At 48.8% G+C, this 126,978-nt stretch overlaps 1 protein-coding gene across 1 annotated transcript; it reads left to right on the forward strand.

Moving 5' to 3' along the window:
* Positions 1-55,086: 55,086 nt before the first annotated feature.
* gch2 (GTP cyclohydrolase 2) lies at positions 55,087-119,961 on the forward strand. The gene is made up of 6 exons (XM_072510603.1): positions 55,087-55,705; positions 79,196-79,305; positions 90,597-90,652; positions 99,870-99,901; positions 112,883-112,967; positions 113,908-119,961. Exons 1-6 carry the CDS (start codon positions 55,402-55,404, stop codon positions 114,032-114,034), a joined length of 714 nt encoding a protein of 237 aa, XP_072366704.1. The 5' UTR covers positions 55,087-55,401; the 3' UTR covers positions 114,035-119,961.
* The last annotated feature ends 7,017 nt before the right edge of the window (positions 119,962-126,978 follow it).

A 126,978-nucleotide genomic window follows, 5' to 3' on the forward strand; every position in this document is an offset into this window, starting at 1 on the left:
AAGCCCCCGAAGTCGGAGACCTGGCTATTGGACATGGCTAGCTTTCTCTGTTTGGAGAAAATCAATTTAGTCTTGAGAGGGTCACTGTTAGGATTCACCCGGAGGTGGCAACCGTTCGTCGACTTCTTTGCGGGAAATTAATTGTCAGCAGAACATACATAGAACATTACAGCGCAGTACAGGCCCTTCGGCCCTCGATGTTGCGCCGACCTGTGAAACCAATCCAAAGCTCATCTACACTATTCCCTTATCATCCATATGTTTATCCTATGACCATTGAAATTACCTTAGTGTTGGCGAGCCAACTACTGTTGCAGGCAGGGCATTCCACGCCCCTACTACTCTCTGAGTAAAGAACCTACTTCTGACAACTGTCCTATATCTATTCCCCTCAATTTAAAGCTATGTCCCCTCGTTCTAGCCACCACCATCCACCGAAAAAGGCTCTCACTGTCCACCCGATCTAATCCTCTGATCATCTTGTGTGCCTCAATTAAGTCACCTCTTAACCTTCTTCTCTCTAAGGAAAACAGCCTTTCCTCATAAGATCTTCCCTCCATACCAGGCAACATCTGGTAAATCTCCTCTGCACCCTTTCCAATGCTTCCACATCCTTCCTATAATGCGGCGACCACAACTGCACGCAATAATCCAAATGCGGCCGCATCAGAGTTTTGTACAGCTGCAACATGACCTCATGGCTCCGAAACTCAATCCCCGTACCAATAAAAGCTAACACACCGTACACCTTCTTAACAACCCTATCAACATGGGTGGCAACTTTCAGGGATCTATGTACATGGACACCGAGATCTCTCTGCTCATCCACACTGCCAAGAATCTTACCATTAGCCCAGTACTCTGTATTCCTGTCACTCCTTCCAAAATGAATCACCTCACACTTTTCTGCATTAAACTCCATTTGCCACCTCTCAGCCCAGCGCTGCAGCTTATCCATGTCCCTCTGTAACTTGTAACATCCTTCCGCATTGTCCACAACTCCACCGACTTTAGTGTCATCTGCAAATTTACTCACCCATCCTTCTACGCCCTTCTCCAGGTCATTTATAAAAATGACAAACAGCAGTGGCCCCAAAACAGATCCTTGTGGTGCACCACTAGTAACTGAACTCCAGGCTGAACATTTCCCATCAACCACCACCCTCTGTCTTCTTACAGCTAGCCAATATCAGATCCAAACTGCTAAATCACCCTGAATCCCATGCCTCTGTATTTTCTGCAATAGCCTACTGTGGGGAACCTTATCAAACGCTTCACTGAAATCCATATACACCACATCAACTGCTTTACCCTCGTCCACCTGTTTGGTCACCTTCTCAAAGAACTCAATAAGGTTTGTGAGGCACGACCTACCCTTCACAAAACCGTATTGACTATCCCTTATCAAATTATTCCTTTCTAGATGATTATAAATCCTATCTCTTATAAACTTTTCCGAGACTTTGCCCACAACAGAAGTAAGGCTCACTGGTCTGTAGTTACCGGGGTTGTCTCTACTCCCCTTCTTGAACGAGGGGACATTTGCTATCCTCCAGTCTTCTGGCACTATTCCTGTAGACAATGACGACATAAAGATCAAAGCCAAAGGCTCAGCAATCTCCTCCCTAGTTTCCCAGAGAATCCTAGGATAAATCCCATCCGGCCCAGGGGACTTATCGATTTTCACACTTCCCAGAATTGCTAACACCTCCTCCTTATGAACCTCAAGCCCTTCTAGTCTAGTAGCCTGTATCTCAGTGTTCTCCTCGACAACATTGTCTTTTTCCTGTGTAAATACTGACGAAAAATATTCATTTAGCACCTCTCCTACCTCCTCAGACTCCACACACAACTTCCCACTACTGTCCTTGACTGGCCCTACTCTTACCTTAGTCAATCTTTTATTCCTGACATACCTGTAGAAAGCTTTAGGGTTATCCTTGATCCTACCTGCCAAAGACTTCTCATGTCCCCTCTTGGCTCTTCTTAGCTCTCTCTTTAGTTCCTTCCTAGCTAACTTGTAGCTCTCGAGTGCCCTTCACGTCTCATCTTTACATAAGCCTCCTTCTTCCTCTTGACCAGTGATTCAACTACTTTAGTAAACCACGGTTCCCTCGCTCGACCACTTCCTCCCTGCCTGACAGGTACATACTTATCAAAGACACGCAGTAGCTGTTCCTTGAACAAGCTCCACATTTTAATTGTTCCCGTCCCCTGCAGTTTCCTTCCCCATCCTATGCATCCTAAGTCTTGCCTCAGCACATCATAATTGCCTTTCCCCCAGATATAACTCTTGCCCTGCATATCCCTTTCCATCGTTAAAGTAAACGTAACCGAATTGTGGTCACTATCACCAAAGTGCTCACCTACCTCCAAATCTAACACCTGTCTTGGTTCATTACCCAGTACCAAATCCAATGTGGCCTCGCCTCTTGTTGGCCTATCTACATACTGTGTCAGGAAACCCTCCTGCACACATTGGACAAAAACGGATCCATCTAAAGTACTCGAACTATAGCGTTTCCAGTCAATATTTGGAAAGTTAAAGTCCCCCATAACAACTACCCTGTTACTTTTGCTCCTATCCAGAATCATCTTTGCAATCCTTTCCTCTACATCTCTGGAACTTTTCGGAGGCCTATAGAAAACTCCCAACAGGGTGACCTCTCCTTTCCTGTTTCTAACCTCAGCCCATACTACCTCAGTAGACGAGTCCTCATCAAACGTCCTTTCTGCCACCGTAATACTGTCTTTGACTAACAATGCCACCCGTCCCCCTCTTTTACCACCTTCCCTGAGCTTACTGAAATACCTAAACCCCGGAACCTGCAACAACCATTCCTGTCCCTGCTCTATCCATGTCTCCGAAATGGCCACAACATCGAAGTCCCAGGTACCAACCCATGCTGCAAGTTCACTCACCTTATTCCGGATGCTCCTGGCGTTGAAGTAGACACACTTTAAACCAAGATCTCCCAGTCACTGACGCCTATATTGCATTTCTTGATGTAAGCCTTCAGGGTGTCTTGGAAGGCGGTGGGGGGGTGCGAGTAGTTTAGGTTAGAGTAGGGGGTTAATAATGGTGGGACCTTTACGAGAGGGAAATGGCTTTTGCACCATGTTTATGGTTTCATGTACATTGTTTATTTTGTTGTTACTGTACCAAAAATACCTCAATAAAATGTTTATTAAAAAAAAAGCTAGTTATTCAACTTGGATTTCATGCAGACTCCACCTCAAGGCCCTGAAGAGGTACCATCAATGCTGTCTGAGGATTTTACTCATCAGCTGGCAAGACAGTCATAAGACAGTCATGTCAGCATCGTTGAAGGAGCCAAGAGCCCCAGCATAGAAGTCACGATCATCCGAAACCAACTCCGCTGGACCAGTCATGTGCTTAGGATGTCAGAGTTGTGATTGCAAAAGCAAATCTTCTTCGCCCAGCTCAAGGAAGTCTCCTGAAAAAGAGGAGGACAAACAAAGTGCTTCCAAGACACCCTGAAGGCTTATATCAAGAAATGTAATATAGACGTCAATGACCGGGAGATCTTAGCTCTGAAGGGGCCTACTTGGAGGAATCTCCTGATTGATGGGACACAATTCTTTGAGGAAACCAGATGGTGAGGGGAGGCCTAGAAAAGGAGCCTGAGAAAGGAGTACCAGCGATCTAGAATCTAAGGACCTATCTCACCTGCCAAGTGTGTGGTCATAGATGCGGCTCTAGGGAAAGGCGGTGGGACAGTTGAAAAAGGCGAGAGGGGCGGTGTATGAATATGGAGAGGAGTCTAGCAGGATGCTAGCACACCAGCTAAGGAAACAGGAGGCGGTGAGGGAGATTGGGAAAGTAAAAGACAGGATGGGGATACGATCTTGGCCCGGTTGGGGGGGGGGGGGGGGCTGGTGATCAGGGTGTTTAAGGACTTTTACAGCAGGTTATACGAGTCAGAACCCCCAGTCGGGTTGCAGGGGATGAGGCCGTTTTTGTAGGGACTGGAGATTCCGAGGGTGGAGGAACAGCTGGTGGAGGGCTTAGGGGACCCAATTGGGCTGTTTGAAGTGGTGAAGGGGCTGGAGGCGATGCAGTCGGGCATGGCCGCGGGGTCGGAATTGTACCGTTTTATAAAAAGTCTTCATGAGTGCTGGTGTCACTGCTGGTAAGGGCGTTTAATGGGACTAGGAGTGAGGGTGTAAGATCTACCATGCGGATCTAGTGGCACTTGCGATCATTAAAACACAGTAGAAATTTGAGTTAACACTTCTCAGATGCAAATAAGAATCGTTTTATTTGTCTCTATCGATTACAATTCAGAATCATTTAAATCTTATTCTCTAATAAGTCCGGCATGCAAAAGGACTCAAAGAGAAGCAATTTCGTAGACAATTCAACTTTCAAATAATACAGAAATGATTTTCTTGCTTACGGCAAAACAGCTTGCAATAACTTCAAAAGTCAGAGTTGGAAAGTGAAACTATGAAAGATAGAGAGACAGCGAGCAAGTTAGATGAAAGTATAGATGATTCATGAATGGAAAATGGCCGTATGATCAACACGGTTATACTAAATCATATCTGTCTTTAGCCATCTATCTACACCCCTATGGAATCGTAATTGGTTTGGATTAGAATCAAATAAGTTTGGTTTGACGGTTAGCTGTCTGTCTTTAATGTGCAATATGAACTTGAAATGTTTCATAAATGAATTCTTGTATGTGATTCTGTGCTGTTATCGCAAGCTGCTTGAAATGGATTCTTGCTGAGGACAATAGCACCTTTAGGTTACTGTGCCATTGAGAAATCTTAATTCTTTACCCGTCAGTCTGGCCTCATTAAAACTCGAGATGGATGTGCAGGCATAGCATTAGTTATTTTTATTTGACTTGCAAGTCTGATTCGTTTCTCACAGACACAGGACACAGAACCAGTCTCCTGGACCCCTGGAAAACGAATGAAGAAGGAGACAAAGGGATTTCTGCAAATACATTCAAATGGCATCAAGTTTCACATACGCGATTCCCATAGGTCATCCTATACACCTCCTGACCTGGCCATACATCCTGATTGGCTCACTTCTCATCCCTCTGGCCTCCTATTACCCAGCATCCTTTTCTCCTCCTTAGCTAGACACCCCTCCCCCTTGCTTTGCCATGCATTCTGCAATCCTTTGTCTGTGAACTAACAGAATCAGACCGGCCTATATCTACATTACAATAATTAATATCTCTAAAGTAACTATTTTATATCACATTCGTCATTCCCTCCTTTTATCATTTCATGATAACCGAACTATTCAATCCAGAGCTACGGTCCCTCATCTAAAAAGATTTGTCGCTGCATTTCCAATTCCTATAGTAGCCCCCTTCATCCGCTGCACTCTCGTGGATCTTAACAGCCAAGATTCTTGGGGCGTCTATCTGTTCCAGTGCACCCCGCATTCTACCCATCACGCATTTAAGGATGGCTGGGCCCACAAAGATGCAGCCAATAGCCACTGCTAAATACATGGCCATATTTATCAACCAGTCCTTCCAACCTCCAAATCCCCAGTTACCCCAAGAGCCAGGATCCTGCATTCCGTCCAGGTGATCCCGTATGCGATCCATAAATTTAGTGATGTTAGTGGTTAAGTCTTGAACTCCCATGATACACTTGCCCTGTACTATGGCGCATACCCCACCCTCACGGACCAGAAGATAGTCAAGAGCATACCGGTTCTGCATTACAAACAACCGCAGCTACAAGACGCTCAGAATTCCCCACCTGGCTGAGTGGCCCCGGTTGGGTGTGAGAACCTGAGGTTGTTTCCAGTTCTCGCAGAATTCAGCTGAAACTGCCCAGCGTGCTAACTGATTATGCAGGGCAGGGGACTGTGGTAGGGACTAGAGTCCCAATAGCAATTTGGCGGGGAAATGGGGGTGACAAAACATTGGTCGCTGTGCCATGAAATAAAAAGTAGTATCCTTGCTCCGTGTACAGGCTAGCATCACAATCAGTATATCGGTTGCGTAGGGATCCCCCAGTATCCCAGTTTATCCAGCTTTGAAACACCCATTCGGGCCGCCTAGCAATGCGGAAAGCCCTAGTCCCAACAGTGATATGAGAGACATTCGCCCAGCCACAAAGGAGCTGGAGGCCGACGTTCAATGGAACACAGGTGGTGTTGTAACAACCGCATTGGCCAGATGCCTGGGTGATATGACACCTCCTGTCTGTACAGGTGGGGAACAGACATGTTATATTCGTTTCCACCTCTACCAGCAAACAGCCGTATCCTTCACTGCTGAAACAATTCTCGTACAACCGGGAATCCCTATTGGGAGTGAAGTGGCTAGGTATGTACGCCCTCCACCGTTGCAGCCTATCATACTGTGAGTGGGAATTATCCCGAGGAAGGGGAAGGCAAATAGCCGGTGGTGCTGAACCCGGATCGTAAGGAAGAGTGACTTGCTCGTGCGGTGGTTCGGAATGCTGACAATGAACCACCATTTGGGGAGTGCCCCAAAGCGGTGAAACAGAAAATAACCTAGACACCGCTGCGGCGTTCGGGTAGCAGACAACCCGTCCCTGGCCATACAAGCGGTGGTAAATCTGGTAGAAGAGATTTATATACCCGGGTTTTCCTCAGTTTGGCCTCTAAATGAATTAAGTGTATCTCCTGATAACCTACGTTCTAGTTGTACTCCCCTTCTCACATGCTCCGTCCTCTCTTTAGTCCCCCTCTCTCTTCCACAACCTCTTCCTACTCTCTCCTGACAGTTACCTATATGGCACCAAGCTTAACACATCCAAAATCAAATTTACATGTACTCCAAAAACAAGGCAATGTCCATGTAATGTTCCCTTCCCATCGCCGGGACCGGTGCAATTGCTTCATGAGTCCTGCATTGCTCCTTAATTTGATGACTTTCCATGAGTCGATACCATGTCCTCGTATATGGGGGCATTGAAGAACATCACCTCTGCATAAACAAAATGTCCTTGTAGTTTGGTTGGGGTTACAAATGTGGATAATATGTCCCTTTTCCATGTCCGTCCCCGATGTCACTCCAAGCGAGGTGAGGCCGAAGATCACACAGGCGGTGCGTAGCCACCCCATCATGCTCCACACCTGTAAAATAGCACTGGGGAAGGGAGGCAGGTTAATCTGTCCAAGAAAATGAGACCCGTTATCAGAACTCAACTGAGCTGGTATACTGTACCGGGGAATGATTTCCCACATCAGAACTTTAACCACAGTAGCAGCTTTATTATCGATAGTCGGATACACCTCGACCCATCTGCTGAACACGTCCACAATGACCAAAACATATTTATAACATTGACACCTTTCCAACTCAATGTAATCCACCTGGAGCATCTCAAAGGGACCACAGGGTAACGGGGTTTGCCCCATACCACAAGGGATACCTTTGCCGGTGTTATATTGCTGACAAATCAAACACCGAGTGCTGATACTCTGAGCCAACCCCTGCATTTTAGGATGCCACCAAGTGTCCAGCAACAAATCACTAGTCCCCCGAGCCCCACAATGAGTTGCAAAGTGTACACATTCAATGACCCATAAAGCCAGTACATCAGGCATACAAGTCTGATGTGCTGGCGTGGTCCATAAAGAGGAAACAGAATCATATGTACAACCTAACCGTTTCCACATTTGTTTATCACTCTCAGGAGCGTCCTCCTGGAACCTTATGACGTCTTGGATGGTTAGCATTGGCTTGTCAGAGGCAGACCTATTTATTGCAGAACGTTTAGTCTGACCTAACATTTTAGGCACCATCACTTGCTGAATTTGTGCGGCTGTCCGCGCTGCACAATCTGCTTGTTCATTACCAACGTCAACTGGGGTCTTACCGTTTGTATGGGCAGCGCATTTAATGACGGAAATCTGCACGGGCATAAGGAGGGCCTGTAGTAGGTCATTAACTAAACCCCGGTGGGATATTTGACCACACATAATCATGTCAGGTTGTTCTGACGGAATATCACTTAAGTCGTCCCTTATTGTGGTAGTTTCCTGAATCAAGGCTAAACAGTCGTGGCCAGGTGCGTCTTCATGGACAGGGGGACCACTAAGAAAACAGGCTGGATTGATAGTGGTACAGTGTTTAAATGTCAGACGTGGATTGTTCAAAAGGTATATCTCATACCTATTCTGACGAGCTGCGGTAAGATGCTGAGTCTGCAGTTGCCTCAGTATTGCGATGACCGAGTGGGAGCTATACACCGTACTATCCTGTTGGAGAGTTATATTGGCAGCAGCCTGCAAACTATTGTATATCGCTGCCAAGATCTGGGTGCAAACAGGGTGGCCCAATGCCACTGGATCAAGTTTGGAAGAGTAATATGCTACGGGCCGGTGCTTGTAACAAGGCCTGCTTCAGGCAACGGAAGGCTTCGAGTGCCTCGGTGGTGAGAGTAAAATTCCCCCCTTCCCTAGTGTAAGGCGTCAGCAGCTTTGTATAGACAGCGATGTTTGGTAGCCACTGCCTACCCTTCCCATAGGCCCCAGATCCTTGGCATGGTACTGGTCGTGGACCTGACGTGTAATATGAGGGCCTACAGAAGCTGACTGTGGCCATAAATGTGGTGGTATTGTAACAAAATCGGCTGTAACTTCTTTTCCCGTGACTGTGGCTGTAACCTTGACTGGCCATTCGGTCCCAATTAATGGCCGGTATTTGTCCTCCAACACCCTGTTTTGTCCGGTTCTGTCATAGGCCAGGGTAACGTGATGCAGTGAATGTTCAATGTCTAACATCCACCACTGGGGGGTGATAGAAATATAGCACTGTTGTCTCATCCTTCATGATTGAACTGTTACCCCTAGCTGTAGCTGGAAGATACACAGTAAATCTCGGGCCAACAAGTTACAGTCCAATCCAGTAGTCACTACAAACTGATGATCTGCAGACTTAGTCTCGTAAGTGACTGTCACAGGTTCAGAAATAGGATACTCACACACCTGTCCTTGGAACCCCGACAAATGCTGCGTGTGGTCAGATAGTGGTAGTCGAAGTTCTGATTGCACTGAAGACATGGCTGCTCCAGTGTCGATTACAAATGGGTGATGTTGATCTCCTATCTGCAGAGAGATAATAGGTTCCCTGTTCGTTAGCTAGTCAATCCTGTGTTGTGAAAGGGTTTGCCTGGGAGAAGTCAGTGTATCTCGTCTGTCCTCCCCTTGGGGGTACCCCCTCCTTTGGGTCGGGTAGTCTCCTTCTGCTGCCTGTTTTTTAAAGGGGCATTCCTGTTGCCAGTGATCTGCACGGCCGCAATTAAAACTGTTGCTCTTATTAGCCTTAGTTTTATTAGCTCTAATTATGTTACCTTTGCTCACGAGTCGCCAGGTATCTTTCTGATACCGCCACGTGGTTCAAGCTCGAGTTATGATTAATAAGACAGCACACCGCTTAGTAAGATTAAAGCCAATGGTCATTTATTATGTACAGCAATAAATACTTACACAATAATCCTACTTTCTATATCACGACCTACCACTACTGGCCAATACTTAACTTTAGGAATGGCCCACCAGGTCAGGGAAACGAATGGCTTATTGAATTGGGTCTGGCCTGCGGGATTCAAAAGGCTGATACAGGTCGATGACTAGGTGTCTCTATCGGGTAGCGATCGCTGGAGTCAAACTTACAGTTGCTGGTCGATGGTTCTTGCGAAGGTTGCGAGCAGGAGAAGAAGGGAGAGAAGGCCGATCTGAACTTGGCGCCTATTTTTATAGGACCCAGGGGCTTCCCGCCTCTCGGGGGGGACCTTGACCCCGAGTCCCAAGTGATTGGACTTGTTCCCAATCACTGGGTTCGATATGCTCCAATAATGGGGCGATTCCTTGATCGGGGGGTGGTCGTTCACCTGTCTTTGTCTCGGTCACTGCTGGCGCCGAGAGGTCTGGCCCGGCATTCAATTGCTAATATGTTGCGCTTGTTCCCGGGGATAGCCGATTAAACTGCAGATGTCTGTGTTGATGTGCTGCTAATGGTCGCAGGTATCGATCTGGGCCGACTTCCCCAGAGCCGACTACGCTATTTTGTCTGCAGCTGTCTGTTTGTACCCTGTTGGCTGCTTTTCCCATCAGCCTTTTCGGTTAGCCATTTTATATCGGGTTTTGGCCAAATTAATCGGGAATCAGCCATTTTAGGTGGCTACACTCACTACTTGTGATCCTAACGCGAAGCGTGAAGGATCACCTAAATTTTGTCCAATCCGTCCCCTGACCGGGGGGGGGGGGGGGGGGGGGGGGGGGGAACACCTCCTACATGGCCACTACTCTGACCCTAGCTATGCACAAAAATTTACCTAAACAATTCTTAAGGGTGCTATGTCAGGCAGGGGCATGCATCTACAAAATAAAAACTTGGCACCTCTAATTTTACCTAAATACGCTCATCAAGTCTTGTATCATCCTATCTCTCTAAACATACAACAACAATCATAACATTCAATATACTCTTTCCTGACTTGGCAGTCAAGCTCAGGATCATATATTTTTGTTAAGGGGGTTTTGTACATTTTTTTATTTACAGAAAAACGCAAGTGCATGTTTTTTATTATTGTTTTATAGGTCGCGGGGTTCGGGGGTCTGGTCATACCCGAATATAGGGGATCGGATCCGATATACCGGGGTTCGAGCGTGGTACGCTCTCCTTCTCCATTTGCGGAGGCGCATAGTCTGCACTGCACAGCAGAGTATTGCCAACGCTAACAGTGCTTCAATTACGTAAGACATGGAGTACCAGGTTATGAACCTGTCACACCAGGAAGATGCAGTGTCTCTGGTGACTGGGCTTTGGGTACTGCGAGGGAGTGAAACATTAACGGCAGGGGGGTTTGGAGTAATGGGGTCTGCGTTCCCGCACAACCAAAGGTCCATAAGAAAAATGTTGAGCACGATGATCGAAGTCCTCATGGCTGTCCTCTTTCTTTGTCTTTCTTTGTGTTCTCTGTTTTCTCCGGTCCTGAAGCTTCTGGAGTTCTGTAAAACAAGCATAGTATCTGTAACTACCTTGGTATAATATCCGGTAAGTTAGTGTGTCTGTCCTTTCTGGGGCCAATTATACCCTTATAATTGGTCACTATGTGTGACTCCCTCATTTATTTTTCAAAACAAATTTTAGGACACGGCACACTTCCCAGTGAGGGACCAGTGCTGATTTACCATCCAAATGTTCCAGGATGTAAATAGCATTTGGCAGCAACCTAAAGGTCGCCAAAAAAAAAAAAAAATTTTTGAAATGAAAATGTCAAATGGGCCGCGACGGGTAAGAGTTGGATGGAGTCATAGAATCATAGAATTTACAGTGCAGAAGGAGGCCATTCGGCCCATCGAGTCTACACCGGCTCTTGGAAAGACACCCTACCCAAGCCCACACTTCCACCCTATCCGCATAACCCAGTAACCCCACTCAGCACCAAGGGCAATTTTGAACACTAAGGGCAATTTATCATGGCCAATCCACCTAACCTGCACATCTTTGGACTGTGGGAGGAAACTGGAGCACCCGGAGGAAACCCACGCACACACGGAGAGGATGTGCAGACTCCGCACAGACAGTGACTCAAGCCGGAATCGAACCTGGGACCCTGGAGCTGTGAAGCAATTGTGCTATCCACAATGCTACCGTGCTGCCCTGGTAGGAGTCCCCGGGAGTCCCCGGGTAGGACGGCTACCAATGCCGTATCTCCCCTACCCGAGCGTGTTTGACCAACGGGGGGGTCCCCAGGCAGGGCGGGTCTCATGCCGTTTCTCCACTGCCTGAGCAACCGACAAGAACGGGCAAAAATGTAGTCATCATGGTGAGGTTGCTGCTGTGATTCTACCCTCGAATCAGAACGGGCGTCTGATACTCGAACAAGTACCAGCTGAAAAGCTAGTTCCTCTGAACGAGCGTGTGGTCTGCTGACCAGGTATCTGCAGATAAGCTAGTTCCGCTGAACAAGCGTCTGGTCTGTTGACCAGGTAACGGCGGACAAGTTGGTACCGCTGAATAAGCATCTGGCCGCGGTGGGTGTCTGTGGGAAAGAGCTAAAAAGTTTCAGGTGAATGGGTGTGTGACAGTGAGAAACATTCTCCTGTCAGACGAACAACACTTAAACAAACGTACAAACAACATAAAACATCCTGCAGGTTCCATCAGGAAGGACAACAGTTCTCCCAAGTGTCTCCTTTAAATCATCATGTGGACACCTCAGTTCTCTGTTGCGAATAGGGTCGCAAAGGGGTTGGCGGATTGGGGGTCTGACTCGTCCCCTTCTCCCGGGTGCCAAACTCTGGAGTGAATTAGGGCTGAAAGGGCTGCGTGGTGTGAGTTGGGGTTGCTTTCGTCGTTTCGGACGAATCTGTAGGAGTTGTTGCGGTGCCAATGGGTTTCGTCGAGTTGGGTGGGGACAAAGTCGAGGTCGTCCGTGTGGTTCGGTGGTCGGTGGAGTGGTTTGTTTAGGAAAGTGATCATGAAGGGATCACTGGAGTCGAAATCGGAGTCTCTGGGTGTGGGTCCGGTTGTATGGGGATAGTAGGGAGGCGTGCTGTGGCTATCGTCAGAGTCACAGTCACTGTCTCTGCTGCTGCAGTCTGTGGGCGTTCCGGGGTGGAGTGTAGATTTTGGGGGTGGAGTCGGGGGCGAGTCCATGTCTGGGCTGGACGTGGTGGGGGTTGGTCTGGTTACGTTGGCTGTGGGCGGGGTGTGGGCTGCTGCGTCAAGCATGACGTGGTGGGCGTGGTTTGACTGGGCTCCATAAGCCTTTAACTGGTTTATGTGAAACCACGCAGTCTTACCATTTGGGTATTTGATTTTATATACCGATGGGCTTACTTTATCCGTAATGGAGTACGGACCTGAGTATTTTGGAGACAGAAATGTGCTGGGGTTATACACAGACAACATCACTTGTTGTCCTATATTATACTCCATTGCATGTACTGCCTTATCAAAACAGGCCATGCTCTGTTTTCTTTTGGTGCCCAGTTTAACAGCGGCTGCTAACTGAGCCGTTTTTACATTCGCAACTAAGCTCAACGGCTTTCTCGTGGGTGAGGGCCGTAACTTCAGGGCTGGTCAGGTCTAAACCTAACAAGTACTCTGTCCCTTTCATGGGGCGTCCGGTCATGAGGGTGTGTGGGGTGTAACCTGTGGAGGTGGAAACAGTGTTACGCAAAAACATCAGCGCAAAGGGGAGGACAGAATCCCAAGTGGTGTTGTTTTGCTGGACCATTTTTCGGAGGGTGGTTTTTAGTCCAGTTCATGCGCTCCACTATACCACTCGACTGTGGGTGGTACACAATATGACATTTTTGGGTTATGCCAAATATCGTGAGGACGTTCTGCATGACCCGTCCCATAAAGTGAGAACCTTGGTCCAATTCAATACTGCAGGGGAGTCCCCATCTTGTAAAGTTGTGGTGGGTTAGGATTTTGTCTGTGGTTTTCGCAGTGTTGGTGCGGGCTGGAAATGCTTCCACCCACTTTGTAAAAGTGTCTATGACCACCAGAACACATTTATAGCCATTCCTGCAAGGGGGCAATGGACCTATAAAATCGATCTGGAGGTTCGTCCAGGGGCCGTTAACGGGTCGGGTGTGGCTGAGTTGTGCCGTTTTGGCATATCTATCTGGGTTATTCTGTGCGCAGATGAGGCAATTCTTTTTTTTTTCTCTTAAGTGTGCAACTATATCTTTCTCACTCTTTCATGACGCTAAATGAATGCAAGTTGTGGTTATACATAGCTAATGCCAAACTGAAACTGATAAGCTAAGAACTGAGGTCTGGACACTCATGAAGCAACATGCAGCTTGAGGGCATGGGTGAGTGGCGGCTAGGTGTGGAGTAGTCCTTGGGTCTCATTCTTTTGGGAAATTCACAAGAACATTAATCTGGTGCGGACAATTTACAGACACATACAATACATCAAGCAATGACAGCACAGGCAAAATGGGTTGAATGGACTCCTTTGTGCAGGCAGGTCCTACTCTAACTGACAGGCAGTTTTATATAGGGCTGGATTCTCCAGCTGCATCTTTCTTGGTGGTGTGATTCTTTACTCCCGCTGCTTGTCAATGGGATTTCCCGTGGGTGAGGGTGCACTGCCAGCAGGTACAGAAAATCCCAAAAGCTAGAGAATTCCAACCATACTGTGTGTGTGTTTCTGTAGGTGTGTGTGCCTGTGTGTGTGTGCATGCGTGCATGTACAGGTGTGTGTGTGTGCCAGTGTGTGTGTCTGTGTGTTTCCGTGTGTGTCTGTTTGTGTGTGTGTCTGTGTGTGTGGATGTGCCTCTGTGTGTGTGCTTCTGTATGTGCGCGCACGTGTGCACACAGGTATGCACGTGTGTGGTGTGTTATATTTCTGTGTGTGCATCTGTGTCAGTATATGTGTGTGTTCTTGCATGTGTTTGTGTGTGTGTGTTTCTGTGTGTGGCTGTGCCTTGTATGTGTGTTTGTGTGTGTGTGTGTGCACGTGTGCTTATTTGCATGCATACATAATTGCTCACATGCAGGCAGTTTCCCCAGAGGTAAAAACCAGGTTTGCCCAGCTAGAAACCAGTATTACTGAGCTGTGATCATCTAAGGCCAGTCCTATGGTTTGCACCCTTCTTTCACCAGCTGGGAACTGATGGTGTGCTGGTCAAGCCTGTTACCAGTCCTACTGGCCTTTCCCTTTGGGTCATTAACTGGTGTTAGAATTGATGACTGAGTGATCAGTGCAGGATCTAGTGCCCTGGAGAGTGAAACCAGGACAGTGTTTAGGACTCAAATCAGGGACGGCATGATGGTGCAGTGGTTAACACTGCTGCATATGGAGCTGAGGGACCCGGGTTCGATCCCGGCCCCGGGTCACTGTCCTTGTGGAGTTTGCACATTCTCCCCGTGCCTGCGTGGTTCTCATCCCCCCAACCCAAATATGTGCAGGTTAGGTGGATTGGCCACATCAAATTGCCCCTTAATTGGAAAAAAATAATTGGGTACTCTAACTGTTTTTTTTAAATGACTCAAACCAACCTGAGCATGTGTAAACTTTTCTCAACCGGGACAGTAGTGGGGCAAAATTTCAGGAATTTCAAAACCTACTGTCTCTCAGCCTTGACAGTGATTTAGAATCATAGAATCTTACAGTACATAAGGAGGCTATTTGGCCCATCGTTGCTATGCTATCCTGTTAGTCCCAAACCCCTGCACAGCATTGTACATTTCTTCCCTTAAAATACTTACCCAGGTTTCCTGTTGCCGTCAGTTGATAGTCATTTTGTGGAGTAAATGAGCAGTTAAGTTCAATGCCCTGGCAAGTCAGAAGGACTTGAGCGTACACAGTATGGCTCTCACCTGGATGAGCAGAAATTAATAGGTTTCTGAGAGGAGCTTATGAGTTTCGAAGGACAGAACAACATGTAATTGTGGCTGTCTTTAGAAGGGGTTTCATCAAAATGTTGAGCTCTCTCATTCCCGATTACCTTGTAAATGTAAAAGAGTCACTAGGGGACATCAATTCCAATTTAGTAGGCCTCATATCTGAGTAAACAGCTTTAGATTTAGTTTCCCTCGGTTTTACAGACAGTTAAAGATCAGAACAGTCTTCCCCAGGAGAGCAGGACTTACTCCTGAGCCGAGGATTCTCAAATGTGCCTTTTAATTCACAAAGTTGATGCTCAACAGTGAAGGTAGCTCGGACAATAAATAAATTAAGCAGTTAAGCACTAATTATGTAGTAATTGGAGTGTGTTTGATCTCCTTTTTTGGAAGGCCACAAATAAATTAAGAGTAAACACTTCTGAGCTGAGCTGAATTGATAATAAAGCGGGATTTTAGCAGTTGTAGGGCAGCCAGTGATCAAATGAAGGCCATCAATGTGACCACCCATTGCTGCCACAAAAGGGGGCCTTTATTCACCACCGGCCCCGTGACAAGAGTCGTAAATTCAAATAACAAACGGCCCCCTTTCATTACTCTGACATTGACATCAAACCTCAAAAGAGCAAGAAAATTATATTTTCTTTCATTCCCCCATTTTTGCCTCATTTTTGTCATTCGACCTCTCCCGAAGGAGATCTTCGGAATAACACATATCCTTACATCTTTGCATCCTTTCTTTTTTACCCTTCAAGTTTTCTTCCCTTCTGTCTTGAAGATGCCGACTCACTATTAAAACCTGAAGGGTTGCAGAGCAGAATGAGGCCATTCGGCCCATGGTGGTTGACACTGTTGCGAAAATGAGCTGCATGATTTCTTGCCAGTCCAATGGCATGGACCAAAAGATTGAAGAAAATCAGGGGTAATGGCTTAATGTTGCACAATCCATCACAGCCCTGTGCATAGGCCAGAAATGGGAATGGCCGTGACCTCCTTGGAGTGTCAGTCACTGGTGGATTGCCACTCTGTAGTGGCTTACCTTCGCTGGGATTCCAAAGCCACTGACTCGCCCGACCTTCTTGACTCAGGTTGGGTGAGACTGGAACAGCGAAGCGTGGCCACATCTCCAGCAGTGAGGTGTAATCGGAGCACCATGAATGGGGACATGCCCCCTTTTTACGGCACTAGCTGCCATAAAGCAGGTGGGTTTAAAGGGACCAATGAAAGGGAGAAGTTGCAAAGTGAATATGAGTTGGGGATTCAGATATTGGCAGGATGATGTCAGGGCGGGGTGAGGGATGTTGGGTCGGGTCCAGGCTGGGCAGAGGGGGGAAATTGTTCTAGTCAGGGTGTTGCTTGGTTGGCTGGGTGGGGGGTTGGTGTGGGGGGTCCTCTGCGGGGGGGGGGGGGGGGTCAAGGGTGAGGATAGTGTGTGTGTGTGGTGGGGGGGGGGGGGGGGGTTGTCCCGTGTTGGGCTTAGTCTGGGTTTTTAAATAGCTACTTTGGAGTTAGAAGTGCTTTTTTACCTGCCAACTCTTTTAGAGTAACTATGATTGTAAAACTGGCAGAGCCATCCAAAGTTAGTGATTTGAATCACTTTGTTGGATGGTTTCCAACGCAATTGTCCAGGGGAAGTTAGCGCTCCTGGATAATTGCGAGGTATACCCTGACATGGGAACTTCCAAAAGGGGTCCCCAGCGCTTCACTGGGGTACCCCCCAAATGCGACACTAGGGAGCCAGGAAGTTATGGTCCAACGTCTTTCTCTATTCACCCTGTCAACCTGCCTCATCATTTTAAAAACCTTGATTAAATCTTTTCTTATCCTTTGCTGCTCTTGTGGGGATAGTCCCAGTACCTTAAGTCTTGCCTCAAACAAGGGTTTTCCATTCCATCACTTTTAATGAGACGACATCGAAGGAAGCATCCACTTATAATTCACTCAAGTGGCCACATCCAGGGGCGTCATTCTCCTACCCCCGCCGGGTCGGAGAATGGCCGTTGGCCGCCGTGAATCCCGCCCCCGCCGAAGTCTCCGGTACCGGAGATTGGGCGGGGGCGGGAATCGGGCCGCGCCGGTTGGCGGGACCCCCCGCTGGATTCTCCGGCCCGGGTGGGCCGAAGTCCCGCCCAGAAATTGCCTGTCCCGCCGGCGTAAATCAAACCTGGTATTTACCGGCGGGACCAGGCGGCGTGGGCGGGCTCCGGGGTCCTGGGGGGGGGGGGGGGCGATCTGACCCCGGGGGGGTGCCCCCACTGTGGCCTCGCCTGCGATCGGGGCCCACCGATCCACGGGCGGGCCTGTGTCGTGGGGGCACTCTTTCCCTTCCGCCTCCGGCGCGGCCTCCACCATGGCGGAGGTGGAAGAGACTCTCCCCACTGCGCATGCGCGGGAAACTGACAGCGGCCGCTGACGCTCCCGCGCATGCGCCGGGAAACTGACAGCGGCCGCTCCCGCGCATGCGCCGCATTTCCGCCAGCTGGCGGGGCGGAAATCCCTCCGGCGTCGGCCTAGCCCCTCAATGTCGGGGCTAGGCCGCCAGAAATGCGGAGCATTCCGCACCTTTGGGCCGGCGCGATGCCCATCTGATTGGCGCCGTTTTTGGCGCCAGTCGGCGGACATCGCGCCGTTGGGGGAGAATTTTGCCCGTGAACTCAGACAGTGAGTGTCAACAGTTTACTGAATCGTGAAGATTATCACAGCCAAAGCAATTCTGTCCTGTCCTCACCCAATGTCCACAAGCCCTGACCTTTCAATGGGGGATCACTGGATGACAGTAAGGTGTGAGAACCATAATTGATGCTTTATATCTTCTGAGTCAAAGATGCTTGTGGTCCCTCTGATGTTACCCCAACTGAAGTTAGCTAACAGATCTGGGATTGGATCTGAAATTTTCCTCGTCTGGGAATATTCACAAGAGAAGAAATTGCTAATCTGCCAGTTATGATCGGAGATTGTAAAAATAGATCTCATTGATTTTGCTTTCGTGTGCATGAATATTCCAGATAGGGCTAATAGATCTGTAGCACCATCGATCACACACGGGGTGAGATGTAAAGAACTTCAATCGAGGCTTCATTGAGCAGACTTGTTCAGACTTGTTCCCCGGCAGCTCAGTCACAGAATGCAGCTGCGGGGAGTAAACCGGGTTCTTATACCCCGCCTATCTGGGTGGAGCCCAGTAGGTGGAGGATCCAATCGGGATCCAGCATCTGTCCTCCAATAGCTCCTCGGCATTCTTGGTGTACCGTATTACCCCTAATACATACCACCACATTCTCCCCTTGTTAAAAAAGAACCCGGCGGGATGGTGGGTGGTATGGTGGTCGGGGTTCACAGGGTCGGTGCCTTAACCATTGAACTATATACAATCATGCCGCTTTTACTGGGCCACCGAATTATTCACATTTTACCCGATTTGCAGCGTTAACTATTTACAACAATGCCGCTTTACTGGGCTACTGAATTATATACATCTTAAGTCGATTCGATGAGTCGAGATGGTGCTCTGGTAGCCCTTTCCGATCGTCTCAGCCCGGGTGCTGGTGGTGGTGCTGGCTCGGGTCCGGTCGACTCTGGGAGCATCGCGCTGTCCCCTTCTGTTTCCTTACTCCTGGACGGGCCTGGGAGGAGGACCGATCCCCCCGGGAAGGGGGTGGCTGTGGGGTGCACCGGCGGCAGTGAGGGGGAGGTGATTTGTGTTGGCGGGGGGGGGGGAGCTCCGGCGGGCGCCAGGTCCCGCAGAGAGACCGTGTCCTGTCGGCCGTCTGGGTACGCCACGTAGGCATACTGCGGGTTTGCGTGGAGTAGATGTACCTTTTCCACCAGCGGGTCTGATTTGTGCGCCCGCACATGTTTCCGGAGCAGGATGGGTCCCGGGGCCGCCAGCCAGGTCGGAAGTGACGTTCCAGAAGCGGACTTCCTAGGGAAGACTAGGAGGCGCTCGTGAGGCGTTTGGTTAGTGGTGGTACACAGCAGGGACCGGATAGAATGAAGGGCATCCGGGAGGACTTCTTGCCAGCGGGAAGTTGGGAGACTCCTAGACCGTAGGGCCAGTAGGGCGGTCTTCCAGACCGTTCCGTTCTCCCTCTCTACCTGCCCGTTCCCCCGGGGGTTGTAGCTGGTCGTCCTGCTCGAGGCTATGCCCTTGCTGAGCAGGAATTGACTCAGCTCGTCACTCATGAAGGAGGACCCCCTGTCGCTATGGATGTAGGCAGGGAAACCGAACAGGGTAAAGATGGTGCCAAGGGCTTTAATGACCGTGGCCGCGCTCATGTCAGGGCAGGGGATGGCGAAGGGAAAGCGGGAGTATTCGTCATCGACGTTAAGAAAGTACGTGTTGCGATCGGTGGAGGGGAGGGGGCCTTTGAAATCCAAACTGAGGCGTTCAAAGGGACGGGAAGCCTTTATCAGGTGCGCTCTATCTGGCCTGAAAAAATGCGGTTTGCATTCTGCGCAGATTTGGCAGTTCCTGGTGACTGTACGGACGCCCTCGACGGAGTAAGGGAGGTTGCGAGCCTTTATGAAGTGGTAGAAACGAGTGACTCCCGGGTGGCAGAGATCCTCGTGGAGGGCTTGGAGACGGTCCACTTGTGCGTTGGCACAAGTGCCGCGAGATAGGGCATCGGACGGCTCGTTCAGCTTCCCGGGATGGTACAAGATCTCGTAGTTGTAGGTGGAGAGTTCGATCCTCCACCGCAGGATCTTGTCGTTTTTTATCTTGCCCCGCTGTGCATTATCGAACATGAAGGCTACCGACCGTTGGTCAGTGAGGAGAGTGAATCTCCTACCGGCTAGATAATGCCTCCAATGTCGCACAGCTTCCACTATGGCTTGGGCCTCCTTTTCTACTGAGGAGTGGCGAATTTCCGAAGCGTGTAGGGTCCGGGAGAAAAAGGCCACGGGTCTGCCCGCTTGGTTGAGCGTGGCCGCCAGAGCTACGTCGGACGCGTCGCTCTCGACTTGGAAGGGGAGGGACTCGTCGATGGCGCGCATCGTGGCCTTTGCGATATCCGTTTTGATGCGGCTGAAGGCCTGGTGGCCCTCTGTCGACAGGGGAAAAGTAGTGGACTGGATTAGTGGGCGGGCCTTGTCTGCGTACTGGGGGACCCACTGGGCGTAATATGAAAAGAAGCCCAGGCAGCGTTTCAGGGCTTTGGTACAGTGGGTGAGAGGGAACTCCATGAGGGGGCGCATGTGTTCGGGGTCGGGGCCTATCACTCCATTACGCACTACGTAGCCCAGGATGGCTAAACGGTCGGTGCTAAACACGCATTTTTCCTCGTTGTAGGTGAGGTTGAGGGCGTTAGCGGTCTGGAGGAATTTGCGGAGGTTGGCATCGTGGTCCTGCTGGTCGTGGCCGCAGATGGTGACGTTGTCGAGGTACGGGAACGTTGCCCGTAAACCGTGCTGGTCGACCATTCGGTCCATCTCTCGTTGGAAGACCGAGACTCCGTTCGTGACGCCGAATGGAACCCTTAGGAAGTGGTATAGCCGCCCGTCTGCTTCAAAGGCAGTGTACTTGCGGTCACCGGGGCGAATGGGGAGCTGGTGGTAGGCGGACTTAAGGTCCAAGGTGGAGAAGACCTTGTACTGTGCAATCCGATTGACCATGTCGGATATGCGGGGAAGAGGGTACGCATCTAGCTGCGTGTACCTGTTGATGGTCTGACTGTAGTCTACGACCAACCTTTGCTTCTCCCCTGTCTTCACTACTACCACCTGGGCTCTTCAGGGACTACTGCTGGCCTGGATTATGCCTTCCTTCAGCAGCCGCTGGACTTCGGACCTGATAAACGTCCGGTCCTGGGTGCTGTACCGTCTGCTCCTAGTGGCGACGGGTTTGCAATCCGGGGTGAGGTTCGCAAACAGGGAGGGCGGTTCGACCTTGAGTGTCGCGAGGCCGCAGATAGTCAGTGGGGGTATAGGGCCGCCAAATTTGAATGTTAAGCTCTGGAGGTTGCATTGGAAGTCCAAACCCAGGAGGGTGGGAGCGCAGAGGTGGGGAAGGACGTACAGCCGGTAATTTTTGAACTCTCTCCCCTGCACCGTTAGGTTTGCGATGCAGAACCCTTTGATTTCAACAGAGTGGGACCCCGCCGCCAGGAAAATCTTTTGGGTGCTTGGCCGAATTACAAGGGAACAGCGTCTTACCGTGTCCGGGTGAATAAAACTCTCCGTGCTCCCCAAGTCGATCAAACACGGCGTTTCGTGGCCGTTCACCAGCACCATTGCCGTTGTCGTCTGGAGCGTCCGGGGCAGCGACTGGTCGAGGGTCACCGATGCCAAACGTGGTTGGTGTATCAGACCCTTGTCTTCAGGCAGTGTGGAGCCGTCCACGCCGGGGTCCTTGCCTGTCAGCCAAGATGGCGGCGTCCATGGATCGCACGCGGTCGGAGGTGGACAAAATGGCCGCTCCCATGAGTCGCACGCGGCCGGGGGTGGACAAAATGGTCGCTCCCATGGATCGCACGTGGACTGTGGGTCGGAAGATGGCGGCGCCCGTCCCCCCCTCGTGGTGTCCGGGGTCCAAAATGGCGCCGCCCGTTGGCCGCCCGTGGGTCGCTGGGGGGGGGGGGGTGGAGCCCATGGTCCCATTTGTTCCCCGGAGATAGCGGCGACCCCACGGGACTGGCACACCGCTGCAAAGTGCCCCTTTTTACTGCAGCTTTTGCAGGTGGCCGAGCGGGCCGGGCAGCGCTGGCGGGGGTGTTTTGACTGCCCGTAAAAGTAGCAGCGGGTGGTCTGGGATTCTGGCTGCACACGCTTGCGGAGGGGTTGGGGTTGCCGGGGGGTCGGTCGCGGCGGGGGTCCACAGAGCCCAAGGGGCTGCAGCGCGGTCGGGGGCATAGGCACGGGCGTTTTGGGAGGCCACGTCGAGGGAGGCTGCGAGGGCCCGTACATCTGTGAGTCCGAGAGAGTCTTTCTCTAAAAGTCTATGGCGAATTTGCGACGATGCCAAACCTGCTACGTAAGCGTCTCTGATCAGGAGGTCCGTATGTTCGTTCGCCGTAACCGCTGGGCAGTTGCAGTTTCGTCCCAGGATCGTTAGAGCGTTGAAGAAATTGTCTAGCGATTCCCCGGGGATTTGTCGTCTCGTCGCGAGCTGGTAGCGTGCGTAGACCTGGTTGACGGGCTTAATGTAGATCTCCTTCAGCAAGTTGATCGCCTCTGGGAATTCTTCCGCGCCCTCGATGTGTGAGTAGATTTCGGGACTCACCCTGGAATGCAGGACCTGCATCTTCTGGTCTTCTGTTGGTCTGCCGGGGGCTGTTCGGAGGTATCCCTCAAAGCACGCCAGCCAGTGTTTAAACGCGGATGTTGCATTTGCTGCGTGGGGGCTGATTCGCAGGCACTCCGGGGTGACCCGGAGCTCCATATTCCTTTTTAAGTCTGCTCAATAAATTGTAGCACCATCGATCACACATGAGGCGAGACGTAAAGAACTTCAATCGAGGCTTTATTGAGCAGACTTGTTCAGACACATTCCCCCAGCAGCTCAGTCACAGAATGCAGCTGCGGGGATTAAACCCAGGTTCTTATACCCCTCCTATCTGGGTGGAGCCCAGTAGGTGGAGGATCCAATCGGGATCCAGCATCTGTCCTCCAATAGTTCCTCGGCATTCCTGGTGTACTGTATTACCCCTAATACATACCACCACAAGATCTATATCAATGCATTCCTAAAGACCAATTCTACACATTCTCAATGTTGCAAAGTAAAACTTGGGCCTAACATGTGCAAAATGCTGGCAATCATCAAGACAGACCATTGGATTGCAAACCAAACATGTTGGATATATTGTCAAGAAATACAAGAAAAAACCCCGCAAAGTATAGTAACTGACATAATAATAGAATTAATCACTGGAAACAAATGCGAGGAATGTCGAGGTGAAAAGGACCTGGAAGGGAGGAGCTAACATGATGGCAGAAGGGACAGATCCTGTCGGACTAGGTTCCTTGACATTCTTGAGAAGGGTGTCAGGTCAAATGTAAGTTATAAAATGCTGTGTTATAATACATCTATACCAGCAGAAAGTCTTTGAAAAGATCCCAAAGCAAGGCTTCAAGCCAAGCTCAATGAGGTAGGAATGTGAGGTGAAACCTGGAGGTGGACAAGATGAAGAGAAGATGCAGCAGGCACAGACTAGAGAAGTTCTGAGTGCCCCACTGATGAGTCCTGGATTCAGAAGCAAGATGTAAAGTGATCACATTGGCAGTCGATACCAAACTGAAGAAAAAGCAAGAGTCCGTTAAAGCAGGCCAGCATATACAATACAACCTGGGAAAGATTTACAAGTCGGATAAAGTATAGCAAATGAAATATCATACAGGCGCTTTAAAAAATTTCATTAATATATCAGGATATTCCTCACTCATCAGCTTCACAAAGGATGTTCTGGATCTTCTTCAATCAATAGATCCATGAGAGATTGAATAAATGAAGCAGTATATTGCCAACTCAACAGGATCCTTACAGGACTCGAAATGAATAATGTTCAACAGAGTCTCCAGGAGGATGAGTCAATACTGCAGGATATACCTCACACGCTAGAGTCTGCAAGTGACTCTGCATTTATATCAATATTTAAGTACACACTCCCCTACTTTTATTGTTAAGCCTGCCACTTGGACAAGCTGGAGACAGGATCATATCTGAAATAAGATCAATGGCAGAGCCTTTTGGCCACTACAGTCTCACACTCGACCTCTCTCTTAACGCTTTCCCCTTGCTGCCTGTTTTCCCATAGTCAAAAGCCTCGTGAAAATCTGCTTCTTTGTCCCTATCTTCAACCACCCCCTCTCATCTTTCTGCCCTTTTTTTCCTGCTTCAATGAGCATAATTTGAGATGAGGCAATTCTCAATGTAATGGGATACATCCTCCTTGAGATTTGGCCACCAACAAAGCTGTTTGAGGTGGGCTGCGGTGGGATCGATTCCCTGGTGTCCATGACCATCTGGAATAAACAGATTAATTGGTTCCTAACCTGCTCAGGAACTACATAAACAGAGCTACATAACACCACACCGTCATGTGTGGTTATCGTATTTCTGTACCTTTCGTATGAGGCTGGAAACTTCCCTTTCACGACCTCAGTGAGAGCGCTATCCTGCTTCTGGGCCTCTACTAGATCTTCGATCCTAGTCTGCGTGACCTGAACTGCACTCACTGGCGCATTCACTGGGGGGCGCTTTCGGGGGGCTTCCAAAAGTACCCATGTCTGGATCCTGCCTTAGCCAGTGCGTCGGCTTTTACATTTCCAGAGGGGGAGGAACGATGGTGGCTGCGGACATTTATAATGCCAAAAGTCCTGTCCTTGGCTTTTTGCAAAATATGGCGGAGTAATGGGGCTGAGGGGAGGGGTTTCCCATCCGCGGAAACAAATCCTCTTGTTTCCCAGAGGGGCAGAAATTTGGTGAGGCTGTTGCAGACGTATAGGCTGTCTGAGTATATGTCTGCTGGGCTGGGGAAGGAATCTGGGTGCTCTATAATGTAAGCGATGGCCGCAAGCTCTGCTGCCTGCGCGCCTAAGTGTCCGGGTAATTTTAATGCGATTTCCTCGAGGGCGCGTCCCTGCGTGTCCTCCACATAAATCCCACGACCTGTTATGCGTTTCCCATCCAGGACTGTGGAAGATCCATCCACATAGATCCTAATGGGATCACACGTGTCCGGGTGAGGGGGGCTTTGAGATGGAGTGGCTAGTTTTCTGGGGGGTGTTTTAGATATAAAGGGGCCTGTATTATGGTGGGGCGAGATGATTTCACACTCATGGGGGGTTCCGAGGTACTGTAAATTGTCCGCTAAGTATGTGTGTGTCTTGGTCCGTTTGACTGTGATGTCCCGTCCTTGTAAGAGAAGGGTCCACCTAGCAGCGCGGATTTGGCTGACGGTACCGTCTTTAAGTCGTCCGCCTAGTAAACGTTGGGTGGGGGTGTGCTCGGTCAAAATGGTGATGGGGTTCAGTCCGGTAATGTATGAAAAGTACTGGACTGCCCAGAAAACTGCGAGCAGGTGCCTCTCACAGGCTGAGAATCCCTGCTCCACAGCATCTAAAATTCGGGAGGCATAAGCCATGGGTTTTAGCTGGTCATGCCGTTCCTGCAGGAGCACGGCTGAAAGGGTGCGGTCTGTGGTCGCTACCTCTATGGCGTAAGGGGAAAGCGGGTCTGGAACTTGTAGTGTGGGGGCGGCTATGAGCGCCTGTTTTAATGATTCCACAGCATCCGTATGCTGCGGAAGCCACTCCCAGGGTGCTCCTTTCTTTAGGAGGTCTGAGAGGGGCGCTGCCTTGCTGGCGAAACCGCGATGTGGTTTCGGCAGTAGCCAACCAGTCCTAAAAACGACCGGAGGGCTGAAACGTGTTGGGGAAGGGGCAATTTAGCGATCGAGTCAATTCTTTTGTGCTCGATCTCGCGTTTGCTGTGTGTGATAATAGTACCCAAATATACCACTTTTTCTTCCAATATCTGGGCCTTTTTGGGGTTTACTTTACATCCAATGGAATGTAGTAATTCCAGGAGTTCGGACAGAAGCTCAATGTGCTCTTCCTTTGTGTCTGTCTGCAGTAGTAGATCATCTACATACTGTACCAGACATTCGGGGGGGGAAAATTTTGCTAGTCCATTTGCCAGCTGTCGGTGGAAAATGGAGGGGGAGTTGTGGAAGCCTTGTGGCAGGCATGTCCACGTGTACTGCTGCGCTTGGAAAGTGAAGGCAAATTTGTACTGGCACGCCTTTGCCAATGGAATGGACCAGAATCCATTACTGACGTCCAAAACCGTGAAATATCGGGCATGGAGTCCCTGTTTGAGCATGGTCTCGGGACTTGTTGCAACGGTGGGGGCTGCTACGGGGGTGACTTTATTGAGTTCCCGATAATCAATGGTCAAGCGCCATGACCCATCGGGCTTCCTTACTGGCCAAATCGGGGCATTATTAGTTGAGGCTACCGATCTTAGGACGCTCTGCTCTAATAAGCTTTCTATAACCTTTAGGATTTCTCCCTCTGCTTCTCGGGGGAATCCGTACTGCTTTTGGGGTCTAGGGTCCGGTCCTGTTATTTGTACGGAGCCAGTCATCCGTCCACAGTCGTGCTTGTGGGTCGCGAATGCTGCCCTGTTTTTTTGCAGGACTGCCCTAACCTGTCGGTCCGTGCTGTGTGTGGTGGGGTTGAACCAAAACTCGCCTACTGCGCTAATTTTGTTCATGTAGTCCCCAATGGTGAGCGTTGCAGGGGCTCTAGCAGATTTCGCCATCTTCCAGACACACTGGTTTACTGGGTCGAAAGAGAGGTGGTAGGAGTTCATGAAGTCGATTCCCAAAATGTGCTCTGCTGTTTGGGGCAGGTCGACTAAGACTACGGGGTGTTTTGTGTTAATGGTTCCGATTTGGATGGGTACAGCGGTTGTGATATGTCCCTGTTGTGAGTGGCCTGTGAAGCCGCTGAGGGTGATAGTGGCTGTAGTGGGCCACGTGTCCTTACCAAGGGTGGAGGAATTTAAGGTGGTGCGGGACCCTCCTGTGTCCCAGAGAAGCTCGATCGGCTGTCCCCGAATTTTCGCTGCGACTATGGGTCGTCCTGACCTATCCCAAAGGGTATCGCAGACCCAACTGGCGGAGCCTGTACACCGTCAGTCCGTTCCAGTCAAGTCTGTCTGATCAGACTGGGCGCTAACGTTATGTATGGGCTCTGCCTTTTTCTTAGTGAGAGTGCCTGTCTGTTGGGCTCTCTGTGGTTTTTTGGGGGCATTGCATTCTTTGGCAAAATGTCCCAACTGTCCGCAGTTGTAGCATTCTTGCGGTTTTGCTGGGGGGGCTGCTCTTTCCCTCGTTTACCCAGGCCGGGTTGTGAAGAGTGGTTCTTACTGCCTGCACGTCTGCGGCGGCTTGTTTTTCCTCAGGGGTTCTAGCTGCGGGTTTACTGTGAGTCGCTTGTTCCCAAACGCGGGACAATCTTTTTACCACCCACTTCTCATTATGAGCCTCCTCCGAGGGGGTCATAATTATTTCAGGCATTCTGTCCTGCTTCTGTGGCATGGGAGATAAGGGTGCGGGTCCATTTGGCCATATTGTCTGCGGACAAATGGGCACGGTCTACGTTTCCCAAAACGGGTTCAAAGTGAATCCACAAGCGTCCTGCGAACGCTGTGGGGTGTTCAGACTTTTTCTGTCTGCACTTATTTAGGCCATCTACGGGGTCGCCCCGGTTATACCCGATCGCATCCAGGATCGCGGTATGCATTTCTGCAAGGGTGCCTCCTCCTACGTTCTGTGGGTCGGGAAGGGCTGCTGCTACCGATGGGTCTAAGCTTAGGACCATGAGCTTTACCTGCTCTTTCTCATCCAGGCCGTACAAGGTCGCCTGGTGTTTGACGGTGGCAAAGAAATGGTGTGGGTCTGAAGCGGGGAGGGACGGTGTGATTTTCGCACACGCGTCCCGTAATTGGGTCACTGTGAGGGGGGTGGAATATAGGAATTCCGCCTCGTCTGCTGTGGCTGTGCAGTGGATTGTTACAGGGTTCATGGGAGCCTGACTACCGGCTGAGTGGGGGGTGGGGGTGCATTCCTCCTTTGGGGCTTTCCCTGCGCACATGTTCCCTGAACATATCTCTGCGCTGTCTCCTGCAATTCTTCCCAATCAGGGCCGTCTTCCTGTTCTAAACTTTCCCCAAAGGTTTCTTGGAATCCTTTTTGGACAGAAAGCAGTGATTGCAGGTCTGCAATTTGCTTTCGGCACTTCGCATGGTCTAAGGTACTCTGCCTTTGTTCCGTGGTTGCAGCGTGGAGCGCTCTCAAGGCTGCCTTGAGATCACTACATTGCTTCTGTAGCATCTCCACCTGCTTCTCTGTCTCTTTCTTTACCATGATGTGGAGATGCCGGCGTTGGACTGGGGTGAGCACAGTAAGAAGTCTTACAACACCAGGTTAAAGTCCAACAGGTTTGTTTCGATGTCACTAGCTTTCGGAGCGCTGCTCCTTCCTCAGGTGAATGAAGAGGTATGTTCCAGAAACACATATATAGACAAATTCAAAGATGCCAAACAATGCTTGGAATGCGACCATTAGCAGGTGATTAAATCTTTACAGATCCAGAGATGGGGTGACCCCAGGTTAAAGAGGTGTGAATTGCATCAAGCCAGGACAGTTGGTAGGATTTCGCAGGCCAGATGGTGGGGGATGAATGTAATGCGACATGAATCCCAGGTCCCGGTTGAGGCCGCACTCATGTGTGCGGAACTTGGCTATAAGTTTCTGCTCGGCGATTCTGCGTTGTCGCGCGTCCTGAAGGCCGCCTTGGAGAACGCTTACCCGGAGATCAGAGGCTGAATGCCCTTGACTGCTGAAGTGTTCCCCGACTGGAAGGGAACATTCCTGCCTGGTGATTGTTGCGCGATGTCCGTTCATTCGTTGTCGCAGCGTCTGCATGGTCTCGCCAATGTACCACGCTTCGGGACATCCTTTCCTGCAGCGTATGAGGTAGACAACGTCGGCCGAGTCGCACGAGTATGTACCGCGTACCTGGTGGGTGGTGTTCTCACGTGTAATAGTGGTCTCCATGTTTCTTTACCAGGACTGCACGCTGCGTGTCCTGATAAACCTTCTCATACTGGGACTGGAAACTACTCAAATGCGCCAGACAAGACTGGTGACCCCATTTGGCATCAGCCACCTCTTCGTCCTTTGCCGCTAACTGCCTTTTCAATTCCAGGTTCTCTTTCTCAACCTCGCATACATCGATTTTACTCATATGATGTATGCCTTCTATTTCTTTCCGGAGCGTCCTGACGACCTCCTCTGTGCCTCGCAATTGTGCCAGACAGGACACAATTGCCATCGGCTTGCGCGCTTTTGCTAAATTCTTTTTGTGGATTTCACTCATGTTCTCCCACCAAGTATGCCCTATACTTCCGGGACCTGAGTCGTCATTATTGCAGAAACCATTCCACAAGGGCCATCCTTTGCCCTGTAGAAATTTCCGAATTTCCACTTCCCAAATGGGACACTGTCCCACTTTAATGCTGCTGATCGCTGCGACTGCAAATTCCTCGGGATTCATGAGGCGTTGCATTGCCTGCATGGCCATCTCTCTTATCTGCTTGCTTTGTTCGAATTTGGAACAAGGGCTAAAGTGGTGTCGTAGATGCGGGTACGGCTTGACTAATTTCCGAAAATACCGACTTCCGACAGTTTTGACGCAACAAAATCTATCAGTTTTACCTTATAACCCAGTTAGTTACGCATGCATACACACACTTCCGAATTGTGAATTGTTAACCAGAACCGCTTGAACACTTGTGGGTTTTTTTTGTCCCAAAGTCACAATATTGGGCCTCCTTCCTGGCCTACACCCTCCTTCCAATAAGATCTGACTGCCCTGGCCATTCGGGAAGGGTCGTTCTCTGTCCAATTCATGTTATTACATTTCACGGCAGTAGCCACGGAAGGTGGTAGGCAATGCATTAACATAGCACAATATTGAGGGGAATTCTGACCATTTTGATATGGCAAGTTGCCTGACTCGCCAATTGTGTCGCCTCACGGTAGATTTCATTAAAACGTTCCAGAAATTCCTCTGGCTCTTCAGTCTTTTTAGGTTTGAGGTCTAAGATAGCAGAAATGTTTATGGGCTTTTGAAATGTGTTATTCAACGCATTCAGGATTTGTGTCCGTCTATCATCGTCCAAGGCATGGGCTTGCTGAAGTGCGGCATGGCTAGCATAATTCAAGTGGTTGAGATGACTGCGGTACTCTGCTGGGGTTAAAAGCTGCTGGACTAGGGCCCAGAGGTCCCTAGAATCAGCTTGATAAATTGAGATGGTAGTTCTCAGATGATCCACGAAAGCAGCAGGAAATTATTTTCTGTCTGGGATTGTAGCCATAATAGCCATCATCTCACTGGGTCTCCATGGGAAATAAACGTCTATCGTGGGCTGGGCGGCCGCCGTCACAGCGTCAGGGTTTGGTATTTTCCGAATCGGCAACTGTCTCAGAGTCTCACCAGGGGGCACTCTAGCTATTTCCTCTGGCTCTTCCAAGACTTCGACATCCCTCCCTGTCACTAGAGGGAGCTCCTTCTCCTCAGAACCATCCCTTTCCTCTCCCTTTGTTCTCGGAGTTTTCTGTTCCCCCTTATCGGTCTGAAGGGATTTAGGTGGTATGCTTGATTGTTTCTGGATAGGATCTGGCCCGTCTCTCGCTGTCCGAGATCGGGTCCTAGAGCTAATTGGGCTAGTGGAACAGAGCCCCCCTTCTCTCTCAGACAGTGAAGATGGTACCGAAGGGGCTGGAGGGGCTGGCATGATTTGAATCTGGGGAGCAGTGACTGGATATAAATTATGATACTCTGGTGGTTCTGGGATTAGTGCAGACAATGCTACAGGTGCAGTCGGAATCCTAGCCGACCTGGTCAAATTGTCCAATTCGTCATCTTCTGTCTCTGTCAATGCAAGGCCAGCCATTGAACTACGTAGCCCATTGTTTTGTTTTTTTCCCTCTTCACTAATTGGAATCCCCATTTTAAGGGCATTTTCTTGCCAACTTAATAACATGATCTTATCCCTCTCATGTTGACAATATTGTCTCCATAATCTAATTAACTCTTTAGCTTTCATACTTTGGCTCTTTCTTTTTTATTATTATATATATATTATTTTTTTTGCCTATTTATAACCAATGGCAATTTTTGCTCCTTGACAAAATTATTGAAAAGGTTCTAACAGTGTTGTTTTAAAACTTAAAATGTTTGAAAATTCAAATTGAATTACTGCAACCTGCAAGCTTAGCTCTGACCTCAACTCAGAACTAAATTTACGATTTGCTTAACACAAACTTGTATAACTTTTACAACTTAATTAATTCTTTATCTTAACAATTTTTCTTTTAACAAGTTTTTCTTACATTCACAAAAATGTTGGCTGCTATCAATGAGGGAGCAGTTAGCTGCGGTGATGTATACCGGAGCAAAGTCAACTGTCATTTCCAGATTTACACTTTTTAAAATGGTGTCAGTGAGTTTCTTTAAGTTTCTATTAATTCACAAATAAAATGAGATAAACATTATTTCAAGTCAGTAAAACTTAAGATTCTGGCAGTTTCAATCAATTGCTTTCGAAAATAATAACTTTTATCAAAGAGGTATCCAATTACACCACAAGCTGCCTGTTAACTCAAGCTGTTGTTAACCCTTTGAGAGACTTCTGCTTTAACTAACATGCAGCATCCAGTTTGTTTTAAAATTTATCGTTTCTCGCTACTACAGTCCAAGGATACAATTTTAGCTTAATCAACTATAGATTTAAAACACTCACACATGGAATTGAACCATCTTTTTTTTTAGCTGTTGCATCAATCCAAAACCTAACCCAAAGCCGAATCAGAACTCACACATGGAATTGAACCATCTTTTTTTTTTAGATGCTGCATCAATCCAAAACCTAACCCAAAGCCGAATCAGAACTCACACATGGAATTGAACCATTTTTTTTTTTAGATGTTGCATCAATCCAAAACCTAACCCAAAGCCGAATCAACAAATATGAAATCCCATCAATTAAATTTCGAATCCCCAGACTGACCTTTGATTTCGTCGAGACGATCTTTCCGTACCAACCACGAGTGACCAGACTAATCAGACGATAAGAAGAGAGGGAAAATCAATGCGCGGTCATTTTCCAGCTATACATTGTGGGCCCCTTTTTCCACTCTCCTTTTGGAGCCTGCCCTGTCCTTGGACACTGTCTTGAGAAATATATTTATTAGCTTAGTGAAAAGTGTTTGTTTTATCATGGTTTTTGTGTTTCTGTTAAATTATGTATCTTACTGTTGTACTGTCTTGAAATGAATTATGCTGTGTCATGCTGAATAAGTGTTTTGAAATGACCTGAGGTTATGAGTGAGTTTTGAAATGGGTATTTAATAGACTAGGGGCTTAATGCTAAATAGCTATGTTTTACCTATCACTTTTACCTATAGAAAATAGCTGGCTTCTACAGGGGCGCACCTCCAGACGGTGTCACGGGCCTCGATTTCTCTCATCCTGAAGTGGGACAAGGACCCGGAACATTGGCAGTTGTACAGGCCAATCTCCCTTCTAAAAAGGTGTTGGCCAAGATCTTGGCCTCGAGAATAGAGGATTGTGTGCCGGGGGGATAGGGAAGGAGCAGGCAGGGTTTGAGAAGGGGATGCATTTAACGACAGACATTATAAGGCTGCTAAATGTGATTATGATGCCCTCCGAGGGAAGGAAGGTGGAGGTGGTGGTTGCCATGGATGCAGAGATGGCCTTTGATCAGGTGGAGTGGGAGTATTTGTAGGAGGTCCTGGGGCGGTTTGGGTTTTGGCAGTGTTTTGTGGACTGGGTTCTGGTTGCTGTACCAGGCACCGGTGGTAAGTGTGCGGATGTACCAAGTGGCTTCGGATTCTTTTAACCTTCACCTAGGGACGAGGCAGAGATGCCCACTCTCCCCACTGTTGTTTGCCTTGGCCATAGAGCCACTGACGATGGCGCTGAGAGCGCCAATGGACTGGCAGGGGATAGTACGGGCTGGGGGGTGGTGGTGGTGAAACACAGGGGGCGCGATTCTCCGCTCCCGTGCCAGTTGGGAGAATCGCCTGGCGCGCCATCTCTCCCCGCGACGTCGGTCCGACGCCCTCCCGCGATTCACCCAAGCGGCAAGAACGGCCCCGTCGAGTTCTGCGCGGCGCAGGCCGGAGAATCGCCTGGGACACCCAAAATGGCGATTCTCCACTACACTCGCTATTCTCCAGCCCGGATGGGCCAAGCGGCCTGCCCAAAACGACGGCTTCCCGCTGGCGCCATCCACACCTGGTCGCTCCCAGCGGGAACAGCGCGGGAACGCTGGGGGGGGCGGCCTGTGGGGGGCGAGGGGGGTTCTTTCACCGGGGTAGGACTCAAAAGGGGTCTGGCCCACGATCCCGCAAGATCCATCCGACATCTACTTGCGGGGCGGCCTCGGGGAGGACAGCAATCACGCATGCGCGGGTTGGCGCCAGCTGGCGCTGGCCAACCCACGCATGCGCGGGTGACGGCAGTTACGTGGCGGATGACGCGGCGCTGCTTTTATACGGCGCCAATGCCCGGTGCACGCTGACGACGCTGCTTTCGCGACACGCCCCCAAGTTTCTCACGGCCCCGATCCTAGCCCATTTTTGGGTCCTGAATCGGTCGAGAACGGGGCCGTTTCGCGCCGTCGTGAACCTCGACGGCGTTCACGACGGCGTGGGCACTTAGTCGCGGGAGCGGAGAATCGCGCCCAGGGTTTCACTATATGCGGATGACCTACTTTTCTATATTTCTGACCCGCTGGGGGATTGGAGAGATTATGGTGATCCTAGGGGAATTTGGCGGGTTTTCGGGGTACAAATTGAATATGGGCAAAAGCAAGGTCTTTGCATTTCAGGCGAGTGGGAAAAAGACGAGATTGGGGACAATGGCTTTCAAGGTGGTGGGAGAGAATTCGGTATTTGGGAATCCAGAAGGCGCGGGAATGGGAGCAGCTCCACAAGCTGAATCTGTCTCAGTTAGTGGAACAGATGGAGGGGGACTTCAGAATGTGGGATATGCTCCCGTTGTCACTGGCGGTGAGGGGCAGATGGTAAAGATGACGGTTCTCCCGAGATTTTTGTTTGTATTTCAGTGCCTACCTATTTCTTACCCCAAGGCTTTCTTTAGAGGGTGAATGCAGTGATCTCTGGGTTTACAAAGAACAAAGAACAAAGAAATGTACAGCACAGGAACAGGCCCTTCGGCCCTCCAAGCCCGTGCCGACCATACTGCCCGACTAAACTACAATCTTCTACACTTCCTGGGTCCGTATCCTTCTATTCCCATCCTATTCATATATTTGTCAAGATGCCCCTTAAATGTCCCTATCGTCCCTGCCTCCACTACCTCCTCCGGTAGTGAGTTCCAGGCACCCACTACCCTCTGCGTAAAAAACTTGCCTCGTACATCTACTCTAAACTTTGCCCCTCTCACCTTAAACCTATTAAGTTTGTGTGGGCGGGTAAGACCCCACAGTTAAAGAAGGTGCTGCTGGAGCGGGGTCAAGGGGAGGGAATTACCGAATTTCAGGAACTACCACTGGGCGGGGAACATAGCAATGGTCAGGAAGTGGGTAGTGGGGTAGGGACCGGCGTGGGGACACATGCAGGTGGCCTCATGTAGGGGCACAAGTTCAGGGGAACTGATAACGGCACCTCTGCCATTTTCGCCGACTTGGTACTCCACAAGCCCAGTAGTAGTGGCTTCCCTGAGGGTGTGGGGACAGTGGCGGAAGCACATGGGAGTGGAGGGGGCGTTGGTATGGACACGTTTTTGTGGCAACCTTTGATTTGCACCGGGGCGGCTGGATGGGGGTTTCGGAGGGGACAACGAGCGGGGATCGAGCGGCTTGGGGATCTGTTTATTGACGGCAGCTTTCCGTGCTTGGAGAATGAGTTTCAGCTGCCCGGTGGGAATAGGTTCCGCTAAGTGCAGGTGACGGACTTTGCGCAGAGGCAGGTCTTGACCTTACCGCACCTACCGCCCCAGGGGATACAGGGCAAGGAATTGTCGAAAACGGTAGTGGGGGAGGGGAAGGTCTCGGAAATTTATAAAGAACTCATGGAAAGGGAGGGAGCCTCGATAGGGGAAGTGAAGCGAAAATGGGAGGAAGAATCGGGCAAGGAATTAGAGGCGGGATTGTGGGAGGACGTCCCGAGTCGAGTTAACGCGTCCTCATCGTGTGCCAGGCTTAGCCTGATACAATTCAAGATAGTCCACAGGGCACACATGACTGTGGCCCGTATGAGCAAGTTCTTTGAAGGGGTGGAGGATAGGTGTGGGCGGTGTGCGGGAGGGCCCGCAAATCATGTCCACATGTTTTGGGCATGTCCAAAGCTTCGGGGATTTTACAAGGATTTGCCGATGTCATGCCCAATGGATTGAAGGCATGGATGGTTCAGAGTCCAGAGGTGGCGATTTTTGGTGAGTCGGAAGACCTGGGAGTCCAGGGGGCGGGAGAGGCTGATGTTTTGGCCTTTGCATCCCTGGTAGCCCGGAGGCAGATTTTATTGGTGTGGAGGGACAAAGAAAACCCGAAATCGGGGGTATGGGTCAGTGACATGGCCGAGTTTCCCAGGCTTGAGAAGATCGAGTTCTCCCTGAGAGGATCGATGCTAGGATTCGCCTGGAGGTAGCAGTGTTTAGCGATTTCTTTGGGGAAAATTAAGCTGTCAGCAGATATAAAGGGGGGTAAGTTGAAAGAGGGAGGCAGGAGGTTGGTTGAGGTGGGAAATAGTCAATGGAAAGGGGGACTGGGGAACTGTGTATGTAAGCCACGTTGGCTGGGTTTGGTTGTAGGTTGGGTTTGGTGTTATTTGTTCTGTTGTTTTTTTCCTCTTAAAAATTGTTGTTAAAATGATATATGCCATAATAAAATATATATATTTTTTAAAAGATGCGGCTCTAGGTTCGGGCTCATCAGTCATGCAAGAACCCACAGAACCCCATAACCACAGTTACAGAGAGTTTCTTAGATCGACAATCATATTTGCTAGCAAGTGATCGCAAAACAACAAGAATCAAAAGTAATAAGTGAGCAGGATGAAGTGAAATATTTACCCAGAAACCAATTTATATTTTAAGCTCCTGAAATGAACTGTAACCGGCTATGAAAACCACCAGATTCTGGAAGAAGGAATAGTGTCTTGCTCAGGACCAGAAGTTTAATGGATGTGGTGAGCGACACCATTTATCTACTGAATGTTCAAAGTCCAGGAACAAAGGTAAACAGGCAAAACACTGTCGAGCAGAGGTTATCTGGTGTAAAATCGGCTGCTGATTCAACACCCACATCACTGCAGTATTGCATGGAGTCAGAGGAATTTTCCTGATACCTAGCATGTCGCAACGTACTGCTTAAGGCAGAAAGCAATTGTGATAAAGCCAGGTGAGTCCAACAAGCCTCATAAGCCCTACAGCTGCCGAGATTCTATGTTAGTGCTGGGTTAACTCAGTCCTATTGAGCACAGGGAACGATCATCCCCAGCTGGATGAGTCCTGTGCAGGTTATTACAGGTTATTACACCCCTCCCCCCCCAAAGTCCGAAACCCTTCGCAAGGACAGCCATTGAGGAGGAGAGGACCAAGCGGATGCAAACCTCACAGTGACCAGACAACAACCACCCCCCCCCAAAAAAACAGATTGGTTTGGATAAGGTGCCACCAAAGGGGGAAGCAGGATGGGCGGGCATGTACTCCACCAAGCATTACATCCGGCCCGACATCCTCACCAGTCAGACAGGGGGCGAAGCTGCCAACAGCCGAACGCAGGAACGGCGCGCACCACGGCATCAGACCCATCAACCCAAGGCCCAATTGACATGGCATGCCTCCCAGCCACAGAGGGAACAGGTGGGGGAGGGGGAGGAACATCGGACAACGTCCCATAACTCCCAAACGCCCCTTAATTTTAAAAAAAACATCAAGCACCCTAAAGTTTACCTAAAATTAAAGCACCTACCAAAATGCCCAGGGAGCTGTCACCCTGACATTCTTACAGTTCCTCTACACAGCGCAAATTAAAAAAAACAGTGGGGCTCCGCGCAAGCTGCCACAGGACCCGATGTCACATATGGAAGTGCCCAGCCAACTCGATGCCAACAGAGCCTCTAGGCACAAAACATGCAGTCATACAATAACTATCAGCTCGCAGGCAAAACATCACTGTTGCAAATCCCACAGTCCGAGCAGCCGCAGAACAATTTTCCAAACACAACTCCGCACCCACGACCAGAATGACATTCCAAGGAGGCGGCAACTCGAGAACGGACTCACCGGTGGACCACTCTGCCAGCATCGCGAAAACATGGCACACAGAGACGGACGAAAGGCTGCATGACCATCACCAGATGCCGCTCAGAAGATACCACATCCGGTACTGACGGACATGTCAGACTCCAGATCACTCCCAGCGGACGGACACTCAGACTTCACAAGCTGGCAGGAAAAACTCAACCCGGCGCTCGCCTTCCATGACATTACAGGCTCTGGAAAAAAAAGTCACAACAAAAAACAACTTAGTCTACATGTAAAAAAAGAATTTCGGGGAGGTAGTTCAGACGAACAAGCAGCATGCCAACAGCTCCAAGTTCCATCCTCGTCACCAATGTGATAAAGTCCATTATTTCAGCAACAGCACCAGACATGCACAGGGCCCGGTTACCTTTCACAAGATCTTCATTCCCTTTTTTAACTACAGGTTTTACAGCAATATTACTTGCACAGTACCAGTATACATCAAAAGAAGCTTGAACATAAAAGAACATTTGATGGCTCAGCCTTGAGCAGGACAAGCCCGTTTGCAATCATACCATTTTTTGAATTTCCATTTGATTTTAAATACCATTCAGTCTTTATATTCAAATTGCTTCTCTGCATGCTTTTTATCATATAGATATTGCGACAAAGTAGACAAGCTCTTTGGGATGCCAAAGGGAGCATTTTTTGAATCAAGAGCCAGAAATGATCCCTATGCTGGGGCCATAATTATTTACAATATTTATATTAATGACTTGGACGAGGGAAGTGAACGCACTGTTGCCAATCTGCGGAAGACACAAAGTGGGAAGGCATAAGTGGGAAGGCAAGTGGTGAGGATGACACAAAGAGTGTACAGAGGGATATAAACAGGTTAGGTGAGTGGGCACAAACTTGGCAGATGGAATATAATGTAGGAACATGTGAAGTTATGCACGTTGGTAGGAAGAATAAAGGAGCTGAATATTATTTAAATGGAGAAAGACTGCAGAAAACTGCACCACAGAGGGATTTCGGAGTCCTTGTACAGACATCATAAAAAGCTAGCCTGTAGGTTTAGCAAGAAATTGGGAAGGCAAATGGAATGTTGACCTTTAGTTCAAAGGGAATGGAATATAAAAATAGGAAAGGCCTGCTAAAACTGTACAAGGGACTAGCATGATCGATAGTAGAGGGCGGGGAGGGATGTTAAATGGACAGAGGGTAGTAGTGTGAAATAGTCTTGGGGCAGAGGTCGGACTGTCGGGGGAAAATTCAGAAGACTGTCCTAGCCAGGGCTGTACAGGCCATGCTAGAGGGCTCTGAATGATTCACTTGCCTTGACCCCGGTCCTGGGAGTGGGAAGACCTCTCTGGGCAATGTCAATCATGCATAACATGATGCGCAGGGACAAGGTTAGTTGTTAAAGATGTTGGTCCTTGGGGCTGGAGATTTCATATTGGGCAAGAGATGACAGAGTCACGGTCAGGCATGGCATCTGAAACCAGTAAATTGGGAACTGGGAAGTCATGGGGAGATGGGGAAATCCCACGGAATCCCTGGGGAATACAGAAATATCAACTACAATGATGATTAGCTCCAGAATTAAGAGGGGGAGGATGCAGGAGAGTGATGGGAAGAAGGGGAATTTGGATGCAGCGAGGATGGAGGAAGATAGCAAGACCTGGGGAAGAGGGGGCAGTTGGAACCAGTCCCAAACTGAAATTAAAGCACCACCATTTTAATGAAGAGATAGAATGATGTCGTTGAAAATTAACGGTGGAAAAAAAATCATCTGGGTGGGGTCTGTGGGCATGTGGGAGGACCTGATGACTGCAGTTTTGGACCAATTGAAGGGGCACCTGAACAATTTTCTGCTGAAGACATGGAGATCATGGAGACATGGGCAGCACGGTAGCACAGTGGTTAGCACTATGGCTCCACAGCACCAGGGCCCCAGGTTCGATTCCAGACTTGGGTCATTGTATGTGCAGAGTCTACACGTTCTCCCCGTGTCTGCGTGGGTTTCCTCCAGGTGCTCCGGTTTCTTCCCACAAGTCCCGAAAGACGTGATGTTAGGTGAATTGGACATTATGAATTCTCCCTCAGTGTACCCGAAAGGTGCCAGAATGTGGCGACTAGGGGCTTTTCGCAGTAACTTCATTGCAGTGTTAATGTAAGCCTACTTGTGACAATAAATATTATTATGGTTATAACCATGGCTAGGCTGAGATCTGTGGACATGTGTCAAATGCCAATTGCACTTCCAGATTTTGGTGTCGGCTAACGGAGAATCCCACCCATGGTGTTTCCAGGTGGGTGTCACAACTGTAAGATTTGGAGGGCACATGAGAAGTATTTGGCAGGAAGGATCAAGGAAAACCCAAAAGCTTTCTATAGGTATGTCAGGAATAAGCGAATGACTAGGGAAAGAGTAGGACCAGTCAAGGACAGGGATGGGAAGTTGTGTGTGGAGTCTGAAGGGATAGGCGAGATACTAAATGAATATTTTTCGTCAATATTCACTCAGGAAAAAGATAATGTTGTGGAGGAGAATGCTGAGCCCCAGGCTAATAGAATAGATGGCATTGAGGTACGTAGGGAAGAGGTGTTGGCAATTCTGGACAGGCTGAAAATAGATAAGTCCCCGGGACCTGATGGGATTTATCCTAGGATTCTCTGGGAGGCCAAGGAAGAGATTGCTGGACCTTTGGCTTTGATTTTTATGTCATCATTGGCTACAGGAATAGTGCCAGAGGACTGGAGGACAGCAAATGTGGTCCCTTTGTTCAAAAAGGGGAGCAGAGACAACCCCGCCAATTATAGACCGGTGAGCCTCACGTCTGTAGTGGGTAAAGTCTTGGAGGGGATTATAAGAGACAAGATTTATAATCATCTAGATAGGAATAATATGATCAGGGATAGTGAGCGTGGCTTTGTGAAAGGTAGGTCATGCCTCACAAACCTTATCGAGTTCTTTGAGAAGGTGACTGAACAGGTAGACGAGGGTATAGCAGTTGATGTGGTGTATATGGATTTCAGCAAAGCGTTTGATAAGGTTCCCCACGGTAGGCTATTGCAGAAAATACGGAGGCTGGGGATTGAGGGTGATTTAGAGATGTGGATCAGAAATTGGCTAGCTGAAAGAAGACACAGGGTGGTGGTTGATGGGAAATGTTCAGAATGGAGTTCAGTCACAAGTGGAGTACCACAAGGATCTGTTCTGGGGCCGTTGCTGTTTGTCATTTTTATCAATGACCTAGAGGAAGGCGCAGAAGGGTGGGTGAGTAAATTTGCAGACGATACTAAAGTCGGTGGTGTTGTCGATAGTGTGGAAGGATGTAGCAGGTTACAGAGGGATATAGATAAGCTGCAGAGCTGGGCTGAGAGGTGGCAAATGGAGTTTAATGTAGAGAAGTGTGAGGTGATTCACTTTGGAAGGAATAACAGGAATGCGGAATATTTGGCTAATGGTAAAGTTTTTGAAAGTGTGGATGAGCAGAGGGATCTAGGTGTCCATGTACATAGATCCCTGAAAGTTGCCACCCAGGTTGATAGGGTTGTGAAGAAAGCCTATGGAGTGTTGGCCTTTATTGGTAGAGGGATTGAGTTCCGGAGTCAGGAGGTCATGTTGCAGCTGTACAGAACTCTGGTACGGCCGCATTTGGAGTATTGCGTACAGTTCTGGTCACCACATTATAGGAAGGACGTGGAGGCTTTGGAGCGGGTGCAGAGGAGATTTACCAGGATGTTGCCTGGTATGGAGGGAAAATCTTATGAGGAAAGGCTGATGGACTTGAGGTTGTTTTCGTTGGAGAGAAGAAGGTTAAGAGGAGACTTAATAGAGGCATACAAAATGATCAGGGGGTTGGATAGGGTGGACAGTGAGAGCCTTCTCCCGCGGATGGAAATGGCTGGCACGAGGGGACATAGCTTTAAACTGAGGGGTAATAGATATAGGACAGAGGTCAGAGGTAGGTTCTTTACGCAAAGAGTAGTGAGGCCGTGGAATGCCCTACCTGCTACAGTAGTGAACTCGCCAACATTGAGAGCATTTAAAAGTTTATTGGATAAACATATGTATGATAATGGCATAGTGTAGGTTAGATGGCTTTTGTTTCGGTGCAACATCGTGGGCCGAAGGGCCTGTACTGCGCTGTATTGTTCTATGTTCTATTTGTCACTGCCCCTGCCTGGACTGCTCTCTCGAAATGGGTCTCTTTTCTGGGGCGAGGGGGGGTCCCTCATGTTAGGGTGTCTCTGTGGGGGGTCCCTTTAGTTAGAGGGTCTATGTGGGGGTCCCTTTAGTTAGAGGGTCTCTGTGGGGGTTCCTTTAGTTAGAGGGTCTCTGTGGGGGTTCCTTTAGTTCGGGGTTCCTGTGGGGGTTCTCCCTATTTAGGGGGTCTTTGTGGAGGGGTCTCGTTATTTATGCGGGTTCCTCCATTTAGGGGTCTGTGTGAAGGGTATCTTTCTTTTGGGAGTCTCTGGGGGGCTGTGGGTGGAGGGGGTCTGGTTGGGGGTGGGGTGGACATGTCGGGCATTGTGGGGGTGGGATGGTCACCCTTGGCTGCACTTTGGTGGCAACCTCCTTCAGGGGTTACCTCCTTGGCCCAGGACTAGCTCCACCACATCAGGGCCACGTTTGTCCAGACTTGTTGTAATCCACAGTCACATGATTCCTGGCGCGGAGGACCAGGGAATCACACGGGCCCAGTGAATCTGGTGCCCGTTCCACACACACTTATTCGAACATTAGGAGGGTATTGAACATGGTTATGGCGCCGGCGGAGAGGAAGGAAACAGGTGGTTGTGGCATTGGACACCGACAAAATGTTTGATCGGGTGGAATGGGGTACTTGACGGCAGTTCTGGAGCAGTTTGGGATTGGTCCAGGATTTGTGGACTGGGTAAAGCTGTTGTATACGGAGCCAAGGGCAAGTGTCCGCACAAATAACGTCAGCTCGGGATATTTTTCTCTCCACCGTGGGACTAGGCAGGGATGACCTATGCCCCCCCTGTTTGCACTCGCCATTGAGCCGCTGGCCATTGCGTTAAGAAGTTCAGGGGAGTGGAAAAGGATATTGCGGGGTGGGGGGAGGGGGGGTGCGTAGAGCATAGGATATCTGTATATCCAGATGGCGCCAGGGAAATATTCAGGGAGTCTGGTACTAATAGCATCATTGAGAATTTGGAGGCAGTTTTGCCAGCACTTCAAGTTGAGGGCAGGGTCAAGGGAAATGCCGATTCGGTTTGCAGGATTGAAGGAGCTGGGAGCGAAGTATGGGCTGGAGCAGAGGGAAATGTTTAAATACATGCAGGTTCGAGACTTTGCCAAGAAGGAGATACGAGCTTCCAGGTGGAGCCGGCCTCCACATTGCTGGAGGAGGTGCTGGCGACAGGGGGACTGGAGAAGGGGGTAGTATCGGCGGTTTACGGGGCTATTTTGGAAGAGGAGAAGGCACCGCTGGAAGGGATCAAAGCAAAGAGGGAGGAAGAGTTGGGAGAAGATTTGGAGGAGGGGTTCTGGTGTGAGGTGCTCCGGAGAGTGAACGCCTCCACCTCAGGCACAAGGTTGGGGCTGATAAGCTGACAGTGGTATATAGAGCACACCTCACAAGGGCGAGAAGATGCATGTGAATGTTGTGGGGGGGGGGGGGGGGCGCAAACCACATTCATATGTTTTGGTCCTGTCCAAAGCTGGAGGATTACTGGAAGGAGGTATTTTGGGCAATCTCTAAAGTGGTGCACGTGAAACTGGACCCGGGCCCCCGGGAGGCCATATTCGGGGTGTTGGACCAGCCGGGATTGGAAACCGGTGCGGAGGCAGATGTTGTAGCCTTTGCCTCGTTGATCACCCAAAGGCGGATCCTGATGGGTTGGAGAGCAATCTCTCCACCCTGTGCCCTGGCGTGGCGGAGTGACCTGCTGGAATTCTTAACTCTTGAGAAGGTGAAGTTTGAACTGAAAGCAAGGTTGGATGGGTTCTACAATTCATGGCCGTTATTCATTATGCATTTTCAAGAATTGGATGACATCGAACATAAGGGGAGGGGGTTGGGGGGGGTGTATGTTGATGGTGACTATGGGTGATTCCTGATTCATTTTTTACTTGATGTTTGTGTTTACATGTGGGTTGTTGTTTGGGGGTTGGTGGGAGGATGGGATTGTTGTTGTTGATAAGGGGATTGACATTGTATTTGTTACCGTTGATTGTTTGTTGGAAGGTGTAAATTTTGGAGAAAATATGAAAAATCTGGAGAATAAAAAATATTTTTAAAAAAGAAAGGGGTTCCACCCGATGAACGTGCAGCTGATACATGACCATCAGATGTGCATTATACACGTCTGTGCCCGATACCTAGGCAGTGTGCATGACGCCTTCATCCTGGCACACTCGACTATTCCTGACATGTTCGAGACGCCCCCTCCCCAAGATAGAAGGATTGGCTCCTGGGCGTCAGGGGTTATCCACTGCGGTTGTGGCTGATGAAACGTATACGGAGGCCACAGACCAACGCAGAGACCCGCTACAATGAAGCCCATGCAGCGACCAAGAGTGTGATCAAGCAATGCTTCGGCCTCCTACAGATGCGGTTCAGGTGCTTGGATCGCCCTGGAGGCTCTCCAGTATGATGCTGAGAGGGTCGCCCACATTGTGGTGGCCTGCTGGGTCCTCCACAACATTGCACTGCAGAGGGGCGATGTGTTTGAGGAGGAGGAGAAGGAATGCCAGGCCTCGTTCGATGAGGAGGATGTGAGGCTGGGCAGCACACGGGGCCCAGACAGGCATGGGAGGTCACACGATGTGTGCGCCAGGGCCAACACGCATGGAACGCTTTGATCACCTCCAGGTTCACCGTCTTGGGGGGAGGGTGTGGGACTGGCCAGGGTCACGGACGCCGCATCCCAATCCCATACCCCCTCATTCTCCCCCCACCCCCTGCAACCCACCGCCGGAAACTCTCTCCGTAATACATAACTGTCACACTATGGGGTGGGGGTCCTGGGTTGGCAGTAACACCGGGCCTGGTCCATGGGATGGAGCATGATGACAATCCAACCTACGATGAACTCTGGTGCTCCACATTGTTTGACAACATCTGACTCAGGCCCACAGTAGCACTTTCCACCGTCCACCTGGTTGATCCCTGCATTTGAGCTGGCCATTCCATCACACGGTCCCATCGGATCCCTGGGGTGGCAGTGGTGGGGACGGTCAGTGGGTGGGGAGCCTGGGCCACACACAGGGTCCGCCCATCCCCACCACCCCCCCCTCCCCCCCCCCGGCCAGCCCAGACCAACCCACCCGTCACACCCATCTGACACTTCACCGAGGCAGGTTGTAATGATGGCACAGGTGCTTAATGTGAATGAATATATACAGATTTGTTCCCTGGCCCAGTGTTTTTCAAACTTTTTTCCTGGGGACCCATTTTTACCAACCCGGCCGATCTTCGCGGCCCAACCTGGCCGACATTCGCTACTCACGTCAGCCGACATTCGTGACTCATGCTGGCCAATCTTCACGGCCCACGCCGGCTGACGTGCCAAAAGAAACATTGACGCAGAGGGACGAGACGCGCAGGCGCGCTCTACGCAGGACCGAACTGCGCATGCGCGATGGCGCAACGAACGCCATGACATCACGACGTGCGGCAACTGTGGATCCACACATTTAAAGCGTCAATGTCCAGCAAAGAACCGACAATGCCTCCGCTGTGGCAAGATGGGCCACTACGCTGCCTGCTGCCAAGCAGCTTAACCTGCCAACGCTCCCCAATTCCGACAGCCTCGCAGGGACGTGCGGACCATTCAGCCTCCATACTCCGAATCATACCCGGACGATATACAGACCGGCGATACAGATGACCGTGAAGCCTTCCGCGTTGCGGTCACCGACAGGAACCGGATGTCTCCAAGCAGGACCCACCAGCCGATGCCAGTGAACAGTGTCAATCCAGGTGATGAATGGTGTGCCACCCTAATGGTCAACCGATCACCAATCACATTCCGTCTGGACACTGATGCCTCCGCCAACCTGATCGCATGGGTAGCCTTCTACGCCTCGAAGGTCAGACCACCAATTCGGCCATCCCATTGTAAGATAATCGACTATAACGGAAACGTTATCCCGGCCATGGGATCCTGCCAGCTCCAGGTGACGCACAATGCGTATAAGACCACACTGTCCTTCGAGATTGTTGGTTCATCAAAGGACTCCCTGCTAGGTGCACAGGCGTGCAAGGTTCTCCACCTCGTTCAGCGGGTACACGATCTGTCTCCAGAAGGCACATCAGACTTCCCGGATGCTGAATTTAGGGCACAGCTCCACTCGTTCCTCGCCCACAACCAGGAGGCATTCGAAGGCATGGGCACACTGCCCTATACCTACAGAATACGGCTCAAACCGGATGCCACTCCTGTCATTCGCGCACCTCGTAGAATCCCAGCACCACTCAAAGACCGCCTCAAGCAGCAGCTGCAGGATCTCCAGGACCAAGGAGTGCTGTCACGGAGCCCACGCCATGGGTCAGCTCCATGGTGTGCGTTAAAATGCCCTCTGGCGAACTCCGGATCTGCATCGACCCAGAAAGACCTGAACAACAACATCATGAGGGAACACTACCCCATACCCAAACGGGAGGAGATCACGAGCGAAATGGCCCGGGCTAAAATTTTCACAAAGCTTGATGCCTCGAAGGGTTTTTGGCAGATCCAACTGGACCAGTCCAGCAGGAAGCTGTGCACCTTCAACACTCCTTTCGGCAGCTTCTGCTGTAACAGAATGCCGTTTGGCATCATCTCGGCATCCGAGGTATTCCACAGAATCATGGAACAGATGATGGAGGGCATCGAAGGGGTGCGCGTCTATGTTGATGACGTCATCATCTGGTCCACCACACCACAGGAGCACATCAGTCGTCTCCAGCGTGCCTTCGCGCGGATAAGGGAACATGGCCTGCGCCTCAACCGAGCAAAGTGCTCCTTTGGCCAAACTGAGCTAAAGTTTCTGGGGGACCACATATCCCGGTCAGGAGTGCGTCCGGATGTAGACAAAGTGAGCGCCATTACATCCATGTCGCAGCCGGCAGACAAGAAAGCAGTGCTACGCTTTCTAGGCATGGTCAACTTCCTGGGGAAGTTCATTCCCAACCTTGCCTCCCACACAACGGCTCTTCGCCACCTAGTTAAGAAGTCCACGGAGTTCAGGTGGCTGCCCGCGCACCAGAAGGAATGGGAGGAGCTCAAAATTAAGCTCACCACAGCCCCGGGATTGGCGTTCTTCGACACCTCTCGGGATACGAAGATCTCGACTGATGCCAGCCAGTCCGGCATTGGGGCGGTACTCCTGCAACGGGACGACACCTGCATCATGGGCCCCAGTCGCCTATGCCTCGCGGGCCATGACCCCCACAGAACAGCGCTATGTGCAGATCAAGAAGGAATCCCTGGGTTTGTTGACCGGAATAGATAAGTTCCACGATCACGTGTATGGTCTCCCCCAGTTTACCGTGGAAACCGACCATCGTCCCCTGGTCAGCATCATACATAAAGACCTGAACGAGATGACCCCTCACCTCCAGCGCATCCTGCTCAAGCTCAGGAGGTACGACTTCCAACTGGTCTACACCCCGGGTAAGGACCTCATCATTGCGGATGCCCTATCCAGAGCAGTAAGCACACTGCCCGATTCGGAGGGGTTCGTCTGTCAAGTCAAAGCGCATGTGGCCTTCACATCGGCCAATCTGCCAGCTGACGATTCAAGTCTGGCCCGTATTCACCGGGAGACTGCGGCTGACCCCCTTCTACAACATGTGATGCGCCACATGACGGGAGGGTGGCTCAAAGGACAGTGCCCACAATTCTACAATGTCCGGGACGACTTGGCCGTCATTGACAGTGTCCTCCTAAAGCTGGACCGGATTGTGATTCCACACATCATGCACAAGCTGGTCCTCGACCAACTGTACAAAGGCCATCTCGGGGTTGAGAAGTGCAGACGGAGGGCCTGAGAAGCTGTATACTGGCCGGGCATCAGCGATGACATTGCCAACATGGTGCTCAACTGCCCCACCTGCCAAAGGGTTCAGCAACCTCCCCGAGACGCTTCAGCCCCATGAGTTGGTGACGTCCCCCTGGGCGAAGGTGGGTGTGGACCTCTTTCATACACTTGGCAGGGACTACGTAATCATCATAGATTACTTTTCAAATTATCCAGAGGTCATACGCCTGCACGATTTAACATCGTCCGCTGTCATAAGGGCATGCAAAGACACCTTCGCTCAACATGGCATTCCGATTACTGTCATGTCGGACAATGGGCCCTGTTTTGCAAGCCAAGGATGGTCTTCTTTTGCTGCTTCATATGGCTTCACACACGTGACGTCCAGCCCTCTGCATCCCCATTCAAATGGCAAGGCGGAAAAGGGCGTTCATATCGTCAAGCGGCTCCTCTGCAAGGCTGCTGATGCCGGATCGGATTTCTGCTTAGCCCTGCTGGCCTATCGCTCAGCCCCACTAGCCACTGGCCTCTCACCAGCCCAGCTGTTGATGGGTCACGCCCTCAGGACCACTGTGCCATCCATTCTTGTCCCTACACTCAACCACATTCCAGTACTGCAAAGGATGCGACAGCAGCGTGCTCAGCCGAAGGTGGCACACGACACTCGGGCAACTGATCTTCCTGCCTTGGCGCCTGGAGACAACGTCCGCATCCACCTACCGGAGGGTGGCTGGTCGGCAACTGCCGAAGTTCTCCGACGCGTGGCTCCCCGCTCGTTCCTGGTTTGCATGCCTGATGGCTCCATTTGCCGGCGCAATCGCCGGGCTCTTCGCCTGCTTCCGCGCTCGCTACGTGATCATACGCCGGTGCCACGCCCTCCTGTTGTTCCTGATGTTGAATTCGTGGAGCTTCTTGCCACCATGCCCGTTCCTCTGCTGCCTGTGGCCAGGCCCATTCCTCAGCCGGTAGTTCCTGACCCACCCTTGAGGCGGTCAACCCAAATTCGTCGCCCATCTACTAGGCTGGACTTATGAGCCTGTTTGAACATTGGACTCACTAAAAGTTTTATGCCACTATGTTAATAAGTTTCTCTTTTGTCGTTACAGGAGTTTGTTTTTGATGCTTGATGTTTGCACTTGTTTTGTTGATGGTACAACCTCGTTGCTATGTTGCACCTGACACCATCCTATGTATATAGTTTAGCCTCATGTACATGTTGTAGATATTGCACACACACACATTCAGCTGCACTCAGTACACATCTATATTTATTACCACATAGGCACATATTCTTGTAAAAAAGGGGGGATGTCATGATATTCAGATAAACATCATGGTGCAAACACACATACACACTGATGGACAGATCAACGGACCAATCATTACACACGCAACATCACAGCCAATCACAAGCAAGAGCAGACACACTATAAAACAGGGAACACGACACTTCCGATGCATTCCAGCAGGAGACAGCTCAGGGCACAGAGCTCACAGCAAGCCACTCAGACATTCACCATGTGCTGAGTGCCTCTCCAAGATAGTGTAAGGGCTGGATCCACAGGTTAGAGGGTAATGAACGAACCACAGTGACCAGTTTATAAATGTTAATATTGTTAGTAGTAAAACTGAGTTGTATCTTCCGCAACCATGTTGGTTCGTCTGTGTAGCAGAGCACCCAACACGACAATGATCACCTTCTAGATTTTCCATCATTTGTTCCATTGTATGATGAAAAATTTCCGAAGCAGATATGATTCCATAGGGCATTCTGTTAAAACAATACCTTCCGAAAGGTGTATTGAAGGTACAAAGGAGTCTTCTGGATTCATCTAATTGTATCTGCCAAAAACCTTGCGAAGCATCAAGTTTTGTAAAAATTCTGGCATTGGCCATTTCCGATGTGATGTCCTCATGCTTTGTTATTGGGTATTGTTCTCTTCTAATGTTACAATTGAGATCTTTTGGATCCATACAGATTCTAATGTCACCCGTTGGTTTTTTGACACAGACGAGGGAGCTAACCCAATCAGTCGGTTGCGGTACTTTTGAGATTATTCCTTGTGCGTGTAATGTGCTAGTTCAGCCTTCAATCTGTCTTTAAGAGGAGCAGGTACACGTTTGGGTGGATGTATCACAGGCTTGGCATCCTTCTTCTTATTTTGTACTTATATGTTTATGTACCCATGCCTTGAAATACATCAGGGTATTCCTGTAACAGTTCTTGGATGACTTCTGTAAGTGTAGCTGAGTTATATGTATTGAGGAAATTTCTTTGAATGAGTTGCAAATCCTTACAAGCTTGAGCACCCAATAGAGAAGAACAATTGTCATCCACTATCTCGAATCTGATTGTTTGTGAATGTCTCGATTGGTAGCACTCAAATAACATGATCCATGTGAGAAAATTGGATTGCCATTATAATCTTTTAAAGAACACTCTGGAGGAATTATGTCATGGTGACTTTTAATCATAGACAAATCTTTGGAATTCAGAAGATTCGCTGAAGCACCAGTTAAGGAACATCATTAATATAGACAGTAGTCATCCATTCATTGCTGACGATGTTGACTCTTTGATCTTTTGTTGCTTGAATATCCTTCTTATTTTCTTGTTGAGCTCTTTGTATTGCATGGAGGTTCTTTTTGCTTGCTTGCAGATCCTTCTGCATAGTTGCCTCAACCACTCCAATTAAGTATTTCCTAACAAGAAAATATCATCATCTTGCTTGAAATCTTGTTGAGTGTTGATTTGTTCATCTTTGTCAACATTGTAGTTTCTTTTATGTGCAGGAGGAGGATAACTTGCAGATGATTGACATTAAGAAGCATAATGGTTAAGCTTAGAACATCTCAGACAGCGTTTTCCAAGAGCAGGGCATTGTGACTTTAAGTGGGTGTGACCACACTATGACACATCATCACGTATTCGTTGTGACGTATGTATGACGTACGCACATGCACAGACTTCTTTTTCATGCACAGACTTCTTTTTCGACACATCTCATCTCTGTGCGTAGTGCGCATGTCCCGGGCTTGAGAATGCGTGCGCTGGGTAGCTGCTGTTTCTTACAGTCTTCTGCGCTGCCTGCGACACCATCTTTATTTTATCTACCTCGTGGAGTGCTTTTGCGTCTTTTTCCTTGGGATAAAATTCTAAATATTGACTTTTGGTCTATTCACTGGAGATGCACTTTTCTATCGTGATTTTCAACGTTAAATCATTTTGCCGAATTAAAGCTTCTCGCACAGTTATCATCAGTAATTCCATAAACAATTTGATCTCTTACAAGAGAATCATGAGGATCCGCAATTACATGTTTTAGCTAAGGTTTGAGATCTGTAATGAAGTTATTCACCAGTTCACCAACTTTTTGAACACGCTTATGAAACTTGAATCTTTCTAGAATTTCATTCGTTTGCATCTTGCAATGGCCATCGAATTTTGCTATAATTTGATCAAACTTGGTTTTATCTTCAGTAGCAGTAAAATTAAACGAGTTATAAATTTCAATCGCTTGCGGTCCACCTAGGGACAGAAGCAAAGCGATTCATTTTACTTCCGATGCAGTGTTTAAATCACTAGCTTCCAGATATAGTTGAAATTGTTATTTAAACAACTTCCAGTTTAAATTCAGATTACCAGTGGTCTTCAGATGTCTTGGAGCATGAACTTGGTCTATCGATATTCTGTTTTCGTCAAAATGACCTTAATTGTGTCATATTTCAAGGATGTGCTGCTTCTAAGATCACTGACATTCTCTTCGGCTCTTTGTGTAAACCATCTTTATTGACAATATGATAAAGGTAATTTATGGATGACTTCAAAAAGGCACATTTTTACTTCTTTACTCTCAGGTTGTGGCTCTGTGACCGCTTCAGTGTAGCTTTTAAATTCTCCAAGTGTTCCTGATCACTTGAACTGATTATGAATATGTCATCTAAATAACATTGCACTCCATTCAGCCCACTTGGAGTTTGATCTTTGGATCTTTGAAAAAGAGCAGGTGCAGATGTTTATCCAAAAGGATGTCTTCTGTAATGAATCAGACCTTTGTACGTTATGATATTGTGTAGTGGCTGTGATTCAGCAACCACATTCATCTGCAGGTAGGAGACATCCTGAGGCGTGCTCATCGATCCTGATTTAAACTTGGCTTTTGATTTCTTTGTACGACCGGGAAGATGTCTTTATCCTGAGAACAGCCCTGCAACTCGTCAGTTATCCTGAACATTACTCTCTGTTGATCATGTTTTTTTCTTGACTCTGTGTTTGTTCCTGCAAGTGAGTGTGAAATTTGGGTGTGATGGCCTGGACCATTGGTTATCCTGATTTAACAAATGAGGTTTGTGCACAGTTTCACTCCTAATTATGCCTCATAGTGTCTTATAATCCTTGTGATTGGGTAAAGGGGATACTCTTTATTATCACCCGCTGTCTCGTTTAAACGTTTACCTCTGAACGGAGTCCGTGCATCGGGACTTCCGTGTAATCCCAAAGCGATACGATCTCCACATGCCAGAATAAGTTACGGAACTTATGAGCCAATGTTTCGAGTTCATATGACACTTCAAGCATTGAACTTTGTTATATATGTGGGTTGTTTTTGTGCAGTCACTTTAAGAGTCTATTCATAGAATCAGATTTAATTCGGCCCATCGAGCCTGCACCTGTCATGATATGTGTTATCTGAGGAGAGTAAAGGGTTAACCAGATGATGTTCATGTATATCAACACTAGATGGCATCACTAAGTAGTCTTATAAAAGGCTGCGTCTCTAGGCATTCTGGGAGAAAGCTGAGAAGAAGCTGTTGGAGAACTGGGGCTGGATTCTCCGTCCCGCCGCGCCACATTTCTGTTCCAGCATGCCGGCGGGATGCTCCGTTAAGCCACCTGGCCAATGGGGTTTCCCAAAATGGAGCATCCCGCCGGCGGAGAATCCAGCCCTTGATGCAGAAGGATAGTGTGAAGTTGAGTTAGAGTGTAGTTTATAAATTAGAGAGATTATTAATTACAGTATCATAGATTCAATACTATTATTTTGTTAACTGTTACTCAGTAGAATGTGCGAACCAGGTTAAGTAGTGTAAAATAAATTAGTTTTGATTTAAATATACAGCTTTATGTTCTTTGTCAACACTACATCTTTGGGTATCTTGGAGAACAGCACAAGGAATATAACAGCACAGACCTTCTGAAATAGCAACCGACCTAGGCCCACTCCCCCGCCATATTCCCAGAAACCCCTCCTAACTGTTCAACACTAAGGGGCAATTTAGAATGGTCAATCAACATAACCTGCACATCTTTGGACTGTGGGAGGAAATGGAAGCACCTGAAGGAAACCCATGCAGACATTGGGAGATTAGGGAAACTCCACATGGACAGTCATCCAAGATCAGAATTGAACCTGCGTCCCTGCCATGCCACGGTGGGCAGCAGTGCTAACCACTGTGCCATCCACATAATAGTCTATGACGTAATCAGCCTTTGTACAGTTCACAACCATCTAATAAACCTCTGTTGATGATTACATTGTTGGTTCAACCCAACGAGTTTCAGCATTCCTTTTTTTATACTGCAAGTATAACACACAACAGGATAAAAAGAAAATTGGCGATGCGGAACGGCTCAGAAAAATTATTTTCTGAAGAGAAAAAGAAAATCGAAGCTTTCGGCAGTCGACATTGAGGCAGATCAACAGGAGGTCAGTGATCGTACCCCCACCTGACATTGGACCGGCAAGGTTGTTGGGCACAAATTAAAAAGGAAAGGTCCATACCTTAAATTTAAACTGGCACCCCAAGGAGTTCAGGTTATAGAGCTCACCACATGCAGGTAAGGCACGGTGATAGAGCGGGACAGAAAGAAAAATCCTTGCATCGCAAACATTGTTAAAACATTGAATATATTCAAGAGGCAGATAGATATACCACTTGGGGAGAATGGGATCAAAGGCTATAGGGAGAAAGCAGGATTAGGCTATTGTGTTGAATGGTCAGCCATGATCATGATAAATACAGAGGCAGAGACAGCAAGGGGGTTGGGTGTTGCCGAACTTGCTTCATTATTATTGCGTGGCGAATGTGGACAAGGTGCGGCGGTGGTGGGAAGGAGAAGGGGCAGAGTGTGATAGGATGGAGGAGAAATCTTGTAAGGGGTCTAGTTTGAGGGCTATGGTGACAGCAGCATTGCCAATGACTCCGGGTAGGTATTCAAAGAGCCCGGTGGTGCAGTCCATAGTGAAGATATGGAATCAGTTGAGGAGGTATTTTAGGGTGGAAGGGATGTCGGTGCTAATGCCGCTGTACGAGAATCATGAATTTGAGCCGTGGGAGATGGATAGTGTCTACAGGAGGTGGAGGGAAGTGGGACTGGTCAAGGTGAGGGATCTGTATTTGGAGGAAGGGTTCGTCAGTCTGGAGGTGCTAAGGGAGAGGGTGGAGCTGCCGAGGAGGAGTGAATTCAGGTATCTGCAGGTTAGGGACTTTGCGCGAAAGGTCTGGAGGGGATTCCCTAGGTTGACGGGATTCACCTAGCTGGAGCGACTGCTGCTCCCGGATGTAGAAGTGGAGGGAAGAATTTTGGATACATACAAGTGGCTGGGGGAGCAGGGAGACGAGCAGGTCGTGAAGATCAAGGAGAAATGGGAAGCGGAGTTGGGAGGGGAGATCAATTAGGGAGTACGGAGTGAGGCAGCATGGTGCCATTTGAGAATGATATCCAATAGGACTGGGCATTTTAAAGCAGATACTTAACTGAGAAAAGTGTTCTGTCAAATGTGGTGCCACTTCAATGGCTTAAAATAATCCTGGAGGCTCTTCACTTGGAAACTACCTGACTTCAAATATGTCAACAAATAGATGAATTAGTTATTTTGCAGTGAAGTGTGCAAACTGTGATGGGCCTGGGTTTAGAGAACCCCAAAGTGTATCATGGAGTTCACCTGACCCACAACTATTAATAGATTGTGGTATGGGGAGCACACAACCCACTCTACAGGTGTGGTACAGCATAAATGAAAAAGTATTTTTTAAAGCAAAACCATGTTTATTCTATGAACTCAAGTTTTAAAACATACAGTGAACATTTTAGCAACCATCAATTCAAATACAACCCCCAAAGAATACAACACTAAGTAATCCTTTAAGCTTTCCTTTCAACATTCATAAGACTTAAAACACCTTTCAAGAGAAGCACATTAGGTTTACATTCACGACTGAGAACATTTATAATTCTGAATTCACTAAATGATCAAGAGATAGTCTTTTGATGGCAGCGAGAACAGCAGTACATCTGCTTGGTCTGGCTTCAGCTCCAACACTGAAAACAAAACTAAAACACACCCTGCAGCTGCTCAAAAACGAAAGTAAAAAGCTCACAGACAGCCCAGCTCCACCCACACTCTGACATCACTGATAAACACCCATTTCTTAAAGGTACATTTCTTAAACACCCATTTCTTAAAGGTACTCTCACATGAGTAGGTTGTTGTGTTGTTGTCTAGTCACTTTTAAGAGTCTAGTCACTGATAGTGCACCTTGCAGGCTTTCCCTCAGTCTGGATCAAGCCATTGTACAGTCCACAACCATCTAATAAACCCTTGTTGATTATTGAGTTCACTCCCACATGCATTCCTTTCTTTTACCCCGCAAGTACAATACACAAACTTCTTCCCAGTTTTTTTCTGGCATTCACCTTTAACAGGCGCCTTTTATTGTTGATCTTTGTCTATTATCAGAAACCAGCACGCAGTCTGTTATCATCAAATCCAATCCCAGCATTGCCAGATCATGTACAGCAAAAGATGAGGCCGGTTTGACGTTTGTTCTTGCGTTTAAAGGTCGGAGGTTGGGGGGGGGGGGGGGGGGTGCTTTTTTATTTATCTGGCCGGATGCGATAAGGTCCACTCACTGTCACCCACAGCTGATGGTTGTCAATTTAAAATCAGTCTGTGATGGAAGGAGCAGCGTGGCATTGGCCCGGGGGGGACATCCTCATCTCTGATAGACAAATATTTCCCCCGGCCCCCACCCCCTGCAAAATAACCCTGCCCCCAGTCAGTTTAATATGGCTCTGTGGTACTGGCACAAGTGCTGACGTCTGAGCAACGCAGTGAAAATTTAAACGAGACTCGTCTCCCGTTAATCTCTTCAGGTATAAATAGAGAGGCGCTGGTCGGCAGACAGAGTGACAGAGACGGTCTTCCCCAGCGTTTCCTCAGAGCAATCCCGGGCAGCATGGAGTACGCCAAACAGATAGTCACTCCAGACATGAACGGCGTGTGCTGCGCCAAGAAGTTTGTGGCCAGCTGCTTCGAGAGCTTTGGCGACCAGGTTTTCGAGCCGAAGAAAGTGACGGTGCAGTGGAAGGAGGCGAAGGCGCCGGGCGGAGCGGATGCACTGGCTGCGCTGGAGGAAGCCTACACCAGCATCCTCCGGGGCCTCGGGGAGAACCCCGAGAGGCAGGGGCTGCTGAAGACCCCCAGGAGAGCAGCCAAAGCCATGCAGTTCTTCACCAAAGGTTATCAGGACAGCATTCCCGGTAAAAAAAAACAATTCCCTTTCAATCTATTCGATTGCACCTGCTGGCTTTCTATGTTGCATTTTGTGAAGCGCAGTTTAGTCAACTCGAAAGCGTGATTGTCGTTCACTCCATGGCGCACATCACTTAACCTGTGGAGAAATGAATATAACCGAGCGTTCAATTTGAGTTGGCGCGCGATTTTTCTTGAAGCATGTCTTCACTCACAAACACCGCACCACTGTCAAGCGAGCATGTAAGGAGCCAGCAGCAACAGGTTTGATGCAGATTGAAACGGGCGAGTTGGAAGATCCATTCCGCCTGATATTTGTGAGGACTGACAGCAGTGTGACTAAACTCCCTATGATGCGGAGATGCCGGTGTTGGACTGGGGTGAGCACAGTACGAAGTCTTACAACACCAGGTTAAAGTCCAACAGGTTTGTTTCGATGTCACTAGCTTTCGGAGCGCTGCTCCTTCCTCAGGTGAATGAAGAACTCCCTAGGGTCAGGTAGAAGGATGGTGGCGGCCATATAAGTTGTCGCCCATTTATATGACCCAATTGTTGGCTCTGGTCACATCCACAGCTGCCTGTATGTGTGTGTTTTTTGGCACAGATAGGCAAGGGCAATGGAAAAAGAACCTTCAGCGGGATTCACCATTCCCTGATGCTGATAACGTGATCGGGTGGTGAATCCCTTCCGGTGCCGAAATTGGGGGGGGGGGGGGGGTGCTGGGGTTCTATCCTCCGCCCCTCCAAAATGATGTCATCGCGTTGCGTGCCACATGCCATTGGAACGGCATTGGTGCGTCACCTGAAGGCCCAAGTTTCCAACCAAGTGGGGGCCATGTGGTATCAGCAGTTGGGAACCTGGCATGGCAGCTGCGGTCTGTGGCCAGCGCCGCCACAGTCAGTCGGGAGCTGTGCTGCTGGCTGGGGGGGGCTTCCGCGAGGATGGGGGGATCGGTAGTGAGTGGTCAGGGGCGCACTACTTGGCAGGTCGGGCCTGCGCACGACCGGCGCCATGTTTTACAGCGCGACCGCTGCAGGTCTTCGGCTTGCACATGCATGGCCATGGACCCGGCCATTCTCCAGCCGTTTATATTATGGGAGCTGGGAGTTTTACTCGGCAGTGCTACTAGCCCCGCACCGGTCACAGGATCGTTGAGGGTTCAGTGCCGATTTTGGTGTCATAAAACACCACAGTTGGCATCGGCACTTAGCCACAAAAACAGTGAATCCAGCCCCAGATGTCAGCTGCATGCAAAATGTTGTGGATTGCAGCTCCAAACCTGTGATTACAGCTGAGGGAGTGCTGCACTACCTTCGAGGTACCTTCTTTTTCATTCAGCCTGGAGTCGCCATCATGCCGGTGGGGTCTCTGTCTCCTCCTCCTGTCAGTCACCCATTCTTCTTCTCATCCCCCAGTGTTTAAGTCTCTCACATCACATCTTTCTGTCAGGTCATAGAGCTTCCTTTTTCTCCTTCCTGGCAGGGAATGTTTATTGGCCCCAGTCCCAAACCTGGACAAGTGCAGAGGAAATACATTTGACTGTCCACCCAAATCAAAATGATTATTGATTATGAATGGAAATTATAATTTTGGTAGCAAGAATGAGGAGAGACGACATATAACTTAAGCTGTAAAATTATCAGGACTGTTTGAAGTTGGCAGGACAGGGTGTGGCATGTGGGATGTGAGTAGAGGCACAGAGTACAGAAGAAAAACCTTTGTATAGCATTGGTTAGGTTTCAGTTGAGGTTTTGTGTCCAGTGCTGATATTTCACTTTAGGAAGGCTGTCAAGGTCTAAGAGAGAATGCAGAGGAACGTTACCAGTGATAGGAGACTTCTAAGATTTCAAAATCTTGACCATTCTGAAACTGGCTGAGTAGAGACACTGGATGATTTGATTATCAAAATGAGGTTATTGAGCTCAATTAATATCCACAAATTAACATTTTAGAAACAGCAGTAGCCAACCATCAGCCTCTGGGTTTCTCAGAGTGACTAGGGCGCATTGTTCTTCTGGATCTTCTCTTGCCTTGTCCTGTCCCAGGACTCACCTTCAACCTTTTCATAGAATTTACAGTGCAGAAGGAGGCCATTCGGCCCATCGAGTCTGCGCCAGCTCTTTGAAAGAGCACCCTACCCAAGCCCACACCTCCACCCTATCCCCATAATCCAGTAACCCCACCCAACCCAACACTAAGGGAAATTTTGGCTACTAAGGGCAATTTAGCATGGCCAATCCACCTAACCTGCACATCTTTGGACTGTGGGAGGAAACCGGAGCACCCAGAGGAAACCCACGCACACACTGGGAGAACGTGCAGACTCCGCACAGACAGTGACCCAAGCCGGGAATCGAACCTGGGACCCTGGAGCTGTGAAGCAATTGTGCTAACCACAATGCTACCGTGCTGCCCTTAACCTTCGTCAATGATGTTAAAAATCTTCCCCCTTTTAGCCTCTTGAGAAACCAATGCTGGACCCTTGCCATCAGGTAATCTGATTGGCTCTAAACCTGGCGGATGTCTCCAGCTTTTCACCTTAGCAACTCTCTGCTGGCTGGGGTCATACCTGGCACAAAGGAACATGGTTGTGGTGTTTTGAGGTTAGTCTTCTCTGTTCCAGGACATTACTCCGGGTAGTGTTCTAGGCCCAACCATCTTCGGCTGCTTCATCAATGATATCCCTTCCATCATACCGTCAGAAGTGGGGATGTTCGCTGAAGATTTAATGGTTCATTACCATTCACGACTCTTCAGATACATAAATGCTGAAATTCAGCAAGACATGGGCAGTATCCAGGCTTGGGCTGACGAGTAACATTTGTGCCGCACAAGTGTCAGGCAATGACCATCTCCAACAAGAGAGAATCTAACCATCTCCTCTTGACATCAATAGGGAAAATGCTGTTAGAATATATCTATTATAAAAGCTGTGATAACAAGACACTTCAAAAATATCACCAAGATTAGACAAAGTCAGTATGGATTTATGAAAGGAAAATCATGTTTGACAAACCCGCTGGAGTTTTTTGTAGGCGTAGATAGTAGAATAGTTACGAATGGGTGTAGTGTATTTGGATTTTCAGAAAATGTTTGATAAATGAAGTCCCAAATATGATAATGTGCACAATAGAAGCATCTGGGATTGGAAAATATATTGGCATGGATTGAGAATTAGTTAGCAAGCAGGAAACAGAGTAGGAATAAATGGGTCTTTTTCAAAGTGTCAAATGGTGACTAATGGGGTACTGCAGGGAACAATGCTTGGGGCCCCAGCTATTAACAATATACCTAAAAGGTTTGGATGACGGAACCAAATGTAATATTTCCAGGTTTGTTGATGAAACAAAACTTGGTGGGAATGTGAATGGTGTTAAGTGGCATGTTCAGAGGCTTCAAGGTGATTTAAACAAGTTGAGTGAGTGGACAAATACATAGCAGATGCAGTATAACATGGAAAATGTGGAGTTATCCACTTCGGTCGGAGAATGGCAGAGTGTAATTTAAATGGCGATAGATTGGGAAATATGGATGTACAATGGACCTGGGTGCCCTTGTACACCAGTCACTGAAAGCAAGCATGCAGATGCAGTAAGCAGTTGGGAAGACAAATGGTATGTTGGCCTTCATTGCAAGAAGATTGAGTACAGGAGCAAAGATGTCTTACTGCAGCTGTACAGAGCCTTGGTGAGACCACACCTGGAGTAGTTTGCAGTTTTGGTCTCCTTGTCTAAGAAACAATATACTTGTAATTGAGGGAGTGCAGTGAAGGCCTACTTGGCACTATAAAGATTATTATTATTTATTGACTGGAAAGATAGAAGAATAGAAAATTGGAGCAGGAATAGACAATTCAGACCTTTGAGCTTGCTCCGCCAGTGCAGATGATCGTGGTTGATCCTCTCTCTCAACGCCACATCCCCATGCTCTCTCATAACCCTTGATGCCTTTAGAGTCTAGAAATTGGATTACCATCGCTGAATCCCCCACTATCAATATCCAGGGGGTTACCATTGACAAGAAACTGAACTGGACTGGCACAATAGCTAGTGAGAGGCTAGGAATCCTGTGGTGGGTAATTCCTCTCCTGATTCTTCAAATCCTGTCCACAATCTACACGGCACAAGTCAGGGGCGAGATTCTCCCCAAACGGCGCAATGTCCGCCGACTGGCGCCCAAAACGGCGCCAATCAGACTGGCATCGCGCACCCCAAAGGTGCGGAATGCTCCGCATCTTTGGGGGCCGAGCCCCAACATTGAGGGCCTAGGCTGGCGCCGGAGGGATTTCCGCCCCGCCAGCTGGCGGAAACGGCGTTTGTTGCCCCGCCAGCTGGCGCGGAAATGACATTCGGGGCGGCGCGGGAGCGTCAGTGGACGCTGACAGTTTCCCGCGCATGCGCAGTGGGGAGAGTCTCTTCCGCCTCCGCCATGGTGGAGACCGTTGCAGAGGCGGAAGGGAAAGAGTGCCCCCACGGCACAGGCCCGCCCGCGGATCGGTGGGCCCCGATCGTGGGCCAGACCACTGTGGGGGCACCCCCCGGGGTCAGATCGCCCCGCGCACCCCCCCCCCCCCAGGACCCCGGAGCCCGCCCGCACCGCCCTGTCCCGCCGGTAAATAGGTACTTTAATTTACGCCGGCGGGACAGGCAATTTCTCGGCGGGACTTCGGCCCATCCGGGCCGGAGAATCGAGCGGGGGGGCCCACCAACCGGCGCGGCGCGATTCCCGCCCCCGCCGAATATCCAGTACCGGAGACTTCGGCAACCGGCGGGGGCGGGATTCACGGCGGCCAACGGCCATTCTCCGACCCGCTGGGGGGTCGGAGAATGACACCCCTGGAGTGTGATGGAATATCCCTTGCCAGAGGCACCATGCAAATCAGTGACTAATAGCCATTTGCATCTGATTAACGTGTGGGAAGCCCGAATCTCCAGCTCCCCGCCTCCCCGTGATGCTCTGGCCCTCTCAGCTGGGAGTCACACGGGCGTGAATTGGTGCAAGTATTTACAAACTGGGCCTCGGGCACCATGGCCATTGAGGGGGAGCTAGGAGGTAAGCAAACCTTTTGGTCTTGCTGGAGAGTGTATGAACATAGAACATACAGTGCAGAAGGAGGTCATTCGGCCCATTGAGTCAGCACCAACCCACTTAAGCCCTCACATCCACCCTATCCCTGTAACCCAATAACCCCTCCTAACCTTTTTGGGCACTGAGGGCAATGGCTGCACAGTATGAACATCTCCACCACATAACCAGCTGCCAGCCTCCTGGCAGGAGAGCACAAGGCTCAACCAGTGAGGAGACCCTTACTGGGAGAAACAGGAGAGGGACCACAGAGCCTATCGCTAACACCAGTTGCGGCAGCCACCGGTACCTCTGTTGGCAGGGATGGGTAATGAGGAGAGAGGTTCCCTACATCACTGATGGGGACAGTGCAGACTACATCATCTCAAAGGGGCCAGGGGTGGTGGAGAGAGGCATGTTGGTGGTACAGCGTGACCATGTAACCTCGCATTGGATGATCAATTGAATCCTCACCTTTCTGACATTCTCTGTTTCTCTCCCCCCTCCTCCACAGATATATGTGGCGGGATTCTCTGTCAACTGGTGCGGCACACCTCCACCGGAAGTGGGATTCTCCATCCCACCAGCCAGCCAATGTGGGCAGCCCCATGCCATTGGGAAATTCCCGGGCACGGGTGCGCTGCCGGCGCAATGGAGAATTCTGCCAGCGGAGAATTCAACCCATGGATTTCGGACTACAGCCAACATTGCTCTCACTCTGCAACAGCGGTCTTGCAGATAATCAGGGAAGGAGCCTGCCCTAGAAAAGCAGGGGCCAGCTAATGAGGCTCAAGTGCTGGACATCCCACAGGCTGAGGAGGAGGCGTGAAGTAAGCGCCGCATAAGGACATTTTTATATTATTGGCGCCTGTCCTTGATGAGCTGTCGGACCGCGTGTGCCAAAGACAACTCCGGCTCACCAGGGAGACCGTGCTCCACCTGTGCCAGATGGTGGTGCACCTGGCGCCGCCAGGGTATTGGAGGAGGACACTTGCTCCCGGTGGCCATGAAATGACAATCACCCTAAAGGTTTATGCGTTTGGCTCATTCCAGGGTCCTTGAGGAGACCTGTGTGGAATCTCGCAAATTTCTGCACATAGGTGTATCCGCGCTGTAACGGATGCCCTATAGGCCCGGGCATCAGATAAGTATCACCGTCAACCTGGACCAGGCCCATCACATGCCTGGACAGCAGGATTTGCTGCCATCGCTGGCAGGGTCCAGGTCCAGGGGGCGATCGATGGTACGCATGTCGCTCTGAGCATCGGTTCGACAAGCTGTGCCCTTCATCAATAGGAAGTACTTCCACTCCATGAATCTAAATGTGCGGCCACCAGTTGCACATCATGCATGTGTGCAGTCGATATCCAGGCAGTGTGAACGACTCGTACATCCTGGTGCACTCGTCAGACCCCGGCACCTTCGAGCGCTGCCCTGGATGACAGGTTGGCAAGTGGGAGACAAGGGTTACCCGCTGCGATCATGGTTAATGATACCTAATCAGAGACCCCAGACAAAGGTGGAGAACCGTTATACTACCATCACACAGCAATCAGGAGCGTCATCGAGCAGTGCATCGGCTTGCTCAAGAAGCACTTCTGATGCCTGCACTGCTCTGGTGGGGGGTTCAAATTTAGCCTCCAGAGTGTCTCGAGCATCGTGGTGGCATGCTGTGTACTTCAGAACATGGCGCAACTGTGGGGCGACATGCTGGAGGAGGAGGAAGAACGGCAGGCCTCATCGGATGAGGATAGCCGTGGAGCCTGAGCTGATGGGTTTGTCCCGTGTGGTCCAGGACTGTAGCTGGTGGCATGTGTGTTCAAGGCTCCTGGCCAAAGAAGACAATACATGTGTGGGGGTTTCATGGAGGGTGGGTTGTCAGGGAGATTGGGAAGGTGGAGTGTTGGCCTTTAGGGGATTGGGGGCATGAGTGAGGGACTGGAGTGATGACAGGGAGACAGAGGTGGTTACTCACCCAAGCTGCTCGAAGGAGGTCGTTCACCTTACGGCATTGCATGTCGGTCCTCCTAGTGAGGCTGGCAGCAATGACAGCCTCTGTCACCTCGTAGAATCATAGAATTTACAGTGCGGAATGAGGCCATTTGGCCCATCGAGTCTGCACCGGCCCTTGGAAAGAGCACCCGACCTAAGGCCACACCTTTACCTTATCCCCGTAACCTCACCAAACCTTTCTTGGACACTTAAGGGCAATTTAGAAGGCCAATCCACCTAACTTGCACATCTTTGGACTGTGGGAGGAAACCGGAGCACCCGTGGGAAACCCACTCAGACACAGGGCGAAAGTACAAACTCCACACAGACAGTGACCCAAGCCGGGAATCTACCCTGGAGCTGTGAAGCAACTGTGCTAACCACTGTGCTACCGTGCCCACCTCTATCTGGGGTCTCTGCATAGGTATCATCCCAGGAGTTGTTGAGATTGGAGGGCACTGCGCACTGGGGAAAAGTATGTCCCTCCTCTCCTCAATGGTGTTCAGCATTCGGTCGATCTCTGACTCCAGGAACCTTGGAGCAGATATTTTAGCAGCTGTCTTCTTGGCTGGAATGACACTCTAACAAAATTTACAGTGCAGAAGGAGGCCATTCGGCCCATCGAGTCTGCACCGGCTCTTGGAAAGAGCACCCTACCCAACCGCACGCCTCCACCCTATCCCCATAACCCAGTAACCCCACCCAACACTAAGGGCAATTTTGGACACTAAGGGCAATTTAGCATGGCCAATCCACCTAACCTGCACATCTTTGGACTGTGGGAGGAAACCGGAGCACCCGGAGGAAACCCACGCACACACAGGGAGAATGTGCAGACTCCGCACAGACAGTGACCCAAGCCGGGAATCGAACCGGGGACCCTGGAGCTGTGAAGCAATTGTGCGAATCACTATGCTACCGTGCTGCCCTCTGTGCACAGTCTGTGATGAGTGCAGCGCTTGAAAGCTGTTCCAGCTTGTCAGGCTGTGAACGAGAATCCCGACCCCAGTGAATCAGATGCCTGCAGGGCTGGAAATCGTGCAGGCTGCACTTGGACTGGGTGTTGGCCCATTTGCATGACATCATGGCATGCGCAGTTCCTGCGATTCTACACTGGAGGCAGTAATTAGTCACCAGAATGGAGAATCCAGCCCATTATAAATATTATAAACTCCCTCAACATAATTCCTGAAGCTTCCTGCTATTTTCCACCACCTGTGCTGAATAAGCTGAATGTAGAACCCCCTTTTTGCTGCTTCTTTGTTCGTCGTGAAAGGGAAATAACAGCCTCGAAATTCCCAGATGTCAAAGAACAAACAAAGAACAAAGAAATGTACAGCACAGGAACAGGCCCTTCGGCCCTCCAAGCCCGTGCCGACCATACTGCCCAACTAAACTACAATCTTCTACACTTCCTGGGTCCGTATCCTTCTATTCCCATCCTATTCATATATTTGTCAAGATGCCCCTTAAATGTCCCTATCGTCCCTGCTTCCACTACCTCCTCCGGTAGCGAGTTCCAGGTACCCACTACCCTCTGCGTAAAAAACTTGCCTCGTACATCTACTCTAAACCTTGCCCCTCTCACCTTAAACCTATGCCCCCTAGTAATTGACCCCTCTACCCTGGGGAAAAGCCTCTGACTATCCACTCTGTCTATGCCCCTCATAATTTTGTATACCTCTATCAGGTCGCCCCTCAACCTCTTTCGTTCCAGTGAGAACAAACCGAGTTTATTCAACCGCTCCTCATAGCTTATGCCCTCCATACCAGGCAACATTCTGGTAAATCTCTTCTGCACCCTCTCTAAAGCCTCCACATCCTTCTGGTAGTGTGGCGACCAGAATTGAACACTATACTCCAAGTGTGGCCTAACTAAGGTTCTATACAGCTGCAACATGACTTGCCAATTCTTATACTCAATGCCCCGGCCAATGAAGGCAAGCATGCCGTATGCCTTCTTGACTACCTTCTCCACCTGTGTTGCCCCTTTCAATGACCTGTGGACCTGTACTCCTAGATCTCTCTGACTGTCAATACTCTTGAGGGTTCTACCATTCACTGTATATTCCCTACCTGCATTAGACCTTCCAAAATGCATTACCTCACATTTGTCCGGATTAAACTCCATCTGCCATCTCTCCGCCCAAGTCTCCAGACAATCTAAATCCTGCTGTATCCTCAGACAGTCCTCATCGCTATCCGCAATTCCACCAACCTTTGTGTCGTCTGCAAACTTACTAATCAGACCAATTACATTTTCCTCCAAATCATTTATATATACTACAAAGAGCAAAGGTCCCAGCACTGATCCCTGTGGAACACCACTGGTCACAGCCCTCCAATTAGAAAAGCATCCCTCCCTTGCTACCCTCTGCCTTCTATGGCCTAGCCAGTTCTGTATCCACCTTGCCAGTTCACCCCTGATCCCGTGTGACTTCACCTTTTGTACTAGTCTACCATGAGGGACCTTGTCAAAGGCCTTACTGAAGTCCATATAGACAACATCTACTGCCCTACCTGCATCAATCATCTTAGTGACCTCCTCGAAAAACTCTATCAAGTTAGTGAGACACGACCTCCCCTTCACAAAACCGTGCTGCCTCTCACTAATACGTCCATTTGCTTCCAAATGGGAGTAGATCCTGTCTCTAAGAATTCTCTCCAGTAATTTCCCTACCACTGACGTAAGGCTCACCGGCCTGTAGTTCCCGGGATTATCCTTGCTACCCTTCTTAAACAGAGGAACAACATTGGCTATTCTCCAGTCCTCCGGGACATCCCCTGAAGACAACGAGGATCCAAAGATTTCTGTCAAGGCCTCAGCAATTTCCTCTCCAGCCTCCTTCAGTATTCTGGGGTAGATCCCATCAGGCCCTGGGGACTTATCTACCTTAATATTTTTCAAGACACCCAACACCTCGTCTTTTTGGATCACAATGTGACCCAGGCTATCTACACCCCCTTCTCCAGACTCAACATCTACCAATTCCTTCTCTTTGGTGAATACTGATGCAAAGTATTCATTTAGTACCTCGCCCATTTCCTCTGGCTCCACACATAGATTCCCTTGCCTATCCTTCAGTGGGCCAACCCTTTCCCTGGCTACCCTCTTGCTTTTTATGTACGTGTAAAAAGCCTTGGGATTTTCCTTAACCCTATTTGCTAATGACTTTTCGTGACCCCTTCTAGCCCTCCTGACTCCTTGCTTAAGTTCCTTCCTACTTTCCTTATATGCCACACAGGCTTCGTCTGTTCCCAGCCTTTTAGCCCTGACAAATGCCTCCTTTTTCTTTTTGACGAGGCCTACAATATCACTCGTCATCCAAGGTTCCCGAAAATTGCCGTATTTATCTTTCTTCCTCACAGGAACATGCCGGTCCTGTATTCCTTTCAACTGACACTTGAAAGCCTCCCACATGTCAGATGTTGATTTGCCCTCAAACATCCGCCCCCAATCTATGTTCTTCAGTTCCCGCCTAATATTGTTATAATTAGCCTTCCCCCAATTTAGCACATTCATCCTCGGACCACTCTTATCCTTGTCCACCAGTACTTTAAAACTTACTGAATTGTGGTCACTGTTACCGAAATGCTCCCCTACTGAAACATCTACCACCTGGCCGGGCTCATTCCCCAATACCAGGTCCAGTACCGCCCCTTCCCTAGTTGGACTGTTTACATATTGTTTTAAGAAGCCCTCCTGGATGCTCCTTACAAACTCCGCCCCGTCTAAGCCCCTGGCACTAAGTGAGTCCCAGTCAATATTGGGGAAGTTGAAGTCTCCCATCACCACAACCCTGTTGTTTTTACTCTTTTCCAAAATCTGTCTACCTATCTGCTCCTCTATCTCCCGCTGGCTGTTGGAAGGCCTGTAGTATACCCCCAACATTGTGACTGCACCCTTCTTATTCCTGATCTCTACCCATATAGCCTCACTGCCCTCTGAGGTGTCCTCTCGCAGTATAGCTGTGATATTCTCCCGAACAAGTAGCGCAACTCCACCTCCCCTTTTACATCCCCCTCTATCCCGCCTGAAACATCTAAATCCTGGAACGTTTAGCTGCCAATCCTGCCCTTCCCTCAACCAGGTCTCTGTAATGGCAACAACATCATAGTTCCAAGTAGTAATCCAAGCTCTAAGTTCATCTGCCTTACCCGCAATGCTCCTTGCATTAAAACATATGCACTTCAGGCCACCAGACCCGCTGTGTTCAGCAACTTCTCCCCGTCTGCTCTGCCTCAGAGCCACACTGTCCCTATTCCCTAGTTCTCCCTCAATGCTCTCACCTTCTGACCTATTGCTCCAGTGCCCACCCCCCTGCCATACTAGTTTAAACCCTCCCGTGTGACACTAGCAAACCTCGCGGCCAGGATATTTATGCCTCTCCGGTTTAGATGCAACCCGTCCTTCTTATACAGGTCACACCTGCCCCGGAAGAGCTCCCAGTGGTCCAGATAATGGAAACCCTCCCTCCTACACCAGCTGTTTAGCCACGTGTTTATCTGCTCTATCTTCCTATTTCTAGCCTCACTGGCACGTGGCACAGGGAGTAATCCCGAGATTACAACCCTCGGGGTCCTGTCTTTTAACTTTCTGCCTAGCTCCCTGAACTCCTGCTGCAGGACCTCATGCCCCTTCCTGCCTATGTCGTTAGTACCAATATGTACAACGACCTCTGCCTGTTTGCCCTCCCCCTTGAGGATTCCCTCTACCCGTTCGGAGACATCCTGGACCCTGGCACCAGGGAGGCAACATACCATCCTGGAGTCTCTTTCACATCCACAGAAGCGCCTATCTGTGCCCCTGACTATAGAGTCCCCTATTACTATTACTCTTCTGCGCTTTGACCCTCCCTTCTGAACATCAGAGCCAGCCATGGTGCCACTGCTCTAGCTGCTGCTGTTTTCCCCTGATAGGCTATCCCCCCCGACAGTATCCAAAGGGGTATATCTGTTCGAGAGGGGGACAACCACAGGGGATTCCTGCACTGACTGCCTGCCCTTTCTAATGGTCACCCATTTCTCTGCCTGCACCTTGGGTGTGACCACATTTACATAACTGCGATCTATGACGCTTTCCGCCACCTGCATGCTCCTAAGTGCATCCAATTGCTGCTCCAACCGAACCATGCGGTCTGTGAGGAGCTCCAGTTGGGTGCACTTTCTGCAGATGAAGCCATCCGGGACGCTGGAAGCCTCCCGGACCTGCCACATCTCACAGTCAGAGCACAGAACCCCTCTAACTGACATTGCGTCAATTAATTAAAATTTGTCTTTTTTTTTAATACTTTTTTTTAAATTTCAAAGTTACTGTCAACTATCTGTTTCCTAGCACTAGATTTCTAATAAAAATGCGATAGCTAACTATAATACTCTCCGATCTCTGGCTTAGTTATCCTCTAAATTATAATTAAGTTATTATGTTTAATTAGTTCCCAAATACTCAAATTTTTTAAATTTAGGTTAGAATCCCAACCAGCCACTCTGGCCACAGCTTTTCTGTGATGTCACTTTAGTTTCCCCCCGACACACACAATTTGAAAAAAGGTATAAAAGTAAAAATAACTTACTTACCTTCTTACCTTCTGAGTGTCTGAGATGTTCTCAGGTTCTCTCGCTGACAGAGACTGCTCCTCCACCTCCGATCCTTGACCTGCACAATGCTAATAATATAATATGGCACTTACCTTACACCAATGGGTCTTATTATTAGGTTAGAGGAGGAGGGCGGGTGGGAGACACTACACGTGTAGTGTCTCGGGTTTCCTCTCCACCAGAATTTATTAGTTGGGGGGGGGGACGGGGACTTGCCAGAGGTCCGCGGGTCGAACTTCCGGTTCCCGCCTTATATAAAAACAAATAAAACAGAAAAGAAGAACAGACACGGGACCAGGCAAGGCTTTTAAATACACTACTCACCTCCAAGAAGGCCCCTGCGCACCGCTGCCGCCGAAATCCGAAGGGCTGCTCCTGTAAAGGCAAGGCTTTTTAAAGTAAGTACTCACCTCCCAGAAGGCCCCTGCGCACCGCTGCCGCCGAAATCCGAAGGGCTGCTCCTGTAAAGGTAAGGCTTTTAAATACACTACTCACCTCCAAGAAGGCCCCTGCGCACTGCTGCCGCCGAAATCCGAAGGGCTGCTCCTGTAAAGGCAAGGCTTTTTAAAGTAAGTACTCACCTCAGATTTAATCGATGAGAATAGTTACTTTGCACACGGATTTGCATGGTGCAATTCTTGTCTTTTTCATAAAGCAAGTTGTCAGAGATGAGAGCATGATTACAATTGTGATTTAGGTAATAGATAAAACTTACAGCCAATGGTATAACTGTAGCAGTCCTTAATGTACATGTATCAAATTCCCCTCTATATAACTTTAATGGAGGCATGAATCCATTTATTTTAAACAAGTCAATTCTTCAGTTTAAATAAATGTGATCATTTTCTACAGGTCCCGTATTGAAATGTAGAAATGTAACAGGTAATTTTCTGATGTTGCACTCCCAAGTAAGGAGCCTCACCTACCTGAAGCACACGATCAGAATTTAGGCACACAGTGCGGGGGGGGGATGGGGGACACAGACCATTCACCACACAATCCTGACTTTCCAGCATTTGCTCCTTGTAGGTGAAGCTCCGACAGTGAGAACAATAATAATAATCTTTATTGTCACAAGTAGACTTACATTAACACTGCAATGAAGTTACTGTGAAAATTTTACTCCTCGCAACACTCCGGCGCCTTTTCGGGTACGCTAAAGAACTGAAAACTAGCCACCATATGTTTTTAGACCTCCATAAATGCTTTATCTCCACAGTGACTATTGAAACTAATGGCAGCTTGTCTGTAGCACAGTGGTTAGCACTGTTACTTCACAGCACCAGGGTGCCATCTTCAGTTCCCGCTTGGGTCACTGTGCGGAGACTGCACATTCTTCATGTGGCTGCGTGAGTTTCCTCCGGGTGCTCCGGTTTCCTCCCACAAGTCCCTTCTGCACTGTAAATTCTATGGTAAAATAACAGCCAAGATTATCTATGATAAGTCCTGAAAGACATGATTGTTAGGTGAATTGGACATTCTGAATTCTCCGTCTGTGTACCCGAACAGGCGCTGGAATGTGGCGTCTAGAGGCTTTTCACAGTAACTTCATTGCAGTGTTATTGTAAACCTACTTGTAACAATACTAAAGATTATATTATCTATCTTATGAATGGTTAGTCTCACCATATCACATAAGGAAGAGTGTCAGATCACTGATTCACAAACTAGGGAAGTACCTTTGTGTTGAAGGCATGAGAACATTGACTGAAGGAAAGTTCATCTGTCTAAAGCACTGCTTAACCTACATTTCAACCCCAACAGTGATGTGATGTTAACAAGAATGGTGGAGGAGGGCTGTTAAAGAGACCTGATTCCAGCAACATTTATTTGGGAGATTGCATCCACAGCGACCCATTCACTCCTCATCTCAATAGATTGAGTCTTGCGCTTATATTAATTTACAATCTGCCTTGACGACCTGTCCATAAATGTCACTGAAATAAAAAATGGTTTTTAAAATGTCTGTGGCTTTCGAGCCATTATGCAAGAATTCCTACAAAAATTAATGTCAGAAACTAATCTTCTAATTTTTATTCAGTTGCTTTGGGTATTGATTTCATGAATTTGTCACTCTATAGAATAGCTTGAATTAATTCGCATTTTTTTTTGCTAAGTATTTTTGCTAAATGATTTTTGCCAAGTCATAATGTTAAATACTGTAGAACATAGAACAGACAGTGCAGAAGGAGGCCATTCGGCCCATCGAGTCTGTACCGACCCACTTAACCTCATTTCCACCCTATCCCCGTAACCCAATAACCCCTCCTAACCTTTTTTGGTCACTAAGGGGGCAGCACGGTAGCATAGTGGTTAGCACAGCTGCTTCACAGCTCCAGGGTCCCAGGTTCGATTCCCAGCTTGGGTCACTGTCTGTGCGGAGTCTGCACGTTCTCCCCGTGTCTGCGTGGGTTTCCTCCCACAGTCCGAAGATGTGCGGGTTAGGTGGATTGGCCATGCTAAATTGCCCTTAGTGTCCCAAAAATGTTAAGTGAGGGTTACGGGGATAGTGTAGATACGTGGGCTTCAGTAGAGTGCTCTTTGTAAGGGCCGGTGCAGACTCGATGGGCCGAATGGTCTCCTTCTGCACTGTAAATTCTATGATTCTATGAAGGGCAATTTAGCATGGCCAATCCACCTAACCTGCATGTCTTTGGACTGTGGGAGGAAACTGGAGCACCCGGAGGAAACCCATGCAGACACGGGGAGAACGCGCAGACTCTGCACAGACCGTGACCCAGCAGGGAATCGAACCTGGGACCCTGGCACTGTGAAGCCACAGTACTAATCACTTGTGCTACCATGGTGCCCATACATAAAAGTTGCTTTATTCATTTGACCCCTGGCCATTGCATGCAATGTGTGTATGGTTAATACAAAAACAATCAATTGGAAGTGCAACATGTCACTGCTCCATCAAACTGAATATAGGCTCGACAGATGATTTCAGCAGCTTATGTTTGACGACAATACCTTTATAAGCTTGAGCAGATTCCTAACTTGGTGATTAATAAATAAATCTACTTAAAGTGATACTTAATCTCTCTGTATCAGCTGTTGCAATACAAATAGGTAATTAAATCTACCACATAAAAGATGGGTATCGGACTTTTACATCACACACAATTATCAGTCAAGCTGCATGAGGCAAATAATGACACCTTAAACTGGGTGAGTAGATTTTTCAGGCAGCAGGTCTCGTTCTGCCATCGTATGGAAGGGTTTGTGAGGGCCAAAAGATTGAGAGGTGGTATTCCTTTCAGCTGATCCTTGCTCGATTCATGCTTTACACAGAGGGAGGTTGCCCCACCTTGACAAATCGGCCTTCAGCCTCCACACCAAAATTGTGAAATTATATATTCCGAGCCCTCCACAATCCCAGGCCACCTGCACCCCCCAAGTACCTAAAGTGGATTGCCTCCAGACGAATAGCAGCCCCACCCCATCCCCTACTCCTGACGGGAGACCATAAAATACTCGCTCTTGCCTAGATTCATATATTTTTTTCAAATTTAGAGTACCCAATTCATTTTTTCCAATTAAGGGGCAATTTAGCGTGGCCAATCCACCTAGCCTGCACATTTTTGGGTTGTGGGGGCGAAACCCTTGCAAACACGGGGAGAATGTGCAAACTCCACATGGACAGTGACCCAGAGCCGGGATCGAACCTGGGACCTCACGCCGTGAGGCAGCAGTGCTAACCACTGTGCTGCCCTTGTCTAGATTCATTTTATACCCCGAGAACGACCTGAATCTCTGGATCATCTCCATCATACTCCCCACTGACATGCTCGGTTCCGAGATATACAGCAGCAGATCATCGGTGTATAGGGACACCCTATGTTCCATCGCTCACTATCCCTTTCCACAGCTCCTGAGCGCAATGACCAGGGGGGACATAGCACACCCTTGTTTTGTGCCCGGTGCACTGCAAAATACTCTTGCTGTTAGTGCGAACACGCACCATTGGTTCCTTATACAACAGCCACACCCTTGCCACAAACCTCGGCACAATTCAAAATCTCTCCAATTTCGCCTTCAAGTAACCCTGGTCTATTCGATCAAATGCCTTCTCTGCGTCCAGTGCCACCACCACATCTATCTCCTTTCCATGTGCCGAAGACCGGACCTCATTCAACACCACCTCACGTTCAAAACAAATGCCTGCCCTTCACAAACACCGTCTGATTCTCCCCAATCACCTTCGGAAGACATCCCCCCAACCTTGCCGCCAGCACCGTTGCCAATATTTTGGCATCTACATTCAGTAGAGATATGGGCCTGTACAACCCAAACTTCACTGAATCCTTATCCTTCTTTAGCAGCAATGAAATCGAAGTTTGCCCCATCGTTTGCATTAAGACATCCCTGCCTATCGCTTCCTCAAATATTCCCACCATCAGCGGCGCCAACATTTCTTAAAATTTCTTGTAAAATTCGACTGAGAACCCATCGGGGCCCGCCGCCTTCCCTGCCTGCATCCTCCCAATCACCTCCTTCACCTCCTGCTCTCCTACCAGCCCCTGCTGGCCTGCTCTATCCTCCTCACCCAGCCTCGGGTACTCCAACACATCCAGGAACTCCCTCATTCCCGTTCCTCCCCAGTGACTCCGACCTATATAGATCCTTATAAAGCTCCTCAAATACTTCATTGATCTGCTCCAGGGCCACCACTAGCTTGCCCATCCTATCCCGTATCCGAACTATTCCCCTCGCAGCCATCTCCCTCTGGAGCTGGCCGGCCAACATACACCTGCCTTCTCCCCGTATTCGTAGACCGCCCCTCTCACCCTTTCAACTGGTGCACTGCTTTCCCTGTGCACAATTGGTCGAACCTCGCCTGCAATTCCTCCCTTTTGGACAAGAGACCCGAGTGCAGGTCTCCCGCCTACCTCCCATCCACCTCTAAAATCTCCTCTATCAGTTTTTGGCGTTCCTCCTTGTCCACCTTAGCCTTGAACAAAATCACATTCCACCTCACTACTGCCTTCAGAGCCTCACAAGCCACCGACTGTGAAACCTCCCCTGTGTAATTAATCCCACATATTTCTTGATCACCTGCCCAATCTTATCACAAAAGCTTCAGTCCTCTAACAACTCCACACCCATTCTCCACCCCAGCCTCTGGGCCATCCCCTTCTCCACAATCATATCCAATCAATGGGGAGCATAATCCAAAATAATAATTGCTGAGGACTGCGACCTCCTCACCACAGCCAATAACTCCTTCCCCGCCATGAAAAAGTCTATCCTCGAGTACACCATGTGAACCGGGGAGAAAAACGAATACTCGCGTTCCCCTCGGGTGCAGGAACCTTCACGGGTCCACTCCTCCCATCTCCCTCATAAGCTCAGCCAGGGCCTTCAGCACCCCCTTCCATCTCTTCACCGCAAAACCCCTCAATCTCTGCACCGGCCCCTTAACCCACTCATGTCCACGGCACGATTCTGACCGGGGGGGGGGGGGGGGGGGGGGAGGGCGTCTCATCCCCCACCCCTCCTATCCACCATCATCATAACTCTGGGCTCTACTGTTCAGGCCTGACCCGCCCCATCCCTTTGTTACCATCGAACCCCCCCAGAATCCTCCCATCCACTTCCTCTTGCAAACACCTCTCCCAGCGAGCGCGACTGAGGCCTGTTCCCCTTCGGTTCCTGCACCATACTCCAATACTTCCCCACTATCAACTCATGGGGATCCGAGATGGCACCCAGCACCCTCTTCACATACCCCGCATCATCCCAGTTGGGGGCCATATACGCGCGCCAGTGCCACCAACCTCCCCTCTACCTGCCCCATCCCTTTGTTACAGTCGAACCCCTCCCCCTCCCAGAATTCTCCCATCCACTTCCTCTTGCAAACACCTCCCAGTATCGATTTCCCCCACCTTTCACACCTCCCAGCCCCATCAAAACCTATTCGACCAGGTCCCAACGACCGCAGCTCCTCCCCCTACAACACTCCTATGTTATTCGCTAAGTCTGAATAAAGATTGTAGACTTCCAGTTAACACAAATACTTTATTCAATGGGTTTGTTCTGTTTCCAGAGCTTAACACAATATAATACAGTCAAGAGGTATGACCAGTGAAGCTAAGGTAAACTGCCTATGCTGAGCTGTCTCTGTGTGCTGCTGCTCCCTAGCCCTGCGCTTCTGAAAGAGGCGGATCCTACCTTGGGCTGGACCCTTTATACCCGTCTCTGATGCCCTCTAGTGATGCTGTAGCTTCTACATCTGTCTGCAGTCCCTGGTGTATGTGCAGATGTATGTACAGATCACTACATCCCCCCCCCCCCTTTTATTGGACATGTTTTCTAGACTGGCTTCAAGAAAACTGTACATGGGGATTTCCGGTTGCGGCTATGCTGAGCTAAGTCGCACGTTCGGCAGCTCCCGCCAGAAACGGACTTTTGGACTCACTTGAGGGGCCCCAGCAGCATTTGTTCGACGGAGGTGACAGTACGATTTCCCCGGCACTGTATGGATTGGACCAGGAGTGGAGCGGTGAAAAAAGTAATTCTGGTGCAGCGAAAAGTGCGAGGGAGGAAAGCCAAGGTGGCGGCGGGTGGAGACCAGGCAGCGTGGGCGCAAAAGCAGCAGGAGTTTCTCAAGCGCTGCTTCACGGAATTGAAATCAGAGCTGCTGGAGACGATGAAGGCTTCGGTCGACAAGCTGGCCGAGACCCAGAAGGCCCAAAGGGCGGCGATCCAGGAGGTGCGGCAGAAGCAGAATAAGGACGAGATATTGGGCCTGGCGGTGAAGGTGGAGGCGCACATGCTGCATAAGAAATGGCAGGAAAAGTTCGAGGACATGGAGAATCGGTCGAGGAGGAAGAATCTGCGGCTTCTGGATCTCCCAAGAGAGTGGAGGGGTCGGATGCTGGAGCATATGTGGCCACGATGCTGAACACAGGGACAGGGAGCGTGTCCTAAGATGGGCAAAAAAGGAGCGGAGCAGCAGGTGGGAGAATGCAGAGGTCCGTATATATGAAATGAAAATCGCTTATTGTCACAAGCAGGCTTCAAATGAAGTTACTGTGAAAAGCCCCTAGTCGCCACATTCCGGCGCCTGTTCAGGGAGGCCGGTACGGCCTCCGGACTGGAGCGCGGAGGTGGCCAAGAAAAGGGCCGGGTACAATCGGGCTAAGGCGGTTCTGCATCGGAAGGGGGTGAAATTCGGGATGCTGCAGCCGGCGCGACTGTGGGTCACGTTTAAGGACCGGCACCATTACTTTGAGATGCCGGAGGAGGCGTGGACCTTTATTCAGGCCGAAAAGTTGGACACGGGCTGAGGGTCGGTTGTGAGGAGAGGTCGCGGGGGGCTACTGTGGTTACTGTGCTTTGGGGGATGTTCTATTCTGTGCTGTTTTGGTTCCTTGGGTGCTGGGTGGGGTAGGGTGAATTGGTTTGAAGTGGGGGTTTTGGGAGAGTGTGGGCATCGGTGGTTGGAAGGACGGGGCACCGTTGGGGGAGGGGAGATGGGATTAGGCTGCAAAAGGGCAATTTTGGACACTAAGGGCAATTCATCATGGCCAATCCACCTAACCTGCACATCTTTGGACTGTGGGAGGAAACCGGAGCACCCGGAGGAAACCCACGCACACACGGGGAGGATGTGCAGACTCCGCACAGACAGTGACCCCAGCTGGAATCGAACCTGGGACCCTGGAGCTGTGAAGCAATTGTGCTATCCACAATGCTACCGTGCTGCCCAAACACTCAATTGTTCTCCCCACAAATACAGAACCACAAACAACCCATAAAGAGAGATACAGGGTAAGCACAGTCCCCATCCCCTTATTCAAAGATCCAATCTCAGTTCCATCTCTCATTTCTGTTCCAGTCCTTCATGTTGTTCAAACATTTTCCAGTTATAACTTAAATTACCGGTTGTTTCCAACTGCCATGGAGTTCCAGCAAGTTCCATCGAATCAGTTAGTCGTCGAGGATCCATTTTCTTCTCTTGCTGGTGTCTAGCTAGCTTTCTGAAATCACTCGTAGTACCATATGTTATTCTCTACGTCTGAATAAAGATTGTAGACTTCCAGTTAACACAAATACTTTACTCAATGGGTTTGTTCTGTTTCCAGAGCTTAATTAGATATAATACAGCCAAGAGGTATGACCAGTGAAGCTACGGTAAACTGCCTATGCTGAGCTGTCTCTGTGTGCTGCTGCTCCCTAGCCCTGCGCCTCTGAAAGAGATGGATCCTGCCTTGGGCTCGACCCTTTATACCCGTCTCTGATGCCCTCTATTGATGCTGTGGCTGTTACATCTGTCTGCAGTCCCTGGTGTATGTGCAGATGTATGTACGGATGTACAGATCACTACAACTCCTGCTCACTAGCCAACCTTCGCTTGCTAGTGTGGAGGCCACAGCCCAGGACCCCTCCCTCCTAATCCCCTTCCAATCCCCTTCCCCATGACCCATCCCCTGAAAACAAAGACAAAGAAACTAAACCAGTGCAAAAACCGCAGCCCAGAAAACGGCCATTAACTCCAAAGCCCAATCTAATTGTAATCAACTGTAACAAAGGTAAACTACCCTTCCCGTTCAACCAACCCAAACACCCAATTGTTCTCACCACAAATACAGAACCACAAACAACCCATAAAGAGAGATACAGGGTAAGCACAGTCCCCATCCCCTCATTCAAAGATCCAATCTCAGTTCCACCTCTCATTTCTGTTCCAGTCCTTCAGCGTTCACAAACGCCTCTGCCGCCTCCACCGTCTTGAAGTAGAAGTCCCTCGAATTGGGGATCACCCTCCGCTTCGCTGGGAAGACCACGGCGAACCTCATGCCATTATTGTAGAGTGCTGCCTTCACCTGTCCGAAGGCCACCTGCTTTCTGGCCAGCTCCATCGTCAAGTCTTGGTATATCCAAAAGCAACGCCTTCTAACTTCACCTCAAGTCTTTGCTTCGCCCAACTCAGGACCTTCTTCATGAAACTTAAGGAAGCAAATTATAACTGCCCTCGCTGGCTCATTTGCTTTCGGCTTGGGCCTGAGCGACTAACGGGCCCTATCCAGCTCATATCAGGAGGGCTCTTCACTGCCGCACCCCCCCCCCCCCTCCCCCAACACCTCTGCCAACATCTTTGTGAAGTACTCATTCGGCCTTGGATCTTTCACCCCCACAGGCAGGTCCACAATTCGTAAGTTCTACCTCCTCGAGCTGTTCTCCAGGTTCTCCACCTTGGCTCTGAGACCTTTGTTAACATCCGCCACCCTCTGCAACTCCTGACCCATAGAGGTAAACTGGTCTCTGTGCTGCGACAGAGCCTCCTCCACCCCCGTCACCTTATCTCCTTGCTCCCACACCTCAGCCAATGTCTTTGACACTGCCGCCTTCACCGGGGCAATCGCCTCCACCACCCACTGCTTCATTGCAGCCATCATCTCCTTTCGCAGCACCTCCATATGCTTAGTGAACTGCCTCTCGAATTCTCTGGCCATCACCTCGGTCAGAGTTTCCACTGTGAGGGGAGCGGTCCCACCCAGCAATCCAGCCTCTGCCATCTTTCCTGCTGCCGGCTCACCTGTTCACTCGATGCCGAACTTTTGCTCGTTCCCTTCCTCCAAGTGGATTTCTTCGGAGTCTTCAACAGAGTCTTCCTTACGCCTTCCTGCACCAGCTTGTTCAAAACCTGCCCCTGAAACCGGGCATTCAAATCCAAAAACCGTTGGAGCAGAAGATAATTGATGGGTGATTTTCCGGCTGTGTTGCTTCTGGCGCAAATCCTACTATGTCAGGAAAATTTGGTGTGAGGCCAAAAATTTGATCCCGGCGCAAAACTGTTTGCGATCTTCCCTGGCCCTTCCTGCCAGCTGAAACTGGATGTCACCCAGAAGCTGATTTAAATGTATTTTAACGAGATTAAACTCCGATCTCACCCCTCCCGCAATCTTCCCACCCACCAGCAGGATGTCAGCCGGGCGCCAATTACTATTGATCATTACAAACGTGGACCAGTCACGATGGACTCTGAGAGGGATAAAGGATCACCAGCATTTCTCCTGAACCTCTTTGATCACCGGGACTTCCCCTGAGTCCTCGCCACTTAAAGCCTGCAGTCTTTCTTTCTGCCTGGAGACTCTTTCTTTGCCCCTCTTTTTTAACTGGGACATCTCTCTGCCCCTCTCTCTTTGGTACCTCACCCTGCCCCCTGTCTGGGAATTTCTTTGGGCTATATCCCTGTACCCTCTCTGGACAAAGGTGCTCTGTCCCTATCACATGATTGGGTTTTTTGCACCATTTCCCTTTTTGTACAGGCGCACTGGGCCCATGTCTTCGGCCTGAAGAACTTCAAATAGTGTATTATGCATGCACAGCCAGTTCCTGATCATTTCAATTCATTTCAATTCCAATGGCCTGCCAGGAATGGATTTCCCAGCCCCTGTGCGCTGACTAGGTAAGTCCGGATTTTGTATTACACGATCATTGTTTTTCTCATGGCTTGTGCGTCATATTTTGTGAGACTCTTAAAATATTACCTGTAGTCAGTTCATTTCTTGACTTGGTGCCTAGAACATACACTGTCTGTCCTTGCAGATTATTAGTCCTTTAATGTCACAGGTTCTAATCTTCTCCCGAATATGCCTTCTTAGAAGACTCCAGTGCTGAGAAATGTTTAATAAAGCTATTGGACAATGTGTTGGAATTTATACACCTTTAAATTTGCATTTTGTGTTCAATATTTTGCCAGTCTAAATGTTGATTTAATTTCTTGGTAGATGGCATAAAATATTTAATTGATATGAAGAACTAGGACTAAGTTGTTACCTTAGTTTAGCTTCAGCACCTGTCTTGTACAAATCATTCTTTCTGTATTTTTCAGATATTCTGAATGATGCTGTTTTTGATGAGGACCACGATGAAATAGTTATTGTGAAAAATATCGATATGTTTTCACTTTGTGAGCATCATTTAGTTCCATTTTTTGGCAAGGTTAGTACATGATATGAAGTGTGTATGTGTAAAGTAGTTCATAGAAAAGTGTTATTTAACACCACAGAAGGGAGGCATTTGACCCACTGCCCCAGTTTCCATTATAATTCCATTCCCGCACCAAGTGGTGCACTAAGGCAGACTTTCATCTGTTTCCATGGTTAGTAATTGCCAGCCAGGTTGGTAGTCTGTCCGGAGGCTTAGACATTAAGGGATGCCATCCGCATCAAGCATGGTTGACCAGGAGTCTCTCCAGCTCATACCACCAGGCATTGCCATGTTTGGAAGGATTTGCAGGTTGACGGACTCGACCTGTTTGACCGCATTATGAACGCGCCTTCCTTGGTCATTAAGTCCTGCAGTGGGACTCAACCTCCGAGGAGCTTCTGACTCCGAGGCAGGGACACTACCCACTGCACCACGAGATTTCTCTGCCACAGATTAGCTCTCTGAAAGAGATACCTACACATCCCATTTGCCTGCCTTAACTGCCACGTATTTGGGTGTCAGTGTGTGTGGAGGGTTAAATCATCAAAAAGTGAAGGTGTTTTCAAGAAGCCAGCATTTAACTGGAGCATCTTCGTGAATATGTCGGAAACCCCAGTAGGACAGGCAGGTCTGCAATTAATTGGCTAAAAGACAATCGTCTGCACCTTTTAACCATGGATTCTGCCTTTAACTGGAGGCACATGGGGCGGGATTCTCTCAGCCCGCGCCGGGTTGGAGAATCCCCGGGGTGCCGCGCGAATCCCGCCACTCTGCTCCGATGCTGGAACGCGATTCTACATACCTGAAAAAACATGCGGGCGCGCGTGGCGCCCCATCGTAGCGGCAAACAAGCGGTCGTAGCGGCAATTCTCCGTTGGGCCAGCGATCCTCCGGGCCGGATGGGCTGAAGTCCCGCCGGTGTGACCGGATGACACGCCAGCGCCGTTCTAATATGTTCTAAAAAAGTGTCAACCAGTCGTGCTGGCTAACGCTGCGAGAGGAGGTGGTTGACGGCGTTGAGGATGGGGACCCCGGGAGGGGAAGCGGCACGGCCGTGGTTGCAGGCAGAGTGGGGGAGGCCCCCCGGGGGTTGGGGGGGGGGGATCTTCCCACACATACGCTGCCGGCTGGGTGGTTGGCGAAGGAGCGGTGGGGGAGACAAAGGCTTCGCGCGGCCACGGCCCGCCATGGCAGGGCGGATCCAACGGCCCAGATGCCATGACGGCAGACACGCGGATGTCCACCCAACCCGTAATCTGTCGCGGCTCAGGCGTCCCGGCCGTCTTCGCGTGTGCCAGAACCCCCATGCCACACCAGCTGGTGGCACCTACCAGCGAGAAGGTCCAATGCAGCACACACGGCAGCCCCCGGTGAGGGCAGTGCCACCAGATGGTGGCCCTGGCAGGGGGAACGGCCAACAGGTCTCAGGGCACCGAGGGGGCAGGGTGGGGCGTGTGCTGGCAACTGGGTCCAACCATGTAGCCCATGGCACCTGGCTGTGGAGGGGGAGGGGTGGGGGTATATGCCAATGATGAAACTTTGTCTACACCTACCCCCTGCACATCGTACAATGTTTAGCCATCTTCCAGAGTTGTTGGCTGCCGCTTGTCTGCATGAGTCCCAGTGGGAGCTGGAGCAGGGGCGTGACAGGGAGATGGCGGAGCCTACTGTAGAGGAGTGGGCCGCAGTCAGACATGTGCAAGCCGCCCAGGCGGAAGGGCCACATGCGAGAGAGGTGCAAGAGGAGCACCAAGCAGTGCGGGAGCCACAGCACGAGGATGGTGTGCCACGGCCACAGAAGTGTGCGATGAGGCCTCATGTTTACCGGCCCCGCATGTCCTTCGAGGACTTCTCGGACAGGGCATGCAGAAGGAGACTCTGGATGAGCCGGGAGACTGTCGACCACATCTGCCACCTTATGGCACACCTGGCACCACGTGGGACCACCTCCCGGTGGTCATCAAGGTGACGGTCGCCCTCAACTTCTTCGCGACAGGGTCGTTCCAGTCACCAAGTGGGGACATGTCTGGCATCTCGCAGCCATCGATGCAAAGGTGCATCCGGGCCAGCAATGAAGTGCTGTATGACAGCGCGGACCGATACATACAGTTCCCTGTGGACCGCGCCCACGAGGATGCCCGCGCAGCGGGGTTCGCCTCTTTTGCTTGGATACCTATGGTCCAGGGTGCGATCGATGGAGTGCACATCGCCATGCGGCCCAACTCTGAGGAAAGGGCCATGTGCATGAACAGGAAGGGTACGTACTCCATGAACGTGCAGGTGGTCTGTGACCACAGGATGACGATCATGCACATCTGCGCCAGGTACCCTGGTAGTGTGCATGACTCTTTTACATTGGCCCAATCGTTCATCCCTGGCATGTTCGAGGGACCCCCCCCCCCCCACCCCGGCTGCGGGGCTGGTTGCTGGGCGACAGGGGTTATCTGTTGCGGTCGTGGATGATGACGCCTCTACGGAGGCCACAGACTGCCGCGGAGCACCGCTACAATGATGTCCATAGTGTGACCAGGGGTGTGGTCGAGAGGTGTTTTGGGCTGCTCAAGATGCGTTTCAGGTGCCTGGACCGCTCTGGAGAGGCCCTCCAGTATCCATCGATGAGGGTCGGCCGCATCGTTGTGGTCTGCTGCGTCCTGCACAACATAGCCCAGCAGAGGGGCGATGTGCTGGAGGAGGAGGAGGGAGAGGATCAGGACGAAGAGCACTCCTCTCCAGATGAGGGGGATGGTGAGGGGGGGGCCGATGCACGGGACATGGGGGATGGACGGCAACGGGATGCTGCCCGGCTGGGCCAGCAAGCACAGGACGCGCTGATAGCCGCACGTTTCAGCGACCACGGTGGGTGGCAGGATTGATGGGCATGGGCACAGACAGCAGAGTTTGGCACCTCCCCCCAGCACTGACCACCCTCACCCCCACCATCACCACAGCACCCGCATGCATACCACCCCTCCATGACATAATCACCTGCGGTACAACGGGATGGGGGTCACACGGTTGACGGTGCAAGCGGGTCTGGTACAAGGCATGGAGGATGATAACAGCCTGCTCAGCGATGGGCTCCGAGCCATGCACTGTTCGACATTGGCTGACTAATAGCGACATCAAGACCCTCCACCTGGGTGGACCCTGCGTGCGGCCTAGACACTACATCTCATGGCCCTGTTGTATGGCTGGGAGCGGGTTGGTGTGGGAGAACCGTGGGGGAGGGGGAGGGGGGCCGCATGTCACACTCACCGGAGTTCAACATTCCATCGCAGCACCCCGCACCCACACTGGCACCCAGTCCCCGCCCCACCCCCTCACACACCGGATAGAGCACAGAGGCAGCGTACATAGGTGTTTAATAACGAACATCCTGTACATGTGCCCAAGCCCATTTAACTATTCTGTGCCCTGCACCCATGCCAACTTAATCAGCGTCTACGTTTCTGGCCTTACGGGCCCTATTACTATGTCTAGGTGTTCCCCCAGATGGTACAGCAGAACTGGAGGCGGACTCCTATGACCCCTGCCCTGTAACTAGGGTCTCCTTTGGCGGCCTTTTCCTGGGGCGGCCCAGGTGACGGGGTGGGCCCGGCTGCACCTCGGGCAATTGGGATGGCGCGGTGCCACCCTGTTCTGCCACTGCCCGCCAGATGCACCAGGGACGGTGGGGGGGGGGGGGAGTCCGAGGTGGCGCGGAGTTCCGGGACCTCCCCTGCAGGGAGACCCGGAATGGGCCACATCACCTCCTCCTCCCTCGGGGTGCCCGGTGGCCCCCGGGGCTCTCCATGGGATGGGGTTGCGAGTGGATCCAGCACCTGGGGCACCCCCGTCACCTGGAGCCGCCAGTCCTGGAGGCCCACGCTGGTATCGACCAGGGTCTGGACGTTCGCAGCCATGGAGCTCGGGGAGTTCGCCATCCCTGTCTGGCTCTGTACATCGCCGTCCATCACCCGGGCAATGGTGCTGATGCTCTCAGCGATGGCCTGCTGAGACCGGGCCAGGTTGTTGAGCGCCTCTGCGATGTTCAGCTGGCTCTGGCTCATGGCTGCCTGTGAGAGGCAGCCCTGTCCTGGGCCGCGGAGGCCTCGTGCACATGAGGCCCCATGCCTTGCAAACTCAGACCCACGCCCAGCACCGTCACCACCATTGCCTCCATTGCGGACGCCACCCGTGCGTCATTGGCCTGTGTGGCACTCATGACTGGCACAATTTCCTGCTCCTGGACACGGATGCACCCCTCCACCTGTGTCTGCAGGTTCTGGAAACCGGCCGTCAGCCCCTTCAATCGTCCCTGGGTCCCTGACTGCATCGGGTCTATGAGTGGGTGAGGGAATTCCAGGAACTCGGGACCGTCTGCGGCCGGGCTGACCTCCTACCGTCAGGCCCCTCGGCTGCTCCTACCTCCATCTGTTGTACTGGAGCGGCTGTGCGGTGCCCACCAGTTTGTGTCCCAGAAGCCTCATCACTAAAATGGCCAACTGAGGTGAGAGTCTCTGCGGTGGCGGATGGTGTGGGAGACAGCTGTGATGCAACCTCGGTGTCTTCATCGGACCTGTGGTCGGAGGTCCCCTGGGGTGCGGTGTCCTGTCTGTCTGTCCCCTCCGTGTTGGTGTTGTGTTCTTTCATGTCTGTCCCCTGTGTGCTTGTGTCCTGTGTCATCGTGTCGTGTCTGTCTGTGCCCTGTGTGCTTGTGTACTGTGGCGTCATGTCGTATCTGTCTGTCCCCTATGTGCTTGTGTCCTGTGTCGTTGTGTCGTGTCTGTCTGTCCCCTATGTGCTTGTGTACTGTGGCGTCATGTCGTGTCTGTCTGTCCCCTATGTGCTTGTGTCCTGTGTCATTGTGTCGGTTCTGTCTGTCCCGTGTCCTGTAACGTTGTGTCGTATCTGTCTGTCCCCTGTGTGCTTGTGTCCTGTGTCGTCGTGTCGTGTCTATCTGTCCCCTGTGTGCTGGTGTACTGTGGCGTCATGTCGTGTCTGTCCCCTGTGTGCTTGTGTCCTGTGTCGTATCTGTCTGTCCCCTGTGTGCTTGTGTCCTGTGTCTGTCTGTCCTCTGCGTGCTTGTGTCCTGTGTCGTCGTGTCGTGTCTGTCTGTCCCCTGTGTGCTTGTGTACTGTGGCGTCATGTCGTGTCTGTCTGTCCCCTGTGTGCTGGTGTACTGTGGCGTCATGTCATGCCTGTCTGTCCCCTGTGTGCTTGTGTCCTGTGTCGTCGTTTTTGATTTGATTTATTATTGTCACATGTATTAGTATGCAGTGAAAAGTATTGTTTCTTGCGTGCTGTACAAACTATGCATGCCGTACATAGGGAAGGAAGGAGAGACTGCAGAATATAATGTTACAGTTATAACAAGGTGTAGAGAAAAGATCAACTTAATACGAGGTAGGTCCATTCAAAAGTCTAATGGCAGTAGGGAGAAACTGTTCTTGAGTCGGTTGGTACGTAACCTCAAACTTTGGTATCTTTTTCCTGACGGAAGAAGGTGGAAGAGAGTATGTCCGGGGTGCATGGGGTCCTTAATTATGCTGGCTGCCTTTCTGGGGCAGCGGGATTATAGATATAGTCAATGGATTTGAGGCTGGTTTGCGTGATGGACTGGGCTACATTCACGACCTTTTGTAATTTCCTGCGGTCTTGGGCAGAGCAGGATCCATACCAAGCTGTGATACAACCAGAAAGAATGCTTTCTATGCTGCATCTGTAGAAGTTGGTGAGGGTCGTAGCTAACATGCCAAATTTCCTTAGTCTTCTGAGAAAGTAGAGTCATTGGTGAGCTTCCTTAAATATAGTGTAGTGGATCAAGGCAATCCGGGAGGCTGGGGTTGATTCGTGCCATGACTAACCTTTCAAAGCATTTCATGATGATGGATGTCAGAGCCACTGGACGATAGTCATTAAGGCACGCTGCTTGGCTTTTTTTTGGTACAGGGGTGATGGTCGTCTTCTTGAAGCAGATAGGGACCTCAGATTGTTGTAAAGAGAGGTTAAAGGTATCTGCAAATGCCCCCGCCAGCTGATCCGCGCAAGACCTGAGTACCCATCCGGGTACCCCATCTGGGCCAGTGGCTTTCCGAGGGTTGACCTTCGAGAAGGCTACTCTGACGTCTGCAGTGGTGATCTCAGATAAAAGTTAATCCGCGTGCATAGAATGCGTTGAGCTCATCAGGGAGGGGTGCGTTGGAGCTGCCGATTTTACATGCCTTCATCTTGTAGCCCGTTATGTCTCGCAGACCTTGCCATAGACGGCGGGGGTCCGTGTGGATAGCCTGGGTCTCGAGCTTGGTCCGGTACTGTCTTTTGGTATCTTTGATGGATTTCTTTAGATCATTGGATGGAGGGATTCTACAATTCATGGGCGTTATTCATTATGCACATTCGAGAATTTGATCACATTGAACATCAGGCGGGGTTGGGGGCTGGGAGGGTTGGGAGGAGGGGGAACTGTACATTAGGGGGGTTGGGGGCTGGGAGGGCTGGGGGGAGAGGGACTGTATGTGTTAATGGTGACTGGGTGATTTCTTTTTGTCATTTGTTTATGTTAACATGCGGGCCAATGTCTGGGGTTTGGTCGGAGAATGGGATCGTTGTTATTGACATTACATTCGTTACTGATTATTGTTTATTGTTGGGTGTAAATTTGCCAGAAAATGTGAAAAAGGAGAACAAAAAAAAATTTTTTTGAAAAGAATGTAAATCCTCCATAATCAACAACCAATGTTCCAGAATACAGATACTTAATCAATGTTCCCCACCTGTATATTCTTAATCTTAATACAATTAGTATTCCATTAACGGATTCCTCACTTTATAACGTAAACGATTTTTGAAACAAATTGTAGAAGAATGATTTTCCACATTCCATGTCCCTCTTCAAGGACCTCCAGTAGTTCCTTTGCACAAACATGCGCCGACTATGCTGCCCGTCTAAACTAAAATCTTCGACACTTCCGGAGTCCGTATCCCTCTATTCCCAATCTATTCATGTATTTGTCAAGATGCCCCTTAAACGTCACTATCGTCCCTGCCTCCGGCAGCGAGTTTCAGGCACCCACTATCCTGTGTAAAAAAAAAACTTGCCTCGTACATCTTCTCTAAACCTTGCCCCTCGCACCTTAAACCTATGCCCTCCAGTAATTGACCCCTCTACCCTGGGAAAAAGTCTCTGACTATCCATCTGTCTATGCCCCTCATCAATTTGTAGACCTCTATCAGGTTGCCGCTGAACCTCCTTCGTTCCAGTGAGAACAAACCAAGTTTATTCAACCTCTCCTCATAGCAAATGCCCTCCATACCAGGCAACATCCTGCACTCTCTCTAAAGATTCCACATCCTTCTGGTAGTGTGGCGACCAGAATTGATCACTATACTCCAAGTGTGGCCTACTAAGGTTCTTTACAGCTGCAACATGACTTGCCAATTCCTATACTCAATGCCCCGGCCAATGAAGGTAAGCATGCCGTATGCCTTCTTGACTACCTTCTCCACCTGTGTTGCCCTTTCAGTGACCTGTGGACCTGTACTCCTAGATCTCTCTGACTGTCAATACTCTTGAGGGTTCTACCATTCACTGTATATTCCCTACCTGCATTAGACCTTCCAAAATCCATTACCTCACATTTGTCCGGATTAAACTCCATCTGACATCTCTCCGCCCAAGTCTCCAATCTAAATCCTGCTGTATCCTCTGACAGTCTTCATCGTTATCCGCAATTCCGCCAACCTTTGCGTCGTCCGCAAATTTACTAATCAGACGAATTACATTTTCCTCCAAATAATTTATATATACTATGAACAGCAAAGGTCCCAGCACTGAACCCTGCGGAAAACCACTGTTCACAGCCCTCCAATTAGAAAAGCACCCTTCCATTGCTACTCTCTGCCTTCTATGACCTAGCCAGTTCTGTATCCATCTTGCCAGCTCCGCTCTGACCCCGTGTGACTTCACCTTTTGTACCAGTCTGCCATGAATGATCTTGTCAAAGGCCTTACTGAAGTCTATATAAACATCCATTCCCCTACCTGCATCAATCATCTTTGTGACCTCCACGAAAAACTCGATCAAGTTAGTGAGACACAACCTCCCCTTGACAAAACTGTGCTGCCTCTCGCTACTACGTCCACTTGCTTCCAAATGGGAGTAGATCCTGTCTCGAAGAATTCTCTCCAGTAATTTCCCTCCCATTGACGTAAGGCTCACCGGCCTGTAATTCCCTGGATTATCCTTGCTACCCTTCTTAAACAAAGGAGCAACATTGGATATTCTCCAGTCCACCGGGACATCATCTGAAGACAGTGAGGATCCAAAAGTTTCTGTCAAGGCCTCAGCAATTTCCACGGGGGAGTTGGTGGCTGGGGGAGTTGGTGGCTGTTGCTGGAATGACGCCCATTAGAGGCTGTGGACCCAGGCCACAGATGAATGATTAAATGTCCCCCTCCTGCCATTGAACAATTGGGGGGGAGCTCCAAGATTTTTCCCAATATTTGAACACCGTACAATATATAGGGGGATGGGAATCGATGGAGTAATACAGTGTTTTTCAAACTTTTTTGCCCGTGACTCATTGTAACCAACCGGCCAATCATCGCAACTCATGCCAAACGACCTTTGCGACCCACATCGCCCGAACTTCACAACCCATCATTTTCACTTACCTTTAATATGACAGGTGAGCCTGCTTGGTCCTCACAATCTCACTTGCTTTGTGATTCAATGTTACATTTCTGCTAAGGACTTCAGCTGATGATTTAAGTTCTCACTCCCTCCGTTGAAAGAAATCAAGGTTTTTTTGTCAAACTCGCCATGCTGAATGAAATGAAATGAAAGGAAAATCGCTTATTGTCACAAGTAGGCTTCAAATGAAGTTACTGTGAAAAGCCCCTAGTCGCCACATTCTGGCACCTGTTCAGGGAGGCTGTTACGGGAAGTCTTTAAATGCTTAGTCTTTAAATGCCTTTGAAGTTTTGTGGGTTTCAAATTTTCTTTTGCCAGTACTTCCCTGCATATAACACACATGAGCTTTACATCATAATTTGCAGTGGCATAATTAATAAACCCATACCTCAAGAAATCATATTTACACTGCTCAGTACCTGATTTCAGCTTCTTCATGGGTTGTTCATCAGAGGCTCTGGAGCTTACACCAGCATTGCAGGCAGCTGCAAAATGGAGGAATCTCTCTCGCACCCAGAGCATAGACGTCAGCGTACTGGGCGCGTGACCTGCTCTCTGCCGCCACATCCGGAGAGAAAACTCCACCCATACTACCAATGTGGGATTCCCCAGCCTCCCAAACGTGTGCTTCTCAGCTGCGGGAGCCAGCATGCCATTTGCTAGCAGTTGCTTTGCAACTGTCAATGGGAATTCCCATTGAAACCACCTCACTTTGCCGGGAAACCCATGGGCGGGGGTTGGTGCGCCGGTGGGACCAGTGAGTCCCGTTGCCAGCAAACTGCGGGAGAATTCCAGCCCACCTCCTATGACCGCGACTTCTGGTCAATCAGCAGAAACTGAGATTGCTGAAGAACCCCTTGCTGCTACTAGCCTTCCTTCTGCAAAAGAGGCTCTAATGCCTTCCAGGGTAGAGACTTCTGAATATCTGGAGAGTACCTCAAAGTTCAAGAACAACCAAATCCCTGAAGTGAATAGGCAACCAATGCGGAATTGACGCCGACCAGATCATCTTTCTTATTAACTATTATTATGGTGTAATGATTCATTGTCTGCCCTTGTATGTATGTTTTGATGATTATGCAAATGTGCGATGGTTAATTGTTGCAATGGGACCTCAGCTGTAAAGTGGGAATGATGTATACATTTGGGGTTGTTGTTGCGTGGTCAGATTCCAGTCACGTATGTAGTTTGTCACATCATCGGCTGCTTTGCCAGCGTTGCCTCCGTCTAGATTAAGCCTTTGTCGAGTTAACAGTTATTCAGTAAACCTACGTTGCTATTTGCATTCAACCCCATGTGCTACAACTGCATGTTCTTTAGTCCTTAGAGTGCAGAACATAACAGAAGCTATAATCAATAGTTGTAAAAACCCATCTGGTTCACTAATGTCCTTTAGGGAAGGAAATCTGTCGTCCTTACCTGGTCCAGCCTACGTGTGAATTCAGGCCCACAGCAATGTGGTTGACTTTCAACTGTCAAATGACTGAGCAAGCCACTAATTTCAAGGGAAATTGGGGACGGGGTAACAAATCCTGGCCTTGCCAGCGACACCCACATCCCATGGAAAAATAATAAATACATTGTTACAAATGAATCTCAATAGGCACAGAGGTAAAAAAATGAAGTGCAGAAATACGCTTAAAATGGCTGACCTTTTTGGGAACATCTGGCCATCAGTCCACTAAAATTATAATTCATGATCTGCAGCACACATTGATTGCTATAGCAACACCAGTACCTTTACTACAAGTGCCTGATCATTCAATGGCAACTTTTACCAGCTATTCCAGCATTGTTATGTTTTGCATTCAGCAGGCGTTTCTTCATTTCGGGCGCAATCTTCCGGCTATGGTGTGCTGGAAAAGCATCTCGCTGCGGTGCAGCGTGGCCGGTGAAAGCCAGGAGACCCCACTCCCAGGATCCACCCAGCAACATCTCACGAGATTCAACGCAATCTCATGAGATGTTGCAAGGAGAATCCCGCCCACAATGGGCGGGGTCACTTCTTAGCAATCAGCCTCACTCTAATGTGCAGATTCCTGAGGTACCTGAGGCTTTGAGATTCAATCCCTTCGCCCCGGGGACCTCAGGCGGGCGGCGTTTGGTACTGGTCCCCACAAACGGGGACCAGACGGAATGGCACTCCTGGAGGTCGCCAAGGGGATCGGTGGCCACCAGCTTCATGCCCTTCGGGCAGGGTGGTGCCCAGGGGACCCTCCCATGTTGCGTTCGGGCTGTGGGGAGATTGGGTATTTTTTGGTGGGCCTTGGAAATTCTCCTTCCACAACGGGGGAATTTTAAAAATGGCGTCCCAATCTCTTGCTACAACGGGGAGTTCCTGCCAGCTGAGCTATGTGCGGCCTCGTACGTGCGTTCCCCATTTTCCCTTATTGAAAGGGAGTAACGTTGAATAGCCAAGTGTTTATTGGCACTACGAGTGCTGAGAAACGTGCGGCTAAACGCGCTCGCTCGGAGACTTTGTTCCCTTTTGGGAAGATTGCATCCTTGTCGTCCTCCCAAACAAATCCAAGTTTTTACAGACCTAATGCTATCCCCCATGGGAAGTGTACTCTAAGTCAGCTGAGGACAAAGTCATTTTTATTCTTACCATATTTATTTCTCATTGCAGGTGCACATAGGTTACCTACCGAATAAAAAGGTAGTTGGACTAAGCAAACTAGCAAGGTGGGTAAAGCGTCAAACATTTTCTTTTATATTTGATGAGAAGATCAGGTATTTCACATTTGATGAGAAGATCAGGTATTTCATAACAGATGCAAAGCTAGTTCAGTTAAGGGGCAGTTTATGGCTATCAATATGGAAATATTAACATTACAAAGGGTGTTAATTAAAGTAAAATTGTTGAGATGGTATCAGTTTCAGATCATGTCTGTTAAAGGCTTTGTAGTCTTCTGTATGGTCTGTTAACAGCAAGCCTTGACTGGACCCGTCACTGGTTGGGATGGAAAATTTGATGACCTAGCAAAATGACCATTGACTTTTGGCAGGGATATCCAGTCCTGCCCACAAGTAACTATATACAACTATACTAAAGGGTACAGGTATGGAGCTATCTCCATCCCAGGTCTTGTCATGTCTCTGGCCAACAGCACAGTGGCTCTAGGTCATGTGACTTCTTACATCACTGAAGGCAGTAATGTACTGAGTCCCACATTAACCCTATATGAACCAGACACTTCGACTACCACCCCCACCCTCAAGTCTTTAGCCCATGGGTTTGGTTTACTTCAAGTCTTACATTGTTACTTGTCTTATGCAATTACCTTAGTCTTACAACTTCCATGCTATTCCAACATTTTTGCTGTTATAGTACGAGCATCAACAGCATTCTCCCAACCCCGTCTCTCCACTTCAAGTTCCTGAGGTTTGAGATTCAGATGGTCTGGAGGCCTTGTACCACATCTCATTTGGCAATCAGTCGGGAGAGGGGGAGGCTGTGTTGACTCTGATTCTTCTTGTTGGCTTGGAGGTGGCGGTTGGGCTGACATTTGGGTACATTTTCATTATTTTCCTCCCATTGCTTTACGTTGAGCCATGCCTGCTCGGCCTGGCTGTTAGCCGATGCATGGTTCTGTTCCTCTTGACTGTGTTTTGCGGGGTGGATGAAGATGGTATTCTTCTCCTTGGCGGTGCTTTTCCTTTTTCTTTGTGGACAATCTGGAAGTCTCTGAGTCAAAGGACAAGCTTTCCTGGGGTGAGCAGAAGGCTGAGTAGTATGCCCACCTGTGTTTTGTTGTCGATGGTGACAGACTTCAGCCAAGTTCCATCATCCCTTATGGTTATACAATCAAAGAATTTACAGTGCAGAAGGAGGCCATTCGGCCCATCGGGTCTGCACCGGCTCTTGGAACGAGCAGCCCACTTAAGCCCAGACCTCCATCCCCGCAACGCAGTGACCTAACCTAACCTTTTTGGACACTAAGGGGCAATTTATCATGGCCAATCCACCTAACCTCCATATATTTGGACTGTGAGAGGAAACCGGAGCACCCAGAGGAAACCCAGGCAGACACTGGGAGAACGTGCAGACTCCTCACAGATAGTTCCCCAAGCCGGGAATCGAACTTGGGACCCTGGAGCTGTGAAGCAACAGTGCTAACCACTGTGCTACCCTTCTGGTTATGTCATGCTGACTGGAAGTTGCAATGTGCGCATGGCAGTTGATGTGCTGTGATGTACTGTCGTAGTCAGAGGTAGAATCTTCTCGGAATGCTGATCCATTTCTGGTACTACTCTCACCAGAGGTTGCCACTTTTGGGCAGTAGGTTGATCAGACCGTTGGGAACTTGCCTGGACCTGGAATGATAATGGGCAAACCAGCTCCACAAAGAGAGAAGAGAGATTGAAGATGAAACCCAAATTTGAATACTCATTAGTTTTTGAGTACTCAGGGTTGTGCTGTTGTGGCTGGCTTTATATCCTCCACTGTTGTTTATGCAATCTTTATTGTCACAAGTAGGTTTACATTAACACTGCAATGAAGTTACTGTGAAAAGACCCTAGTCACCACATTCTGGGGCCTGTTCGGGTACACGGAGGGAGAATTCAGAATGTTCAAATTACCTAACAGGAGGTCTTTCAGGACTTGTGGGAAGAAACCGGAGCACCCGGAGGAAACCCAAGCAGACACAGGGAGAACGTGCAGATGCTACGCAGACAGTGACCCAAGCCAGGAATCGAACTGGGACCCTGGCGCTGTGAAGCAACAGTGCTAACCACTGTGCTACCGTGGACCCAGGACTTTGCAGATATCCCTGCTCAGGAGAGAGAAAGGGTGGTCACAGATTATGTATATCAGCTCAAAGATCTGTTTGCGGCCATACCTCATTGATTTGAGGATCAAGACCATGTGTTGGGCTCCCCCTGTGCTATAAATTGGAGTGCCCATTGTTTGAAGCCAGAGGCCTTTCAGTCATGGTTCCTTGTCTGACAGGACTGCAGCACTGATATCCTGGTCATCTAATTTAAAATTTGTTACATGACCAGGATATCAGCATTCCAAAATGAAGAACTGCATTTCACACAAGAAGCATAGCTATGTGCCATCTGGATTTTTGCTCTCAACGTCATGCATTACTGTAGGGCTATCTGTGCTGGAGTTTTGACTTGCATAGTTTACCAAAGTGTCCCCATCTAGTGCAGTGGAAGCATTGGGCTACCCTGGCAGGACTCTGATCTCTCCTGTGAGGGTGCTTCACACCACAATGCTGGGCTGGGCAGTTCAAGAATTGCTCTCCGATTATCCCCGCGTCTTTGTGCCCTGTCAAGTTAGAATGAGGGTTGGCCTCTGCCACATGTTGTTGTATTTTCTCCCCTTAGGATAGGCCTGAGTTACTCACGTACCTCAGACAGTCTAACTAGCTAGAATGCCTTGTCTGGGTAAGATTATCTTCAGCCTGCACGAGGTCAGAAAGTGAATAGCTGTAAAACCCACCATGGTTCTGGTGTGGATGAGCTCAGCCTTTAAGTCTCCATATTCATATCCCTTTGCCATCTTGTAGTGATCATATATAAAGATTTGTCAGGTTCCCCAGGCTCTTTTATTGAATTTAGCTCTTTCCAATAATTTGTTGGATCTCAATCTGAAATAAATGTCAAAGGATTTTAAAACCTCCTCAAATTTGACTGATGAATTATCAGTATCTTGTCGTGTGATTATCTCATCTGCAATTGGCCCACTTAAGTAAAGATGTGTGCTTACTTGTTGCTGCTTCTGATTTTTCAGTTACACCCGAAGCAATGCTATCTTAAAAATCCTTTCCTTCAGAATACTTCATTTTTGTTGCTGGTGTGGAATTGTGATCAATGTTGAAGATTTTGAAAGCATGGGTACAGCTTTAAAGAATTTGTTTCTGAGATGTATCACCATTCATTGCAACTCTTCGGGAAGAGGGAATTTTCAACAAAGGCTGCATGGGTCGGCTGGCTGCCAACTTGATTTAATCAGCGATGTAGTGATGCAAGTAACCAAGTGTTTAAATGAAGCGCAGGCTTGCTGTTTAAGAGGAATCGGATGGACGTAAGGGGCGGGATTCTCCGACCCCCAGCCGGGTCGGAGAAATCGCCGGGGGCTGGCGTGAATCCCGCCCCCGCCGGTTGCCGAATTCTCCGGCACCGGATATTCGGCAGGGGTGGGAATCGTGCCACTCCGGTTGGCGCCCCCCCCCCAGGCGATTCTCCGGCCCGCGATGGGCCGAAGTCCCGCTGCTGGAATGCCTGTCCCGCCGGTGAGAATCAAACCACCTCTCTTACCGATGGGACAAGGCAGCTCGGGCTGGCTCCGGGGTCCTGAGGGGGGGGGGCGCGGGGCGATCTGGACCCGTGGGGTGCCCCCACGGTGGCCTGGCCCGCGATCGGGGCCCACCATTCCGCGGGCGGGCCTGTGCCGTGGGGGCACTCTTTTCCTTCCGCCTTCGCCATGGTCTCCACTATGGCGGAGGCAGAAGAGACCCCCTCCACTGCGCATGCGCGGGGATGCCGTGAGCGGCCGCTGACGCTCCCGCGCATGCACCGCACGGCAAAGTCATTTCCGCGCCAGCTGGCAGGGCACCAAAGGCCTTTCCTGCCAGCTGGCGGGGCAGAAATCAGTCCGGTGCGGGCCTAGCCCCTCAAGGTGAGGGCTCGGCCCCTCAAAATGCAGAGAATTCCGCACCTTTGGGGCGGTGCGATGCTGGACTGATTTGCGCCGTTTTGGGCGCCGGTCGGCGGACATCGCGCCGATTGTGGAGAATCCCGCCCCAGGTTCCCAATAGTTGAGCAAATTAATTATTGATTTGATTTTTTTTCTGCTCAGCTCGGAGGCCACACACTGAGGCTTGGAGTTGGGGTTTTGTTCAAATGATGCTTCTGACTGAATTTGTAAAAGGGGCTTCTCAGGACTGGCTACAGCCTGGAAGTGAAAAGAAGGTAGCTCACCCTAGCTCACCAAGGGAAATTTATGGTGTCTTCTGCTGCAGTAAAACTTGTCTTTTAGCTTCCAGCCTCATGCACCTTCCTAAGCATAAAAAGCCTGGCCAGACAGCCTTAACAGTGATGCCAGTCCAATTGTTAGGACTGTCAGGAGGTATTGCTCTCTCTGATGTTCCTTTCATTCCTGTGGGAAGAAATTGCTTTCTGCCTACAATGAAATAGCTGGGATCACCAATGGAAATGGAGGGATCTCCTACCACCCTGATACTATCAATTGATGATCTAAGAAGCTGTATCATTGTGCTATGAAACAAAATCATATTGTTAATATATGACCATCGGTCGATTTTCTAAACTTTTGCAAAGCAAGCTGCAGACTACTTCACATGTTACCCAGTGCAACACAAATCACAAGCCAAACATATTTTTGCCGAATGAACAACCTTGTTGGGGGTCAATAAATTCCAGAAACTAAAAGCAGATAATCACAGTCAACTGGTAAAGTACTTTATATAGATCAGAGTTTTAATAATAAGCTTTTTCAAGTTTACAGTCAAGTTCTGTCATTGAGGTCAGTCAACCTTTTGAAAGGTCAGCTTTATTAAGTTGATCCAGATTGTTCCAGTCAGTAAGAGTTTGCTGTCAGCAGTAAATGGAACATATCACACGGCCGCAGATCTTTGAGACTGAACTGCATCTAAAAGGACTCCTTACTTTTTTTCCCCCAATCTGGAGATGATTGATTAAGAATGCACAGCAACACCTTTTTTTAAAGTTGTTTTGGAAGCACTTCTGCAGGATGTTCTGTAAGAGTTACCCTTTCTGGGAGTTGGGACACACTTTCCTTTGGATTTCCATTTACCTTCCTTGGTACAAAGTGACAAGTGGACAGAGACTATGCTGTGTTCCAACAACCGAAGGATGTGAGAACAGCTGAGGAGAAGGTTTTTAACAGTTGAATAATGTCTGTCATGGAAGAAAGTCAGTTATTTTTACAATACCAAGAATTTGGGCACATTACGCCGGTCACACAGAATTTGCTCTCACGCTGTTAAACATCACTGAGCATTCACAATGTTGTTCTTCCCATGCTTTGCTTATATGCACCCAAATTTTGGCAGGGTATACTTTTCTGCCAATGCAAACAGGAATTGTCACATTGCCATTTTGAACACACAAAGCAGTGCCCCTGAGGGATTATTCTTTCATTGCACATAACCAACCTGCTGCTGGATGCTTGGGTTTCTTGATGTGTTCTTCAAAATTCCAACATTTCATAGCTTCCTAGTTTGCAGAAAGCCATCTTGCTGCCCTTGCCTCCACCCTGCCCATCTCCCACCCTCCCATGACCCCGCCCCACCACCCCCACCCTTCACTCACCAATGATCTTGGGCCCCTCATTGATGCTGGGCCTCAGTTCGGTACAATGGCTGCAGGTACCGCTGCTTCCAGTGCCACTTCCTGCAAAGGAGGGGTGCCAGCCTCTGACTGGCCTTCAGCTCTTAGTGGGTGAGATTGCCACATCCCCGAGGTTGATAATCCCAGAGAAGACTCTGTGATGGCCACTTAAGTTCCTGATCCACACTTAATTCTGTGCGCCCTTACCAACAGAGTTGACACAGAGCTCTCTCCAGCTCTCCAACCGCATGTATGTGAATCTTGCCTGGTAAGAACTTTCCAGTCTTCCCTCGCATGCACAGGTAATAGTGGGATCTCTGGATGGCATACTCTGCCCGCCAATCGTCATTTTTCTCCTCCTATTCCTCCAAGGTTGATGGGCAGTCAGCACCATCCTCTAGCACCAGGTCCATTTCCCTCTGTAACGCCAGGTTGTGCTGAGTGCAACATATCACCACTGTGCCTGACACACTTGAAGGGCCTTACCGGAAGATGCCCCAAGAATGTTCAATGTTCTGGATCAGCATTTTAAGCAAAGCAATAAAGCCTGTTCAATTATTGCCTTGGTCATCAAACGGTAACAGTTGCATCTCTCATGGAGCTCTGTGATGGGGTTCTGTCACAGTGTCATCAGCCATGTTTTTCGCACATGTGCAGCTTTGAAAACTCATTCCAAAACTGGGCTCCGACTTATACATTGAATAAAAATGTGCCCGGCCAAGCAACAAAAAGGAATGTAAATACTCTATCTCATCTCCATTACGAGGCAGTGAAAAACTGTATACTGGGAATTGAAAAAGCCAAACTTTAATCCTTTTGGGGAGACAGATTATTTTCTTTGATAAATCCAGTTTGTTGTGGTGCCTTGCAATCGACATATATGCCGATAGAAAATAAAATAAACCACTTTCTGCCCATCTAATTGCACCCAACAAAGGAACAAGAGATTAAGATATAGTAAAAATATATTAAATTATACTGCAAAAATGTGATCTTTTTCCATGATACCAATAAAAAACAACCATTGATTTGTATTTGATGCACATGTAACTATAAAAACTCAAATGTTCCTGCTTTCAAATGAATTGAAATGAAAATCGCTTATTGTCACAAGTAGGCTTCAATGAAGTTACTGTGGAAAGCCCCTAGTCGCCACATTCCGGTGCCTGTTCGGGGAGGCCGGTACGGGAATTGAACCGTGCTGCTGGCCTGCTTTGGTCTGCTTTAAAAGCCAGCTATTTAGCCCAGTGTGCTAAACCAGCTAACATAAACATTATTCTTTTTTTAAAAAAATTCTTTAAAAAAAATTTAGTGTACTCAATTCATTTTTTTCCAATTAAGGGGCAATTTAGCGTGTTCAATCCACCTAGCTTGGACATCTTTGGGTTGTGGGGGCGAAACTCACGCAAACACAGGGAGAATGTGCAAACTCCACACCGACAGTGACCCAGAGCCGGGATCGAACCTGGGACCTCGGCGCCGTGAGGCAACAGGGCTAACCCACTGCGCCACCATGCTGCCCCAACCTTATTCACTTATAAATGTGACTTTAAAAGTTTTTCAATGGACACTGCGAGCCAACTCCAGTCATTTTAAGATGCTCTTACTGTCCACCAGCCCTCGAGTTTCAATGAATAGCAAGATCCCGGCAAATCTACCACAGGTTATGGCAATCCCCCGAGCCAATGTGATAAAATATAGAACGGCCACCAGTAGAGGTTTCTCCACTGGACTATCTTACAGTTCACATAAAACGGTATGCAAAATGTTAATAACCAGGATGAAAAGATTGAAGTACATTTTACTGTAAATTCACAACATTTGTTTTCATTAAATGGTAAAGTTGCAAAACATCTTTTCACAAAACTGTGATGTTCTCCCATTGTATGATTGACTTCTTACAGTCATACAGCATTTTGATATTTTTTAAAAACATGCTTTCAAAACTGATATAATCCAGGTAGGTCCAGTTAGTCAAGTATGGACCTAAACATTCATATTGACACCCAGGCTGACCTGTACATCCGGTTGGCTTATATACTATGATATGCGGCACACTTTGACTGAAACTTTCCGGCTGTTTCCGCTGGTGGGATCTTCCAGTCCCGCCAATGGTGACCCCTCACCGTAGCGCCTTCCCCAGCGGCAGAGGGTGTGGGGCATGCAAAGCCCCTTGGACATTACCACTGGCCAATGGCAGGCCACCACCACCACTGGAAAATACGCCACAGGGCTGGAATATCCCACCCTTTCTAATTCTTTTCGTGCTGTTTAGGAAATTGTTTGAGGCTTGGATTTTCACATTTTGAATGGAAACCTATTTGTAAATTGCTCAAATAGACTTCCACATAAACTCTTTTAACTGGGTATTGAATCATCAATGGGTCAGTACATTACACAATACGGACATTTATAATGAAAACTACACTTACTAGAGTATGAATGTTTTTGTCAAGGGTTTTTATTGATGAAGCTGAAAAATATCCTTCGCATTGTGTTTTAGTATTTTTTGTACTTGACCTACTAACAGATGTTTTTGTTGAGTTACCAAAAAAATGGGAAAGAACAAGACCTATAAATAACATGTAATTTAAGAATACAAATTTCCTATCATTTTTTCAGTGTATTTTTCAACTTCTTGGTGAGAACTTACTAAAATGAAATGAAAATCGCTTATTGTCACAAGTGGGCTTCAAATGATGTTACTGTGAAAAGCCCCCTAGTCGCCACATTCCAGCACCTGTTTCAGGGAGGCTGGTACAGGAATTGAACCGTGCTCGCTGGCCTGCCTTGGTCTGCTTTCAAAGCCAGTGATTTAGCCTTGTGCTAAACAGCCCCTATGATTGCAGGTGAACTTTTAACTTCCGATCAGAACACACTACATTTAATGTTTTATAACTGTATTTGATACAACTAAATGGGGACAAAGTCCACAGCGAACGCGTTTAGCTATGTGTTTCCCGCCGCTCAAAGTGCCGATAAACACAACGCTATCTAATATCAGTCGAGTTAGATAGGAAGCCTCAGCGGGGAACACATGACCGAGACTGCACATAACCCTGTTTTCTGCACTGAGGCAGGATACCCCTAGCCCGATCGTAGCCATGTGAAAATTGCCTGCTTGGCACCTTGGCAATGCCCCTGCCAGTGCCAAGCCAGCACCTCGGCAGCATCAGACTGGCACCCAGGTGGCACCAGCCATGCCAGGGTACTCCGATACCCTGGGAGACCGCCATGAGTGCCGTTCCATCTGATCCCCATTTGTGAAGACCCGTACTGAACGGCGCTCACCCAAGGTCTCCAAGGCGAAAAGGGATATATCCCAACGCCTTGGGTTCCTCGAGAAGTTGCTTATTAGGGTGAGGCTATCTGTCTCGCTCTAATATGCAGATATGCCAAAAAGTGATCCTGCCCACAATCGCCCACGGTGCCCGACTGCTTTTCGGGCTTTTAAGTTTAGAAAGAGTCACCTTTTTACATTTTCTTTATAGAATTATGAATATCTTCCTGAAAGTTAAAGCTGCACAGCAGGACTGCAACTAAAATATTGACCATAAATTTTTTTGTTTTCCAGGATTGTTGAAATCTACAGTAGAAGACTTCAAGGTACTATTAGTTCAAATACAATTTGTATTTTTATTTCCTTATGTAGGTGACCTTTATGCATTACTGCCTTTTGATTCTCTCTTAATAAAAGGCATTACCTCATTTCAAAATGGTGGCCAACCTTTAAGTTTGTATAATCTAAACCTTGCTTACAACAGATATGGGATCGCTTTGGATAAAAGTTGCAGATTGGGTGCCCATCCTGTATCCACTCAGTTTTCCTTTCTACTGGTGTCATGGTTCGCACAAGACCAGGCATACTGGCAAACCAAGCAGTAGATGTTAGGGCTTTCCAGTGATTTAGACAATGATCTGTATTGGAATACTCATAAAATAATCTATTTTAAAAAAACACTTTTCACGTAGTCCCCGAGGCAGCATAATCCTGTTTCTGATTCTGGAGTTTGTGGTGGGGAAGGGAAATGGGGATGAAACCCACAACTGCCCTGAGCCACTTCACCTCTACTAGACTTTCAAGTTTGGATGCAATGACAGGCACCCTAGAAGAATCCTGAATTATCATAGAATTTTGCACTGAGTGCTGAATTTGGTGCATTTGAGTGCTATAGTGAGAGTTTGGTGACTGAGGGAGTATAAGGCTTCATTTTTATCTAAAGTCTAGTCTTTCTTTTATTTAGTTAATTAACTTAAAAGTTGCTGTTTGGTTTAGAAGAAGGTGAATTTTCAATCAGCTTTAAACAAAGCTTCTACTTGTAGGTACTTGCAGCTGGAGCTTGTTAATTAGTTAATTGGATTAGGCCAGTTTTCAGAGGCTAGATTCACAGTCTAAAAGTGATCCCCTACAGTGCAGACTTTGTTTGCACTGAGTGCTGAATTTGGTGTATTTGAGTGCTATAGTGAGAGTTTGGTGACTGAGGGAGTGCTGAATTTGGTGCATTTGAGTGCTATAGTGAGAGTTTAGTGACTGAGGGAGTTAGGTGAGGAGGGAGTAAGGTGCTCCTTTCATTTTGTTTCCTACATTTCCGCAAAGGGTGAGAAGAGAGCCAGGAGTTTACAGAGAGTGCAGCTGACTGTGAGCAGAGTCGGAGGGCGGAGATCCAGTTGGTCCACAGGGCAGCTATATTCTGTAAGGTAAGAGGGGATGGAGGCTAGGCCAGTTGCATGCTCCTCCTGTAGATGTGGGTGGTGAGGGATACCATCGGTGTCCCCGCTGACTATACCTGCGGGAAGTGCACCCAACTCCAGCTCCTCTAAGACCGTGTTAGGGAACTGGAGCTGAAGCTAGATGAACTTCGGATCATCCGGGAGGCAGAGGGGGTGATAGAGAAGAGTTACAGGGAGGTAACCATACCCAAGGTACAGGACAAGAATAGCTGGGTTACAGTCAGGGGAAAAGAAACAAACAGGCAGACAGTGCAGGGATCCCTCGTGGCCTTTCCCCTTCAAAACAAGTATACCGTTTTGGATGCTGTTGGGGGGGATGACCTACCAGGGGAAGGCCCTAGAGGCCAGGTCTCTGGCACTGAGTCTGGCTCTGGGGCTCAGAAGGGAAGGGGGGAGAATAGAAAAGCAATAGTTGTAGGAGATTCAATGGTTAGGGGAATAGATAGGAGATGCTGTGGTCGCGAGCGAGACTCCCGGAAGGTATGTTGCCTCCCGGGTGCCAGGGCCAGGGATGTCTCGGATCGTGTCTTCAGGATCCTTAAGGGGGAGGGCGAGCAGTCGTGGTGCAGATTGGTACCAACGAAGTAGGTAGCAAAAGGGGTGTCGAGGTAATAAACGAGTTTAGGGAGTTAGGCTGGAAGTTAAAAGCCAGGACAGACAGAGTTGTCACCTCTGGTTTGCTGCCGGTGCCACGTGATAGCGAGGCTAGGAATAGGGAGAGTGCAGCTGAACACATGGCTGCAGGAATGGTGTAGGAGGGAGGGCTTCAGGTATTTGGATAATTGGAGCGCATTCTGGGGAAGGTGGGACCTGTACAAGCAGGACGGGTTGCATCTGAACCAGAGGGCCACCAATATCCTGGGAGGGAGGTTTTCTAGTACTCTTCGGGAGGGTTTAAACTAATGGGAACCGGATTTGTAGTCCAGCAACTAAGGTAGCCAATATTCAGGACGCCAAAGCGTGTAATGAGGCAGTGGGGAAGGGAACACTGACAAAGGAGAGTACTTGCAGGCACGGAGATGGGTTGAAGTGTGTATACTTCAACGCAAGAAGCATCAGGAATAAGGTGGGTGAACTTAAGGCATGGATCGGTACTTGGAACTACGACGTGGTGGCCAGCACGGAAACTTGGATAGAAGAGGGGCAGAAATGGTTGTTGGAGGTCCCTGGTTATCGATGTTTCAATAAGGTTAGGGAGGGTGGTAAAAGAGGTGGGGGGCGGCATTGTTAATTAGAGATAGTATAACAGATGCAGAAAGGCAGTTCGAGGAGTATCAGCCTACTGAGGTAGTATGGGTTGAAGTCAGAAATAGGAAAGGAGCAGTCACCTTGTTAGGAGTTTTCTATAGGCCCCCCAATAGTAGCAGAGATGTGGAGGAACAGATTGGGAAAGAGATTTTGGAAAGGTGCAGAAGTCACAGAGTAGTAGTCATGGGTGACTTTAACTTCCCAAACATTGAGTGGAAACTCTTTAGATCAAATAGTTTGGATGGGGTGGTGTTTGTGCAGTGTGTCCAGGAAGCTTTTCTAACACAGTATGTAGATTGTCTGACCAGAGGAGGGGCAATATTGGATTTAGTACTTGGTAATGAACCAGGGCAAGTGATAGATTTGTTAGTGGGGGAGCATTTTGGAGATAGTGACCACAATTCTGTGACTTTCACTTAAGTAATGGAGAGGGATAGGTGCGTGCAACAGGGCAAGGTTTACAATTGAGGGAAGGGTAAATACGATGTTGTCAGACAAGAATTGAAGTGCATAAGTTGGGAAAATAGGCTGCCAGGGAAGGACACAAATGCAATGTGGAACTTGTTCAAGGAACAGGTACTACGTGTCCTTGATATGTATGTCCCTGTCAGGCAGGAAGAGATGGTCCAGTGAGGGAACCATGGTTGACAAGAGAGGTTGAATGTCTTGTTAAGGGGAAAAAGGAGACTTATGTAAGGCTGAGGAAACAAGGTTCAGACAGGGCGTTGGAGGGATACAAGATAGCCAGGAGGGAACTGAAGAAAGGGATTAGGAGAGCTAAGAGAGGGCATGAACAATCTTTGGCGGGTAGGATCAAGGAAAGCCCCAAGGCCTTTTACACATATGAGAGAAATATGAGAATGACTAGAGCGAGGGTAGGTCCGATCAAGGACAGCAGCGGGAGATTGTGTATTGAGTCTGAAGAGATAGGAGAGGTCTTGAACGAGTACTTTTCTTCTGTATTTACAAATGAGAGGGGCCATATTGTTGGAGAGGACAGTGTGAAGCAGACTGGTAAGCTCGAGGAAATACTTGTTAGGAAGGAAGATGTGTTGGGCATTTTGAAAAACCTGAGGAAAGACAAGTCCCCCGGGCCTGACGGGATATATCCAAGGATTCTATGGGAAGCAAGAGATGAAATTGCAGAGCCGTTGGCAATGATCTTTTCGTCCTCACTGTCAACAGAGGTGGTACCAGGGGATTGGAGAGTAGCGAATGTCGTGCCCCTGTTCAAAAAAGGGACTAGGGATAACCCTGGGAATTACAGGCCAGTTAGTCTTACTTCGGTGGTAGGCAAAGTCATGGAAAGAGTACTGAAGGATAGGATTTCTGAGCATCTGGAAAGACACTGTTTGATTAGGGATAGTCAGCATGGATTTGTGAGGGGTAGGTCTTGCCTTACAAGTCTTATTGAATTCTTTGAAGAGGTGACCAAGCATGTGGATGAAGGTAAAGCAGTGGATGGATTTTAGTAAGGCATTTCATAAGGTTCCCCATGGTAGGCGTCTGCAGAAAGTAAGGAGGCATGGGATAGTGGGAAATTTGGCCAGTTGGATAACAAACTGGCTAAGCGATAGAAGTCAGAGAGTGGTGGTGGATGGCAAATATTCAGCCTGGATCCCAGTTACCAGTGGCGTACCGCAGGGATCAGTTCTGGGTCCTCTGCTGTTTGTGATTTTCATTAATGACTTGGATGAGGGAGTTGAAGGGTGGGTCAGGAAATTTGCAGATGATACGAAGATTGGTGGAGTTGTGGATAGTGAGGAGGCCTGTTGTCGGCTGCAAAGAGACATAGATAGGATGCAGAGCTGGGCTGAGAAGTGGCAGATGGAGTTTAACCCTGAAAAGTGTGAGGTTGTCCATTTTGGAAGGACAAATATGAATGCGGAATACAGGGTTAACAGTAGAGCTCTTGGCAATGTGGAGGAGCAGAGAGATCTTGGAGTCTATGTTCATACATCTTTGAAAGTTGCCATTCAAGTGGATAGAGCTGTGAAGAAGGCCTATGGTGTGCTAGCGTTCATTAACAGAGGGATTGAATTTCAGAGCCGTGAGGTGATGATGCAGCTGTACAAAACTTTGGTAAGGCCACATTTGGAGTACTGTGTACAGTTCTGGTCGCCTCATTTTAGGAAGGATGTGGAAGCTTTGGAAAAGGTGCAAAGGAGATTTACCAGGATGTTGCTTGGAATGGAGAGTAGGTCTTACGAGGAAAGGTTGAGGATGCTAGGCCTTTTCTCATTAGAACGGAGAAGGATGAGGGGCGACTTGATAGAGGTTTATCAGATGATCAGGGGAATAGATAGAGTAAACAGTCAGAGACTTTTTCCCCGGGTGGAACAAACCATTACAAGGGGTCATAAATTTAAGGTGAATGGTGGAAGATATAGGGGGGATGTCAGAGGTGGGTTCTTTACCCAGAGAGTAGTGGGGGCATGGAATGCACTGCCTGTGGAAGTAGTTGAGTCGGAAACATTAGGGACCTTCAAGCAGCTATTGGATAGGTACATGGATTACGGTAAAATTATATAGTGTAGATTTATTTGTTCTTAAGGGCAGCACGGTAGCATTGTGGATAGCACAATTGCTTCACAGCTCCAGGGTCCCAGGTTCGATTCCGGCTTGGGTCACTGTCTGTGCAGAGTCTGCACATCCTCCCTGTGTCTGCGTGGGTTTCCTCCGGGTGCTCCGGTTTCCTCCCACAGTCCAAAGATGTGCAGGTTAGATGGATTGGCCATGATAAATTGCCCTTAGTGTCCAAAATTGCCCTTAGTGTTGGGTGGAGGTGTTGACCTTTGGTAGGGTGCTCTTTCCAAGAGCCGGTGCAGACTCAATGGGCCGAATGGCCTCCTTCTGCACTGTAAATTCAATGATAATCTATGATTAATCTAGGACAAAGGTTCGGCACAACATCGTGGGCTGAAGGGCCTGTTCTGTGCTGTATTTTTCTATGTTCTAATCAGAGAATCCCGACAGTGCAGAATTGTTTGGGTTCATGCCAATACTAGGCAAATGCAATCAAATAAGAAATCCAATAACTGTTGCCATACAGTGCAGTTACCTCTTGGGATTTGCTCCTGCAGTAAACCAGCAGGTTGATTTTCCAAACAGGCTTTCTTCAGAGACACAGTTTGCCGGGAGTTAAACAGCTGTTGTCTGAGATCTAAAAGCCAGCTCCCTACATAGGTTTCAGTATCTCTTTAAATATGTTTCTCCCATTGGATCTTTCCATATTCTGACCTAATTTCTTGAGAACTGCACTCTCCCAGATTTAATTACCTTCATCTTTGATTTTAGCTTTTAGAGTTTAAAAGCAAAGTAAACTCAGTTTATGAACAATTCTATGACACCTCTTCTTCACACATTGTATCCCCTCTTTTGAACCTTTAACAACCTATTCAAGACTATTTGTGTTCTGTTCTCCATTGTTACTAACTTGATCATGGAATCCCTACAGTGGGAAAGAGGCCATTAAGCCCATTGAGTTGTACCAACCCTCTGAAAGAGCACTCTACCCAGACCCACTGCCCCACCCACCCAGCCCTATCCACCGTAGCCCCATAACCTAACCTGCACACCATTGCCTTAGGTAAACATCTGTTTATAGTGTTGCTAAGCTCAACAATATATCAAATACACTACTTCCATTCACACAGTCACTTTGCCCCTGCCTTAATTATCTTGTATATTCCCACAGTTTAAAATATGTAACCAGAACATTACCAGCAGGAATGTTCCAAGTTCTTGGATTTCCCTAATTTTTCAAGACAATATTTTCAGGGCATGTTTAAAATCTGAGGCTTCGTTATTCTCACGCTCAAGCATAACGAGGCCGATGAATAGCGGGAGAGGCCAAAACCGAGATCCGCTCCGGCTGCCAAACAGTTTGCGATGCAACCAGCCAGCTCCCTTATGGCGAAATCGGGATCTTGTTGTAGTGCGATGAGAAACTAATTCTCACCACTTAAGCCCCATTTCCATACAATTAACGAGAGCCACCCCATATCCAACTGCCTCGTATCATTCAGTGGCCTCCCCACGCTGGTGCAGATTAGTACTCCTTTCAAAAACCGTGAACCTGGCAGAAGGGCTTCTGTGGGGAGCCGAGGAGGTGAGTAGCAATCTTTACTCACAGAAAAAGAGCCCTGGGGTGCTGGACTTGCCACTCCAGTGCTCAGTGGGGGACCCTCGGCTGGTGGTGGGGGACCCCCCGGCGGGGGATGGGCAAAGGGTCCGGGAGTCAGCCCGCATTGCACCAGAAAGTAACAGAGGCATCATTGTGGTTGTGCAAAAAGTTGTTTAATGTGCTGTACAATATCCATTCCTGATAGTGCCGCCCCCTCACCCCGCAAACCCCCATCCCCATCCTCTACCCCAATGCCCTTAGTGCTCCTCAACGTGCCTGGCCCTCCTAGCTCCACCGCCATGTCTTGGTGTTTCCCCAGAGTGCACATCTGAGGTGGAGGCAGCCAACTGCTTACCTTGTCCCATGACCCTCGATGCCCCTGTCGAGTGTCCTCTGGGGCCAGAGGGCCACGGCTCACTTGCCGGCAGCACATGCACAGCCGTGCCGCCATGTCCTGTGTGTGTATTGGAGATGTGGCCTCATAAGAGGAGTAGAAATTCAGGGAGCTGGTCGCCACTCCATGGGACAGGCCCAACCTGGCACCCACCGCCCCCTTCTGATCGGTGCCCATAGTGCCCTGGGGTTTACCTTGGGACAGAGTTCAGCACGTTCGAGCCCCAGCTGCCCCTGCACCATGGTGCTGACACCCTCAGTGATGCTCCTCAGTGACTGGGACATGCTCTGCAGCATCTCAGCCACGCCCATCTGCGACTGGGACAAGCTCCGCAGTGCCTCGGCCAGTTCCCATCTGAGAGCGGGACATGTTTAAAAAAGGAGGTAGGCAGAAAGCGGGTAATGATAGGCCAGTGAGCTTAACTTCGGTAGTAGGGAATATGCTGGAATCTCATCAAGGAAGAAATAGCGAGGCATCTGGATGGAAATTGTCCCATTGGGCAGACGCAGCATGGGTTCATAAAGGGCAGGTCGTGCCTAACCAACTTAGTGGAATTGTTTGAGGACATTAACAGTGCGGTAGATAATGGGGAGCCAATGGATGTGGTATATCTGGATTTCCAGAAAGCCTTTGACAAGCTGCCGCACAAAAGGTTGCTGCATAAGATAAAGATGCATGGCATTAAGGGGGAAGTAGTAGCATGGATAAAGGATTGGTTAATTAATAGAAAGCAAAGAGTGGGAATTAATGGGTGTTTCTCTGGTTGGTAATCAGTAGCTAGTGGTGTCCCTCAGGGATCAGTGTTGGGCCCACAACTGTTCACAATTTACATAGATGATTTGGAGTTGGGGACCAAGGGCAATGTGTCCAAGTTTGCAGACGACACTAAGATAAGTGGTAAAGCAAAAAGTGCAGAGGATACTGGAAGTCTGCAGAGGGATTTGGATAGGCTAAGTGAATGGGCTAGGGTCTGGCAGATGGAATACAATGTTGACAAATGTGAGGTTATCCATTTTGGTAGGAATAACAGCAAAAGGGATTATTATTTAAATGATAAAATATTAAAACATGCTGCTGTGCAGAGAGACCTAGGTGTGCTAGTGCATGAGTCGCAAAAAGTTGGTTTACAGATGCAACAGGTGATTAAGAAGGCAAATGGAATTTTGTCCTTCATTGCTAGAGGGATGGAGTTTGAGACTAGGGAGGTTATGCTGCAATTGTATAAGGTGTTAGTGAGGCCACACCTGGAGTATTGTGTTCAGTTTTGGTCTCCTTACTTGAGAAAGGACGTACTGGCACTGGAGGGTGTGCAGAGGAGATTCACTAGGTTAATCCCAGAGCTGAAGGGGCTGGATTACGAGGAGAGGTTGAGTAGACTGGGACTGTACTCGTTGGAATTTAGAAGGATGAGGGGGGATCTTATAGAAACATATAAGATTATGAAGGGAATAGATAGGATAGATGCGGGCAGGTTGTTTCCACTGGCGGGTGAAAGCAGAACTAGGGGGCATAGCCTCAAAATAAGGGGAAGTAGATTTAGGACTGAGTTTAGGAGGAACTTCTTCACCCAAAGGGTTGTGAATCTATGGAATTCCTTGCCCAGTGAAGCAGTAGAGGCTCCTTCATTAAATGTTTTTAAGATAAAGATAGATAGTTTTTTGAAGAATAAAGGGATTAAGTGTTATGGTGTTCGGGTCGGAAAGTGGAGCTGAGTCCACAAAAGACCAGCCATGATCTCATTGAATGGTGGAGCAGGCTCGAGGGGCCATATGGCCTACTCCTGCTCCTAGTTCTTATGTTCTTATGTCCCGCAGCACCTCATCAAGGTCAGCCTGATACTGGGTGACATCCCTTAGCAAGGCGGTATGCCTTAGACACCTTCATTCATGGTGCCAATGTCATGCACCAGGCTCTCCACTGCAGTCGCCACCCATTGCCGGCACCATCTCGAGCGCCCTTAGCCTCTCCGTTTCCTCCAAGTGGCTATGGACCTATTGGAGTGACACTGACATCTCCCTTTGAATGTCCCGGCCGCTCCCTATCATCTCTATCCGCTCCTGATAACCCTGTTCCAGAGGCTCAGCTTCAGTTGGGTGCCAGCTGGGTCCTGGGATCCAGCAGCACTCCGACTGCTGTCTCACCTGGGGGTTCCTGCCTCCATCATATGTACATCAGCAGCAGTGTGGTGCTCACCAGATTGTGCCCCACGAGCCTGCCCGCTAACATTTCCCACCAAGATGTGTGTATCTGCACTTGTGGAGGGTGGGAATCACAGCTGCGCTGCAATCACATTGGCATCCTCGGAGCTCTCCTCCGAGGTGTTCGGCTCAGAATCGGGGGAGGGGGGCCACCAGGGATGGGCCGGCGCCGTCGGCTGGAGGACCTGCAGGAGAATGGACATGTGGTCACTGGGAGGGATGGGTCAGTCAGTAAGGCAATCAGTACTCTAGTTTGACAGGTCCTCAGGGTGGAGCCCGATGGTTCCTCACCTCTGCGGCTTCCGCCAGTCTCCCCGTGGGTGACAGATCAGCCACCCTAGTCACCTGCAGGGCCTGCTTCTCGAAACAGGTGAGGATTCTTATGTCTGGCACCCCTCCGCTAGTCTGGGCCTTATCCCGCTGATTGTTGGAGAGCTTTTCTTGAGGAGACACAGAGAGGGCATTGTTAGCCACACGCGTGGTTCAGTGGTGGGAAATGGGTGTGAAGGTGGGGTTGTGGGAGAAAGGGGAGGGAGGGCTGGGGGTTGGAGAGTTGGGGGGTGGATGCCCCCTTGTGGGGGGTGGTGTTGGTGTCTACTCACTCATGCTGCCCAGTGTAGGTCGTTGACTGTCTTCCTGCACTGCTGGCCAGTCCTCTAGGTCACATTGCTGGAACTAACGGCTGCCTAATCCCAGGCAGTGGCTCACCCTTCGGGACCCCTGGGGGAACAGGACATCCTGTCCACTGCAGCCAGGAGCCTCCCCAGATCAGCGTCCTCGAATCTTGGGGCCGGTCTTCGGGGCGCCATTATAGTGAGCTGACTGGGGTTGGCTCAGCAAGTGCAATTTAAATGCTGCTCAACCTTGTTAGCGGGGGGTGGTGGGTGGGGTCCTGGCAAATCAGCAGGCGAGGCGTTATTTGCGACAAGAGGCTTGTGAAGCCTCGCTAAGTGGACCAATTAAGGTTGAATTATGTTGCTGGTTTCGCTGGGCCAAACACCAGGAAACTCGCGGCAATTTCCGCTCACTACCATACTTACTGTTCCTTTACTGTTGCTGAGTAAAAATCCTGGACCTCTGTCTCAAGCTGTGGGTGTACCTACACAACACAGACCGCAGCGCTTTAAGAAGGTGGTTCACTCTCACCTTCGCAAGGGCAGTTCGGGAAGGGCAATAAATACTGGTTTTGTTAGTAATACCCACATTCTGTGAATGAATAAATAAAAAATCACGCAACCAACTGTATCTATCCTATTTACTGCCTACATAACTATTTATCCCTTTTTATGAGTACCCTGTTTCAACTTTTATCTCTTTTTGGAAACAAATTAAAACATGTCCTTAAAGGAGTCTATATAGCATAGGATAGAATGATTGCATGTTTGGCAGCTCCATTGCCAAGACATGAAAACATCCTTGAAGGGGAACATTCCAAAGTTACTTATGGTTATAGTTTGTGGAGACAATCCCTCTTTCTTCAAATGGATCCATTCGCCACACACTGCAGGTGTAAGCCCATTGGGAATCTAGCTTTATAGTTTTATAGAAACTGATGGATCTCATTGAGGTTATGCTAATCCTGAAGTACTTGCAGCAAACGTGCATGGACTTAAACTAAGCTAGAAACTTGCCCACTTGGAAGTAATAATAATTATCCACCTTGCCTTTGGAATAGGATCTTGGAGAACTTCCTTGTCCATATCATTGAAGATCTTAATTTCCAAAGCATAGGAAATTAAATAAAAATGTTAATCATTGGTCCCAGAATGAATCTTCAATATGTGTTTTAGTAAATTTATATTTCACCATTTCAGTCATTATGCACTCGGCATGGTGGCGTAGTGGTTATCACTACTGCCTGACGGCACCGAGTTCACAGGTTTGATCCCAGCCCTGGGTCGCTGTCAGTATGGAGTTTGCACATTCTCCTCCTGTCTGCATGGGTCTCATCCCCCACAACCCAAAAGATATGCTGGTTAGGTGGATTGGCCAATGCAAATTGCCCCTTAATTGGGAAAAGAAATAATTGGATACTCAAAAAAATATTTTAAGTCATTATACACTCATTCAACACAGCGTTCAGTAAACTCCAAAACCTCACAATGGATATTTGTAAAGCCATGCCTCAACTCCTCGTTAAAAACAGTTTCCCATTCCATAATGACTAAAAGGTTGACATTCCTTCTTTTTGAAATGTCCTTTGAAAGACAGCCATATCCTGCTCTTTAATAACGTTTGACCATATTATCCTTGCGTGACTCATTTGCAAGGATAATTTACACATTACATAGAAAATTTGCAGCACAGAAACCTGAGTTACTGCCCATGATAATTCCTCTTCACCCACTCCATCCCGTGCTCAATCATGTATGCAACAAACCTCCCCTTAACAATTTTTACATATTTGCTTTTAAAGATTTTTCTCTTATGTTTAGCATGCCATTGACACAAAGCCACCAGAGGAAATATTCTCCTTGCATCCATAATTCAAACATAATATTCATACGCATTATTTTTCCAAGTGGTGCTCTATCTTTGATGTACTTCCGAACTGTCCATTATATTCAACTTGAATGCCTCCTTTCATTGATCCTCTCTGTTGTATCAAACACCTTGGGCGGGATTCTCCGACCCCGCGCCGGGTCGGAGAATCGGCGGGGGGAGGCGCGAATCCCGCGACGCCGCTCCAACGCCGGGCCGACAAATTTCCGGCGACTGGAGAATCGGCGGCAATGGCACTGGCGCAGTTGCCGCGGCCCCGCCGGCCGATTCTCCACGCTCAAATGGGCTGAGTGCCCACCAGCGTCGTTCGCGTGTGGTCCTACCTAGTGGGACCTCTGCAGTCATGCTGCGTGGGCCATCCTGGTGTGGGGGAGGGGGGATCCGACTCCATGAGGGGCCTCCATGGTGGCCAGGCCTGCAATTGGGGCCTACGAATCGGCGGGCGGGCTAATCCCGGGGGGAGGGGGGGGGCGCTATTTTCCTCCGCGCCGGACTCCTGCAGGGCTCCGCCATGTTGCCCGGGGGCCGGCGCGGAAAAGGCAACCCACGCACATGTGCGGACTTGCGGCAACCGTGGCACGCATGAGCGGACCCGCGCCGGCTGTGCTGGCGCCCGTATTGGCAGCTGGAGCTGCGTGAAGTGCTCCAGTGCCTTGCTCGCCCCCTATGCGGCGCAGGGTCGCTGCTCCTACGGGCCAGATGACGCCGTCGTTAAATACTCCGGCGTTTATGCTGGCGTCAACACTTAGCCCCATTATCGGAGAATCCCGCATCTTAACTTAACCCTTAGTTGCAAGTCTAGGGCAGCACGGTAGCATTGTGGATAGCACAATTGCTTCACAGCTCCAGGGTCCAGGTTCGATTCCGGCTTGGGTCACTGTCTGTGCGGAGTCTGCACATCCTCCCCGTGTGTGCGTGGGTTTCCTCCGGGTGCTCCAGTTTCCTCCCACAGGTCAAAGATGTGCAGGGTAGGTGGATTGGCCATGATAAAAAATTGCCCTTAGTGTCCAAAATTGCCCTTAGTGTTGGGTGGGGTTACCGGGTTATGGGGATAGGGTGGAGGTGTTGACCTTGGGTAGGGTGCTCTTTCCAAGAGTCGGTGCAGACTCGATGGGCCAAATGGCCTCCTTCTGTACTGTAAATTCTATGATAAATTCTATGAAGACACGCATTCATGTTTTTGTAAATAGCAATATATTCCTAGAGTTCAAAACCAAAATGCTGCAAATGCTAGAAATCTGAATAAGAAACTGCCAGAAATAGTCATCAGGCAGTATCTGTGAAGAGAGAAACAGAATTAACATTTCAGGTTGATGATCCTTCCCCAGAACTGTAGCTATTTGTTGGGGGTGGGCACTGAAAATCTCTCCTACTTTTGTCTCCTATAGTTCAAGAACGACTGACCAAGCAAATTGCTCTGGCCATTACAGAAGCTTTGAAGCCAGCTGGAGTAGCAGTTGTCATAGAAGCAACGTAAGCATTCTCTTTATTTTATTTAAGCCGACTTTATTTGGTTACATACTGGCTATCTATAAAAAAAACTAATTTAAATGATTATTACATTAGTCTATTTAAGAATGGGTCAGATGAAGAATGTTTGTATATACTTATCCATCATAAAGGGAATTGCATTCCGCAGAATGATTAAAGACGGTAAACTCCCATTGTTCGTGACCCCTTCTATTGCAAATTTGTTTGTCTGTGTGAATGCCGTTGTAGACATAATGATAGTTCACAGCCCCAAAACTTCATTCATCTGCAATTTAAAATGTTGAACTCTCAGCTTTCCCATGTCGTTCTCACAGCGAAAGCGTGCCCCTCCCCCCTGTGGCATGGAAGTAATCACAATAAAGTTCAATTTTGTCCTCATTGACTTTGCACTGAGATCAACGGGTGCAGAAAGTTTAGCTGACCTTTCCCCTCCCTGGTTTACCATTACTGCGAAAAGTGTTGAACGGCAACAAGAGCCCAGCCCCAAGCAGATAAACACAGCACAGAATAGCAAACAATTCTGGGACATTACAGTTTGATGGCTGAACAGCTAAGCAGTAACGGTACATATGTGGGAAAAGCCATCACACAAAATGCAAAATGAAGCAGGAAAAGACTGTGAATCTTTTCAAGTGTGTTTAGAAATGACGCTCAACCAGGTATACATAGTTAACCAGCCTGTTCATGGAGTTCATGCTCTAAATTAGATTAGAGTATAATGTGGCCTTAACCCCTAGATGAACTATAAAACCATTTCATAATAACGACGGGAGGCCTCATGAGAACCAGATTAATAGTGGCAAGGTAAGAGGAAGGGGCAATGACCCAGCAACCTTTATCGTGCCAACATGAAGAGATAACTGTAGCTTTAATGTATATTTAAAATTGATCTAGTAACTAATTTAAAATGTTGTTCACACAGGCACATGTGCATGGTGATGCGGGGTGTGCAGAAAATTAATAGCAAGACCTTGACTAGCACAATGCTCGGAATTTTCCGTGAGGACCAAAAGACAAGGGAAGAATTCCTCACACTGGCAAAGGAGTAGAAGAATCATTCTCATTCTGTCTCTTGCTGCGACATTAGGGAAACCTGCTGACCTACCATGAGAAGTGGATTACATTGAAGCAATAGCTTTTGTTTGTCCGAAGGTTTTTTTTAAAAAAAACAATGTTGATTCATGTATCATGCTGAATGTTCCAAACAACACATTAGGTTCAAGCAGGGACCAGGATCTTGTCAGGATTCTATACAGAAATAATTTTCTTTATGTTCTTATGCTATATTTCAGTAGGGGAAATGAGTATTTTTTTGTGTGTGAAATTGTAGGTAGTTGTAAATAACTACTTAAATATTTGGTATCTAATTTTACTGTTTCATTTAACTTTAATAATACAAAAACGCTTTAACCAATAGTGGCAGATCCAGGGGTAGATTCTCCATTGCCGTTGCAGGTTGCAGTATCGACTGGAATACTGGATTGGTGACTTCCAATCCCCTCTGGCAGCAGCAGCAAATTACACGGCCTGCGCCGCCGGAGACAACCTGCCAATCGGTGATTTGCAACTATTTGCATCAGATTAATGGGCTGGAAGCCCAATTCTTCATCTCCCCCACTGTGAGGGAGGAGGATGCCCCTACTTGTCAGCGGAGTGGGGGGGCTCAGGATTTGCATTGTGTGGGGGGAGGGGGGCCATCGTCAGACCTCTGTCTCGGTCTGCCCACTTAAATGGCGGTCGGATACCAGAATTCCAACTGAATCCGGCGAGCTCTCCTCCGTGTGTAAATTTACATGGAAAAGGGGAGTGAATCACACCTGAGCGGCACTCCTAGCACCAACGGAGACTAAGGGCGATCATCTGCCGACAAGAATATCTAACTCCAGAACCGAGAATCCAGCCCTTAATGTTTACTGGCAGCTGATTTGTTTAATTTACTGAGTAGGGAAAACTGATTGATAGCAAGTTCAAAAAAATTATAAAATAGGAAATATTCAACAACTCTCAATGTAACAATCTTTTTTGTTTGTTAAAAAATCAAAACTGATTGGGCAATAGCCTCATACTTCTGGAACCTGGGAACTAATCAGCCCAGATTGAAGAATTGGACAACTCTCTCTGTCTCTTGACTTCAAGGCTCTCAACATGATTTCATAGAATCGTTATAGCGCAGGAGGAGGCCAATTAGCCCATTGAGTCTGCAGTAACCCTCTGAAAGACCACCTCACCTAGGCCCACTCCCCCACCCTAGTCCTATAACCCCACTTAACCTTTAGACACTAAGGGACAGTTTAGCATGGCAAATCCACATAACCTGCACATCTTTGGACTGTGGGGGGGAAACCGGAGAACTCAGAGGAAACCAACGCAGACAGGGAGAGAACATGCAAACTCAACACAGTCACCCGAGGTCAGAATTGAACCTGGGTCTCTGGCTCTGTGAGGCAGCAGTGCCACTATGCCACCTTGCCGCCTTCTATGAACCCATAATTTTGCACTGGTGGCAGTCTCTACCATTGGATAACTGATGTGGTATATTGAAAAATAGTAGTAGCAAGTGTGCTACTGAAGTTTTAGTCAAGACATTTTGTTTGGGCAGCTTCACTATAAATTCAGTGATGCTATGGCAAAGCTGGAGTACTGACTGTACGAACATATAATGGAAAATGTTTGAAACCCCATTAACGGCCCTCAATTGAATGAACATAAAAATGACCAGACTTTCTTGTTAAAATGAAACAAAAATTTCTGTATGGCTCTTTTATTTATTTTTTTTCATTATAAAAAGTTACACCAGCTCTTTTTTCTACTCCATTTTGCAGTTGTAAATTGACATTTACAAAATAATAAATTTATAGTGTAGATTGTAAATCTGTGAGATGGGTTACGAAGCTACCATATTTCATGGCCCAGGTTTGATTTCCAGACTGCGCTGAGATCTGCTAATGTTTTAAATATTTATTAATGTGATGTCAGAGTCACTGACTAGGCCAGCATCTGTTGCCCATCCCTAATTGCAAAGATGGTGGTGAGCTGCCTTGAACTGTAACAGTCCTTGTGGTACGTAAACCCACAATGTTGTTAGAGTTGGAGTTCCAGGATTTTGACACAACGACAGTGAAGGAATGACGATTATAGTTCCAAGTCAGGATGGTGTACAACTTGGAGGGGAACTTGCAGTTGGTGGTGTTCCCATGCACCTGTTGCCTTTGTTCTTCTTGGTTGCAGGATTGGAAGATGCTATTGGTGGAGCCTTGGTGAGTTGCTGCAGTGAATCTTATAAATGATACACCTTGCTGTCAGTGTGTGCCAGTATGGAAGGAATGAATGTTTAAGGTGGTGGTTGGGATTCCAATAAATTAGGTCGCTGTTGACTGGATGCTGTTAAGCTTCTTGAATGTTATCGGAACTGCCCTCATCCAGACAAGTGAAGAGTCGCACTCCTGACTTGTGCCATATAGGTGGTTGTCCTGAGGATTTGGGGAGTCTTTAGGTAAGTTATTCAGCACAGAATTCCCAGCCCTTGTCCTGTTCTTAAAACCAAAGTATATGTTAAAGTGGGGGACGCAGTGATGATATGCCATTTCCATTAATGGGAGGTGGTTAGATTCTCTTGTTGGGGATGGTCATTCCTTAGCATTTGTGCAACACAAATGCTACTTGAACTTATCAGACCAAGCCTGAATGTTGTCTATGTCTTGTGGCATGCAGGTATGGACTGCTTTAATACCTGAGGAGTTTCAAATGCTACTGAATATTGAAATATTATCAGCAAACATCCCTACCTCAGAACTTATGATAGAGGTAAGGCCATTGATGAAGCAGCTGTATTGGGACCTACATTCTCCATAATCTTGAGCTAGTGAAGGGAAAGTTTAGACAGGTTTTCTATTACTGGTCACTCAACTGATTCTAACTGAGGACAATAAGGGCAGAAATCTCTTTGATTGAGGTCCCATACACTGTTGAATAGTCTGCCAACACTCAGTCTGGATTATCTCACAAAGAGCTGTTGATTGATTGAACTATTGGGCAGCACGGTAGCACAAGTGATTAGCACTGTGGCTTCACAGCGCCAGGGTCCCAGGTTCGATTCCCTGCTGGGTCACTGTCTGTGCGGAGTTTGCACGTTCTCCCCGTGTCCGCGTGGGTTTCCTCCGGGTGCTCCGGTTTCCTCCCACAGTCCAAAGACGTGCAGGTTAGGTGGATTGGCCATGCTAAATTACCCGTAGTGTCCATAAGGGTTGGGAGGGGTTATTGGGTTGCGGGGATAAGGTGGAAGTGAGGGATTAATGTGGGTCGGTGCAGACTCGATGGGCCGAATGGCCTCCTTCTGCACTGTATGTTCTATGTAAATCTATGTATGTATTGGAGGATAGCTGTTTTCTAGGGGAATGTAGCTTAGTAAAAAAAATCAGGAGATTTTTCTTCAGGCGAGGAAAAGAGAAAAAATTTTGTTTCAAATGCGTATGTGTATAAAATTGTCAACAGTACTTCCAATTTCATTTATAATTTACCATGGAACATATTTTAACGCATCCATATATTAGAATTTGCAACTTGTGATGTTATACAAATGGGTGAGAAATTTGCTTTGGCGATGGTGCAAAATAGGTGCTAGCAAATTAGCAGCCTATTGTACAACCCACACATACTTTCAGTGGCCAATTCTGTTTCTTTATTGATTTTACAGTGTGTGAAATGGGCGGCCATGTTTATCACCTGTTGAATGTTATCGTCTATTTTGTGTTATCACCTGCTTTTTCCCCCTGTCCAAGATGAATTTTTATCAATTCTTCTATTTCAGAATTTTAATGAAGATGTTACTTGTCGTGTTGGGTGTTCTGCTGCACAAATGATGCAACACGGCTGTAGATGGTATAACTCTGTTTTATTGTCTTAACAAGGGTCGCAACTAACTGCTGGCTTGGGTACGTGCTTCACCAGCTAACTTGTGGACCCAGCCCTAACACTATCTTAGAGAGGCACTCAGCACATGGTCTATGTCTGAGTGGCACGCTGTGAGCTCTGTACTCTGAGCAATCTCCTGGTAGAATGAGTGGGAACTGTGGTGTTCCCTGTTTTATAGTGTGTGTGCTCTCACTGGTGATTGGCTGCGATGTTATGTGTGTGCTGGTTGGTCCAACTTCCTGTCCATCAGTGTGTTTGTGATTGCACCATGATATGCTGATGTGGATATCATGACATTACTGTGTTTATTTAAAATAGGTAATTGCCTCCAATAAAAGCAGATAAAATAATTTGATACAAGCATGCTAAATACATTTTCATGGATGTTTTTGTCTCAAAGGGGCAGCATGGTGGCACAGTTGTTAGCACTGCTGCCTCACAGTGCCAGGGAACTGGGTTCAATTCCAGCCCGGTCTGTGTGAAATTTGCACTTTCTCCCCGTGTCTATGTGGGTTGCCTCTGGGTGCTCCGGTTTCCACCCACAGTCCAAAGATGTGCAGGTTAGGTCGATTGGCCATGCTAAATTATCCCTTAGTGTCCAAAAGGTTAGGTGGGGTTATGGGACTAGTTAGGGTGCTCTTTCGGAGGGTCACTGCAGACTCAATGGGCCGAATGGCCTACTTCTGCACTGTAATGATTCTATGATTCACCGTCTTAATGTTACATATTACAATGCGAAACAGAAAATCAAAAAAATTCAGCACTTTCTTTTTTGGGATGAATTATCTACTAACAATAAGTTTAAAAATTCTTATCAGGCACATTTTTTGCAGAACTTAGCATTTATTATTTTGATATAATCCATGCCTTTATGAGTAAATAGGAACACCATGATTAACACAGCCTGTACTGAGATCAACAATCTATGGTCAAGACTGAATGCAAAGCAAGAACTTACATTCATTATCCCACCTTTCATGATCTCAGCACTTTCAAACTAATGAAGTACGTTGAAAGTGTAGTGGGACTGTTGTAATATAGGACATACAACCATCAATTTGTACACAAAAGCTCACACAAACAGCAGTGCAATACATGATCAGATATCTGTTTTAGACTTTAGTTAAGGGAAAAATATTATTTCTCACAAGATTCGTTTGCATACACCCAGGAGGGATTCAAAAGACAGCACCTCCGACACTGCAGCAGTTCCCCAGTATTAGCCTAGATTATGTACTCAAGTCTCTGAAGTGGGGTCTGAACCAGGCGAGAGTGCCACCACTGTACCGAGACACCTCCTGTTAAAATAAAACATTTATAAATGATATTGCCAACTGGTACCTTGCAATGAGTTCATATTTCAGAATAACACTATACAATATGGCCTTAACTACTAATAATATGTAAAATGTCTTGAAGTTTAGAAATAAGCACTTCAATGTTCTGTCAGGTACTATGAGCTAAATGTTCTGTATTTGTTTTCATTATCCCATTTGTTGTGTTCAGTGATAAACATTTTTCATTGTCGTTAAACCATTTTTCGAAAGGATTTGCTGTCTTTCTGCTGCAGTTATTTGATACAGGATGTCAGTATGTGTTGCTGTACCACATTCTATATATTGTAGTCCCGTCAATATAAAATGAAAAAAGAAGTTTTGTTATTTTTAAAAAGCATAGGATGGGATTCTCCGGTCCTTTTGTTCCTCGGCCACGCGCCGTTCGTTGGCAGCGATATTCTATCTTCCTGCTTATCAATGGGATTTTCCATTTTAACCACCCTACACTGCCATGAAACCCACTGGCAGGGTGCACTGCCAGCAGGAAAAGTGAATCCTGACGACTGGAAAATTCTAGCTTTACTATTTATATTTCTGGAAATGTGTTGTGCCTTTTTAAATGTGTGTAATATAAAAGATTTAGAATTGGGGGTGCTATAATCAATGACCATTTGTGAAAACATTTAACACAGAACTCTATTGATTCTTTTGCTCATTGTTTAACTTTGTTAAAGTATGTGTGCCAATTGTATAAATATGCCAAAATATATGTTGCATCGATTTAACAAGTTATTTTTCATGATTATTACAATTAGGATAGTTTATGTCCTTCTCAGTTATACGGGTCATTAGAACTCACTTATAAATTGCACTTTTTCATTTAATTTAAAAAAAATATTCATTCATGGCATGTGGGCGTTGCTGGCCGGGCCAACATTTATTGCCCATTCCTGAGGACAGTTAAGAGTCAACCACATTGCTGTGGATCTGGATTCACATGTAGGCCAGACCAGGTAAGGATGACAGATTTCCTTCCCTAAAGGACATTAATAATGGGTGAAGCCCTGAAATTTTACCATGAGACATTCTCCTAAAGATACTGAGCATGTTTGATCGAATACCTTTTCTAATTTGAAAGATGCATTAATACATTCAAGCACCTTTGAGATGACTGGCCAGCTGGCGGCATGGAGAATCCCGCCCCACGTATTTTCCAGGGCTGTGTAATCTCAGCTGAGATTGAAGCTGTGATAGCCTCTACATGCTCAGGTTACAGCAAGTACAAGGTGAGGGATCTGTATTTGGAGGAAGGGTTCGCCAGTCTGGAGGAGCTAAGGGAGAATGTAGAGCTGCCGAGGGGGAGTGAGTTCTGCAGGATAGGGACTTGCGCGAAAGGTCTGGAGGGGGGTTCCCTAGGTTGCCGGGGATACACCCTGCTGGAGCGACTGTGCTTCCAGATGAGGAAGGGGAGGGAGGAATTGGGGATTTATACAAGTGGCTAGGGGAGCAGGGAGACGAGCGGGTGGTGAAGATCAAGGAGAAATGGGAAGCGGAGTTGGGAAGGGAGATTATTGGGGAATATGAGTGAGGCACTGCGTAGGATAAATGGGACCTCTTGTGCAAGGATGAGCTGATACAGTTTAAGGTGGTGCATAGGGTGCATATGACTCGAGTGAGAATGAATGGTTTCTTTCAGGGGTTAGCAGATGAGTGTGAGAGGTGTGGGTGGGGGCCAGCGAATCACCTGCACATGGTTTGGTGTTGCGAAAAATTGGGAAGATTCTGGGTGGGCGTGTTCGCGGTCTTAGCCACGATAATGGAGGAGGAGGTGGACCCGGACCCTTTGGTGGTGATATTGGGGCTTCAGAGAAACCTGAGCTCATGAAGAGGAGGAAGGCCGATGTCTTGGCCTTCGCCTCTCTGCACAGCGACAAATTTTGCTGGAGTGGCTGTCGGCATCGTCACCAGGGGTAGTGGCCCAGTTGGGTGACCTGTACGACTTCCTGCGATTAGAGAAAATAAAGTATGAGTTAAGGGGCTCTTCAGAGGGATGCTCTTTTGATGAAAGGTAGGGTATGTTTGTGACCATGTTTGAGGGGCTGTTCGTCACGGGGGGGGGGGGGGGGGGTGGGGGGGTGAAAAAGGGGAAAAGTCTGTAAAACTGTATAGTTGATTGTTTAAAGTATGTTTCCCTGGGTGTTTATTCGCTGTAACCTGTTTTTATACATGTTTGTAATACATTTAAGAAAAAAAGGTTACAGCAAATAAACACCCTGGCAAACACACTGCCCAGCAATCAACGAGACAGTCTGTACAACTTCTTCACCCCCAATGATGAACAGCTCCTCAAACACGGTCACAAACATCCCCACCTTTTCTCAAACCCCTCTGCAGAGTCCCTTAAATGATACTTTATCTTCTCCAACCGCAGCAAGTAATACAGGTCACCCAACCAAGCCACTACCCCCAGTGGCAATGTTGACTGCCACTCCAGCAAGATTCGCCGGCATGCAATCAGAGAGGCGAAGGGCAAGACATCGGCCTTCCTCCTCTCCATGAGCTCCGGCTTCTCTGTAGCCCCAAAAATACCATCACCACCTCCTCCCCCACGATCCTGGCTAGGACTGCAAACATTCCTGCCCAGAATCGTCCCAATTTTGCACAACCGCTAAACTTGTGCGCATGATTCGCTGGCCCCCACCCACACCTCTCACACTCATCTGCTACCCCCTGAAAGAACCCACTCATTCTCGCCGAGTCATATGCACCCTGTGCACCATCTTAAACTGCATCAGGCTCATCCTTGCACAGGAGGAGATCCCGTTTACCCTACGCAGTGCCTCACTCCATACTCCCTGTCATAATATACACCAGTATATCATGGTGCAGATACACACACACTGATGGACACACAGCAGGACCAATCAACACACACAACACCGCAGCCAATTGACAGTTAGAGCACACGCACTATAAAGACAGGGGGCATCAGAGTTCCTGCTCATTCGAGCTGCAGCCTCCTAGTAGGACAAAGCTTACAGCTTGCAGCACAGATCTTCACCATGTGCTGAGTGCATAGAGTGGTTAGGACAAGGCATAGGCCTTTAGTTCAATCTAATATCGTGTTAACACACAGTGAAAGTATGTTCAACAGTTTCTGACTTAATAAAATAGTGTTGCACTATTTTAAATGTTGGTGGCCTGTATGTGTTCCACAGATCCAGAGCACCCAACACATCACTCCCCAATTGATCTCCCCTCCCAACTCCCCTTCCCATTTCTCCATGATCGTCACAACCTGCTCGTCTCCCTGCTCCCCCAACCACTTGCATATATCCCCAATTCTTCCCTCCCCTTCCACATTCGGATGCAGCAGTCGCTCCAGCAGGGTGTATCCCCGGCAACCTAGGGAACACCCTCCAGACCGTTCATGCAAAGTCCCTAACCTGCAGATACCTGAACTCACTCCCCCTCGGCAGCTCTACCCTCTCCCTTAGCACCTCCAGACTAGCGACCCCTTTCTCCAAATACAGATCCTTCACCTTGACCAACCACACGTCCCTCCACCTCCTGTATACACTATCCATCCCCACCCCGGCTCAAACCCATGATTCTCGCACAGCAGCGTTAACACCGACATCCCCTCCATCCTAAAATGTCTCCTCAACTGATTCCAAATCTTCACCGTGGACTGCATCACCAGGCTCCCTGAATACCTACTCGGCGCCATTGGCAATGCTGCTGTCACCATAGCCTCAAACTGGACCCCTTACAAGATTCCTCCTCCATCCTAACCCACTCTACCCTTTCTCCTTCCCACCATCGCCACACCTTATCCACATTCACCACCCAGTAATAATGAAACAGGTTCGGAAACGCCAACCCCCCCTGCTGCCTCTGTAGCTGGGTCCTCCCCACCCTCAGCACCTTCCCCGCCCATACAAAGTCCAAAATAATCGTGTCCAGTTTCCAAAAAAAAGCCTTGGGTATAAAGATCGGGAGAGCCTGAAAAATAAACAAGAACCCCGGCAGAATATTCATTTTTACCACTTGGACCCACCCCGCCAACGTCAACTGCAGTGTATTCCACCTAAGATCCCGCCTGGCCTCCTCCACCAGCTTCATTAAGTTCCACTGATGGAGCCCCGTCTATTCCCTCGCTATCTGATTCCCCAAATACTTAAACCTATCCCTCGCTACCGTAAATGGCATCCCCCCATAAATTAGCCCGCTGTCCAGGCTCATTCACCGGGAAAACCTTGTTTTTTCCTACCTTTAGTTTGTACCCCGAAAACCCTCCAAACCTCCCCAGCAGGCCCATGATCCTTCCCATACTCTCCAGTGGATCCAAAACATACAGCAACAGGTCATCGGCATAGAGCGACGCCTTGCACACCCTCTGTCCCCTCATAATCCTCCGCCTTCCCCTAAGAGCCAGCGCCAAAGGCTCTATGGCTAGCGCAAACAACGACAGCGGGCACCCTGCCTTGTACCCCTATGTAAGTCAAAGCTTCGTGAACTCATATTATTCGTCCACACACTCGCCCTTGGTGCCACATGTAGCAACCGCACCCATGCCACAAATCTCAGCCCAAACCCAAACCTTCCCAAAACCTCGAACAAGTACCGCCAGTCCACCCGATCAAATGCCTTCTCCGCATCCATGGACACCACAACCTCCGGTACCAGAGCTCCAACGGATTCATCACTACATTCAACAATGGTCATTTATTACTCGCGAGCTGCCTGCCCTTCATGAAGCCCATTTGTACTTTTGCGCCAACCCCCAGGACACAATCCTCCATACTCCCCGCCAACAACTTAGCCAATGCTTTCACATCCGTGTTCACCAGTGATATGGGCCTATGTGACCCACATTCCACCGGATCCTTCCCCTTTTTCGGGATTAGTGTAATTACTGCCTGCATTATAGTTTTCAGCAGCTCTCCCTTCTCCAGCGCTTCATTAAATGCCCCAACAGATGTGGTGCCAGGTCCGTCACAAATTTTTTATAGAATTCCGCCGGGTACCCATCCGGTCCTGGGGCCTTCCCCAACTTCATACCCCTGATACTATCTAGCACCTCCCTCAGCCCCAGGGGCTCCTCCAACGCCTGCTTCTTTGCTTCCTCCACCTGGGGAAATTCCAGCTCTTACAGAAACTGCCCCATGTCCCTCTCCTCTCCCCCCGGGTCCACCTCGTACAGTCCCTGGTAGTACTCCCTAAACACCTAATTTATCTCTCATGGCTCCGACACCACATCCCCAGTCCGTATCTTTAATATATCCCTCTACGCAGCCTGCCTCTGCAGCTGGTGCACCAGCATGCGGCTCGCCTTCTCCTATACTCATATTGCACCCCTCTGCCCTCCCCATTGTCAATCTGTCAAACTGCCCCTGCAACCTTTTCCTCCTCGCCAATCCCTCCACGGTGGGCACCCTCAAATATTTCCTGTCCACCTCCACTATCTTGCTCACATGACGGTCATATTCCTCCCTCCTTTCCCTATCCACGTGAGCCTTAAAGAAAATAATTTCCCCCCGGACCACTGCCTACAGTGCTTCCCAGAAAATGGCCGCCGTCACCTCCCCATTCTTATTCAACTTCCTGTACTCCTTAATCGCCCCCCGCACCTTATCACAAAAAACTCCATTCGCCAACAACCCCGAATCGAACTTCCACCCCGGCCTCTACTCTCGTCCGAATCTCCAGCCAGTGGGGTGCATGATCCGAGATAACTATCCCCGCATACTGTGTCCCCTCCACCCCAACCAAAATCTCCCGGCTGACCACCAAATAATTAATCCTCCAAAACACCTTTTCGACGTGTGCAAAAAAGTAATACTCCCTTCCCCCGGGTTCTGAAAGGGCCATGGATCCACCATACCCATCCTCTCCATAAACTCCCCTCCCAGCTCCCTCGCCATTCGTACCCTACCCATTGACCTGGGGCTCGACATGTCCACCCTTGGCTCTCGGACACAATTAAAATCTCCTCCCATGATCAACCAGGGCATGGCCAAATCCGGGATTGCTGCCAGCAACCCCCTCATAAAACCCATATCATCCCAATAAGGGGCATACACATTTACCAACACCACCGAGGCTCCTTCCAATATCCCACTCACAATCACATATCTCCCACCCGGATCCCTCACCTCCTTGATTCAAAATCGCCACTTCCCTCGATTTTGAATCAAACCCCGAGTGGAAAATCTGCCCGACCCACCCCTTCCTTAAAGTAACCTGGTCCTTCATGTGGAGGTACGTCTCCCGTGACCTTTTAACCGGCCTATTCAGTCCCAGGACATTCCACGTTACCAGCCTTATCGGAGGCTTACGCCTCCAAACACCTCTATCATCTTCCTGACTTAACTCCAGCCCCTTAACACCACACTCTAGCTATCCCATCCTGGATATCCCCCTTCTCTGCCCCTGACCGTGTCATCTCTCACCCCCTGCCACGTCGCGACCCCCCCCCACCCCTCGGCCATTCCTCTCGGCCTTCTCCCCCACCACCTCACTAGGAGCTCTATCTCCGCCTTTGGAGCCACCACACAATCGCTGCGGTCCGAGATCATTCCTTCGATCTCCCGAATCTGCGACCCCTGTACCTCCAGACACGTCTCCACCCATTCCATCAAACGCTTTAGGGGTGCCACAGCTCCTTTGATGGCCTTTGAGCGACCCTCCCCTATTTCCTTCCTCTGTTGGCGGAATTCCTCCTTGTCAACTGCCCCATCTGGGGCTTTCCACCTTGCAGCAGCCCTTCCCCTCCACCAACCTTACACTGGCTGCTGCACCACAGATTTCCCCCAACTCTTTGGCCAGGTCTCTCACCGTCTTCTGCCGGGTTTGATAACCAGCGAACATAACACTCCTGTGGGAAACTACTCCTTCGATTTTCACCTACCCCTTTTCATCGGTATTCCACCCAATATCAGGTAAAAATAACTCTTTCCTGTGCCTTTGCGCAGGAGCTGCCCTGTGTGCGACCACTCACACCATGGCCGCAACCGGAAGTCCTCTACATGCTCATTGGACTCTAATAATTCTCCATTTTGATTAATCCATGAGAGCAAATACAATTGAAATTGTTGATCCTTCAGAGAAAGCGGAAACTAAGACTTCCAGACAGGAGGAATTTAGGACAGTATCGGTATGTCAGGATTCCACTATGTTAACTCTGTCCCTTCAAATTCCAGCGGAAATTTGGGCTGTCTAGAAGGAAGCAATAATCTTAGTCTGCAGGACAAATACAATGATGGGACCAGAGAAACATTAGCCATTTAAAAAAAAATTTGTTCATATAGGCCTGGGGTATTGTGGTAATACCAGGTATTGCTGTGTGTATCGGGTATTTTGATAGCGAACTGCGGGTCATTCTTCATTCTTGTGGGCATATTAGGGTGGCCCAACCATGTACCTTTTCATGTGCAATACATGCTCCTCAACCATATAAATCACCCTCTCCTCGGGATTTTGAACAGAGTCAACAGTTTAAGACATGGGCCCATTGTTCTGCAGTTACAGTATCGAGGATTTCAGGACTGTTGTTCCCTGGCTGTGAAGAGGAAAATATTAGTTGGGATTCCAACTTCTGATTACTTTTTGCTCCCTATTCAGAGTTAATGTGTGGATATTGGGGGAACATGTTTGTGTTCAGTAACCATTGCTCTATGATCAAATAGTTTGCTGTCACTCACTGCCCAGACTCAAAACTGAAGAACAATTAACTGAATAATGTGCCAGAGAACAAGTAAAACCAGTTAAACAATTGAGCAGAAACAAATCATCAGGAATGC

The sequence above is a fragment of the Scyliorhinus torazame genome, chromosome 1 (assembly GCF_047496885.1).
Source record: "Scyliorhinus torazame isolate Kashiwa2021f chromosome 1, sScyTor2.1, whole genome shotgun sequence".
NCBI classification, from domain to species: Eukaryota; Metazoa; Chordata; class Chondrichthyes; order Carcharhiniformes; family Scyliorhinidae; genus Scyliorhinus; species Scyliorhinus torazame.

Coding starts and splice junctions, on each gene's coding strand:
- gch2 (XM_072510603.1), top strand. CDS start 55,402: ATGGAGTACGCCAAACAGATAGTCACTCCAGACATGAACGGCGTGTGC. Junction 90,653..99,869: donor GGACTAAGCAAACTAGCAAG/GTGGGTAAAGCG, acceptor TTTGTTTTCCAG/GATTGTTGAAATCTACAGTA. Junction 99,902..112,882: donor CTACAGTAGAAGACTTCAAG/GTACTATTAGTT, acceptor TGTCTCCTATAG/TTCAAGAACGACTGACCAAG.